This window comes from Ranitomeya imitator, chromosome 2 (assembly GCF_032444005.1).
Source record: "Ranitomeya imitator isolate aRanImi1 chromosome 2, aRanImi1.pri, whole genome shotgun sequence".
Taxonomy (NCBI): domain Eukaryota; kingdom Metazoa; phylum Chordata; class Amphibia; order Anura; family Dendrobatidae; genus Ranitomeya; species Ranitomeya imitator.
The window spans coordinates 455,790,493-455,908,429 of NC_091283.1; the positions used below are offsets into that span (position 1 = coordinate 455,790,493).

Consider the following 117,937-nt stretch of genomic DNA (forward strand, 5'->3'; position numbering starts at 1 on the left):
TGTACAGGATGCGGTGATTCCGCATGCGCATGTGCTCAATGAACACAGGCGGAATCACCACGCGTACAAAGGGGGGCAGCACTTTGGGCGGAGCGGGGTATCCGCTGCATCCAAAGAGCTACGTTTCCTGACCATGGAAACATACCCTTATACTATGTGTACAGATATCAGATGTTATATAGTAGATAATATTGTATGTGATGGTCAAACACCTGATGTCTGTACTCGTAGTATTATATACAGTATACCAGTCACATACTATCCTGTATATGACATCTGATGTTTGTAGACATATCACCCACCAGTCACATATCCTGTATACTATATGTAATATACTACGTGCACAGACATCTGATGGTATATACTGGATATGTGACTGGTGTAATATCTGATGTCTGTAGTCATTGCGTAATATACACCACTTACATATTATCCTATATACATAGTGGGTATGGAAAGTATTCAGACCCCTTTAAATTTTTCACTTTTTGTTTTATTGCAGCAATTTGGTAAATTCAAAAATCTTCATTTTTTTCTCATTAATGTGCACTCTGCACCCCATCTTGACTGAAAAAAAACAGGAAGGTAGAAATTTTTGCTAATTTAATAAAACAGAAATACTGAAATATCACATGGTCATAAGTCTTCAGACCCTTTGCTCAGACACTCATATTTAAGTCACATGCTGTCCATTTCCTAGTGATCCTCCTTGAGATGGTTCTACTCCTTCATTGGAGTCCAGCTGTGTTTAATTAAACTGATAGGACTTGATTTGGAAAGGCGCACACCTGTCTGTATAAGACCTCACAGCTCACAGTGCATGTCAGACCAAATGAGAATCATGAGGCCAAAGGAACTGGCTAAGGAGCTCAGAGACAGAATTGTGGTAAGGCACAGATCTGGCCAAGGTTACAGCAGAATTTCTGCAGTTCTCAAGGTTCCTTATAGAACAGACGCTTATAAATGGAAGAAGTTTGGGACCTCCGGAAGTCTTCCTAGACCTGGCCGTCCAGCCAAACTGAGCAATCGTGGGAGAAGAGCCTTGGTGAGAGAGGTAAAGAAGAACCCCAAGATCACTGTGGCTGAGCTCCAGAGATGCAGTAGGGAGATGGAGTCAACTATCACTGCAGCCCTCCACCAGTCGGGCCTTTATGGCAGAGTGGCCCGACAGAAGCCTCTCCTCAGTGCAAGACATAGGAAAGCCCCAATAGTTTACTAAAAAAACACATGAAGGACTCCCAGATTATGAGAAGTAAGATTCTCTGGTCTGATGAGATGAAGGTAGACCTTTTTGGTGATAATTCTAAGCGGTATGTGTGGAGAAAACCAGGCACTGCTCATCACCTGCCCAATACAATGCCAACAGCGAAATATGGTGGTGGCAGCATCATGCTATGGGGTGTTCTTCAGGTGCAAGGACAGGATGACTGGTTGACATTGAAGGAAACATGAATGCGGCCAAGTGCAGAGATATCTTGGATAAAAACCTCTTCCAGAGTGCTGTGGGCCTCAGACTTGGCCGAAGGTTCACCTTCCAAAAAAACAATGACCCTAAGCACAAAGCAAAAATAACAAAGGAGCGACTTAAGAAAAACTGTGACCATTCTTGACTGGCCCAGCCAGAGCCCTGACCTAAACCCAATGGTCATCTTTGGAGAGACCTGAAAATGGCGTCCACCAACGTTCACCATCCAACCTGACGGAACTGGAGAGGATCTGCAAGGAAGAATGGCAGAGGATCCCCAAATTCAGGTGTGAAAAACTTGTTGCATCATTCCCAAGAAGGCTCAATACTGAGCAAAGGGTCTGAATACTTATGACCATGTGATATTTCAGTTTTTCCTTTTCAGTCAAGATGGGGTGCAGAGTGTACATTAATGTGAAAAAAATAAACTTTTTTGAATTTACCAAATGGCTGTAATGAAACAAAGAGTGAAAAATGTAAAGGGGTCTGAATACTTTCCGTACCCACTGTATACAGAGCTGGTTGGGAACCCAGAGGACATTATTTGTTATAAATAGGGAAATTAATAGTTTTCATAGGGGCACCTGAATCAGAAAAAAACGTCATCTGTAAGTTACTATATATGACTGTACTGTAATCACATGTATGTGCAGGGCTGGGATCTACCAATATACGGTTACTATAAGGTGGTATTATTGCTCTTTAGTAGCATTTTTGTTTTCTTTTTTTTATTTAGTAACAGCTTAATGTGTTTCAGTCATTATGTAGTAGAAGGTGTATAGTGGTGTCATTGGTATTTATATAAAGTGTTTTGTTATGTAGAGGTAATGGTAATATGATAATATTATGTATTCGCTGTGTAGTGGTTATGGTAGTTGACATTGTGTAGCCGTATTATTTGTCATTTTATAGCCGTAATTTTATAATATTGGTCATTGCATTGTGTGTTTTTGGTTAGCAACAGTATATACTGTAATTATACACGTATAGATGCTATTTTAAATAGCTAGAGGGGGGTCGTATGGGGAGACATGCACTTTGGGGCTTGGGCCCCTGATCTTTTATGACCCTAGCAACACCCCTGCCATACTGTGTGTTTTACATGTCCGTGTTTCTGGAGTTGTATGTATGTTTGTAAATCAGCTCAGTTATAGTACCATATGTAAGCAGTAAGCTTGGTTCTGGCACTGTATCAATGTAGTAATCTAGATTCTGGTACCATATGTATGCGGTAAGCTTGGTTCTGTTCCCATATCTACGTAGGAGTCTTGGTTTTATTGCTCTATCTATGTAGTAGACTTAGTTAGCGAAAGCTTGGCTCTGCTCCCTTATCTCTGTAGTAAGCTCCGTTCTTTTCCCATAGCTTTGTAGCAAGCTTGATTCTGCTCACATATCTTTTTTGTAAGCTCATTTCAGTTCAGGTATGTATGTAGTAATCTTGGTTCCATTCTCGTGTCTATGCAGTCAGCTTTCTTCTGTTGCAGTATCTATGTAGGTAGTAAGCTTGCTTGTGTTCCCATATCTATTCAGCAAGCTCCGTTCTGTTCCCATATCTATATACCTTCCCATTTTTTAAAGCATGTTATTTCTGCTGCTTTAATGCAGGGACCAGAGATAAGGAGGGCAGGGGTGGTCCACCGCAACTGGTGGGCCACTGCCTTGTGATTGCCCCCCAGGCTGAAAAGTGCCAGCCAGCCCCTGGACCAGGTGGTGTTGAGGCGTTTGTGGGTAGAGGTGGCAAAGTCGCTGTGGGAGGGCTTTGACATAGCTCCTGCAAAGGACAAAGCCAACTTTGGTGAGTATTGCTGATACGCCGTGCAGATACGTTGCTATGACCCACCATCTTTCCAGGATAAACACAACCGTGTGTGATGCAATAAACACCTAAAGTTTTGCATCGCACACGGTTGTTTTATCCATTTCAAATGCTACATATGTAACCTTTTTTTTCCTTTGCATTCACAGTTAAAAGGTTGAGGATCAGATGGCGATCCATCAAGGACCGTTTCAATAAGGGGCTACGGGCAGAGGAGGAGCGCTCGAAGAGTGGTGCTGCTGCGGCCAAGTCTGTGCCCTATAAATATTCCAAATGTTTACAGTTCTTAAGACCAGTCCTTGGCCGCCGTCAGTAAGTATTTTGTCCACAAAACATATTGCACAGCCCCATTACAGTGCCCAGCCACATAGCCTACTGCACAAACACATAGTACATTGCCCAGCCACGTACATTGTGCATCCACATAGTATATTGGCAGGTAACAATATCGCAGCCACATACCACACGTTCTAGCCACGTATCCACATAGTATATTTCACAGGCACATACTGTATTGCCCATCCATGTAGTCAGCGTAACATATTGGCCATCCACGTAAATGTATCCCTATTAAAATGCTATATAGGCCATTAGTTAATTTTTTGGGTTAAGCGTGAGTCCTTGTAGTCCATGACAGGTTCTGAGTCAGGGTAGTTCTGATTGCAGGAATAATGATGAAGTCTCGATCACATGATCCTAACATCATGGTCGTTCCTGCAATCAGATCAGTGAAATCACTGGTTTTTTTTTTATTTAATTTTTTATCTTGACATTAAATTTTCAACTATTTTTGTGGCATAGGCAGCTTCCAGAAAGAGTTTTCGATTACAAAATTTTTATACCCACAGTGGTATACGGTCAAAATGCTTTGACAGCGGGAATGTTCATGATTGTTATCGTCGGCCCTAACGCTCAGCTGGCGATAACAATCAGAAATTAATTATTGGCCACACAGACTGTGAGACAGAGGATTTGTATTATTGTGTAATGTAATGCTATTTTTATTCCAGGAGTTGGCGTATGGGAGAGGTTATTCATTGAAGACTAATTTTTTCATTATCTTTTCACAGGACACACAGCAGCACCCTCGAGAGAGCTCGCCCCGCAGAAGCGGTCCTTCTTGAATCGCCATCTGATCCATCACAGCCCTCCCACAGCGACAGCAGGCTTGCACCACCATCTGGTGAACCGGCAGCCGGTACATCAGGTGTTCCCCTGGCCGAGGCCTCTGGCGCACCTTCGTTTGGGTATTCCCGACAGCGCCAGCGGGCCTCGGACAGGCCAACCATGCCCGAATTTTTGCATTTGAGCACGGTTTTCCAGAACTGTTTCAAGGCGTTGAGCGATAACATGGACACTCGTCTGTCCAATATCGACCGGCGCCTTGAAACAATTGAAACCGAGCTCTCAAATCCGGCAAAACATTTTTTTAGTACCATTGCTAAGGGCATGGTGGAACACCTTACGCCGGAACTACAGATTTCAGTGATGCAGTCCTGCAACACTTCCTACGTGAGGGCTCTCCAGCAGGCTGGGGTCATGCAGTCAGCGACAATGGCAGTAGTGCCGTCGCTGGCAAGCATGACTCCCACTCCTGCTGGAGAGCCACTCCAGCCACCCCACCGTGGTCCACGTGCCGAGCGACGCCACCACAGGCACCATAACATAGTGCCGCCGACTCCTGCTCCTGCCATGCCTTCATCCTCCCGTAGGCGTCATCATGCTGGGGAACCTGCCGCAGGACCCAAAAAAAAAAAAAAAAAGAGGAAACACAGACGGGCACACCAAGAGGCTCTGGTTGCTGTTCCAGTGACAACACCAACTGTCCGTAGGGGCTCGAGTCGCAGTAGGAGCAGCCATGGCCAAACAAGGCTTGTGTTGCCTCCTCCCTCCCCTACAGAGGTGGCGGTTTCCTCCCCAGTATACCCTGGGGAGGGTTTGAATCTCCCATCAAGTCTACTTGACTATGTATCCTCCTCTTCGCCATCATCGTCGTCTTCTCCATCATCCTCCCATTTCTCTCACCATTCCAGAGAAGACACCTACCATTCCCCTCTGGTGGCACAGGTGGAAACCCCCTAAGTTTAAGAACCCTTTTTGTTTTCTGTTTTCCCCCAATAAAAAATGTTATTTTTAAAAAACACTATTTGTTATTATTTATGCTATTATTTTCCAGAATTTTTCTCGGAAAATCACGCCATGTGCTGTCTACACATATTTTGTGCTTCAAACACCTCATATATGCAATGTCAGACACTATTTTTTCAATTTTTAGTTTGTCTTTTTTTGGGTGTCTCTCATTGCTGTATGAGGTGTTCACAAACACTAAAGTGTATGAGGTGTTCACACTTAATGCAGCAGTGAAACAGACAATGATGCAGATCACTGCAGCGTCCGCTGGTTGGTCCCTGGAGAGCTGTCACAGACATCTCTCCAGCGAACAACGATGCAGAGGCCCACGTACATCATGTTGATAAGCGCAGGGCCACGCTTCAGATATTTACCCTGGTTTCAATTGAAAAACATCGCTGTTATCGTTGCTTATCAGGTAAAACACAAAGATACAGGTCAATCAGACAAACAAGTATATGTAATATTATGGTATAAAAATTGTATTTGAATCGGTATAGAATTTAAAAACTTTTTTCTTTAATATTTTAAAAACAACAGGTTCAAGTTTTTATAGGAACATTAAATTTGTGAACTATACTTAGATGCAAAATTTGACATATACCAAACCAACCTAAACGGAACTTTGATTGCACATTTAATGGAAAATTATTTTTTTTTAATATATTTCTAACTGTCACAGTAGAGGTATTATTGGTGTAGTTACAATCAGAAGACAGTCCAAAAGTAACATTACTACACCATTTGATCTTGCCATGACACACGGCCAACATCTGACACAAAATAGGCCGCAAAACGATCACGCATCTGCGCAATTTCCACACTTGTCCTCAGAGGATGATCATGGTAATCGGGCAAGGGGTTGGCTATGGGTTCATCCAGTTCAACATTTATTCTCTCTTTGGCCATAATGAAATTGTGGAGAACCACACAAGCCTTCACCACCTCATCCACTGTTTCAATTTTAAGATTAATGGCCGATCCCAATATCCGCCATTTGGAAACGAGGATGCCAAAGGCGCACTCCACAGTCCTTCTGGCCCTGGACAGTCTGTAATTGAAAACCCTTTTTGTATGGTCCAAGCCCCGACTGGAGTAGGGTTTCAATAGGTTGGCAGACATTTGGAATGCCTCATCCCCTACCACAACAAATGGCATCGCCGGGCCTTCGGTGTGGGGAAGAGGTCGTGGCTGTGGGAAATTAAAATTGTTTCCATATAACTTTTGGCCCATATCCGACTCTTTAAATGTGCGCGAGTCATTTGCACGCCCAAATGCACCAATGTCCACTGCGAGAAAACGGCAGTCCGCACCGGCAATTGCCATGAGAACAGTTGAAAAGTATTTTTTATAATTGTAGAAAAGGGATCCACTTTTCGCAGGCTTGGTAATCCGAATGTGCTTTCCATCGACAGCGCCAATACAGTTTGGAAAATTACACACTTGGTTGAATTTCTGTGCGTTGGCCTCCCAGATTGCACTTGTAGGGACAGGTAAATATTCCTCCCGGAGATTATCCCACAAAGCGCGGCATGTCTCAGCAATAATTCCTGAAAGAGTGGAGACTCCAATCCGGAATTGAAAATGAAGTGACCTAAACGTTTCTCCGGTAGCCAGGAAACTGCAAAGAAGATAAAGAAATTTTGAATAAAGCACATTATAATTTATAAAAGTACATTGACCATTACAATTGAAAAAAATTAATAAAATAAAATAAAAAGTAAATAGATATCACATTCATTCAAACAGCAACGTACCGTAGAGTCACCAGCAGCCGTTCCTCTGCGGAAACAGCTCTCCGGAGCTGCGTGTCCTGCCTGCTAATGGATCCTTCCACCCGACGCAGAAGATAGCGGAAGCTCTCCTGTGACATCCGGGTATATTCGAAATATTTTTCCCGGTTGTCATTCAGTTCGCCAAACAAGCAATGGTATGCTCCACGACTCTCCCGGACTTCAACTATAGGGTGGATCCAAAAGCGGCGGCGACGACTCCATCTCCGTCTTTCCCTTTCCCTTTCATTAAAACAGGCAACAGCATAGGCATGAGCCAAGGCAAATTCCATCTCCATATCCATGTAGATACTGTTCATGGTTCGCTCCATCATGAATACCAGCAAAATGTGAGGAATTCATCTCTGCCAGGGTATATACACATTTGTTAACACCAACCCTCTTCTAGCCATTGGTGGTTCTTTATCTATTGTGTAGACACTTTTTATTGTGGGTGGGGGATGATGAATGACTCACTGCACAAAAAACGCATGCGTCTAAAAACGCTGCGTTTTTTGGTAAAAACGCAACTGCGTTTCAAAAACCCGCAGCGTTTTGCGACGCATGCGTTGAACGCATGCGGCGCAAAACGCTGCGTTGTACATGCGTTTTGGTGCGTTTTTGTTTGCGTTGTGCGTTGCGGCGACGACGCTGCGGCGCACAACGCAAATGTGAACTTAGACTTAGAGAACCGATCACAAACAACCCAGATAACCGACATCCTCTGGGAAACCGGAAGATCAGAAATAAAATCCATAGAAATATGCGTCCAGGGCCTCTCAGGGACCGGCAATGGCAAAAGCAACCCACTAGCACGGGAACAACAAGGCTTGGCCCGCGCACAAGTCCCACAGGACTGCACAAAAGAACGCACATCACGCGACAAAGAAGGCCACCAAAAGGACTTACCAACCAAGTCTCTGGTACCAAAAATGCCAGGATGACCAGCCAACAAGGAACAGTGAACCTCAGAAATCACTCTACTAGTCCACAGGACTGCACAAAAGAACGCACATCACGCGACAAAGAAGGCCACCAAAAGGACTTACCAACCAAGTCTCTGGTACGAAAAATGCCAGGATGACCAGCCAACAAGGAACAGTGAACCTCAGAAATCACTCTACTAGTCCATCTGTCAGGAACAAACAGTTTCCCCACAGGACAGCGGTCAGGTTTGTCAGCCTGAAATTCCTGAAGAACCCGTCGTAAATCAGGGGAAATGGCAGAAAGGACCACCCCTTCTTTCAGAATACCGACCGGTTCTAAGACCTCAAGAGAATCAGGCAAAAAACTCCTAGAGAGGGCATCAGCCTTAATGTTCTTAGAACCCGGAAGGTACAAGACCACGAAATCAAAACGGGAAAAAAACAAGGACCATCAAGCCTGTCTAGGATTCAGCCGTTTGGCAGACTCGAGGTAAATCAAATTCTTATGATCGGTCAAAACCACAATACGGTGCTCAGCTCCCTCAAGGCAATGTCGCCACTCCTCAAACGCCCACTTCATAGCCAACAACTCCTGATTGCCGACATCATAATTGCGTTCAGCAGGCGAAAACTTACAGGAAAAGAAGGCACACGGTTTCATTAAGGAACCAACAGGATCCCTCTGAGACAAAACGGCCCCTGCCCCAATCTCAGAAGCGTCAACCTCAATCTAAAACGGAAGAGAAACATCCGGTTGGCGCAACACCGGAGCAGAAGTAAATCGACGTTCAAGCTCCTGAAAGGCAGAGACAGCCGCAGAGGACCAATTCGCCACATCAGCGCCATTCTTCGTCAAATCGGTCAAGGGTTTAACAACGCTGTTAAAATTAGCAATGAAACGGCGATAAAAATTTGCAAAACCCAAAAATTTCTGAAGGCTCTTCACGGATGTGGGCTGAATCCAATCATGAATGGCCTGAATCTTAACCGGATCCATCTCTATAGACGAGGGAGAAAAAATAAAGCCCAAAAAACAAACCTTCTGCACCCCAAAGAGACACTTAGACCCTTTCACAAACAGGGCATTGTCACAAAGTATCTGAAATACCATCCTGACCTGTTCCACATGAGACTCCCAATCATCGGAAAAAATCAAAATTATGTCCAAATATACAATCAAGAACTTATCAATATAAGTCCGGAAAATATCATGCATGAAGGACTGAAAAACAGATGGAGCATTAGTGAGCCCGAATGGCATCACAAGGTATTCAAAATGGCCTTCGGGCGTGTTAAACGGAGTTTTCCATTCATCACCCTGCTTAATACGAACAAGATCATATGCCCCCCGAAGGTCAATCTTCGTAAACCAACTAGCTCCCTTAATCCTAGCAAACAAATCGGTAAGCAAAGGTAAAGGGTATTGAAACTTGACCGTGATTTTATTCAAGAGGCGATAATCAATACAGGGTCTCAAGGACCCATCTTTTTTAGCAACAAAAAAGAACCCCGCTCCCAATGGTGAAGAAGATGGCCGAATATGCCCTTTCTCCAAAGACTCCTTAATATAGCTCCGCATGGCGGTATGTTCAGGCACAGACAGGTTGAAAAGTCGACCCTTAGGAAACTTACAGCCTGGAAACAAGTCAATAGCACAATCGCAGTCCCTGTGCGGTGGAAGGAAACTGGACTTGGGCTCATCGAATACATCCTGAAAATCAGACAAAAACTCTGGAATTTCAGAAGAGGAAGAAGAGGAGATTGACATCAAAGGAACATCATTATGAACCCCATGACAACCCCAACTAGTCACAGACATGGACTTCCAATCCAACACAGGATTATGTACCTGCAACCACGGAAAACCCAGCACGATAGCATCATGCAAATTATGCAACACCAGAAATCGACAATCTTCCTGATGGCCTGGCGCCATGCGCATGGTCACCTGTGTCCAAAATTGGGGTTTATTTTTAGCCAAGGGTGTAGCATCAATGCCCCTTAAAGGAATAGGGTTCTGGAAAGGCAAACCACAATGCCTGGCAAACTCAAAGTCCATTAAGTTCAAGGCGGCGCCTGAATCCACAAACGCCATGACAGAAAATGATGACAATGAGCAGAACAAGGACACAGATAACAGAAATTTAGGTTGTACAGTACTGATGGTAAATGAACTAGCGATCCTCTTTGTCCGCTTAGGGCAGACTGAAATGACATGAGAAGCGTCGCAACAATAATAACGCAACCCATTCTGACGTCTGAATCCTTGTCGTTCCGTTCTAGACAGAATCCTATCACACTGCATTGGCTCAGGAATCTGCTCTGAGGACAACGCCACAGCGCGCACAGTTCTGCGCTCCCGCAAGCGCCGGTCAATCTGAATGGCCAGAGACATAGAATCACTCAGACCGGAAGGCGTGGGAAACCCCACCATAACATCTTTAACGGATTCAGAAAGACCCTTTCTGAAAATTGCCGCCAAAGCATCATTATTCCATTTAGTCAACACAGACCATTTTCTGAATTTCTGACAATACAATTCTGCCGCCTCTTGACCCTGAGACAGGGCCAACAAGGTCTTCTCAGCTTGATCCACAGAATTAGGTTCATCATATAATAATCCTAAAGCCTGAAAAAAGGAGTCTACATTAAGCAAAGCCGGATTCCCATATTCCAGGGAAAACGCCCAATCCAGTGGTTCGCCACGCAGCAGGGAGATGACGATTTTAACCAGCTGAATGGAATCACCGGAGGATCGAGGTCTCAAAGCAAAAAACAGTTTACAGTTGTTTTTAAAACTCAAAAATTTGGACCTGTCACCAAAAAACAAATCAGGAGAAGGAATCTTCGGTTCTAAAACAGGAGTCTGAAGAATATAATCAGAAATACCCTGTACCCTAGCAGCAAGCTGGTCTACACGAGAAACTAATTCCTGAACATCCATGCTTGCACAAGGCTCCTCAGCCACCCAGAGATAAAGAGGGAAGAGAAGATAAAGCAGACTGAAGAAAAAAAACACCTTTCTTCCCTTCTTCTGAGATGCATTTAACTAATTATTGGCCAGTTGTACTGTTATGATCCGGTGACCTTGGAGCAGCATGAAAACTTTCACTGGAGTAGGTGGTAACTATACTGACCGCAAATCCTGATCTTAACACCGCAACTAGAAGTAGCCGTGGGGTGTACCTAACAAGCCCTAGACACCTCATCACAGCCGGAGGACTAAATACCCCTAAAGATGGAAATAGGAATTCTACCTTGCATCAGAGCAGAACCCCAAAGGATAGGCAGCCCCCCACAAATATTGGCTGTGAGTAGGAGAGGAAAGACACACACAGTCAGAAAACAGGATTTAGCACAAGAGGCCACTCTAGCTAAAATAGGAAAGGATAGGACAGAGTACTGTGCGGTCAGTATTAAAACCCTTCCAAAAATATCCACAGCAGATTATACAAAAAATTCCTCCATCTAACTAAAGACGTGGAACGTATATAATAATAATATATAATAATAATTTTTATTTATATAGCGCCAACATATTCCGCAGCGCTTTACAAATTATAGAGGGGACTTGTACAGACAATAGACATTACAGCATAACAGAAATACAGTTCAAAACAGATACCAGGAGGAATAAGGGCCCTGCTCACAAGCTTACAAACTATGAGGAAAAGGGGAGACACGAGAGGTGGATGGTAACAATTGCTTTAGTTATTCGGACCGGCCATAGTGTAAGGCTCGGGTGTTCATGTAAAGCTGCATGAACCAGTTAACTGCCTAAGTATGTAGCAGTACAGACACAGAGGGCTATTAACTGCATAAAGTGAATGAGAACATGTTGCGAGGAACCTGGTTTTTATTTTTTTTTATATATAAATAGGCTACACAGGGATCGTTAGGTTAATGCATTGAGGCGGTAGGCCAGTCTGAACAAGTGAGTTTTTAGGGTACACTTAAAACTGTGGGGATTGGGGATTAATCGTATTAACCTAGGTAGTGCATTCCAAAGAATCGGCGCAGCACGTGTAAAGTCTTGGAGACGGGAGTGGGAGGTTCTGATTATTGAGGATGCTAACCTGAGGTCATTAGCGGAGCGGAGGGCACGGGTAGGGTGGTAGACTGAGACCAGAGAGGAGATGTAGGGTGGTGCAGAGCCATGGAGTGCTTTGTGGATGAGGGTAGTAGTTTTGTACTGGATTCTGGAGTGGATGGGTAGCCAGTGTAATGACTGGCACAAGGTAGAGGCATCGGTGTAACGGTTGGTGAGGAATATGATCCTGGCAGCAGCATTCAGGACAGATTGTATATCTGCAATTCCAGAGACTCCTACACACAGAGCAGGAATACAATCAAAAAACAAGCACACAGCTTGTGTGCCATAGAAAAAGAAACAGACACATATCTTTGCTGAATTGGCAGCTAAGCAGGAGAAGCCAGACAGAGGTCCAACACTTCCCAAGAAACATTGACAACTGGCAAGTACTAATGAGTCCTGCAAACCTAAATTCCCCAGTCAGAATTGCAATCAGCAGATACACCTGTCCAGGACTGCAGCCCAGGGACAACTGCATTACCACCTACAACCACCGGAGGGAGCCCAAAAGCAGAATTCACAACAGGAGCCCTCTGTGGTGCTCATTATACTGTATGGAGCATTATTCTGTATAGAGGACTATACTGTCCGGTTTCTGAGCTAATGTAGAATGCACAATAGATATCACTCATGTAATGTAAGAAGTAAGTGAAATCTTTGGCATTGTACTATACCTATATTTTTCTGCTGCATCCGTGCATTATGAATTGTGGTATGTGTTAAAGGGGCCCACCGGGACTCTTTCGCCCAGGGCCCATGAAAATCTGGAGCCGGCCCTGCCTGCAGTGCATCACTGAAGAGGTTACCTGAGTTCAGGGTCTCACTTTATGGCAAAGCTGCGTGGGAATTTTCCCACACAGCAGTGCCACAAGTGAGAGTAGGGACTATTTCTCACAGAGGCCGAGGAATACATTGCTGAAGGATACCTTCCTTCATTGTATTCCTGGAGCCTCTGGAAAGCGGTCGCATCAGCTGATGTGGCTGCTCTCCACGGGAGATCGTCGAGGGACACTTGTTTTAATTGTATTTCTGCGGATAAGGGAGTTTATTGTTTGTTTATTATTTTAATATTTTTTACAGGTGACAATGGCTTCGGGGATCAAGGTGATAGTGAGTATGTACTCTATGTTATATGTACTGTATGTCTATATGTAGTGTATGTGTGTTGTATGGTGTATGTGCTGTGTTGTATGTTGCATGTCTCATGTATGTTGTATGTCGCATGTCACATGGTGCATGTTGTATGTCGCATGGTGCATGTTATATGTAGCATGGTACATGTTGTATGTTGCATGTCGTATGTTGCATGTTGTATGTCGCATTTTGTATGTTGCATGGTACATGTTGTATGTCATATGGTGCATGTTGTATGTCTCATGTTGTATGTCACATGGTGCATGTTGTATGTCACATGGTGCATGTCGCATGGTACATGTTGTGCGTCGCATGTTGTATGTCGCATGGTACATGTTGTATGGTGCATGTTGCATGGTACATGTTGTATGTCGCATGGTACATGTTGTATGTTGCATGGTGCATGTTGTATGTCACATGTAGCATGTTGTATGTCGCATGGTGCATGTTGTATGTCGCATGGAGCATGTTATATTTCGCTTGGTGCATGTTGTATGTGCACACAGTCTAGACGAGTCCAGCTCTGCTACATCTGGATGCTTGACATCCAGATGTAGCAGAGCCTGTAGATGATCGCAGGAAATAACTCTCCAGCGATCAACTACACTGCAGCTTTCTCACAATCAGCTGTTTGTGAGAACCAGACTAGTGACCGGAGATAACCCTTGGTCACGTGCACGGTAGTTCTCGCGATAACCTATCGCGAGAACTGCAGTGGATGAGGGACTTCCGGCGGCGGGACCGGTGAGCCGACATGGACATGCGTATTAAGCTGCGTTTACGCAGTTACTACGCATGTGACTAATCATTAGATGCGGTTTTACCGCATCTAATGATAGTCAATGGTAAATTTACGGCGCGGTGATAAACAGACATGCTACATTCTGAAAAGACGCGCCGCCTGTCCGTTTACGCGGGTCTGCCGCCTGCGTGTTTTACTGGATAGTGGAGACGGGATTTCATGAAAACCCCTCCACTATGCTGTAACATCTGGACGCTGTGGCTCTACGCTGTGTCACACACAGCGTTTCCTGAACGTGGAAACATACCCTAATGTTTACACACACTGAAAGATAGATAATAGACAGGTAGATAGATCTATAGACAGATAGATAGGTATGGAATAGATAGATATAGATAGATAATACACTGCTCAAAAAAATAAAGGGAACACTAAATCCCACATCCTAGATATCACTGAATGAAATATTTCAGTTGCAAATCTTTATTCATTACATAGTGGAATGTGTGAGAACAATAAAACATAAAAATGATCAATGTAAATAAAAATGAATATCCCATGGAGGTCTGGATTTGGAATGATACTCGAAATCAAAGTAAAGGCTGATCCAACTTCAGTGGAAATGCCTCAAGACAAGGAAATGATGCTCAGTAGTGTGTGTGGCCTCCACGTGCCTGTATGACCTCACTAAAATGCCTGGGCATGCTCCTGATGAGAGAGCGGATGGTCTCCTGAGGGATCTCCTCCCAGACCTGGACTAAAGCATCCGCCAACTCCTGGACAGTCTGTGGTGCAACGTGACGTTGGTGGACGTTGTGAGACATGATGTCCTAGATGTGTTCAGTCGGATTCAGGTCTGGGGAATGGGCGGTCCAGTCCATAGCTTCAATGCCTTCATCTTGCAGGAACTGCTGACACGCTCCAGCTACATGAGGTCTGGCATTGTCCTGCATTAGGAGGAACCCAGGGCCAACCGCACCAGCATATGGTCTCACAAAGGGTCTGAGGATCTCATCTCGGTACCTAATGGCGGTCAGGCTACCTCTGGCGAGCATATGGAGGGCTGTAAATAATTATGGAGCCCTCCAAATAAATGCCACCCCACACCATTACTGCTAATGTAATAGTGGGTACACTCCCACCAGCCGTCTGTTAGGGAGTATAGATGGACGCTATAAGGTCCCAAGGTTTCTCTATGTAACGGGTTCGCTCAGTGGTGATTCAGTGGGCGGCGTGACGATTTCTCCAACGCAGCATCCACCACTTGGAGAAACCTTGAGGCCTTATAGCGTACATCTATACTCCCTAACAGACGGTTGGTGGGAGTGTACCCACTATTACACACGGAGGGAGCGCCTTCACCCATGCACCAGATCTCTACCAGTTCCTTGGGACACATTATAAAGTAATACGGTGACCTTTTGCCTTACCTGGGAGTTTTCGGCTCTATACACGATCACGGACCCACTATAGTGCTCGCTAGGGTTGAGCGAAACGGGTCGAACATTTTCAAAAGTCGCCGACTTTTGGCTAAGTCGGGGTTTCATGAAACCCGATCCGACCCCTGTGCGGGGTCGGCCATGCGGTACGCGACTTTCGCGCCAAAGTCGCGTTTCAATGACGCGAAAAGCGCCATTTCTCAGCCAATGAAGGTAAACGCAGAGTGTGGGCAGCGTGATGACATAGGTCCTGGTCCCCACCATCTTAGAGAAGGGCATTGCAGTGATTGGCTTGCTGTCTGCGACGTCACAGGGGCTATAAAGAGGCGTTCCCGCCGACCGCCATCTTACTGCTGCTGATCTGAGCTTAGGGAGAGGTTGCTGCCGCTTTGTCAGAAGCAGGGATAGCGTTAGGCAGGGTCCATTAACCACAAAACCGCTTGTGCTGCAGCGATTTGCACTGTCCAACACCACCCTCGGTGTGCAGGGACAGTGGAAGTTTTTTTTTTTTTTTTTTTCCCCTCAGCGCTGTAGCTCATTGGGCTGCCCTAGAAGGCTCCCTGATAGCTGCATTGCTGTGTGTACGCCGCTGTGCAAACCAACTGCTTTTTTCAAAGCACAAATCCTCTTGTTCCTTCCTTTCTGCACAGCTATCTTTTTTGTTTGTCCACACTTTTTATTTCATTTGTGCATCAGTCCACTCCTTATTGCTGCCTGCCATACCTGGCTGAGATTACTGCAGGCAGGGAGATAGTAGCTGCCTGCCATACCTGGCTGAGATTACTGCAGGCAGGGAGATAGTAATTGTAGGACATTCCCTTTTTTTTTTTTTTTTTTTTTTTTGGTGGGAGATTAAGATTGGCAATTTGGCATTTCTGCTAGAGTGCCATCCCTGTGTGTGCCATCTCTCTCACATAGTGGGCCATAGAAAGCCTTTTCATTTTTCTGTATTTTTTTTTGTGGGGTGTATAAATTCTCCCTGATAAAAATACAGTGGGAGATTAATATTGGCCTTTGGGCTTGTGTGCCAGTCCTGAGTGTGCCATCTCTCTCACAAATAGTGGGCCATAGAAAGCCTATTTTATTTTTTTTTGGGTTTTATAAATTCTCCCTGAAAAAAAGGGAGATTAATATTGGCCTCTGGGCTTGTGTGCCAGTCCTGAGCGTGCCATCTGTGCCAGCCCTGAGCGTGCCATCTCTCTCACAAATAGTGGGCCATAGAAAGCCTATTTAATTTTTTTTTTGGTTTTATAAATTCTCCCTGAAAAAAAGGGAGATTAATATTGGCCTCTGGGCTTGTGTGCCAGTTGTGAGCGTGCCATCTGTGCCAGTCCTGAGCGTGCCATCTCTCTCACAAATAGTGGGCCATAGAAAGCCTATTTAATTTTTTTTTTTGTTTTATAAATTTTCCCTGAAAAAAGGGAGATTAATATTGGCCTCTGGGCTTGTGTGCCAGTTGTGAGCGTGCCATCTGTGCCAGTCCTGAGCGTGCCATCTCTCTCACAAATAGTGGGCCATAGAAAGCCTATTTAATTTTTTTTTTGGTTTTATAAATTTTCCCTGAAAAAAGGGAGATTAATATTGGCCTCTGGGCTTGTGTGCCAGTTGTGAGCGTGCCATCTGTGCCAGTCCTGAGCGTGCCATCTCTCTCACAAATAGTGGGCCATAGAAAGCCTATTTAAATATTTTTTTGGTTTTATAAATTCTCCCAGAAAAAAAGGGAGATTAATATTGGCCTCTGGGCTTCTGTGCCAGTCCTGAGCGTGCCATCTGTGCCAGTCCTGAGCGTCCCATCTCTCTCACAAATAGTGGGCCATAGAAAGCCTATTTTTTTTTTTTTTTGGGTTTTAGAAATTCTCCCTGGAAAAAAAAAGGGAGATTAATATTGCCCTTTGGGCTTGTGTGCCAGTACTAAGCGTTCCATCTCTCTCTCTCTCTCAGTCAGTGGGCCATAGAACGCCTATTTTTGGTTTTATTTGTTTTCTAAATTCTCCCTGAAAAAATCATTTTATTTTATTTGGTTTCTAAATTCTTCCTGATAAAATCATATTTTTTTTATTATTTTTTTTTCTAAAGTCTCCCTGAAAAAAAAAAAAAAAAAAAAAAAAAACAGTGGGAGATTAATATTGGCCTTTCTGCTTGTGTGCCAGTCTTGACTCCTGGGTGCGTCATCTCTCAGTCAGTGGGCCATAGAACGCCTATTTTTGTTTTTATTTGTTTTATAAATTCTCCCTGAAAAAATCATTTTATTTTATTTGGTTTCTAAATTCTTCCTGATAAAATCATATTTTTTTTATTATTTTTTTTTCTAAAGTCTCCCTGGAAAAAAAAAAAAAAAAACAACCAAAAAAAACAGTGGGAGATTAATATTGGCCTTTCTGCTTGTGTGCCAGTCTTGACTCCTGGGTGTGCCATCTCTCTCTCTCTCTCTCTCTCTCTCTCCAATTGTGGTCCATAGAAAGCCTATATTTTTTTTCCTTGATTTGGGTTCCAAAATCTACCAGAGAAAATAACTCCATCAATCATTGGTAGAAAAATATTGGCCTCTGGGCTTGTGTGCCACTCCTGATTCCTGTGTGCGTCATCTCTCACTCAGTGGCCCATAGAAAGCATATAGTTTGTTACATTTGTTTTCTAAATTCTCCCTGCAAAAATCTATTTTTTTTTTTTTGGGGGGTTTCTAAAGTGTTCCTGAAAAAAATAAAAATAAAAAAAAAATAATAGTGTGACATTAATATTAACATTTGTGCTTCAGTGACAGTCCTGCGTGTGGGGCATCTCTCTAATTTGCAGCCACCAAAAAAAGAGTGTGTAACATTGGGCCTGATTTTCGCTGTGGTCTCACCAACCTGTAAAGGGGTAGCTAAATCATACTGAAGTTATAGCTCACCGTGTAAGTTGTGTGACTGCAACAAATAACGTTAGTTTGGTTACGTTTTTAAAACAATGAGGAAGTCTAGTGGAAGAGGTCGTGGCCGGGGGCGTTCATTGTCAGCTGGTAATGAGGGTAGTGGTAGTGGTGGAGCATCAGGTGGTCGTGGGGAAAAAAATATTGCACCTAAGTCTGGAGCTGTGGAGCCAGGTTCGTCGTCCGGCTACACAAGGCCTCGAACGCTCCCTTTTCTGGGATTAGGAAAACCGCTTTTAAAGCCGGAGCAGCAAGAGCAAGTTTTGGCTTATCTTGCTGACTCAGCCTCTAGCTCTTTTGCCTCCTCTCGTGAAACTGGTAAAAGTAAAAGCAGCGCATCGTTAGTGGATGTTCACGGTCAGGGACAAGTCACTTCCTTGTCCTCTTCAGCAAAAACAACAACAGAGAAGAATGCAGCAGGCGACACAACGGGTTACTCCATGGAGCTCTTTACACATACCGTCCCTGGCTTAGAAAGTGAAGCAGTTAACAGTCCATGCCCATTACAAATTGAATCTGACATGGAGTGCACTGACGCACAGCCACAGCCAGACTACTATGCTGGTCCTTTGACTCAGACCACAACATTGCCCTCGCAGGGTGCTGATCAAGAATCAGACCCTGATGAGACTATGTTGCCCCATCACGAACGCTATACCACCGAACGACACGGTGACACAGACGAAGTTGCGCAGGAGGTACAAGAAGAGTTATTAGATGACCCAGTTCTTGACCCCGATTGGCAGCCATTGGGGGAACAGGGTGCAGGCGGCAGCAGTTCTGAAGCAGAGGAGGAGGAGGGGCCGCAGCAGGCATCAACATCGCCACAGGTTCCATCTGCCGGGCCCGTATCTTGCCCAAAACGCGTGGCAAAGCCAAAACCTGGTGGAGGACAGCGTGGCCATCCGGTTAAAGCTCAGTCTGCAATGCCTGAAAAGGTATCCGATGCTAGAAAGAGTGCAGTCTGGCATTTTTTTAAACAACATCCAATTGATCAGCGCAAAGTCATCTGTCAAAAATGTTCTACTTCCTTAAGCAGAGGTCAGAATCTGAAAAGTCTCAATACTAGTTGCATGCATAGACATTTAACCACCATGCATTTGAAAGCTTGGACTAACTACCAAACGTCCCTTAAGGTTGTTGCACCCTCGGCCAATGAAGCTAGTCATCAACGCAACATCCCTTCCGGCAGTGTAGGACCACCATTTAGCGCACCACCTGCTGTATCTGTGCAGGTATCTTTGCCAGGCCAAAGCAGTCAGGGTCAGGGAATCACCAGTTTCGTAGTAGGAAACACTGCATCTAGGGCACCGGCGGCAACAATACCATCTCCCACCGTCTCTCAGTCTGCCATGTCCACCGGCACCCCCGCTAGTTCCACGATCTCCATCTCTCCAGTCCAGCTCACCCTACATGAGACTATGGTTAGAAAAAGGAAATACTTAGCCTCGCATCCGCGTACACAGGGTTTGAACGCCCACATAGCTAGACTAATCTCGTTAGAGATGATGCCCTACCGGTTAGTTGAAAGCGAAGCTTTCAAAGACCTGATGGACTACGCTGTACCACGCTACGAGCTACCCAGTCGACACTTTTTTTCCAGAAAAGCCATCCCAGCCCTCCACCAGCATGTTAAAGAGCGCATCGTCCATGCACTCAGGCAATCTGTGAGCACAAAGGTGCACCTGACAACAGATGCATGGACCAGTAGGCATGGCCAGGGACGTTACGTGTCCATCACGGCACACTGGGTAAATGTGGTGGATTCAGGGTCCACAGGGGACAGCAAGTTTGGGACAGTTCTGCCTAGCCCACGGTCTAGTAAACAGTTGTCTGTAGCCGTTCGCACCCCCTCCTCCTCGTCCTCCTGCAGAAGCAAGAGCTCGTCCACAGACCGCAGTCGCACAAACACTCCATCCGCACCTGCCACTGTTGCACACCAGGTCTCCCATTATGGGGCAGCTACTGGCATACGTCAGCAGGCTGTATTGGCTATGAAGTGTTTGGGCGACAATAGACACACCGCGGAAGTTCTGTCCGAGTTCTTGCAGCAAGAAACGCAGTCGTGGCTGGGCACTGTAGATCTTGAGGCAGGCAAGGTAGTGAGTGATAACGGAAGGAATTTCATGGCTGCCATCTCCCTTTCCCAACTGAAACACATTCCTTGCCTGGCTCACACCTTAAACCTGGTGGTGCAGTGCTTCCTGAAAAGTTATCCGGGGTTATCCGACCTGCTCCTCAAAGTGCGTGGACTTTGCGCACATATCCGCCGTTCGCCTGTACACTCCAGCCGTATGCAGACCTATCAGCGTTCTTTGAACCTTCCCCAGCATCGCCTAATCATAGACGTTGCAACAAGGTGGAACTCAACACTGCACATGCTTCAGAGACTGTGCGAACAGAGGCGGGCTGTTATGTTTTTGTGGGAGGATACACATACACGGGCAGGCAGTAGGATGGCAGACATGGAGTTGTCAGGTGTGCAGTGGTCGAAGATTCAAGACATGTGTCAAGTCCTTCAGTGTTTTGAGGAATGCACACGGCTGGTTAGTGCAGACAACGCCATAATAAGCATGAGCATCCCCCTAATGCGTCTGCTGATGCAAAGTTTGACGCACATAAAGGATCAGGCGTCTGCACCAGAGGAAGAGGAAAGCCTTGATGACAGTCAGCGATTGTCTGGTCAGGGCAGTGTACATGACGAGGTACCGGGCGAAGAGGAGGTGGAGGATGAGGAGGATGATGGGGATGAGTATATTTTTAATGAGGAAGCTTTCCCGGGGGCACGGGAAATTGGTGGCGTGGCAAGGCCGGGTTCTGGTTTTTTGAGGGACACAAGTGACGTAGATTTGCCTGCAACTGCCCCTCAACCAAGCACAACCGCAGATTTGACAACGGGAACTTTGGCCCACATGGCGGATTATGCCTTGCGTATCCTCAAAAGGGACACACGCATTACAAAAATGATGAACGATGACGATTACTGGTTGGCCTGCCTCCTTGATCCTCGCTATAAAGGCAAATTGCAAAATATTATGCCACATGAGAACTTGGAACTAATATTAGCAACAAAACAATCAACTCTTGTTGACCGTTTGCTTCTGGCATTCCCTGCACACAGCGCCCGTGATCGTTCTCACACGAGCTCCAGGGGCCAGCAGACCAGAGGTGTTAGAGGGGCAGAAATCAGAAGTGGCGTTGGCCAGAGGGGTTTTCTGACCAGGTTGTGGAGTGATTTTTCTATGACCGCAGACAGGACAGGTACTGCAGCATCAATTCAAAGTGACAGGAGACAACATTTGTCCAGTATGGTTACAAACTATTTTTCATCCCTTATCGACGTTCTCCCTCAACCGTCATTCCCATTTGATTACTGGGCATCCAAATTAGACACCTGGCCAGAATTGGCAGAATATGCATTGCAGGAGCTTGCTTGCCCGGCAGCTAGTGTCCTATCAGAAAGAGTATTCAGTGCTGCAGGTTCAATACTAACAGAAAAAAGGACTCGTCTGGCTACCCAAAATGTAGATGATCTAACCTTCATTAAAATGAACCACAACTGGATTTCAAAATCTTTTGCCCCACCCTGCCCGGCTGACACCTAGCTTTCCTATGAAAAGGTCTTGCCTGTGGACTATTCTGAATGACTTTTCCAATCTCGTAATTTTCTTCACCTGATTGTCCAGCATACGACATGTTTCCACCTCACGAAATGGCCAAACTCCCCACACGGGGCCGTGCTATCGCCACTTTGCGCTTGGACCCTTGAGAGTGCTGTTTGTCTGAAGAGGTGGGTGTGGCCGCTTTTGGTCGACGGCACTGCCACTGGGTCCCTCATAGTACAATAAAGTGTCTCTGGCGGTGGTGGTGCGCACCCAACGTCAGACACACCGTTGTAATATGAGGGGCCCTGTGCCTGTACCGCCGGCCACAAGACAGTTCCCCCCCCCAGCTCAAACAGTGCTCTACCACTAGCAAAATTATCTCTCACAGCTTCACCAATGTGTAGTCTAGGCGCTGACATCCTTCAATGCCTGGCACTGACAATACCATTGTTTTGACATTTTTGTTATGTTAGGCCTTCGAAGCCTGTCTGCGGTCCCTTCTTTCTACAACTACTACACTGACCAGGCCACTGCTGGCCGTGTTACCCTGGAACCAATTTAAAAGTGCCTACAGTCAGCCCAATTTTGTTATGTTAGGCCTTCGAAGACTGTCTGCCGTCACTCCTTCCACTAGACTTCCACTGACCATACACTGCTGCCCATGTACCCCTGGAACCAATTTAAAGTGCCTACAGCCAGCCCAATTTTGTTATGTTAGGCCTTGGAAGCCTGTCTGCGGTCACTCCTTCCACTAGACTTCCACTGACCAGACCACTGCTGCCCGTGTACCCCTGGAACCAATTTAAAAGTGCCTACAGCCAGCCCAAGTTTGTTATGTTAGGCCTTCGAAGCCTGTCTGCGGTCACTCCTTCCACTAGACTTCCACAGACCAGACCACTGCTGCCCGTGTACCCCTGGAACCAATTTAAAAGTGCCTACAGCCAGCCCAAGTTTGTTATGTTAGGCCTTGGAAGCCTGTCTGCGGTCACTCCTTCCACTAGACTTCCACTGACCAGACCACTGCTGCCCGTGTACCCCTGGAACCAATTTAAAAGTGCCTACAGCCAGCCCAAGTTTGTTATGTTAGGCCTTGGAAGCCTGTCTGCGGTCACTCCTTCCACTAGACTTCCACTGACCAGACCACTGCTGCCCGTGTACCCCTGGAACCAATTTAAAAGTGCCTACAGCCAGCCCAAGTTTGTTATGTTAGGCCTTGGAAGCCTGTCTGCGGTCACTCCTTCCACTAGACTTCCACTGACCAGACCACTGCTGCCCGTGTACCCCTGGAACCAATTTAAAAGTGCCTACAGCCAGCCCAAGTTTGTTATGTTAGGCCTTCGAAGCCTGTCTGCGGTCACTCCTTCCACTAGACTTCCACTGACCATACACTGCTGCCCATGTACCCCTGGAACAAATTTAAAAGTGCCTACAGCCAGCCCAAGTTTGTTATGTTAGGCCTTCGAAGCCTGTCTGCGTCCCGTTCTTTCAACTACAACTACACTGACCAGGCCACTGATGGCCGTGTTCCCTTGGAACCAATTTTAACTTGCCTACAGCCAGCCCTATGTTATTATGTTAGGCCTTCGAAGCCTGTCTGCGTCCCGTTCTTTCAACTACAACTACACTGACCAGGCCACTGATGGCCGTGTTCCCCTGGAACCAATTTTAACTTGCCTACAGCCAGCCCAATGTTAGGCCTTTGATGCCTGTCTGCCGTCAATCCTTCCACTAGGCCTCCACTGACCTGTCTATTGCTGCCCGTGTACCCCTTGAACCAACATCATTAAATATAAAAAAAATTAATTTGATTAAAAAAAATAAGATCGTGTTGAGATCTCAAATGCAGACATTTTAACAATCAAAACAAACACACAACAAATATCTGGAACTGTACTACAAAGGTCCAACAGCTACAATTTCTTTCTCCTGCAAGAAGTTAACTGAAAGTTTTTTGGAGTTGTTAACACAGATATGGCATCCACCGAGTGTTGTCCTGTCGCGTCTCCTTTAAATTATTTCCAATAAGATGTTAAACTATTAATTTAATAAAATCAATAATTAAAAAAATAATTGAGTAAGTCAAAAGCACATTGCAAATAAACATTAATTACAAATCAAGAAGCATGGCGCGTCCGAGGGTGAGTAGATACCGAATAAGAATATAATCACCCTCGGACGCGCAATGCTTATTTACAACAGCCTTCCTTCCTAAGAATCAGCCCTTCCGTGGTGTAGAGAGAGGTTGTGTTACACTCCAAGGTGTTCCCCAGGTTGCCTTTCCTGAGCTTCGATCTTCCGGCTCTCGTTTAGTAGCTGTTGGAAACTACGCTGCATTAGGCCGACTAATTGTGTATGGGTGAAACAGTGGCGCATCTGCGGTCCCTCCTTCCACTAGGCCTCCACTGACCTGTCTACTGCGGCCCGTGTACCCCTTGAACCAACCTAATAAAATATTTAAAAAATTAATTTGATTATAAAAAATAAGATCGTGTTGAGATCTCAAATGCAGACATTTTAACAATCAAAACAAACACACAACAAATATCTGGAACTGTACTACAAAGGTCCAACAGCTACAATTTCTTTCTCCTGCAAGAAGTTAACTGAAAGTTTTTTGGAGTTGTTAACACAGATATGGCATCCACCGAGTGTTGTCCTGTCGCGTCTCCTTTAAATTATTTCCAATAAGATGTTAAACTATTAATTTAATAAAATCAATAATTAAAAAAATAATTGAGTAAGTCAAAAGCACATTGCAAATAAACATTAATTACAAATCAAGAAGCATGGCGCGTCCGAGGGTGAGTAGATACCGAATAAGAATATAATCACCCTCGGACGCGCAATGCTTATTTACAACAGCCTTCCTTCCTAAGAATCAGCCCTTCCGTGGTGTAGAGAGAGGTTGTGTTACACTCCAAGGTGTTCCCCAGGTTGCCTTTCCTGAGCTTCGATCTTCCGGCTCTCGTTTAGTAGCTGTTGGAAACTACGCTGCATTAGGCCTACTAATTGTGTATGGGGTGTAGAGACAGGTTGTGTTACACTCCAAGGTTTTCACCAGGTTGCCTTTCCTGAGCTTCGATCTTCATGCTCTCGTTTAGTAGGTGTCGGAAAGTAGGCTGCATTAGGCCTACAAATTGGGTATGGGGTGGAGAGAGATGGTGTGTTACACTCCAAGGTGTTCCCCAGGTTTCCTTGCCATTGCTTCGGTCTTCCGACTCTCGTTTAGTAGTTGTAGAAAAGTACACAGCATTAGGCCTACAAAATGGGTATGGGGTGGAGAGAGATGGTGTGTTACACTCCAAGGTGTTCCCCAGGTTGCCTTTCCTGAGCTTCGATCTTCATGCTCTCGTTTAGTAGGTGTCGGAAAGTAGGCTGCATTAGGCCTACAAATTGGGTATGGGGTGGAGAGAGATGGTGTGTTACACTCCAAGGTGTTCCCCAGGTTTCCTTGCCATTGCTTCGGTCTTCCGACTCTCGTTTAGTAGTTGTAGAAAAGTACACAGCATTAGGCCTACAAAATGGGTATGGGGTGGAGAGAGATGGTGTGTTACACTCCAAGGTGTTCCCCAGGTTGCCTTTCCTGAGCTTCGATCTTCATGCTCTCGTTTAGTAGGTGTCGGAAAGTAGGCTGCATTAGGCCTAAAAAATGGGGAATGGGGTGGAGAGAGATGGTGTGTTACACTCCAAGGTGTTCCCCAGGTTTCCTTGCCATTGCTTCGGTCTTCCGACTCTCGTTTAGTAGTTGTAGAAAAGTACACAGCATTAGGCCTACAAAATGGGTATGGGGTGGAGAGAGATGGTGTGTTACACTCCAAGGTGTTCCCCAGGTTGCCTTTCCTGAGCTTCGATCTTCATGCTCTCGTTTAGTAGGTGTCGGAAAGTAGGCTGCATTAGGCCTAAAAAATGGGGAATGGGGTGGAGAGAGATGGTGTGTTACACTCCAAGGTGTTCCCCAGGTTTCCTTGCCATTGCTTCGGTCTTCCGACTCTCGTTTAGTAGTTGTAGAAAAGTACACTGCATTAGGCCTAAAAAATGGGTATGGGGTGGAGAGAGATGGTGTGTTACACTCCAAGGTGTTCCCCAGGTTGCCTTTCCTGAGCTTCGATCTTCATGCTCTCGTTTAGTAGGTGTCGGAAAGTAGGCTGCATTAGGCCTACAAATTGGGTATGGGGTGGAGAGAGATGGTGTGTTACACTCCAAGGTGTTCCCCAGGTTTCCTTGCCATTGCTTCGGTCTTCCGACTCTCGTTTAGTAGTTGTAGAAAAGTACACAGCATTAGGCCTACAAAATGGGTATGGGGTGGAGAGAGATGGTGTGTTACACTCCAAGGTGTTCCCCAGGTTGCCTTTCCTGAGCTTCTATCTTCAGGCTCTCATTAAATTGTGGTTAAATGGAACAACTGCATTTGGCGTACTAGTTGGTTTGGGGCCTACTATCGGTGTCTGCCACTCCTTGCTGTTCTCCTGGTTTCCTGTCCTGAAATACCATTTTCAGCCTCTCGTTAAGTAGTTGTTAATGTTAGACTGCATTTGGCCTACTAGTTGGGTTGGGGCCTACTATCGGTGTCTGCCACTCCTTGCTGTTCTCCTCCACTGAACAAAGCTGTGCCGCCTGTTTACTACGGTTGCCAATTTTGAACTGCATTTCGACTACTTACTGATTTGGCCCTACTCTCTGTGTCAGCCTCTCATTCCAGTTGTCCTCCACTGCAATGCCCCCTGGTTATTCCTGTGTTACCAATTTTGAACTGCATTTAGCCCACTTTCTTCTTTGGGCCTATATCTGTGTTTCCACTTCATCGTGCCCATTGCCCAGCCAGTGATAGATGAGTCTGCTGGTACATTGACCCATAACGCAACATTCCCCGTGCACGCTACACAACAACATTGTGACCCTGCTGAAAGTCAGGTTGCTCTTCCCGCATACCATACCACCTTACACGGGGACAAAGAGGAAGGTGCAGATGAAAGTGCAGGTTCCTTCATCAGGTGGGGGGAGGAATACTAGTTGGCGACGTCACTGGCACAGGGCCTCTCATAGTACGCAAAAGTGTTGCTGCCGGTGGGAGGCGCCCCCGCCGTGCAAACACACCGCTGTACTTTGAGGGGCCCTGTGCCAGTGCCAATGCCAACGAGTGGGCCCCCCCTGCTTGCTCAGGTTCACAGCACTTGCAAAGTTGAAATACTTACCTCTCCCTGCTCCACTGCCGTGACGTGGTCCAGATTTCCTGGGCCCACTAATTACTTGAACCAGCCCTACCCCCCACAACTTTAGCCAAATGACCCCCAATTTCAAATGCCTTCCAATTATTATAAGGTAAATTACGCTTGACAAGCTTCATTAAGAAGAATGGATGGTTTTGACATTAAAATGGGCACTCTAGGTGTTTTCCTGGCCCCCACTCACTGCCGACTATGCTGCCCCATTGACTTGCATTGGGTTTCGTGTTTCGGTCGATCCCGACTTTACGTCATAATCGGCCGATTTCACTCGACCCGACTTTGGACATAGTCGGGTTTCGCAAAACCCGGCTCGACTCTAAAAAGGTCAAGGTCGCTCAACTCTAGTGCTCGCAAGTACACAGTGGTTATTCCCAACATAGCAACGTTCCTGATGAAGGTCCGGTGAGGACCGAAACGTTGTTTATTTTTGCTGGACTGTATTAAAAATCTTCAAATTAAACAAAAGTTGAGTGCCAAGTTTTATATTTATATCCAGTGACACACTGACAGGAGACAATGGCTCTTGCAGTGTTATCACTGAGGGTTCAATGGCCTCTCACTTTAAAGGCACTGCTGCGTGAGAATTTTCCCATGCAGCGGTACCGCAAGTGACAGTATGAACTGTACTGTACTCACAGCAGCGGAGGGATACAGTGTGGAAGGATACCTTCCGTCATTGAATCCTGGAGCCCCTGGAGAGCGGTCGCATCTGTCTATGTGACAGCTCTCCACGGGAGATTGTCGTGGGACACTTGTTATTAAATGGATTACATCGGATCAGGGAGTATATGGTGGTTTATTATTTTTACATTTTTTACAGGTGATCGATGCTTCGGGGTTAGCTGCATGGTATGTACTGTATGTCTATATGTATGTACTGTATATGTGTTGTTGTTTTTTTACACTTGAACACAGTAGCCGGATGATGGGACTACTACTGTCCCATCATCCGGCTACCTGTCACTGTAGCAGGCATAGCCGGATGGGACTAATAGTTCCATCAGACGATGCCTGCCTACCCACAGACCCGCACGCACGCACACACACCCGCACATCTTCTCTGCACACACACAGTCTCTGCCCACACACTCTTCCCCCTCCTGATCTGCAGCGTTTCTTGCAGGCATATCCGCAGCAAATCCGCAGATCTTTTTTAAACCTGCAATGGAAGTCAATGGGTGCAGAAACGCTGCAGATCCGCAAAAAGAATTGACATGCTGCGGGAAAAAAAGCTGTGATTCTGCGTGTTTTTTTTTCCGCAGCATGTGCACACCAAATGTCAATTTCACATTGACTAACATTGCTTGTGCACTACACTGCGGATTTGATGCAATTCAGCGCATCCAAAAACGCTGCAGATCCGCAACAAAATCCGCAACGTGTGCACACAGCCTCCCTCTCCTGGTTTTGTCTAACAAATACTGAGGTAAACTACTGACCAAATACTGAACGTGTGACCCTGCCCTAAAGGGCTTCCAGAATAGAACAACCACATGCCAGCTACCTCCCTACAACAGCGCTGCTCACGCCTACAGGCTGGCTGTGGTATTGCAGCTCGGCACTCCAGTGAAAATTGCTCAGGCGCTATACCTGACACGACCTATGTACAGGGGTGGTGCAGTTTTTAAAATAACATTAAGGGAAAAGAACACCTCAGGAGGAAATTTCCAACTAGGGAACTTCATCGCTGTCTTTTGTCTTAAACTAAACTCTGTCTAGAATCTGGTTTCTATTGAAAACAAAACTTGAGGGAGCCCCCTGCAGACTCGGAGAAGAAACTGCAGCCCTCTTCTATCCACCACGTCAGAGAGAGAAAAGTATGAGACGGTCCTAGTCAGGGAGACAGTAAGCCGTACATACACATCAGTGGAGCCTACCAACAAGATGGCGCCCTTCTCATGGAGCGACGTGCGTAGATGGGTCACGTGGGCTGACGCCAACTACGTCAGGTGAGTCTGTGGGCGGACGTCGGCTTCGCCTTCCCCGCTCCTGCTCCAGTATTGTGTGAGCCTCACTCACGCCCCGGAGCGGTGAAGTGCGGGATACCGGCTTCATCTCTCGCTATTTGCACACCGAGCGCCAGGGTTTTACAGACGGGCGGTCAGCTGTGGGCGGTGTTTGCGCGGGTTTCCGCCTTTTATGCGATGACGTCACTGGCGGCGGTTAAGAGCAGTTGCTCCTGTTCTGCCCCCGCGGATTCCTCCTGCGCCATCTTGTGGTTAGCAGCGGCTCCGCAGCTCTTCTAATGCTCTGATGTAATGTGGTAGTGATACCCAGCCTTGTGCCTTTGAGGTTTTGTACTTGCCACAGCGTCTTCTCACGTTTTTAGATGGTTGGTTTCTACTATTATTTACTAATAGGGCATCATAGAGTTAAGTGGCATTGTTTGTTCTTCCTCCTCTGCATGTATTAGTTGCTTGTGAGCTTTTCTATGTGGTTGCTGTCTTGAAGACGATTTATACATTGTCAATTTTTTTTGTCACGGTTTCCTGTTCCTATAGCTATCTCCCTTTATGCTGTTGGAGACATTATTAATTTTAACTCTCTAGTTATTGATTTGGGTGTTTATTGATGTCAGGTCAATAATAGTTTGGTGTTTTACGGCTTTTTTTTGCCTCGCTGATGTTATTATGCTTACACAAGCATACACTGCAACCTCTACCTGCCCCGTCACACCTTCCGGCTCTTTCTCCAGTGTTGGTGAGGACGTGGTTAATGTACAAGCCCCAAATATTGCTGACAGTGATTTAGGCATAGTTGAATTGTCTGAACCTGAATATACCCAACTGCATCAGCTCCTCTGTTCACATGTAGAGTATGAGAGCAATGAGGGGGATGTAGGGACAAGGTTGAGCACCCCTTTCGTTCCATCCAGTAATATGCCCAATGCTTCTCAATATCCATTGCCTAGCGGCTCTGAGGTACAAAGTGGCCTCCCGGTGGTATATCAGCCCACTGATAATAATAAAGTGCATACTAACCAAGCCTTAGTACACGTAGACTTTCGGGAACTGAGGATGATGATGCTTAGTGATGACATGACTGAAAAACACCCCAATGACACTAGTGGTGACTCCTTGGGGGCGGTTCCAAAGCGAGTAAAGCCAATTAGTGACATTATTGAGCTTAATAAGGAAAATGAGAATTTAGGATTCTTGTCGGAAACCAGAATGAAGTCAACAGTTCGTGTTCGTTTAGAGGACATATTTAACCGTTTACCGACAGATGTACCCAGGCGCACGGAGGCGCCAGAATCCAGTGTAAACGCAAACAAGTGTGTATTTTATTATATTTTTTTTTTTTACCTTTTTGTGACTCATTGTTATTTCTTGTGGCTTAACGTTTGCTCATTTTTGGGTTGGATCTAACTGGCTTCTTTGGGAAACATTCCCTAATGTCATATTAGTCACCAGAAAGCTGAGACTTGATATGCTGTGTGGTACTTACGTGTAGAACAAGCTTAGTTAGGCTTCAGTGAAGTACTTTTCCACAAAGAGACCACTATATTGTTAGAAAATAAAATTTACAGGGGTCCAACTGAACATCTGCTTGTTTAGTGTGTAGGTACAAACACGCCAGACGGATCGGTACACGGAGACCTCATTCCATTATAGGTCTCTTGGGACTTCTGGGGATTGTGTAGCACATAGAGTAGATGCCTGGACAAACTACAGATTTTACTTCCATGACAGCTAAGACGGCAAATACACTACACTGTGCCTCTCCATTTTTACATTGCAGTTTGGTGACCTTTTTTCGCAACCCTTCACCGGTCATAGGAACCCAACAGCCGGGCAAATGGACCCCTCTATTGAAAAATAAAGCCACCTTATCGACACTTAAGTTGGTAAATCCAAATCTCAACTTACAGGACACAACTCCTTTAAGAAACGCTGATCCCCACCTTACACAGGTGATTCTCAGTCCCCTTCAGGAAGTGCCAGGGGAAGCACGAGCTTCGCACTGACTACATTTTCTTTTCCAGCCGAGTTCCTCTCTAAACTGGGGGGCATCCTGTCCCCTACTGGAAGCTGCAAAGAACCAGGAGATCTCCCTGTCCCAAGACTTTTCCTTCTGCTACCAGCAGGACATTGAATCAGCAAAGCAAAACTTGAAATCTGAAAATAATTTGTTTCCTAAGAAGGTCTTAATTAAAGTGCAAGGTGAGATTTCTGAGCAGTCTACCAATACTGGGTGCAACAAGAAAAGCCTTTGTGTACCTTCCCAAGTTGCACATGATAGCAGAGTTGAGTGGCCATGACCAGCGTAGGCTTCATCTGAGGTCTGGATATAGAACGTGAACCCCGTTCAGATCGGCCCTCATTATTGTGCTGGGTTTTGCCATCTAGGACAAATGGGGCACAGTATGTGTCTTGTATGCGCTTAGTTAAAAGCATATAACTCCATAATTGCAGCCAAAAACTAATATTTCAGTATTTGCCCAGAGTTACCTTTTCACGTGATAATTTTGGTAATAACAGACCCTTTATATGACTCTGGGATTCTCTTACAGATACGTTGTGTAAGCAATCAATAAAGAAGAGAAGCCGTAGCCGCATACAACAATTGGGCAACGATATGGAGCGGAGAGTCCTGAGTGACATTAAAAACACTTCCCAAGGGACGCCCTGGATAGCTACCCAGGAAAATACTGCAGAGAAGGTGTCTGATAGCAAGCAGATTGGCTTGTTCCAACGCAGAGAAAGACACAATCGTATGGAGAGAGACCGCAGGTGAAGCTGTGGGATTTATTGTATCACATAACTCTAATGCTGTTTTAATATATGTCTTAAAAAAAAGGCTCCTCCCCAAAAATCTTCCCACTGAAAAGGCCAGCTCTGCAAGAGTCCCTCTTTACTGGGCATGTGCAGATGTGGGGACTACAGTCTGATTATGCCTCCAGATTGGGAGGCTTTAATTTGAAGTATAAACATAAAAAAGACAACTTATTCTGGACAGTTTAGCAGTACAGAGATGGTCACCACGTCCAGAACCTGAGGAACCCAAATGCTTCTGTGCCTCAATCTTCTTTCTGTTTCCACAGGCGCAGAATAAGGGTATGCTGCGATGAGTTGAACAGTTTAGTTCCATTTTGCACAGTGGAGACGGATAAGGCGACCACACTGCAGTGGACCACGACCTTCTTAAAATATATTCAGGAGAAACACGGAGACACTTTGAAAAAGGTTAGACATCACCGACAGCTCCAGTTCTTGCCATGGGGAGGTGTGGTAACTCAGCTATGCAGGGGCAGACATAGACCGAAGAGGGCTCCTGGAACAATATATGGGCCTTCTGTAGTCCAACAATGTGACTGGCAGAAGCGGCTTGCTGCTTTGGAGGTTGAAGAGGCCTCCTTACCACTTGGGCCCTTGTGCGGCTTCACAGATTGCACCAATGACATGTCCACCTCTGCAGCTGTTGATTATGAAGATGACTACTTGTTGTGTTCGCCCTGACGTTGGCCATACACATTAGTCGGAGTAACGATTAGTCAGCAGATGACTATCTCTCCCAACGCGACCATACATGGGATCTGGGCCAAACGCCTCTCCCTGTCTTTTCTATACGTGGTTTCTTTCCCTGTCAAATTAAAGGACGAGCCATTGAAATTCCAACCGCCAGATCCTTCTCTTCCACCACAGCTAATGTTAGGGGACTTTTGGGAGACCGTTATACACATTAGATGGGTGTGATATGACAATTTTTCTCTAATGTGAATAGGAACTTTACAGCTAGTACTAAAATATGGTCATAATATTACTTTATTCCCAGCCATTGTACTTGCCCTATCGTTATCAGGCAGTTGCATGGTTTCCCCTGTGGGGTTTTCTGAAGATGTTACCACAATTTGAATAGTTTGGCAGAAAAAACAAAGTTTTGCAGAATTTCTTGCTGTTTTAATATATTACTATCTGCGTATGATGGTTATGGTTCTTTATTCTGAATTTCAGGAGTTTGAAGCTGTTTTCTGTGGGGGAACAGGCATACGATTGAAAGTCTCCAGATCAGAAGGAGCGAAAAGTGGCATAGTCCAGGAAGAGGTCGGCAGCAGCTCCTTCCAAAATATCAGTAACAGGGTGTAGGTTGTGTGACCGGAGCTCAGCACTGAAGGACATCTTTTGTATAGGACTACCTGGACTTCACAGGAGAACAAAGGGCATTTTACAAAAGACTGATGTATGTCAGTTTGTGATATATTACACAAATTATTTCCACCAAAATTTACAAGAACATAATCTGAAGCTGTAGATGTTAACCCTTTTTCACATCCTATATCACTATTTTTTTGTTTTGCAGTCCTAGCTGGATGATAAACACTATTTGGACTCATTAATATGCCCATAATGGTCATCACCTTATTTCCCCACAACCTGGGACACATTTTTGGCTATGTTAGTATAGTGTGTCTGCCATTTGCTGTAGGTTTGTATGAAACTTGGGCCCGTCCTTCCCTCCACAGACGAGGCAGTCCACAGCTCATAATTACACCAGAGTCACTGCTTCATGTTGTCCATAGTTAGGGCAGCATAACCGTGGTGTCAGATACATAGATTTTTATAACATTCAGGCTCAGAAGAATGCAGCGTGACACCCTCAACGACTAGAAATGGGTTGCTATAGTGGTTGTCACTTGATATGCATTACCTGTGTAGGTGTTCAAGATAATTAAGTAATAAGAATATTAGAATTTTACTACTTATGGTCTGACATCTCCAGGTTTGTGTGTGGTTTTAGGAAGAAATGTTGATCTAGCGTAAGTTTTAGGAGCAGTTTTTATCTTTTTCTCTCTGTATTTGCTTTAATGGGGTTGTCCACACCTGGTGAAATCTTCGCTGCACTTTGCAAAATCCTAATGGTTTGTAATCCACACATCTGTAGGATACGATTCCGCTTGCCAGTTCCTGCGGTCCACTGCTTACTCTATAGAACAATGCAAGACACAGCTGAGACTGTAATCGTCACAAAACAACCACTTGAATTTGCAAGTGGAGCCAAATCCCAATAGTGTGTGGATTGTACATTTTTTTTACTGTCACAAGACCAACAGGGGACACATGGCCCAGAGCAAAGGAGCTGCACCAGTCTGGGATGTACATTTTTTATGTTATTTAGCTCTCTGGGGCCATTTCTGATTGGTTGTCCATTGGTGGGCACCCCCTTTAAGTCTAAGATAGCATAGTTCTGTAAAATTCTTGCACTTTACTTATGGGAAATTCCCAGGCGGTCAGGCTTTACCATACTTTAAAGCAGTTGGTGTGACAGAAGGTTTACAGTCTACTGCAAAACCACTACTCCCAGCATATATTGATAGTCACATTCATGCTAGAAGTTGTAAATTAACAAGAACCTCTGGTTGCAGATCTACTTTGCAGCCTTTAGTTAAGTCATATGGGGCTGTATTTATCAGAAGATAGGCATTGTCTCACTAGTCTTAAGGCCCCTTCACATTAAGCGACGCTGCAGCGATACCGACAACGATCCGGATCGCTGCAGCGTCGCTGTTTGGTCGCTGGAGAGCTGTCACACAGACCGCTCTCCAGCGACCAACGATGCCGGTAACCAGGGTAAACATCGGGTAACTAAGCGCAGGGCCGCGCTTAGTAACCCGATGTTTACCCTGGTTACCATGCTAAAAGTAAAAAAAAACAAACACTACATACTTACCTACAGCCGTCTGTCCTCCAGCGCTGCGCTCTGCTTCTCTGCACTCCTCCTGTACTGGCTGTGAGCCGGAAAGCAGAGCGGTGACGTCACCGCTCTGCTTTCCGGCTCACAGCCAGTACAGGAGGAGTGCAGAGCACAGCGCTGGAGGACAGACGGCTGTAGGTAAGTATCTAGTGTTTGTTTTTTTTTACTTTTAGCATGGTAACCAGGGTAAACATCGGGTTACTAAGCGCGGCCCTGCGCTTAGTTACCCGATGTTTACCCTGGTTACCAGTGAAGACATCGCTGGATCGGTGTCACACACGCCGATCCAGCGATGTCAGCAGGAGTCCAGCGACGAAATAAAGTTCTGGACTTTATTCAGCGACCAACGATCTCCCAGCAGGGGCCTGATCGTTGGTCGCTGTCACACATAACGATTTCATTAACGATATCGTTGCTACGTCACAAATAGCAACGATATCGTTAACAATATCGTTATGTGTGAAGGTACCTTTAATGAATCACAATGTGAAGGGGTTTCTTGAGATTGCACAGTATGATATAGCAGGACAGTCACAGACTTTTCTTTATTTGTGTTCTGACATCCTGCTTAATTGTCCAGTTTCTTTACAGATGGGCATATAATCGTTCTATAGTAGAGTCAGTCAATATATATGTTAGCTCAAATGGGCAAACCCAATATATTTGTGGGTACCAGTCTCATCAAGATGGTGTACTGTTCCCTTCCTTTGAGTAGTTTGACATCTGTCTTTGATGAGCTGGTCTCAAAAGGCAGTATACAAGCACAACCAACCATTGTAATAGCACATTGAAGCTAGTCTCACAAGATATTGGCCAATAAACATAGTTGTTCCTCATAGCAACCGTATTCCTAAGCAAAAAATACATAGTTGTTTTATTTGACAGAAATATGATAGAGGTTTACAGGGATTTCAATCTGTGCTACTCTGGGTTCACTAGATATGGAACTGCTATGGGTACGTTACATATACCATCTTTAGAAACTGATTCATATTGAGGTAAAATCTCATTGTAATCCTTTGGTATAGTGTTCTCAAACCTTTGGTACTCCTGATCAGAAGCACCAGATTTGAAACTTCTGCTCTAGGACATTTGGATAAATCGGGTGAGTTCCAGAAACATTGCTGGGTTGGCTCACAGTATGTTGAACAGAGAGAAAATAGGAACTGCCATGGGCACCATACCCTCCCCTATAATAGAAAAATAAGTAAAGTTTTAAAAGTTATGCCAAGAGTATTGTTAAAATAGTTCACAATGTAAAGGCATTGACAAGTAGTGATATTAGTAGTAGTAATAGTGAAGAAATCTTTATATGTATAGTAAACCATCTCTGTTGCGGTGATGGACAATATCTACTTTTTAAAAGGTTGTTAATAAATTGAAAATGTTTTGACCAGTTCTTTTCCGGGTGGTGAAAGTGGCTTTATTCAGTCATTACATCAGATGAAGCAATAGGCTTTATTGTACATACAAGTCACCAAAATAAATACTAATTGTCTTTGATTTGCTGATATTCACAAAGTTTGCAGCCATTTATTTTGTCCAATATGTTAGGGCAGTGCACTAAAATAGGATATCAAATGCACATGATATAACAAATGGACTCTTTATTTTTACAACACATCATACAGTACTTGTCTAGGTCTTGGAGATGGGTTGTTAACAACATGTCTCAGTCACACTGCTGGTGGTGGAGTAGGGTTTTCAAGATGTAAAAATGGAACCATTTGGCCTCCTGTGGAATTTTCTATGTACATTTACTTCTAGCAACGCTAGACTGCAAGAGGAAGAAGTTTCCTTGGTCTCAGTTTGTTGGGTGGGCAGCTTGAAATATGACATAAAGGGTGAGCAGCGTGCCAAGGAAACATGGTCAAAAGACAAGGAAAGGGCTAGAGTGGGTCCAAAGGGGTAAGAAAGGGTAATAGTGAGCTTTAAAATAAAAAAATCATTGTCTAGAATACTTTAATTCAGATATTCTCCAGTTTTGGTGGAGCTGGTACACAACTCCATTCTTGGTTTTTATGAAGGTTTACCTTCTTGAAGGTCTTCTAGAGGAAGGGCTTCCATACAGTAGAGTGCTGTATTAAATAGACAGTTCCTTCTCTATGTTCATTGTGTTGTTTATGACTTTTTGAAGCCAGATTTTCCTGCAGAGACTGCACCTTGGCAAGCAGACGTGTCACATATTCCAGGAGTTCCTTGGGCACCTATAGCACCGTTCCTTCCAGGCTCACCAGGGTAACCAGGCTCACCGTGGGAACCATCCCGCCCATCTCTGCTTGTTCCTGGTACGCCCTGTGCACCTGAAAATATAGTAAAGATCCAATTACAAATCACATTATTATGCAAAAAAAAAAATAAAGGCGAGCCACGATTCAACAAGACCGCTGTTATTCACGCCAGTCTTGATGAGGATGCGTGCTGAAGTCAGATGCTCCTAATTAATAAATGAATAAAAACTGTCAGACAAGTGGCATGCATCTCCATGTGGGTCTCAACACAAATCTTACTCCAGTCAGAATGGAGTAATATTTGTTGTGTAATGAACGCTGCTGCTCGTCATAATTTGACGAGTGAGGGTTGCCACATCCCGTCCTTCCACCAGTTTTGTTCACTTTGTTGCAGTGGAATGAAAATGACGTGTGAAAGCCATGTGTTGCAAAATTGTTAGCGCAGCCTTGCATTGCACCAAAATTTTGCAACACATCAAAGCTTTATAAAACCAAATTTTGATGTAAAATCTTTGATGAATCAAGCCCATGAATTAACAAATTGCGCATTGTGGTAATGATTATACCTGGCTCTCCTTGATCACCGTGTGGTCCATCAATGCCTCGTCCAACTTGTCCTTTGTCTCCTTTCTCACCTGAATTGCCTAGGAAATGAGAAGATATCGGTCAGCAAGTATTACTCTTCTAGAACACCTTCACTTCTTAGGAAAAACTACCCAATGTCCGAATTTTCTAAAGACTTTGAAAACTAAATACCTTCACGGTCTTCTTGTAGACAGAATTCTGTTCTTACCTCTTGGACCTGGTGCTCCCAAATCTCCTGTTGGCCCTCGGTATCCTTGAGGTCCACGAATACCTTGATGTCCTCCAAGGCCAGGAGCACCCTGAGGTCCAGGTGCCCCAGCAGGGCCTGGGCGACCAACCAATCCTGGAGCTAAAGGTCTTCTTAGATTTGCTGCTAGCTGTGCAATTTGATCTGCAAGAACATGGAGCAAAGAAAGGTAGAACACATCAACTTAAGATGGAGACACATATGTAGCTTGTGTCCGTCACTTGTTATCTTTATTGGGTTATGAGTCCAAGGTGCTCAACAAGAAACCAATAAATTAATCTTAACTCTCAGCATCCCATTTTATCCATATATGCTTACACAACTGAGTCCTAGAATAGTTTATCCATTTAGAGGGGCTTGTGCCAAGAAAAGATTGTTCATATCAAGATACTTCCCGTGGTAGCTATTCAAATTTAAGCCATCTTTTCCCTTCAGCCAGGTTAGAAAATTAAAGCTCACACTAGTTTCATAAGGAGCTGCACAAAAGGCAAAACATAAACTCGGCATGAGGTTCTATATTCCAATTCTGCTTGGCAACCTCCAGCTTGACATTGAATGACTGCTCCTGGTGACACCAGTATACACAGCAGAGGCACTCACCGTTGATCATTCCACCGCATAGCTCTCGGATATGCTGCTCACTTGCAAGCTTGCCCTAAAACATGAAAAACATTACTATAAACCATCAATTAAACACCTACATGAGTATAAGGCGCTTTATATGGGGGCCAAAATGCACCAATAAATTCATGAATGCCTATATAGAAATGTGCAAGGCTCAAAACCAATAAAAAATATAGTCTTTACTGGATAACATAATAATTAAAAACATAAAAATAGACATAAAATTCAGACATATAAAATAATAAAGATAGGTAAATGATAATGCCAAGACTCTCTTGTGTGAATACTACAAATCAGTACGGAGTTATATAATGTGCAACCACAGTATTGAGGATGGATACTCAAAAGGTACAAGCCTAAATAGCCACTGCGTTATAAGATAAGGTCTTTTAGACACATACAGGTAAACAGGGAGAGAGTGATAGCACATGAAAGTTCATATAATGATAATAATGCACAGTGGCATGCAGCACATTTTATCAAAGAAAATGCAACTGACGCGCGTTTCGCATTAAGCTTCATCAGGGGGTGTACAGATCTGTAGTATTCACACAAGGGAGTTTTGTCATCGCTTCGTATTTTATGTATGACTTTTGTATGTTAATTTTTTATTCAATAACGAATATATTTTTTAATTGATTTTTCCATTGATTTTGAGTATAGGTATTCTTATAAATCATTAATGGTAAAACAGATGGTTAGCTCAAGAGGATGGACACAGGTCTATTTGTTTCTTTCGTATCTTTGAGTAGCCCATTGTCATGCATGGACTTAAAAGGTATGAATACTGCAACCCGTCTCAATTAAAAATGTCCTGCCTTTTTATGTATTCAGCTGTTATGCAGAGCTATGTGTCTCCATGGTTACAGACCACAAGCAGAGAGCCTTATGCAAAAATATCTGCACCTCATGTCATTAACTTTTTAAATTAAAAGAAACTTATATAATCTTTGCATAAAAATGGAAAAATAAAAGCCTATACTGTGTAAATGGTGCCTAAACTTTATATACTGTGCCTAAAAATGTAAATGTACATTAATGCTTTGGTCAAAGATCTTGTGGACATCAGTTGCAGGGATTGGGAGGCAGCGTTGGCTGACATCATCTGCTATGAGAACACATTACATAGACTGGTGAGGAATGGCAGGATGGTACAGCCTTGGTTGAGCTGCCATGTCAGGCACATTGATGGTCAACCAGAAGGATGTCTGTAGCAAGTTACTTACAGGAACGCCAGATTTTCCTGTGATGCCAGGGACTCCTTGTTCTCCTTGAAAACCCATTGGACCTGGTGGGCCAGGTACTCCTAGTACCCCAGATGTGCCGTTGGGTCCTGAAATACCTTTAGGACCAGTTTCACCTCTCACTCCTGGCTAATAGAAAGACAAAGTGCAACACAAAAGTGAGAAGCAGATAAACGGCACACAGTGGCAAATATGTCACCACCTACAACCTTACAAGAATGACTGCTTCACCAGGTTTATTAAGACATAAACCCTAAGTAGCTTCTCCAATTTACTACCCCTTAGGTTCCCTGGTCTTCAGTAACCGTAGGCCCTGAGCAATGCTGACACGACTGTATGGGCACCACTGTATGGTTCTGTGTCTACCGGTTGGTCTTCAATACTCATGGACATATACGACAAGAAGGGGGCTGGTACTATTGTATGTAGTTTGCACAATTCTCTGCGTACTACTATATATTTTCCACAACTGTAATTGATGATACTATTTTTGTCTGCTGTAACTGCATGGGACGGGCCTCTAAAAATGGCGTATCTGCCACATATGATCCTTAGCATTTGCAGCATGCTTCATTGCAGAACTCTAGGTCATTTTTCAGGTGGTGTCCTAATTTAAAGGGGTTGTCCAAGTTTGGCACAAATGTACAGTCACTCACATACCTGCAGTCATATGACCACTTGGTCTCGTCGCCGGCACCAGAAAATCCTCACAATATCTGAGGATTCTCAATGTCACATAGAGTGAATGCAGAGTCTGTGAAAAACCTGGACACCCCTTTTAAGGAAGTTTCTCTGGATTGTTAAAGTCCATGTAAATCCTTCAGTTTTAGGTACTTCCTTTTCTCAGTTGTACCCTACAAAATGGATCTTAAGGGAAATGAATTAAAACATTCATAAAATTCTCTTACCTCTCCCTTCTGTCCGACTGGGCCAAATGGTCCCTACGAGACACATAGAGAAGAAAGAAAATAATAGTGTCTGTGATTTCTGCTACCATTAATATGGACATGCCCAACATTATACGGGGCCAATTTTGGTTTCACCAGCCACAACTAATTCAGGTGCTAATAAATTCCGGGGCAAGCGTGTCTTTGTGCCTCGCGCCTCCATGATCTCTTTAGCACTCTGTGTACTCTGCTTATGGTTATGTGAGGATATGGTCTGTGGTGGGGCTTACCCTGGACCATCCATTACTTACCATCTCTCCTTTTTCTCCTGGAAGTCCGTCAGATCCAGCAATGCCCTAAACAAAAGTAATAAATTTTAGACCTGAACTGGAAATATTCCTAGGGATTTATAGATGTCATTATCATGGGGCACTCTTATGGAGGTCATTGAAATGCTGTTATTGTGGTACTGTTACAGGGGCCTGTAAGCCTGGTGCTGTTGTAGAATACTTTGATAATGTTATGGGGGATACAGACAAGCAGTGTTAGGGGGCTTGTACTTTTCATGAGCGCAGATGGGCAGAATCTAAGAGCTCTGACTGACGCTCTTATGGAATGCTCAGATGACTATCATTGTTACATAGCCACCTGATGTGGTTATGGGGGCGCTATTATATTGTCTATTTGGTTAGTACTACTTTAGGGAAATCCAATGAAGTTGTGGAAGCTCTGTAAGGCCGGTTCCTGAAGAGCGTATTACAGGTGCACTTGTCCATGCATGATGACGGGTCTAACCCAAACTCACAGCTTCATAGGTATCTAATAAGCTGAGTTTAGGCCATTACACTCCTGGTCGGGCTGGACTTGTGTCCATAATAAGGGCTTGCAAATGCGCCTGTAAAAGACTTGTCTGAACCTGGTCTTATGTGGTTAATCTGGTTGGCACTCTCACTATCATGGAGCACTCTTACTGTGTTGGCACTTCTCTGAAGTCATTGTGGTGGGCACTGTTATGTATAATTCTAACTTAAGTGTCCCATTAGAACAGATTTAACCATCCGACAGCAGCTTTCTGGTCTCATAAACACTCGACTGAGCCCTTATTTGTATTTACGAGTCAGGAGAGATACCCGTTTGCCCCAAATGTCAGAGAGCTATGGCCAGATTTACAATTACAGGGCATTCTGATGCTGCTATGGAGTGACTGTTAATCAGGCACTATGGTTAATGAGAATGTGATCCATGTTTCGGGTTAGGTTTAATTATACAGTGGTCAGTTTGTGCTGATTGTAGAATGTCCTGGAAAGCTGGCCTCTCAGTATATCAGCTTCATTGGTTATCACCAAACTCAAGGGTTGTTTGTAATAACGCAGCCTCTCGCCATGCTCACCTGGTTGCCTTTGGGGCCAGCAGCTCCGACAGGACCCTGGAGGTGAAACATTAAGGTTAAGCTGTGATTTCCGTCAAACATTCCTGCACAGTGTGCTGTCACTGCCCGCTGTATTCATCACTGATTAATTCAGGGTTTTAATGAGGGATTAAAGTTTGGGCATCTTACATGAGGAGTCTGCGGGTGTCAGGGTCATTAATTCTGGTTGGTTAGATAAGGGAACAGTCCAGAGCTCAGCTCTCGTCACATCTAACTGGTAGATTAATTTATCTCATATCTATCTATCTATCTATCTATCTATTATCTATCTATCTATCATAAAATTCCTTTTATACAAGACTCTTACTCGTTCTCCAAATCCACCACGGATCCCAGTAGGTCCAGGTAATCCAGGATCACCAATGTTGCCTTTTGGACCCTATATGAGATATGAAAAGCAAGTAAAAAAACATAAAATAATTATGATGACCATTATAAAGAATCTATACAAATTTCTTAAATTAAAGTTACTGATCTACATCTCATTCAGTGGTCCAGAAGTGGATCTTGAGCAACAATGCATTGCCATTGGGTGTTGAAAGACAGCTCCTCCCTCTTATCATATTGGCGTCTTATGAGTCTTTATAGTAAGTCAATATTGTGAGATTTTAACATCAAGCAATGAATCACTGACCTGAAAACCACGAACTCCAGGAGCTCCAATAGGTCCTGACAGACCAACACCACCCTGTGGAGAGAAATATATTCCGTTTTACGCAGTGGTGATGGTCTGGTTCAATCCCACCACAGCTGACACAGAACATAAAGGATTTTTACCAGTAGGTAATTTGCATATATGAGAAGTAGCTTTTTAGAGGCTACATTGGGCTTGGGGCCATATAGTTATAATTGATCCTAACCCCTTCCTTATGGTCAGTTTCATCCAAAGAGGAAACCTCAAAACTTAATGGTAGCAAATAAGTGCAGAAAAAATAGCCTAAGAGTCATGCCTCCCTTGTGTCCTATGTTGAATAGAAAGGGCATACCAGCTTTGAGGTTTCGTGTCTCACCATAGAAAAAAATGGTGATGGGATGACAGAAAACAAAATGGAAAGAAACATACTGCACTTTGAGTATTGTGAATGTCCCTTCCCATTTCTGAAGGCATGACGAATATCCACAGGAGCTTCAACGAAATTATGACCAAGTAACTCATCTAGTCTAGAGAGGTCATTAAGCTCAGACTAAGAAAAAAAATGAAAACTCATTTTACTACACATTTGCTAGGCTGGTTTACTAAGCCGCAGAAACCTAGAAAGACAGCACTACAAGAACCAAGTAAAAGTCACAAAAGTCTTTATTAAATAGTCAATAAAAACATATCATACGTGTATCAGCAGGACAAAGATGACAATGATTACCAAACAAAGGCAGTGTGGGAATCAGCAGGTAAATAGTACATATTACGTCACAACCTCATATTCACTGCAGAAAGTGCAGGTGCCTTATATACTACAGTACATGAAATACATTGGCCCCTTACGGTGCAGAGATATATAAATAATCAAAGAGCATTAGTGCAAAGTGCTATCTATTCATACATAAAGAGGACAATAGTCACTGAGAGGAAGAGTGACTGAGTATAAGTCAAACAATCATATTACCTGGAAAGAAACCACACCGGAAGAAGGCACCGCGCCGAAACGCGCGTTGGGGCTCGTGGCAGTGTGGTTTCTCTCCAGGTAATATGATTGTTTGACTTATACTCAGTCACTCTTCCTCTCAGTGACTATTGTCCTCTTTATGTATGAATAGATAGCACTTTGCACTTATGCTTTTTGATTATTTATATATCTCTGCAGCGTAAGGGGCCAATGTATTTCATGTACTGTAGTATATAAGGCACTTCTACTTTCTGCAGTGAATATGAGGTTGTGACGTAATATGTACTATTTACCTGCTGATTCCCACACTGCCTTTGTTTGGTGATCATTGTCATCTTTTTCCCTCTGATACACGTATGATATGTTTTTATTGACTATTTAATAAAGACTTTTGTGACTTTTACTTGGTTCTTGTAGTGCTGTCTTTCTAGGTTTCTATGTTTACTCTTTGTTGCACTGAACCTTTAACATATATCCGAGCACCCTTGGGATTTTTGATTAGTGGTGCATGCATGGTTTGGTATATATGATTTGGTTTACTAAGCCCTACTGTTCATCAGAATGACAAACGACTGCAGTTAGGTAGTTGGCCTGAAGACTCTGAAGCTGTTGCCCCTGGTGGTTCCTCTTCATATAACTGTAGAAGTCTTGTAACACTCAGGATGAAGCAGAGCAACTCACTTTCCACCCTAGTGAACACTAACCAATTGGTGTCACCATCCATCTCAGTCCAACCCTATCAATCATAATGCCTATGTCACCCAACCTTTCCTGCATGTGTGGCCATATCACATCTAGTTCTGGATGTTCTATGAGCTCCATTCTAAGGTGTACACATCTGCTCTCATACATGACAATGCAGCAAAAGGATTATGGTAAAGACCTTCAAAAATCACCATGTCCACTTACAGCTCCTCCTCTGGGGCCTTCCACTCCCCTCTCTCCTGGAGGTCCAGCTTCACCCTGGAACATAATATAAACCTCATGAGCTTGGAGCAATACACAAGATGTTATGACAACCTAACAGAATGGCACTTCAGCAGTATTACTTGGATCCTCCTGGATTCCCAAGGGCCCATTGTTTTGTTCATGGTGCTACAAAACAAAGTGCCTCTGGTGAAATTATGAAAATGATGGGGGATATCCTAGGTTATGTCTGTGTCTTATTTGTTCACTAGTAGTTTGGACAGATACATTGCCACTGGGTTGGTGGATACATACGGGAATACCTGGCTCTCCAGAGGGGCCCGCCTCTCCTAATTCTCCATGGCTGCCCTGAAAGAGAACAATTGGTCAAGAACCTAATGCAAGAAATATCCAATCTAGTCAAACACTATACATGACCATAGCTCATTTGAATAGTCACTTACCAATTGACCCTTCTCTCCCTTAGTTCCAGCTTTGCCAGGAAGCCCCTATTGATACAGAAACATAGAAATTAAGGGTTAGGTAGCAAGTCTATGAGTAATGATACTCTTCTTAATTGAGCAATCATAGTTGTGTTTAAAATTTTTCAATAAACTATGGTCCTTGTCATCACCATAATGCATCCACTTCTGCCTTTAGACATAGTGGACTATTGGGTGGTTTCCAGTATTGGGACTGTTCTCCTAAATATTGGAATTCTGTACTTAGATTTTTACTACATATATTAAACATTTTACTAATTTCTCTAAACAAGGTCCAATTAATCCTACTGGATCCTGAAGGTACACAATCATTTTCACACAATGTCAGGCCCCAATAGTAGCCATTTCTCAATACGTGGAGCATTTCAGTTATTCTAATACCCTACAAAGAACCAGAGGAACCTAAAATACTTACTGGGAGTCCATTTGGTCCCTTCTCACCAGGAACCCCTGGTCTTCCACGATCACCCTAAAGACACAAGAGGCAAGAACTAAACTGGTGATATATCAGAACTGGTGAGATCGTATAGAGTTTCTTGATAATTTGAAAGCAAGAAGTTATTGGTAATGACCGAGGTGATGACTACATGAGAACCTTCTCGGTACAACATTATGCTCACAACTACTTGCTCTTCAACAAAGCATATATAGGGGTAGCTCCCTGTACCGGCATCTTCTATCTAAAAATCAAAATCTTCCAGACTCTTCCCCAATGGATTTTATTGATTGACTAATCCTAATCCCAGGGAAATGAGATCTCCTTCCATGTGACTTAATCAATTTCTTCCCTGGCAGTACAAACCTTCTCACCGTCCAGGCCAGACGTCCCATCACGGCCATCCTTCCCTGGCATTCCCTACAAAAAGACAAATGGCCTAAATTAATAGTCCTTAAAAGGAAATTCACATTTGAAGGTCATGCTATGTGTATAGTATATCCCAACAGTGCAGTGCAATGCAAGTCACCTATATCTGTAACTGAACTACTATGATGATGGCTTTGGCGCCTTGCATATTATACCCAAAGCAGCCATAGCATAAAGGTTCCCTTCGATCACTTACCGGCTCTCCTATGGGTCCTGAACCGCCTGGCATGCCCTTGGGACCAGCTTTGCCCTAAAAAAAATGTAAAAATCAATAATGAGTTTCATGTATGGCAGAGAGATAACACATTTACCCTTGATCCACATGACCCTGCAAATATACGTAGATATGGAGTTTGGCTTTTCCTTAAATACATGGATGTATAATTTGGTGCCCCCCAGAAATATGCGGCAAAGAAAGTGAGGCGGATCATGGATACAAACCCTACTTTTGGTATAACTTTTGCTCTACTGAAAATGCCCTAAATAATCTTGGTCTAGAATAATATACAGGTTTGTGGGAAAAGATTTAATGTAACTTAGATTTTATCACTACTCTTTTTATATTTAGGAGTCCAGTGGGTGGTCCTACTCAGTTACTGACACCCACGGCACAGGATTGCCCAATGAACTCCTAAATATAGAAAGAGCATGGCTTTGAAAGGCTATTGCCACAATCTGTAATTTTTCAGAAAGGCCAGTATCCTTAAAACTATTGCTATTAAATATGTAGCCTGGCAAAAAAAGTGGATATGCAGCTTCCTTGTTAAAAAAGCACACAGCATTCAGCAGGACAAGCTACACAAGGAGCTGCATATGTGCAGGGGGGAGGATAAGGACAATACATGGCAGTAAAGGGGGTCAGATGTGCGCATGTTTGACCTCGACAACAAAAACAACTAGAAGACAGTACTAATGGCAACAAATGATAGAGTCTGGGAAAAGGATAATTGAGGGGGGGTAGTGTAGAAATATTACACCTCAAGGTAGCTGTTATGTGCTGAATGATATTTCTCTCATACACAGGAAGGCTTGGCTCAGCCTAAGGCTACTTTCACACTGGCGTTGTTTGCTGTACGTCGCAATGCGTCGTTTTGGAGAAAAAACGCATCCTGCAAAGTTGCCCGCAGGATGCATTTTTTCTCCATAGACTTTCATTAGCGATGCATTGCGACGTATTGCTACACATCGCATCCGTCATGCGACGGATGCGTCGTGTTTTGGCGCACCGTCGGCACAAAAAAAGTTACACGTAACGTTTTTTTGTGCGTCGTGTCCGCCATTTCCGACCGCGCATGCGCGGCCAGAACTCCGCCCCGTCCTCCCCAGACCTTACAATGGGGCAGCGGATGCGTTGTAAAACTGCATCCGCTGCCCCCGTTGTTTTTTTTTTTTCGCAGTTTGCGTTGGTATGTCAGGCCGACGCATGGCGACAGCCCCGTACCGACGCAAGTGTGAAAGTAGCCTTATCATTTGTTTTCAGAGAGAAGGGTGGAGAAAGCTGCTGCCCTACACCTCCTGAATAACAAAAGGGCCGATAGAATGAAAACTGCCTGACCCTTGTCTTCCTCAACATCATCTGTTGGGGAAGAGTCGGTAGACCTCTATTCAACTGCCAGCCGATCTTGCCGATACTGTGGGGTTTGGCTGTCTTTAGTTTAATGTTTTTGAGGCCTTTAGAAAACTAGCTGTATTTGTAAAAATGGATGTATCTACATTTGCAACAGTCTGAGCAGTGGCGTAACTAGAGTCTGATGGGCCCCGGTGCAAAATTTAGAACTATACCCACCCCCCCAACCACATATTGTTCAGATGCATGGACCCTTGTAGAGTTCTAAATCCTATAAAGTCACATAAGTCCCCCCCCCCATTCACTATGTAGTATGTCCCCCATCCTGGAATATATGTTCTCCTTCTTGGTATAAATGTCCCTCATCCTGGTATAAATGTCCCCCATCCTGGTATATATGTCCCCCATCCTGGTGTATATGTCCCCTTTCGGGCACCTTTCTGGTATTTTTTCCTCCCATTCTGCCTCTGCATATAAAAAAGTAAATAGAAACATTCTACTCACCTTCCTCCACTTCCATGACCTGCGGCATCCTCTTCTGTAGCAGCGGGCATTGGCTTGCCTGATTTGGTGACACATGACGTCACTGCCATGTGACGCCAATGCCTGACACACGGACATCAGCTTCTGACCTCTCTTTGGCCAGCTACGTGTATTGCAGCGTAGGGAGACAGAGGGTCCCTGCGCTGCAACACACTTTAGCTGAATCTGGGTCCTTGGACGCACATCCAGTTGAAGTAGACGCTGGGGTCAGCGGGCCTCCCTCCAGCTGAGTGATGATGGCACCCCGTACCACTGCGATCGTTATGCCCCTGAATCTGAGCCAACATTGTGATTTTAGATATACCACTTTAGATGATCTAAATAAGTGATATGCACTGAATCTTTTCCCACAAACCGATATACCAATCTGCTCTGCCTCTCCTGCTCTATAACATGCTGCCTGATGATTCAATACTAAATTTATAAACTGCATTTAAGGGGGTATATAGAAGTAAATTACTTACAGAGTCACCTTTAGGTCCGATATATCCCTGACCTCCTCTCACGCCTTGATCCCCCTGAAATGACAGAATACATAATAAATTATTCATGGTTTTTGAGAAACTTTGGGGCTTAGAAATGTAACACTGCCAATCTAGAGGGAAGGGTTAATGACTTATGTAATTTACTGACACAAGTAATCGCATATAATTCTAGGTAATTGCTCTATGTGCATTTTCCTTAAAGTAATGCTGCTTTGTATAGTGCTACAGAACAGATCATTGGAATAAGAGGCCAGAGGATGGGAACATGCCTCAGGTTCATACGTACAGCTTTCCCAGGTGGTCCTGGGGTACCAGGGGGTCCTCTAAATCCAGTGGGTCCCTTTAGACAAAAGAAAAACCAATAATGGATTAATTATAAGAAATGAATTATTATCAACTACAATTCCCAACAAGTGTTTAGACCATGGGTGGATGGTGTAATTGTATAACAGATATATAGTATATTGCAATCTTACCCTGTCTCCTGCTGCTCCTTGAGGGCCAACTAGACCCCTTGCCCCTCTTGGGCCCTGCAAAGACAAAACACCTCAGTGCTTTCCATAGGGCAGGTGCTTCGACATTGGCTGGAAGTATAGGTTGCATGCATCTCAGCTTGCCATGAAGTGGTACTTACCTGTAAGCCCACACTTCCAGGGATTCCGGCCGACCCAGGAGGACCCGCTTCGCCCTATGGAGAAGAACACAGTCACATGCTTTGAAAAAATGTCAAAAAATTCAATTAAAGCTGCAAATTAGTTGTAATCTGAACTCAAAGAAAGACTGAAGGAATAAACAAAACTTTTCCAGTAATTACGGGTCGACTTAATGATCTGCACTTAGTTTATTTTGCTGTTTTCTCCACATGTGGTTACCAAATGACAAAGCATCTAAATTGGGTGTGAAGCAGCTAAGGACAAAAGATTTTGTGGAATTATGATTCAACCTGGAGCAACAATGCCTCTGATTAACTTGTCTCACTGTATCATACATAGTGGCATAGCTAGTCCAGGAGCCTGACTGAGGGTGTGATGAGGAACCCACAGGGTCTCTAGGAGGATCATCTCATAACTTAGTGGAAAACAAATGTTGGAAGATGACACAATATCACCACATAAGTGAAGTATTACTTAGGCTGTGACACATCTATATGGGTTTTCGGGATAGTAACAAGCATCCAAGACCTTGAGGGTCCATAGTAAAACTTTTTCACTAGTCAGAAAGACATCCAAGTACAACCACTGTTGCTAGAAGTGACTAATAATCCCTCTGAATCTCTCCATGAATTGTGCGATGAGATTCCTGCTTTAGACATTAAGCAATGTGATTTTCTTAATGTGGCTGTTACCACGGGCTAACAAGAAACTATAGGGCAATACGTAAAGTTGGGTCTCACTCAACAATGTCTATGCCAACATGACCATGCGTCATTCTAGAGTCCTGGGCATCCCAGCATTACCTTCTGACCGTCCTTTCCAAGTTCACCTCGTTCTCCTTTGTGTCCTGTGTGTCCCTGTAAAGAACAATGGGATGGTTAATACATGGACGTCACATTAATCCATCTAAACTATATCTGTAACAGATCAGTATGGGTTCCAACATGGTGGAATCCAGTAGATCTAACTAATTAAAGATCTGAACCATGACGAATTCAGTGGATCCAGAAAGCCATGTAGAATCTGTTAGATGACACTGTGGATTTTCAGAACATGACTTCCTGCAGCACAAGTGTGACATAAACATACTGAAGCATTTTCAGACACACATAGAAATCAATTAGAGGCCATCCTTTATGTTTGATGGGGTTTGGCTCTGGCTTGTATTTGGAGTCCAGTGTGGTGAACCTCCTATAAGATTGTCCTACAATGGGATGTCTATAGCAGATTGACCCTTTAATGCTCAACAAAGGAAAGGTAACTAATCAGGATGAAATTCAGGAGTCCACACTACAATGCTGAAGACTTTATAGCGGGTATTTAGTTTTATAACCCAAGAAATCTGCTTTTATGTAAGTGCCCCGTTTCTGGACAAGGTTATCGGCTGGATCCCAAGATACTAAAAAAGGTATTGTCTATCAAAGAGGTGTGGCCTAGCAGGGGAAAGATGAAGAGGTGGCGCCGGCTGAGATCCAAGAAAGCAGAGAGATGTGACAGGAGATGTGGTGGTGCAGTTTGCCCACAAGCCTCCTTCCTCTAGTACTCCGCTCGAAAGCTCAGTGTCTGATAAACAAGTGACGACAGGAACCCCTGGTGAAGAGTCCCGCTTTATCGCATTATCCATGGAGGAGGAGGAGGCTGAATCCCCTGAGCTAGGGGTCACCCCTCAAAGGCATAACAGTTCTTCTGCAGCTCCTAAAGGGTAAAGCTGTGTCCTTGAAGAGATCTCCCAGGGGGACTCCCCTTCCCTGTAAGATATCCTCAATGCAGTTAATAAATGTAACTTTATTCTTAATACACTGATGGGACAAGTAGGCCATTTACAGAAATCTTTTTATATAATACGTCATGACGTACAGAAAGGGGCAAAATGCAGCACAGCAGTGGAAAGGAGAGTTAGTGAGTTAGAGGACGCGCATCTGCCAGTCCGTAGAGATATACTAAGTCGCGCAGGCAGTCGCAGCTCTGATTGCTAAGGCTGATGCCCTCCAAAACCAGCAGGGACGCAATATCCGACTGGTAGTTCAAGAAAAGGCTGACGGGAACGACCAAGATGATTTTGTTTAAATGGTTGCTGGATTCCTTTGGCAAACATACTCTCACTCCTTTGATTTCTGTGGAGAGAGCTCACAGGGTCCCCACAAGACTGGGCCCAGTGGACAGATCGCCCGAGGCCTATTTTAATCAACATCCTGCACTACAAGGACCTAGACATCACATTGAGGAAAGCAAGAGAGTTGCAGGACATCAAGTTGGGGGGACAGAAAATCTCCTTCCCAGACTTCTCAGTGGTGGTCCAGCGCAAAACGTCCCAGTCTCTGGACATAAAGAGGAGGATGAGGACACTGGTCCTGCAACACTCAAGGATCTCCCTGGTCAAGCTCAGGGTGGTCACACTAAGATGACTGGACAGTCATGACCAACAAATTTAGCAGGAGGATGGAAGGGTTGATGATGCTGAAAGTCCTTTTTCTCACTACCTGCTATTAACTCCAACAGGTTCTCTCGGTTGCAGGACTGAGGCCTCATTTCATGCTAATAAGCGACATTAGTATTATCATGGCTGGAATTTACGGTCCAAACCTCTGTGTTCTTTCCACTTTCATTTCAACATTAGTGTGGTGGGTCAGCTACCAAGACACTAACAGAATGGTATATTGTTTATCATGTTTCTTCCTTTGCCGATGCATGCACCTAAAGGTTAAATGTTTGGTTAAGTACCATCCATTACTAGTAAGGGCAGGTTTACAACATAAATGGGAGGGCTTTTACTGGTTCACAGTTGGAGGTAAGGGTGGTGGTGTTTGGAATGCTTCTGATACTTTTAAGAGCCAGAAGAAGGGCTAACTCATAAGGATCATCTTGTTACATGAGCGTTCTTAAAGATGAGTATTATGATTGATTTTATTTCTTGACATATTCGTGGGTTGAGCATCAATTCAAAAATATTCACAATCGTTAAATGCATAAAAAGATTCAACCCCGCAATAATAGGATTACAGGATACCCATCTAACAAACGACACTATTAATCAGATAAAAAAGTCCTGGATGGAGTATACCTTACAATCCCTTCATTCTAATTACTTAAGGGGGCTTAGTCTAATTGTACATAATGGTATTCCATTTACGCATATTGACTCTGAAGGTAGATTTGTTGAGGTTAGATGTAAAATCCCAAACTTTCTACTGTACAAGATCCCGACAGCTAGAATAAGAGCAAATAGTGTGTAGGAGATATTGGAGCCTGTCCTTCGCTACAACTGGCAATAGGAAAAATTCTCTACCACACAAAAAAGTCTATTGCTCAACATTGGCTGTCCAATACTCCACCCAAAATAGAGTAAGTGGTCCGCTGCCTAAGTACTACTATTGTAATGGAGAAAAAATATATATTAAGGGGGGGGCCATAGTGAAATTAAGGAAGCAGTGAGGAGACTGGATTACCGATAAATGCATCCTGGATGCTAATACAGTTAAAAGTAATGATGAAAGTAGGAGCATCAGCTGACACTCCCTCCTCCATCGTTCTCCTCAGCATCTGACGTCTCAGCGCAGCGAGCACAATGACGCCACTACATGGCACCTGCTGCCCTGCAACGTGCGGCACTTTAGAACGCTGCAGAGACCGGTGTAGTGGGTGTATGAGGAGAGGTGAGCATTGCATTTTTTTTTTTAATCAGTGAGTACATTGTGGTGGCCCTAATACTGTATGGAGGGCTATGGGTAGTGCAAGATACTACATGGAGGACTGTGGAGGTGTATTATACTATATGGAGGACTATGGGGAGTGTATTATACTGAATGGAGGACTATGATATCCATCATACTGTATGATGGACTATGGGGTGCATTATGCTGTATGGAGGACTATGGGGTGCATTATGCTATATGGAGGACTATGGGGTGCATTATACTATATCAAGGACTATGGGGAGTACATTATACTATATGGAGGATTCTGGGGTCCATTCTACTATATGGAGGACCATGGGGTGCATTATACTATAAGGAAAACTATGGGGAATGCATTATACTATATGGAGGACTATGGGGTGCCTTATACTATATGGAAAGCTATGTGGCTTTCATTATGCTATATGGAGGATTTTGGGGTGCATTGTACTATATGAGGACTATTGGGTGCATTATACTGTATGGAGGACTATGGGGTGCAGTATACTATATGGAGGATTATAGAGGCACATTATAATATATGGAGGACTATGTGGCAGCTATTATACTTAGAGGGCTATGTGGAAGCCTTTATACTTTATGGAGGGCTATGTGGGTGCCATTATACTGCATGCAAGCAGTTATACAGTGTGAATGTTTGTGTGGGGTCCATTATACTATGTGGAGGTCTGTATGGGGGCCATTATACTGTTTGAAGGGCTAGTGGGGGCCATTATACAGTATGGTGAGGAGTGGGGCCATTATACTCTATGTAGGCCCATTACACCACATGCTGGGCTTTGTGGGGGTCACAATTGGGGGATCATATTTTGTTGGGGTCACTATACTTTGCCAGGGAAGTTGAGTACAGGTGGGTTATCATACTGTGCGTGTGGAGTATACAGTGGAGGAATTCACTGTGGGGGTATCATGCAGTGTTTGTGCTGGCACTTTTGTTGGCACCATACTTTATGGGTGCAATGCAAAGGGAATCTAGGGCTTCAGTATGAAAATTATTTTGTAATGACTGCATAGTTGTGACATATGCTCTTCTGTGACCCTTCCGAATATTTTTTTGTTGGGGGGCCCAATTAGAACTTCTGCAATGGGGTCCCATGATTTCTATGTATATTCCTGTTCTCGGATAACGCTTGTACTGACGGAGAAACAACATATTTGCTTTTGAACAATGAAAAATTGGTCTTTATCTGTATGTACTTATATCAGTTTGCATTGCAAACAAGGGTGGGGGGTTGTTGGAATCAGAATAAGCAGGTTGGGCAGGTTGGGGTAGAGGGTTGTCATTTATACCCAAGATGTGAAGTGAATGTTCTTTTCATATGCTATATGCTATTATGCATTTTCCTTTGTATTGTTTGCAAATATCAATGTACTCATCTGATCTGGTACTTTATATTTGATTTTCTTGGGGGTTCCAATCAATTCTGAAAATTACCTTAAATCCTGGCATTCCTGGGGGACCAGGTGGTCCTGGAGGACAAACAGCTGGACACTGGTGAAGAAACATACCTTATTAATTGCACAGGTCACCTCCAACTTTTGACCTTGGTTTTAATCAATATGCATAATATTATTATTATTATTATTATTATTGTTATTATTATAATAAATCAGGAAAAAAGGTAATAGATGGCTAATGGTTAAAGAAAATTTCCACAACTCCAGTCAACCTCCGTGTATATAAAACGACCCGAATGAATCATTCATGATGCATTGCAGCAAGACAAGGAGAATACTCATGTTTCAATTCATCTGTCGGTACATGATGTGACAACCATCCTAGGGCTAATTTGTGTCTTCGGTCCTAAACTAGTCATTAATAGGATTTATTTATAAGGTCTAGTCATTGGATCATGCCTGAGAGGATCTAGTCATTAATATGGTCTAGTCATTGATGGTATCTAGCCAAAAGGTCTAGGCAATGATAAGATTTAGCCATAGATCTAGTCAATGGATCCAGTCTTTGACAAGATTAAATAATTGGACCTAGTCATTGATATGATAAAGTTCTTCACATGATCTCACCATGGTATCTAACCAATGATAAGATCTAGTGACTGATAGAGTCTATTCATTGGATTCAGTTATTGGCAGTATCAAGTCATGAGATCTAGTCATTAGTGAAATGGATCAAGTCATTCATAGGGTCTGGTCATTGCTTCTAGTTATTGATGAGATGCAGTCATTGACAAAATCTAGTAATTAATTTAATCCAATTATAGATAAGATCGACTAATTGGACCTAGTCAATAATAGGTTGTAATTATTTAATCTAGCCTTGAAAAGATCAGTGTAATAGATCTAGTCACTGAAGAATGTAGTTATTGATTGAATCAAGACATTTATAAAATTAAGTAATTGGATCAGGTCACTGACGGCTGAAGTTAATGGTTTGTCATTGACAAGATCAAGTTACTAGATCTAGTTACTGACAGGATCTGTCTATAGGATCTAATAATTTCCATAGTCTAGTAAAGGATCAGGTCATTGAAAGATTCAAGTTACTGATCAAATCCAGTAAATTACATGAGTAAAGGTACCGTTACACTAAACGATTTACCAACGATCACGGCCAGCGATACGACCTGGCCGTGATCGTTGGTAAGTCGTTGTGTGGTCGCTGGGGAGCAGTCACACAGACAGCTCTCTCCAGCGACCAACGATCAGGGGAACAACTTCAGCATCGTTGAAACTGTCTTCAACGATGCCGGAGTCCCCGGGTAACCAGGGTAAACATCGGGTTACTAAGTGCAGGGCCGCGCTTAGTAACCCGATATTTACCCTGGTTACCATTGTAAAAGTAAAAAAAAAACAGTACATACTCACATTCCGATGTCTGTCACGTCCCCAGCCGTCAGCTTCCCTGCACTGTAAGAGCGGTGACGTCACCGCTGTGCTCTGCTTTACGGCCGGCCGGCGCTGACACAGTGCAGGGAAGCTGACGCCGGGGGACGTGACAGACATCGGAATGTGAGTATGTACTGTTTTTTTTTTTTTACTTTTACAATGGTAACCAGGGTAAATATCGGGTTACTAAGCGCGGCCCTGCACTTAGTAACCCTATGTTTACCCTGGTTACAGGTGAACACATCGCTAGATCGGCATCACACACGCCGATCTAGCGATGACAGCGGGGTGATCAGCAACCAAAAAAAGGTCCTGATCATTCCCCAGCGACCAACGATCTCCCAGCAGGGGCCTGATCGTTGGTCGCTGTCACACATAAAGATATCGTTAGCGGGATCGTTGCTACGTCACAAAAAGTGTGACGTTGCAACGATATCCTTAACGATATCGTTATGTGTGAAGGTACCTTAAGTTACTTGATAAGTTGTTTGATCTAATATATTAACAGTATCTGGCTATGGGATCTAGTCATCATATAATGAAGAAATGGATCTACGGTAATCATTAAAGAGAATTTGTCATAAAAATGACCTACAAATTAAATCTGGTTTTTATGTTAAATATACAATTGTGTGAAAAAGTGTTTGCCCGCTTCCTGATTTCCTATTCTTTTACATGTTTGTCACATTTAAATGTTTCAGATCAAAAAAACAACTTTAAATATTAGACAAAGATAGCACAAAACTGCAAAATGCAGTTTTTAAATGAAGGACTTTATAATTAGGAAAAAAAATACAAACCTATAGGGCCCTCTGTAGAAAAGTGATTGGGCCCACCCCACCATAAAACATAACTCATCTGTGGCGTATCACATATTTGGGAAACTGAGTTCAGATTCACTAGCCACACGCAGGCCTGATTGCTGTCACGCCTGTTCTCAATCAAGAAATCACTTAAACAGGACCTGCCTTACAAAGTGAAGTAGACCAAAAGTTCCTCAAAAACTAGACATCATGCCACAATCCAAAGAAATTCTGGAACAAGTCAGAAGCAAAGTAATTGAGATAATTCTGGAAAATGTTAAAAAGCCATTTCTAAATGTTTGGGACTCCAACTAACTACAGTGAGAGCTATTATCCACAAATGACAAAAACAGGGAACAGTGGTGAACCTTCCCAGGAGTAGATGTGGTGACCCCAGGGTCCTGGTCGTCACAGTGGTATTGGTTTCCTCCAGGGGAGAGTGATGCTACGTTTGTAGGCAAGAAAGGATAACTGCATCCAGGTATCACAAACATGCAACACATTCACACTCCAGGCCGCCAGGGGGAGCTTATGCTCCTATTAATTAGGTCACTCCCCACATATATATAACTGGTGGTCTGTAGGGAAAGTTAGTTAGTTCCAGACATCAGTCTGAGGAGGACAGAGGGTCCACGGAGCTGTGCATGCCCTCAGACCTGCAGCTCCCAGAAAGAGACATTTTGAAGGCAGAACTGTATTGCAGCGAGCGTGAAGGAAAGCAAAGGAGAGGATACCAGAAGGGGACCAGCCCCGAACAGGCTGCCTCCTTCTGAGGCGCAGAACCCTGGTAGCCGGAACACCGAGGGAATAAGGACCTGTACACCTTGTTTCAGAGACCAGCAGGACAGCTAATTGCAAGTTACCCGTCCGCATCTACACCCAGGAGGCACGGTGACACCCCATAGAGCCGAGTTATCTAAGAGACCCTATAAACAGGCTCAAGTCACCAGTCATACGGGTTTTTTCCTATCCTATATGGGGGACAGAGAGAGCGAAACATCACATTTGTGAGACCCTTATGTGAAGCCATAGGCATTAAGGGACTACACCACTGCAGCGCAAGGGAAGGCTATTGATTTCCACCTGGACAAGGGAACTCTGGACTTGCCTCCAAACCGGCTGGACTCTGCCTACCCTGTGGTCTGGAGCTCTGGACTGTGGATGCTGAAGTCTTCAGTAAAAGGTAAAGAGACTGCAACCTTGTGTCCTCGTTCTTCTCTGCGCCTCTCACCATACCACCATCTACACACCGGGAAGCCATGGGGATATACTTCACCTGTGGGAAGGTATACCATCTAGCTGCCATAACATCACCCCAGCGGACCCCTTAAAGCAGCGTCGGTCACCCTGACCGAATACCACAGGTGGCGTCACGAGCATAAACTTTATCCCTTCAAAGACATTTCCCTCTTATACGGACGTCCCAGGGCCACGGACCGGGTCAGCCACCATGACATCCCCCCTGTGAACCGCAGAACCTGGTACCGAGTACTCCCTTGCTCTGACGGGGCGCTCCATAGGCAGATGACCAAAATTACCCCAAGAGTGCAGCAACAACTCATCCAAGAGGTCACAAAAGACCCCACGAAAAACAACCCGACAAAAAATAGAATCGGAGCATATACTTATTTAACAACCAAAAAAGACAAAAAAAAAATGCCCCTAAAATATAACTTTTAATTGATAATAGGTAAAATGACCTAAAGAGTCAGGAGACAGTATTACTTAACCATATAAATTAATACTAAAAAGGATAGAGGTATCTGAGGTGAGGGGGGTGTTCTCTCCCTAACTCACCCTACCTAACCGCGGAGGTTGGCACCCTAAAGTCGACATGGCGCCCCCACTCGACGACGGCTCTCCCTTATGACCCTAATGGGGACTACTTAAAGAAAACACCACCACCAACACCACAAATATAGTAAAGTGCTAATGTGCTAAAGTGCTAAAATGGCACCTGCAAGGTATATTCTAGATTCTTCATATACCAATAAATCTTATCAGGATTCTAGTAATGTGAATCCTGCTCCCTAATAACTGGGGGTGCGAGCTGTGAGTAGAGATAATAATGGATTTCCTACTCTCTATTACACAAGTGTAAGTAAATATATTGATTTTATCTTAGATATTTCAAATAATAAAAAAACTCTTTAAAAGAGAGAAAAAAATATATATATACACTTCTATAGGCTAATATTGCTGTAATCACCTATACACCGTGTGATATTGCACACCAAAAGTACATATGTCAGTCTGAACACAAAAGGGAGAATGTCCCAATCTAAAAATGTTTATAGGGTATGTTCTAACTCCCCAATAATAGAAAAGGTATATTCAGACTCCCCAATAGTAGAAAACAATAGCCATAATAGTAAAAAGCTCACACATATTAAATAAATGGTAACAGTACCAGCCCAGTTACATAGCACATTGCAGGATTTTAAATAATCATCAAGTTTTAGAACATGGTCAGAGAAAAAAAACAGTACAAATGGTACTCATCGTTTAGCTGCCCGTTAGGGAGCAGGATTCACATTACTAGAATCCTGATAAGATTTATTGGTATATGAAGAATCTAGAATATACCTTGCAGGTGCCATTTTAGCACTTTAGCACTTTAGTGTTGGTGGTGGTGTTTTCTTTAAGTAGTCCCCATTAGGGTCATAAGGGAGAGCCGTCGTCGAGTGGGGGCGCCATGTCGACTTTAGGGTGCCAACCTCCGCGGTTAGGTAGGGTGAGTTAGGGAGAGAACACCCCCCTCACCTCAGATACCTCTATCCTTTTTAGTATTAATTTATATGGTTAAGTAATACTGTCTCCTGACTCTTTAGGTCATTTTACCTATTATCAATTAAAAGTTATATTTTAGGGGCATTTTTTTGGTCACAAAAGACCCCACAAAAACATCCAAAGAACTGGAGACCTCACTTGCCTCAGTTAAGGTCAGTGTTCATGACTCCACCAAAAGAAAGAGACCAAGCAAAAATGGCCTGCATGGCAGAGTTCCAAGTTGAAAACCACTGCTGAACAATTAGAACATAAAGACTCCTCTCAGTTTTGCCAGAAAACATCTTGATGATCCGCAAGACTTTTGGGAGAATACTCGGTGGACTGACGAGCCCAAAGTTAAACATTTTGGAAGGCGTATGCTCCATTACATCTGGTATAGAAGTAACACAGCGTTTCAGAAAAGGAACATCCTACCAACAGTAAAATATGGCGGTGGTAGTTTGATGGTCTGGGGTTGTTTTGCTGCTTCAGGATGTGGAAGACTTGATGTGGTAAATGGAACCATGAATTCTGCAGTCTACCAAAAAATCTTGAAGGAGAATGTCTGGCCATCTGTTCATTACCTCAAGTTGAAGCGCATTTGGGTTATACAGCAGGAAAATTATTCTAAACACACCAGCAAGTCTACCTCTGAATGGCTTAAGAAAAAACAAAAATAAGACTTTGGAGTCGCCTAGTCAAACTCCTGACCTTAAATCGATTGAGATGCTGTGGCCTGACCTTAAAAAGGTGGTTCATGCTCGGAAACCTTCCAATGTGTCTGAATTACAACAATTCTGCAAAGATGAGTGGACCAAAATTCCTCCAGAGCGTTGTAAAATACTCTTTGCCACTTATCACAAACATTTGATTGCAGTAGTTGCTGCTAAGGGTGGCCCAACGAGTTATTAGATTTAGGGGGCAATCACTTTTTCATACAGGACCCTGTAGGTTTGAATTTCTTTTCCCCTTAATAATAAAGACCTTCATTTAAAAACTGCCTTTTTGTTTACTTGTTTTATATGTGTCTAATATTTAAATTTGTTTGGTGATCTGAAACATTTAAGTGTGACAAACATGCAAACGAATAGGAAGGGGCCAACACTTTTTTCACACAACTGTATTTAAAAAATATATTACAATACTTTTTTCCATATCCATACCTTAAAAATCTTGCAATTTTCACATTGGTCAGTGGGGATAATTAGACTCAACTCATCCCTGTTGTATCAGGAAACTCACATGTATATTCACCACAATGAACAGACTCACACTCTATCTTATCTATTATAGCATCTAATGAGCATGTGCAAAAGTCATTGTGAAAGGAGGGGGAGATAGGGGAGCTGTGATATCACCTGATGTGATTGGCAGATCCTGTATTATCAGCTGTGTATGGAGGTGTCACCTGTCATTGTAATCCTGCCTCTGATGATAATGAGACTGCTGAAAAACTTCCTGAAAGAACAGGAAATTTGAGAGTAAAATAGTCCCACTAGCCAATGTGAAAAGTGCAAAATTTCTACATTTGTATTATAATAAAGATTGTGATATAAAAAAATGCATGTAACACAAAAACCTGATTAAATTAACAAGTCATTTTCTGATAACACATTGATTTTCATAGAAGATGATGTCTATAAATTGCTATTGCCAATACACCGTTAAATAAAACTAATAAGAATTTTGTTCCTTTGTCGTAACTGTAAAATTTTAGATTTGCCAAATAATTTTTGACCATTGCATGGAAAATATGTTTGTTGTATGTGAATTGCCACACATTTTTTGATTATTATTTCTGGCTTCTTAAAAGAAAAAAGCTAAATGGAAAAAAAATAAATAACCCAAGTTTCAGGCACTACTTACCTGTAAGTCTCCATTGCGATCAGGAACAACTCCAGGAAGACCCTACAGTAAGAGAGAGCAATGTATGATGAATGGATGAAGTGTCATCACCCACAAGTAATGGGAGTTATGTAATGTTACATGTTAAGGTGCACAAACACCTAAAGGTACCGTCACACTCAGCAACTTTCCAACGATCACGACCAGCGATACGACCTGGCCGTGATCGTTGGAAAGTCCTTGTGTGGTCGCTGGAGAGCTGTCACACAGACAGCTCTCCAGCGACCAACGATGCCGAAGTCCCCGGGTAACCAGGGTAAACATCGGGTTACTAAGCACAGGGCCGCGCTTAGTAACCCGATGTTTACCCTGGTTACCATTGTAAATGTAAAAAAAACAAAACACATACTCACATTCCGCTGCCTGTCATGTCCCCGGCGTCCGCTTCCCTGCACTCCTCCTGCATCCTGTGTAAGCGCCGGCCATAAAGCAGAGTGGTGACATCACCGCTGTGCTCTGCTGTACGGCCGGCGCTGACACAGGATGCAGGAGGAGTGCATGGAAGCTGACGCCGGGGACATGACAGGCACCGGAATGTGAGTATGTGTTTTGTTTTTTTTACATTTACAATGGTAACCAGGGTAAATATCGGGCTACTTAGCGCGGCCCTGCGCTTAGTAACCCGATGTTTACCCTGGTTACAAGTGAAGACATCGCTGGATCGGCGTCACACACGCCGATTCAGCGATGTCAGCGGGTTATCCAGCGACGAAATAAAGTTCTGGCCTTCTAGCTCCGACCAGCTATGTCACAGCAGGATCCAGATCGCTGCTGCGTGTCAAACACAACGAGATCGCTATCCAGGACGCTGCAACGTCACGGATCGCTATCGTTATCGTTGTAATGTTGTTCAGAGTGAAGGTACCTTTAGACAGAGGTAAGATTTTGGGATCTGCTCACACCAATGTGTACGAGTATTTCAGCTCTTTTCTGATTGACACTGTCAGGAGACAGAAGAATTGGGCCTGCTGAGTTTCAACGTGCCCAATCCTTTGTTTCTGCAGGAGATAAGCTGCCAGATAAGTCTGAGAGCTTATCCCTCTCACATGACTGAAAACATGAATAGTTATACATATGGTATATGAAAACAATAATACTAGAACAGATACATTAGTTATATAGACCATCAAAAATAGAGGCCTTCTGCCTTAAATAGGCCAAATGTATTATGGACCCTCCATAAATACTAAATACTATTTAAATACTATTTAAACACCAGAAACACAGAGCAACAGTCCTTTCAAAGAATTCTAACAAAATTTATTCAGGAAAATATGTATAAAGACAGGTATATAAACATGTACATTACATAGAGAGACAAGGTAATATAAAGGGCTCAGTGGGAACAGGAAGATTTGCTCATCCAAGAACAAAGTATAGTAGATATGGGAAATGGACCATGAAGAGTTATTCAATTAGTGCAAAAATGACAATCATAAAGTGCCAGGGCTTCAGCATTTCAAATCATCCGGATACAAGACATGGTATTACTGGTGAAAGGGTAATTAATCATAGTCAGTCAAGAAATTAAGCTACGAAGAAAAATCCCAAACAGAATACCAATGCATGTATGGAGAGTAAAATCTATTACTTACTCCACATTCTTACCCATAATGTCCTACTAGGATGATGAGTCAGTCAGCAGCCCCAACGCGTGTTTCGCATGGGCTTCCTCAGGGGGCTATGTATATGGTAGTCTGGAGGAAGTCCTGTTGCTAATTTTGCCATCAGCTATTGTATGTATTATGGAAGACATGGAACCTATGTCTGGAAAGTTCTATCAATTCATCATAAGTAAAATATTAGCATGACTTACTGGAGGGCCTGGTGGTCCAGGTGGCCCTGGAAGTCCGGGTGCGCCAGCGGGACCCTGTAAAATACGGGCAAAAATCAACGAAGACAAAAAAAAGACTCTTAACATCCAAGAATATCGAAAAGTATTTCTATCCTACTACAAGCATGGTAACAGGGATATACCAAAATTGTCATTTCTCTCTGTTTAGCAAGGTCCCTGTGAAATTCATTGTGTTTTCTGGATCCAATTTGAGAAGAGGGAAATTCCAATTCTGGTTATGTTTTAGTGTCGTTTTGTTACACATACTGGTTCTTATCAACAACACAGAAAGATGGGCTGAGCGGAAAAAGGTCTGAGATCTTAAAGGGCTTGTCTAAAGTTTGGAAGTTAATTCCCATCCATGGGGTAGGGAATAACTTCCTGATTTCTGGGGATTCGACCACTGGGACCCCCACTAATCTCAAGAATCAGAGCTCTGGAGAGCCAGGTGTAAATGGAGCAGTGCTTGGATATGCAAACTGCTGCTCCAGAATCCGGCTGAGCACAGCGCTCGGCCATCATCAGAGGTCTGATTAAGGATTCACGGAGATGCAATGCATATGATTGGCTACAACTCCAGTCACACAGGGCTCTTTAAAGTCCCAGTTCTCAGTATTGATGGACGGCCCAGTAGTGGGACCCCCAACGATCGGGAAGTTGGGGCAGGGCCGGCGTCAGCACCCGGCACACCGGGCAAATGCAGGGGCCCTGGGGAGAGGGGGGGGCCCACTCATGCTGTCATAGATACAGCTGGGAGAGCAGAGCAGGAGATAACATGCTCTCTCCCCCCACAAAGTCACTGCTGGCTGCGTTCTCTTAACCCCTATGTGCCAGCTCTGACACAAGCATCTTCTCACTCAGTCAGTGCAGCCAGGCAGGCACACATAGGGGTTAACAGAAGGCAGCCAGTGTGACTGTTTGTGGGCGGAGAGAGCACTTCTCTGCTCTCCCCCCTGGGTGGCTGCAGACAGTGCTGAAGTTTATCAGGCAGATTCCAAGGAGCTCTGTCCTACCCGTGCCCCAGTGAGTGCAAAGGTATCCAACAGTGGTTGCAGTTGTGGCTCAGTCTGCTGCTGTCTGTCTCTGCTGCCTAAAAATGTGGGTGATGTCTGGAGGAGCAGCTGGTGGGGTGCAGCCTGTAGCCGCCCAGCTCACCCAGAATACATGCATGCTGCACCAAACCTGCACCAGTGGGGTAGGAAGAAGCTTAACCCCTTCCCATCTGTATGAAGGTTATTGCTAAACCTTAAAGATAACAATCCGACCCGCATAAATGGGGTTAACTAGATGCCAGGAGGAAGGGGAGCTGCGGCCATGGATAACACTGAGCTGTGGGCTGTACGTTGGGGCCCCGTGGCCCCAGGCTGGTGACTGGAGGGACTCTGCCCAGTGCTGGCATGTGGGTGATTTCTGCTCCGGAGTCTCAGCTTCTCTCCTCCAGGTCACACTGTGCAGTCACAGCAACATTGGTTGTCTCTGTCCAGGTCCCAGCAGCTGCCACTGCTCCCACCACGGACATGGCATCACTTAACCCTTCCCCTGCAGCCACTGGCAACAAATCCACATTATTCCCTGATTAAATCAGGTTCCAACTCAATAGAGGAGCAGACATTTCCTGCTGCCATTAGGGTCCGGGAGGGGGTGACCTGTGACATTGGCTGCCCTGCTACTCTGTAGTGGGGGGTGACAAGTGTAACATGGGGTAACGATGAAGGAGAAATGCACAGTATAATAGTGAGCGTGACAGAGGGCAGTGTATGGTATGGAGCAGTCAGGGGGTGGGCTGCAGGATCCCCCCATACTGTACATGACTGCTCGGGACAGGGAGGCGTTTAATAAGCTTCTAATGACAGGGCACTAATTGGGTCATTAGGGTTTGTGGAAAGGATTCAGCATCAGGTCCCTCATTAATGCTCGAGCCGCCTGTTACTTTGTAGCACAGATCTGTTGGGGCCGCAAAACCAAACAACGTTGTAGAAAAGTCTTTGTTTTCATAGAAAAACTCAAAACAGAAAAGCACCTCTCCTGTATATATACACTGCACAGAGCCTTTCCTCCTATATATATACACTGCAGAATCTACAATAGCTGTCACTCATGTAAGAAGTGAAATCTGGCATTGTACTATACATTTCTCTGCCGTATCTGTGCATCATAAATCGGGGTATGTGTTAAAGGGGGGGGGGCCCACTGAGACTCTTTCGCCCGGGGCCCTCGAAAACCTGGAGCCGGCCCTGAGTTGGGGTAACTTACAAACTCAAGAATACCTTTTTACCTATAGCCAATGGCTATACAATTACTATATTAATGATAGAGAACCATCACCAAGGTACTATTGTTAGGGTGGGAGAACATTTAGGAGAGGACTTGAAGAGTTTACGCCCTCAGAATACTATTTTTGTATGTTTTTGGAGACAGTGTTACAATGATATGATGGGTGCTTTCTGCATTATGTGTTGGTTATTTTATTAAAATGACATATTGTGAATATGTCACCTTGCATTTACAATGTTTGGGTCAACATTGGAAGCTAAAGTATTATAAGTAGTATAAAGACAATGAAAAGCAGTACTTTTTCGCCAACTGTCCTATTTTGAGCACTGAATGGCACTATTCTTTAAGCAATGTATGGCATTTGTTTAGTGAGAAACGTTGAAAAGTGTTGATCATTATGAAGTTGAGTAGAATATTGAGACTATTCCTCTGGAAAAATAGAAGTATCGGACCTTTCATGGACCTTTGTTTCAAATATGTTTCTTACAAGCTGGGTTGAATTGGGGTATGTTGGTCCCACTAAAGAAAATTATTCAGAAGGCCCTGTATGGTGTTCTACTAAAGTCTCAGAGGTCCATTGAGGCTGGGCCTTGTTATAACATCAGAACATGGACCATCCAACTCTACCCATAATACTGAGCTCCTTTTTTTTTAATGGCCTTTAGCTTGATCTCGAGCCACAGCGACTTGATGGATAAATGATTTGTAGGAAGTTCAATCTTATGCAAGCCTAGATAGGTCCACCAGGGTCTTCTCCGCCGTAATCTTAATAGAAGCCTGTCCTTCTCCAGTGATTGCTCTCTTTATATGATATGTCCAAAGTAGGCAAGTCATAGCTTGTTGGTCCTTGCTTAGAGCGACATGTCTGGTTTAATTTGTTCCAAAATTGATTTACGGTATCTGTTATTCTTGCCATCTATGATATTGATAGCATCCTTCTCCAGCACCACATTTCAAAGGTGCTGATTCTTTGGCTGAGCCACTAACCATCAGATATTTTGCAATACACAACCTACTAGATCATCCTGACAGCTGGGCAATATTCTTCTTTGAATAGTAAAGTTTTAAAGTTCCCATAAATATGGCTGAAGTACTTACCGCAGGACCTTGGGGTCCCTTGCCGCCTGGTAAACCACTTGGTCCAGCAAGACCCTGGTAGAGCAGCAAAAACACCAATCAGAAAAAGAAAGGCAAGTCAAGAAAAGAACAGAAAATCTCAGGGAGATGACCCAAAAAATATCCTAGACAGCCAGACCAAGAGGATTATGTATCACACTTACGGGAGGTCCAGGTGGTCCTCGTCCCTACAAAGAAAAAACAAGATCATTGAAAAAAACTAACCATGAGAAGTACTTCGAGGGCGTAGGTAAATAGAGACAGATATTAGGCTATGTTCACACCTAGGAAGGGGGCTGCAGGTTCTCCCGCGGGTTTTCCCGCAGCGGATTTGATAAATCTGCAGGGCAAACCCGCTGCGGTTATCCCTGCAGCTTTATCGCGGTTTGTGTTGCGGGTTCCGCTGCGGGATTTACTCCTACTATTGATGTCGCATATGCAGCAATATGCAGCATCAATAGTACTGTTAAAAATAATAAAAATCATGATATACTCACCCTCTGACGTCCCGATCTCCTCGGCGCTGCAGGCGGCGGTCCGGTTCCAAAGATGCTGTGCGAGAAGGACCTTCGTGACGTCACGGTCATGTGACCGCGACATCACCGCATGTCCTGGTCGCATACAAACCTGAGACCGGACAGCCGCGTGCAGCGCTGAGACTTCAGAGGTGAGTATATCATTATTTTTTATTTTAATTCTTTTGTTTTTTTACACAAATATGGTTCCCAGGGCCTGGAGGAGAGTCTCCTCTCCTCCACCCCGGGTACCACCCGCACATTATCCGCTTACTTCCCGCATGGTGGGCACAGCCCCATGCGGGAAGTAAGCGGATCAATGCATTCCTATGGGTGCAGAATCGCTGCGATTCTGCACAAAGAAGTGATATGCTGCGGGTTGTAAACCGCTGCGTTCCTGCGCGTTTTTTCCCGCAGCATGTGCACAGCGGTAAGCGGTTTCCATAGGGTTTACATGTTACTGTAAACGCAATGGAAACTGCAGCGGACACGCAGTGGCAAAATCGCCACGGTAAAAACCGCAAAGTGTGAACATGGCCTTAGGGTCATGAGAATGGGGTCCAGCTAAGGCTTACATGTAGATAAGTGAGTCAGAGGGTCATGATGGAGGGTAAGGATGGTAAGGTGCTATGGCATAAAAAAGCACCAGCAGACGGCCTCATTTCAATTTTGGGCTTTGTTATAGAACCTCTCTGCTTTATATAAGCCACTGGCCAGCAATCATTCTTGATTTCGCCATGGGAAAAATGACTTTTGGACACTTATTTGTTCCTATGAAACCATCAGAGGATTGGAGTTAAAAATCCAACATTACTAAGAATGTACTAGTTTGGTGGCTCACACATGTCAGCGTAAAGCTTTAGGCTTCATTGACTCTGGTTGGTCATCGAGCAGATATTCATTATTTACAAAAGATGGGACCAGATCCCAGTGTAGAACTGATTTACAGTATATATCTCAAACTTTTCCGTTGGGAATATTTCCCTTTCTGCTGGAATCCACTCCATGTTGGGTAACGATGAATGCGAGAATAGTCCCCCCAATGCCAATATAAAGCCTAAGAAATCTCAAGATTAATTAAAAATTAAGAAGGGGCTGAGTCAATGAGATCAAAAGTGTCCTACATCACTAGCTATGAAAAGTCAAATCCTATTCATACATATGCACAATGTCAGCTAGATCGGTAGTGTAGTTAATCGGTAGTTAACATTTAGGGTCTCGGATGTGTGTTGATACTTACTGCAGAACCATCAGGTCCCGGTGGTCCAACGTCTCCCTAAAACAAGACACAATGGAAAAAGCCAATAGATCTTGAATCTTGTCCATAGGGGACTCCATACTTATCTTGTCTATTGATGATCATCCATGTAAACTGACAATAACAAATCAAATGGCCAACCCAACAGGAGCCAACATGGCATAAACAGGCCTTCCTTGTATGCCTGCGCATTGTTTCATACTATGTCTACTACACCAGGGTGTCCGTCTCCAGTAGGCGTACACACCCAAAAATGATGCATGGCAGAGTTTACGTTCTCTCTGACGTTACCATCATTGTCTATGGCTCCATTGGTGCATACGTCCGAATACCATTTTGTGGGGTGTTTCGGACAGAAACCTGATGGGACCTACAAATGGGTGTCAAAACGCAGCATAAAAGCATCCTAAGAGATGAAAATAGGTTGTTAATGATGAAGATAATCTTGATGCAGATTATGATAAATGATGATAGAGGAATTTGTATGATAAAAGATGGAAAGGGTTAAAGGGTTTGATGATGATTATGATGGATAAGAATGGAATGTAGATGATTAATATAATGGGATGAGGATTCTGATAGATGAAAATGAGATGCTGATGATAGTCATGATGTTGATTATGATGGATGATGATAGTGGGATGTGGATGATGATAGATCCAAGAGGGTTAATGATTATGATTGTGGAATGAGGATTATTATAGATATATTGGAATAAGGATGATAGTCCTGATGTTGATTATGATCGATGATAGTTTAGTTTGTTGTGAATGATGATCAATGGAAGTGAGATGATAATGATTATGACACTCCTAATGTTGATTATGATAGATGATAATAGAGGGCTGTGGATGATAATACATGGAAATTGGCTGATAATGATCTTATGGATTATAATGTATGCTTGTGGGATTTGGATGATAGATGGAAATAGGATAATATTGATGATGATGATACTCCTGATTTAGATTATGATAACAGATGATTATGGATGATAATAATAAATGTAAATAGATTGGTGATTATGTGGATGATGCTGAAGATGATCCTTATGTTCATTGTGATGGATGTTATTGGGATGTGAATGATGATTCATGAAAATGGATTAATGATGGTGCTTATGACACTCCTTATGTTGATTATGATGGATGAGGATAGCTGGAAGTTGGATGATGATGATAATGATATAGATGATTGTGAAGATAGTTATTATAACAGATGATAGTGGGATGTGGTTGTCAAAAAATGGAAATAGGATGATGATGATGATACTGCTGTTGCTTATTATGATGGTTGATGGAAGTAGGAATGTGGATGATGATATATCCAAGAGGGTTACTGATTATGATTGTGGGATGAGGATAATTCTAGATATAATGGGATAATTGTGATAGGCCTGATGTGGATTATGATGGATGATAGTTTGTTGTGGATGATGATAATGATGATGACACTTCTGATTTTAATTATGATAGATGGTGATACAGGGATGTGCATGATGAAATATGGAATCAGTTAATGAAGCTGACATCCCTGATGTTGATTATGATGGATGTTAGTAGTGGGATATGTATGATGATGCATCAAAGTGGGCTTATGAGGATGCTAATGGGATGGATATTATGATATCTGGAAATAGGATGATGATGATGCTAATCCTGATTATAATGGATAATAGCAGGATTTGGATGATGATAGATGGAAATGGGCAGCTGCTGATGCTTGTGACAATGATTAAGATAGATGATGAAAGTGGGATGTATGTGAATATATATACAAATAGGAAACAATGCGGATAGCTGTCTGAGAATGATGATGGGTGGGAATGAGATGATAATGATAATAGTGCTGTGTTGATATGATGGATAACAGTGAGATATGGATGATGGTATATTAAAATAAGTGACTGTTCTTGATGATGATTCCTGTAATGTCGATCATTGGTGATGGTAGTTGGATGTAGATTGAAATAGATGGAAGAGGGAATGAGGTAGGGAGATGGGGACAGAGAGGAAGAAGATTTATGGAAATAAAGTATGATAGAGGGTAAGGAAAGTGGATAATATTCAGGTAATACCATATATACTCGAGTATAAGCTGAAATTTTCAGTCCATTTTTGGGGGCTCAAAGTGCCCCTCTCGGCTTATACTCGAGTCATAGACGGGGGGGGGGTGGCGGTTGAGGGGGAGCGACGACGGTCACATACTCACCTGATCCTGGCATGGTCCCTGCATGTCTCATGGTCTTCGGCGCAGGCACCTTCTTCCTCTGTTCAGCGGTCATGTGGTACCACTCATTAAAGTAATGAATATGGACTCCACTCCCATAGGGGTGGAGCCGCATATTCATTACTGTAATGAGCGGTACCAGTGACCGCTCAATAAAGGAAGAAGCTGCCAGCGCTGGAGACCATCTGTCCGGGAGAAGCTGCCAGGGACCGCGCAGGGAGCAGGTGAGTATTTCATATTCACCTTTCCTCGTTCCACCGCCGCTCCGTCTTCCGCGTCCTCTGCAGTGACTGTTTAGGTCAGGGGCCGCGATGACGTATTAGTGTGTGCGCCGCCCTCTGCCTGAACAGTCAGTGCGGAGAGACGGGACGCTGAGGAGCAGCGGGCAGCGAGGAGAGGGAAGTATGTCATTTTTTTTTATTGCAGCAGCATTATATGTGGCACATTGTTATATGGAGCATCTTACGGGGCCATAATGAACTGTATGTAGCATTATATTGGTATCTATTTTTATTTTTGAAATTTATCAGTAGCTGCTGTATTTCCCACCCTAGGCTTATACTCGAGTCAATACGTTTTCCCAATTTTTTTGTGGCAAAATTAGGGGTCTCAGCTTATACTCGGGTTGGCTTACTCTCGAGTATATACGGTAAATGATAAGATGACAAATGCGTATTTTGAGTTAAACCAAAAGTGGAGGTCATGGATGGATAGAGGGTGATGGAAAAATGGAGCGTATGATGGAAATAGAAGACAATGGTATAGATAGGGAGAAGAGCAAGATGATTGAAGTACATGGAGGTTGATGACTGTGATGTTAATGACAGAAGAAGATAATGTATGATGACAGAGTAATGCAGATCCCAGGGGAGGAGTATGATAGTAAAAGATGATAAAACGGATGACGATGACAAAAGCTTCGGTACTGAGAGAAGAGAACTGATGATCAGAGAAGGAAAGATAAGGACATGGGTGATGGTAGAGGAATGTGGAAGATGAAGGTGGTGACTTTACAGGGAAAAACAGGAACTAGAATGAGGATATTGGTGGATGATAAAAGGAAAAGTTAGAATGACCAAAGGGTGTCATGATAAAATAAAAAAATGAATGATTAAAGGAAGTTAAAGGATTACCTAGGATTGTTAAACATGTCTGCTTTCCTGCAGACACAGTGCCACACCTGTCCACAGATTGTGTCTGATATGGCAGCTCAATTCCGTTGAAGTAAGTGAGCTGCAATACCACACATAACCTGTGGACAGATGTGGCACTGTTTTCCTTTTTCTGTAATTTAGCTGCGTTCTTCTACTTTATCAGATTTCCACTCTTGAACAACTCTTAACATTTTTAGGCAAATGATCCAAATCTCATTTTGTAAAGAACCCTTTACAAAGGTCACCTACCCGTTCTCCTGGTGGTCCATCAGGGCCAGCTTTCCCATCAGGTCCAGTAAGTCCCTGAAAATAAAAATAAAATGGTGACATAGAGATCATTGAGTAGCTATAGGGGAACAAGGGGAGCAGCTGTACCCGGTTCCTGGTATCTGAGAGGGACCCAAGACCCCTCTGAATTTGCACTGGGGGTCTGTAGACCTCATGCACTATATTGGCCATATGATCCAATTAATTTCCGGACCATGACGTAAACGCGGCTTCTACACATGGGACTGTCGGTTCATACTTGTGTTAAGCCATATTGGCACAGGAGGAGCCCAGTGTGTATATATTAATGAGCAGTGTTGCATAAGGGCAATACACACTGGGTAATCCCATGCTGCAATGTGTGATCCCACATTATTACCCCTAGGTAGCGGGCATAGGTACTGTATGTAGGGGGCATACGTACCGTATGTAGGAGGCATACGTACTGTATGTATGGGGATGCCAATCTGCACACCCTGGCATAAAGAAATATGCATGCTTCAATATTCTATAGATATACAGGAGGGAATTACTTACATCAATACCAGGCAGTCCAGACAGGCCGGGTTTTCCAGGTCCTCCTGGTTTTCCAGCGGCTCCTTTTGGACCCTTTTGAAGTAAGAAGACAAAGATATATTAGTCCAAATTTCATCTAAAGCCTCTAAACTGTCACGGGTGCAACCATGTCCATTGTTCTATTTGGCTTTGTGTCTCATTGACCTGAATAGGTCAATGGCTTATAAGCTATGCTGGGAGTTGTAGTCATATGACATATTAGTGTCGGCTGCTTTTCAACTCTGTTTTATTAATATACGACTGTAATCAGTGACTCCATTAGTTGCATAGTTTATTGGAGTCTGAAATTCACTTCCTGTCTCTTCAGAGATACTTCTATACCTTCTACATGCTTTACACTGCAGCTCTGCTTCTTCTGGGTAAGGCTACTTTCACACTAGCGTTTTTTTAAATCCGTCACAATGCGTCGTTTTGCAGAAAAAACGCATCCTGCAAAAGTGCTTGCAGGATGCGTTTTTTCCCCATAGACTTCTATTGACGACGCATTTGCGACGGATTGGCACACTTCGCATCCGTCTTGCGACGAATGCGTCGTGCTTTGGCGGACCGTCAGGAGAAAAAAAACCTACATGTAACTTTTTTTCTCCCGACGGACCGCTTTTTCTGACCGCGCATGCGCGGCCGGAATTCCGCCCCCACCTCCCCGCACCTTACAATGGGGCAGCGGATGCGCCGGAAAAATGCATCCGCTGCACCCATTGTGCAATGCAGCAAACGCTAGCGTCGGAATCTCTCCCCGACGCATTGCGACGGGGAGATTCCGACGCTAGTTTGAAAGAAGCCTTAGAGGGACAAACCCATCAGAAACTAGGAAGTCATACAACAATTATTACCCTTTTACAATTTTATTGGTTTAATATTTGCACTTACTGGGGTTCCAGGTAAACCAGGGGGTCCAATTTCACCCTGTGAGGTAAGAATGAAAAGTGATTCATAAAAAAAAAAAAATGTCTAAATAACTAATCACCAATGATTGTAAGTCATATAAGGCCATAAAGGGAGTATCCCACTCAAGACACACCTCGACTAGGGGGCCACACTGGAGGACTTATTGCGACCTGCTACTTATTACACTCACTCATTCATTTCAGTGGGTGCTATGTAACACCATATATCCTCTTCTCTAGCTCTTTATTCACATACGGGGTTGTCCAAAGGAAACAGCGGCTTTAAATAAAATGATTTATACATTTTGCAATGTCACTGCTAACATAGAAAAGCAATATACAGCAAAAAAGCAAAATACAGGAGATAATACAAAATTAAAGGGATCCGTTTGTATGTAAATAAATGGAATCTGTCAGTAGGCTCACCCCTCCTAAGCTGTCTATAGGACATGAAGGTCATAAGAAGCTGAATAATGATATCTGAAATCCGATATTTATTCCAGAGAAATCCATGTTTTCTTTATATGTAAATGAGCTGTTCAGATCTATGGGCCGGACATAGATCTCCCTGAGAATCTGCCTCCAGAGCTTATTTTTAATAAAAGGCAGCATTACCAGTGTGAGATATGTAACTAACACAGGACAGTAGAAATTAACTTTTGCTGCAGCTCTAACAGCACTGCTCTACTTCAATCATGGCTGCCTGTGAGATGGAAGCTGAGAGGAACCTGCAGATGTGTCAGTTATAATCACATACAGCTGCAGTGAGATCTGGAGAGCGGCCATTACACAGCACAATGGCAACATCCCCTCTGGAGGCAGATTTTCATACAGATCAGTGTCCGACTCAAAGATCTTAACAGCTCATTTAAATATAAGAAAAACAAGGATTTCTGTAGAATAAGACATCAGATTAAAGATATTAAGATTCCCTTTAATTGGGGTATCCAAGATTTTTTTGTAAATTGTCTAGAAAGCAGAGAATGGATTAAAATACCCAAAGAACGTATCCTCACCTGCTAACTTGCCCGCTGCTCCAATTTCACGAAAGCATCCTGCAGTGATAACCCTCACGTGACTGCTACAGCCAATCAGAGGCTTCAGAGGTCACAAGACAGCTAAACTACCTGACCACTGATAGGCTACAGCATTAATGTAAGGGTCGTCAGAACATCATTACTACGGGAGTACAAGTTATTTTACCATATCCCCAGCCTGGCCATTTTGTAAAAAATATCTTGGGTAACACCTTCAATCATTATTTAAAGGGGACATCCAGTGAAAACAAGTTATCAGCTATCCACAAGTTAGGTGACAGCTTGGTGATGGTGCCTGGACCTGCACCTATTGGCAGGTTGGGGAATTTTCATCCATCACAGGGAACTTGTATGCTCATCATAAAATGGAATAGCAGGTGACTGATTGCCGCTATTCATTTTTTATGGGGCTGCCAGAGCGCAGCACTTGGCAGCTCCATAGGGAAAGAATGGAGCACAAGTCGACCATACGCACCCCACCTATCAATAAGTTATAACATATCCTTTGGACAGGAGTTTTCACTGGACAACCCCTGTAATAAAAGGTTGTGCAACTTTCTAATATGCGTCATGCTTCAGGTTCCTATTATATTCAAGACCTTTGTTTGTGGTCAATGAATTGGAACATTAACATTTTCATTCAAAACTGAAAAACCAGTGTGATTATGTCCAGGAAACACATGTGCAATGTGGTAAGACCTGCCGAAATCTCAATTATGATGACGAGCTTTACATTATGACCCCCAAAAAGACGCACTGTGGAAGCTGTCAGGATTCACAAGTTTGCAGTCACATAGAGTGAACAACCCAAGCCTGGACAACCCCCTTAATGTAGGTGAAAGGATTAAGTGACTTTCTGGAACTTGCTGGTCACAATGCGACCCCGATCACCTGCATTATGCTGCGATGTAACAGCAGCACAGAGTGATCTTTGGCCGTGCGACCTGTGTCGTGGCCATAGTCGCCATCCAGCCCCAACCTGGACATCTATGGTTTGAGTTCTTTGACTGTGTGGATTGGATAGGTTGTTACCGACATCTGGGGAGAATTTCAAGTCAATTGCACCTTTATAAATATATTTACATAGAAAATGGTGGTCAATACTTATTTCACCTGCTGTATCTGAAAGATTAGGTTCCCATCCACAGAATACACCTTGCCGTGGCTGATGGGCACAAATAAGTTGGCCAATTTGCACACTAAGTACATCAATTTCATAGGAAATATAGTAGTACTGTAGGTTATGATTCATATATTCAATGTTTGCATATATCTTGGCATGTGTAGCTATAAGGAGATGCTGGTCAGCCATGGCTCCCAACCATCCCAGATGTAGTGGGACAGCCTCCAATTCGGGAAGCTGTCCGAGGAAATCGGCATAGCCTTCTTCCAACTGTATCTGCATACTGTATTTAGGAGATACAGTATGATATAATGTTAGTGTGGAAGTATTAGCTGCCAGCAGCATCGTTCACTAGAGCCACCTGAGGCTCAGCACAGGAGGCGCAGTACATTGCGCCTGCTACATCGGGACACAAACATAGCACATAGGGGGCATCATTCTGTGTGAGTGTGGAGGGCTGTAGGGGTCCCTATTCTGTGTGAGTGGGGATCATACAGTGATGGGATTTAGGAACATTATTTGTTTGGGGAGAGGGGTCACTACGTGTCATCATACTTTGCTGGGGGACTGTGTGGAGAAACTGTGTGCGTGGATCATTATTAGGGGACACTAAGGGCATCATACTGTGAGTGGCGCATCATTCTCAGTAGTGGAGGACTGTGGGGGAAAACATGTGTAAGGAGGCACTATGCTGTGTAGGCGGACACTGCCGCCATTACACACACAACACGATGCCTCTGCAATGTATGTGGAGGATCTTTTAGACATCATACTGTGTAGCGGGATTTTGTGTGGGTATTAAAACACTAAGGCTATGTGCACACGTAGGAAATGTGGTGCAGAATTTTCTGCACTAAATCTGCATCTGCAGATTTGATGCAGTTTCTGTGCAGTTTCTATGCAGTTTCTGCGCAGTTTCTATGCAGTTTCTATGCAGTTTCTGTGCAGTTTCTGTGCAGTTTCTATGCAGTTTCTGTGCAGTTTCTATGCAGTTTCTGTGCAGATTCTATGCAGTTTCTGTGCAGTACAATGTAAATCAATGTGAAAAGAAAAAAGCTGTGCACATGGTGCAGAAAAATCTGCTGCAGAAACGCTGCAGAACTGCACAAAAGAAGCGACGTGCACTTCTTTGAAATCTGCAGCGTTTCTGCGCAGATTTTTCTTTTCACATTGATTTACATTGTACTGTAAATCACAGTGCAGTTCTGCAGCGTTTCTGCAGCAGAAAAATCTGCTGCAGTTCTGCACCAATTCTGCACTAAATCTGCATCGTGTGCACATACCCTTAGGCTATGTGCACACTTTGCAGATTCCACTGCGGATTTTTCCGCAGCGGAATTGCAAAATCCGCAGTGAAAACCCATCGCGGTTTTTACTGCGGATTTATCGCGGTTTTTACTGCGTTTTCTTCTGCGGATTTTCAACTGCAGTTTTCTATTTGAGCAGCTGAAAATCCGCAGAAAAGAAGTGACATGCTGCGGAATGTAATCCGCAGCGTTTCCGCGCGGATTTTTCTGCAGCATGTGCACAGCGTTTTTTGTTTCCCATAGGTTTACATTGAAATGTAAACTCATGGGAAACTGCTGCGGATCCGCAGCGGTCAAATCCGCTGCGGATCCGCAGCAAAATCCGCAAAGTGTGAATATAGCCTTAAAGGATTCACTGGGGGCACTGTTTCTATAGGACTGGGTGGCATTAGGGATGTGGCTTTTCTATCCTGGAAGGAAGGAATGAAGTGACGGAAGGAAGGTGGAGATGGAGGGAAGGAGGGGAGGGGAGGAAGGAAGGGGGGAAAGAAGGAAGATTATGGGTAGAACGGAGGATCAATGGTTAGCACCATTGCTTTTTGCTTTGCAGCACTGTGGTCCATCAAGGACTATTTTCTTTGCAGATCAAGGGAGAGAGCAGAGTCGTCGCTACGCATTTATATCCGGGACTCTGACCCCTCATGATTGCACTGCCCTGAATCTCTAGTTATCTTTTAAAAAAAGAAAAAAAAAATGAATAAACGTTATTATCTGTGCACAGCGAGACAGGAGATGAGGTGTTTGCGGACACTGAGCGCAATTCATGCCTGAGAGATTCTGCTGCTTCCTGGTCACATAGGATAAGCTACTGCCCAAGAGAAGAGGCCAAAATAGCAGAGGTGAGAGTAAAGAGGCTGAATGAGGTGAAAATTACACAGAAAGGATATGTTCACACAGGGCGTTTTTGCGGCCTTTTTTCTGCAGCAAAATCTGATTTCTGGGCAGGAGAGAAGCTGAGGCAAAAATGCAGGTTTTAGTGCGTTTTTGTTGCGGTTTTGGTGCGTTTTTTTCATGCATTTTTGGAGCTAACTTGGGTCTCTTTGTGCATTCTAATAAAGTTGAGTGCCCCCAGAGGAAAACAAAAACTACTTCCTGTAGAACCGTACCTCCTTTGAAAAGCCGGCAATTCAAGTGCCGCTACAGTAAAATCACAATGACAGGTTAGAATAGAATGGATAGCATAGATATATACACACTAGATGGTGGCCCGATTCTAACGCATCGGGTATTCTAGAATATGTATGTAGTTTATAATAATGCAATTTACACACAGGATTCGGACGGACGGCCGTGACCAATTAGCGAAACGTGGTTCAAATTCCGCGCCAATTCGCGGGCGGACTGCGACTGTCGCTGATTGTTCACGGCCGGGCGTGACCAATCAGTGAAGCCACGATTCATAATGCACAGATACAGCAGAGAAATATAGCACAGCCACGTAGCATATATCACAGCCCACATAGTATATAACCCAGCCCACGTAGTATATAGCACAGCCACGTAGTATATTGCCCAGCCACGTAATATATAGCACAGCCCATGTAGTAAATAGCACAGACAAGTAGTATATTGCCCTGCCACATAGTATATTGCCCAGCGACGTAGTATATTGCCCAGCCACGTAGTATATTGCCCAGCCACGTAGTATATCGCTCAGCCCCGTAGCATATTGCCCAGCCACGTAATATATTGCCCAGCCACATAGTATATTGCCCAGCCACGTAGTATATTGCCCAGCCACGTAGTATAGTGCCCAGCCACGTAGTATACAGCCCAGCCACGTAGCATATAGCACAGACACATAGTATATTGCCCAGCCACATAATATATTGCACAGCCACGTAATATATTGCACAGCAACGTAATATATTGCACAGCCAGGTAATATATTGCACAGCCACGTAGTATATAGCACAGAAACGTGGAATATAACTGCCCATGCAGTATATAAAACAGGCCACGTAGCATAGAGCACAGCGATGTAGTATATTGCCCAGCCACATAATATATTGCACAGCCACGTAGTATATTGCACAGCCACGTAGTATATTGCACAGCCACGTAGTATATAGCACAGAGACATAGTATATAACACAGCCCATGCAGTATATAACACAGGCCACGTAGTATATAGCACAGCGATGTAGTATATTGCCCAGCCATGTAATATGTACCACAGCCACGTAGTATATAGCACAACCCATAGTATATAGCACACAGATGTAGTATATAACACAGCCCATGCAGTATCTAACACAGCCCACGTAGTATATAGCAATGTGGGCACCATATCCCTGTTTAAAAAAGAATTAAAATAAAAAATAGCTATATACTCACCCTCTGTCGGCCCACCGGATCCAGCCGAGGTATTTACCGATGCTCCTCGCGGTGCTCCGGTCTCAAGAGCGCATTGCGGTCTCGCGAGATGATGACGTAGCAGTCTCGCGAGACCGCAATGCATGGACCGGTCACCAGAGCGTCGCGAAGATCGGGAAAGGCCTCGGCTGGATCCGGGGGGCCAACGGAGGGTGAGTCTATAATGATTTTTTTTATTATTTTTAACATTAGATCTTTTTAATATTGATGCTGCATAGGTAGCATCAATAGTAAAAAGTTGGTCACACAGGTTTAATAGCAGCGTTAACGGAGTGTGTTACACCGCGTCATAACGCGGTCCGTTAACGCTGCCATTAACTCTGGGTGAGCGCTGACTGGAGGGGTTTATGGAGCGGGGACTGACTGCGGGGAGTAAGGAGCGGCCATTTTGCCGTCGGACTGTGCCCGTCGCTGATTGGTCGTGGCCGTTTTGCCGTGACCAATCAGCGACTTGGGATTTCCGAGACAGGTTAGAATAGAATGGATAGAATAGATATATAGATGTCAGTGACACACACACACACATATATATATATATATATATATATATATGTATTTATATTGCAAAGAGAGATAGAAGAAAAGCTGGTAATTCAGCACCCGCGGTAGTGTAAAATCACAGCAGGAGCTGACAAGAAGAGATGGATTACATACAGTAAATACATAAAGAATAGGTAGATATATAGATGTCAGTGACAAATACAATTAGTACAGTGTGTGTGCAGCTTATTTTTCGGGAAAAAATGGAGTGGTCTCTCACGCAATTTTCAAAACCAGCAGAGGGAAAGCCAGCGACTGTGGGCAGATGTTTATATCCTGGGAAGGGGGTAATACCCATGGAGCTTCACAAGCTTTTAATATCAGCTCACAGCTGTATACTTAGCCTTTTGTTGTGAATTCTGTTGTCGAGCTCCCTCCTGTGGTCGTGAATGGTACTTCGGCGAGTTCTGTCCATGGACTCCCTCTGGTGGCTGTGAGTGAAGCTGCTGCTTCTGAGGTTCCTTAAACAGGTGACGTGGTTTATCCTTTGGTTGGCTGCTCTATTTAACTCCACTCAGATCGTTACTCCATGCCAGCTGTCAATGTTCCTGCATTGGTTCAGTTCGCTCTTGGATCTTTCTGGTGACCTGTCTTCTCCAGCAGAAGCTAAGTTCCTGATAGTTATTATTTGTTCATTGTTTCCTTGTCCAGCTGGTTATCATGATTTTGTCTTGCTAGCTGGAAGCTCTGGGATGTAGAGTGGCATCTCCGCATCGTTAGTCGGTGCGGCGGTCTTTTTGAACACTCTGCGTGGTCTTTTGTAGTTTTTTGTGCTGACCGCAAAGATACCTTTCCTATCCTCTGTCTGTTTAGTAAGTCTGGCCTCCCTTTGCTGAAACCTGTTTCATTTCTGCGTTTGTGACTTTCATCGTTACAGTCAATATATGTGGGGGGCTGCCTTTTCCTTTGGGGAATTTCTCTGAGGCAAGGTAGGCTTTATTTTCTATCTCTAGAGCTAGCTAGCTCTTAGGCTGTGAAGAGGCGTCTAGGGAGAGTCAGGAACGCTCCACGGCTATTTCTAGTGTGTGTGATAGGATTAGGGGTTGCGGTCAACAGAGTTCCCACATCCCAGAGCTTGTCCTGTGTGAGTTTAACTATCAGGTCGTGCCGGGTGGTCCTAACCACCAGGGCATAACAGCCTTTACTGGCTATTAAAATGGGGCAACCCCCCAAAAAATGATGTGGGGTCCCCCCTATAATCAATAACCAGCAAAGGCTATGCAGACAACTGCGGGCTGATAATAATAGCCTAGGAAAGGGCCATGGATACTGCCGCCCTCGCTAAAAACATCAGCTTTCAGCTGCCCCAGAAAAGGCGCATTTTGAAGATGCCCCAATTCTGGCACTTAGCCTCACTCTTCCTACTTGCCCTGTAGCGGTGGCAAGTGGGGTAATAGGGGGTTTCACGTCAAGCCCTGAGGTTAGTAATAGAGAGGCGTTAATAAGACACCTATCCATTACTAATACTATGTTTGCATGGTAAATAAAGACACAGCCAGAATAAAGTCCTTTAATTGAAAGAAACACACAGACTCCTTTATTATTCCTAATGAAACCATATTTACAACCACACCTAATTCCTGAGAAGCCCTCGATCTCCTGCAATAAAAGTAAAATGAAAAGCAACAATATACCATACCTGTCCGTTGTTGTGTCCCACGCAGTAATCCATATCTGGGGAATATACAGTTTTCAACCTGGAGGGTGCTAAGATGCGACCGTCCCGGCTGAAAACCACTGATGAATGAGATGCTGCGAGAGCAGCTTCAGTGACTAGCGGTGACATCACTGAGCCTGCGCTCCCTCACAGCCGTGGGCTTGATGTTATCTGACGAAGGTCAGTAGCCAAACAGTCTTACACCCATTCGCCCCCTTCCAACATTTTCTTAAGGAATTACTACTGAAATTTTCCGTTTCCATCTTTCTTTTTTTAATATTTAACCTGTCGTGATCTGATCCCCTCATCATTACAGGTCATGAGCCCTGGTCATGGTGAGGGGCACTCATCACTTACCTGTATTTTATGCATTGTGGACTCAATTCATCATTGTTGTTTTTTCACTTTTCTGGAGTAATTTCTGCTGTTGTTAATAGCCTTTGAATTTTTTTACCTTAAGGGTATGTGCACACGTTGCGGATTCTATTGCTGATTTTTCCGTGTGGATTCTCCGTTTTACCTGCGGATTCCCCTCGGATTTACTGCGAATTTTGTGCATTTTTTGTTCGGATTTCACCTTCGTTTTTACACCTGCGGATTTCTATTATGGAATAGGTGTAAATCGCTGCGGAATCCACACAAAGAATTGACATGCTGCAGAAAATAAACCACTGCGTTTCTGCGTGGAATTTTCCGCAGCATGTGCACAGCGGATGTGGTTTTCCATAGGTTTACATGGTACTGTACAACGTATGGAAAACTGCTGCGGATCTGCAGGGCCAAAATCCGCAACGTGTGCACATACCCTTATTCTCTCATTCTGTGCCATTTTCTTAAGTTTTCTTTCTACGTTAAGTCTTTTTTTAATCTTCCTTGTTACCTTTGCTTATCCAGATGTTTTAGACATATTCATGAAATGCAACTTTTACCATATGTCACACTTTTTATGTAAATCTAACTTCAATCCCTGCCTAGAGTGAGATTTTTCAGGCCGTTTTGACTTTGGACTACTTTTAGAAAAACATGCACATTTTTTAAGCATTTGTGACTTTAGGCTCTAAAAAGTTGAGAAAAGTGGTTAAAGACAAAAATAAAGAGCATTGCTGATTTTGCCCTAAATTCATAAACCAAAAGCACGATTTTGAAGTATTTGGTGCAAAAATGTCAGAACGTACATGAGAAAAAAAAGTGACTTCAATAAATAACAAATGATGACCAGTACCTTAGATAATTAAATGTGGTTCATCTTTACATAGCAGCAGTAATCTGAGAAAACAGTAAGTTTAAGGACTGTCAACAGATCGTAGCACTGCCTGGCAGAATAATGAGTGCAGCTCTGAAGGATAATACAGGAGATAACTCAGGATCAGTACAGGATAAGTAATGTAATGTATGTACACAGTGACTCCACCAGCAGAATAGTGAGTGCAGCTCTGGAGTATAATACAGGATGTAACTTAGGATCTGTACAGGATAAGTAATGTAATGTATGTACACAGTGACTCCACCAGCAGAATAGTGAGTGCAGCTCTGGAGTATAATACAGGATGTAACTCAGGATCAGTACAGGATAAGTAATGTAATGTATGTACACAGTGACTCCACCAGCAGAATAGTGAGTGCAGCTCTGGAGTATAATACAGGATGTAACTCAGGATCAGTGCAGGATAAGAAATGTATGTACACAGTGACTCCATCAGCAGAATAGTGAGTGCAGCTCTGGAGTATAATACAGGATGTAACTCAGGATCAGTACAGGATAAGTAATGTAATGTATGTACACAGTGACCCCACCAGCAGAATAGTGAGTGCAGCTGTGGAGGATAATACAGGAGATAAATCAGGATCAGTACAGGATAAGTAATGTAATGTGTGTACATAGTGACTCCACAAGCAGAATAGTGAGTGCAGCTCTGGGATCTAATACAGGTTGTAACTCAGGATCAGTCCAGGATAAGTAATGTAATGTATGTACACAGTGACTCCACCAGCAGAATAGTGAGTGCAGCTGTGGAGGATAATACAGGTTGTAACTCAGGATCAGTACAGGATAAGTAATGTAATGTATGTACATAGTGACTCCACCAGCAGAATAGTGAGTGCAGCTCTGGAGTATAAGGGTATGTTCACACGTTCAGGATTTCCATCCTTTTTTTTTCCTGACTGTTTTTTAAAAAACTGCAGCTCTTGGCAGAAAACGCAGGTCCTTTTTTTGGTCCTTTTTTGGTCCGTTTTTGATGCGTTTTTTGATGCGTTTTTTTGATGCAGTTTTCTAGCCAGAGTCTGTGTGTTTTCTAGGAATTTTTTTAGGGTTAAAATGGCTGAAAATACCCTAACCCTACCCCTACCCCTAACCCTACCCCTAACCCTACCCCTAACCCTACCCCTAACCCTACCCCTAACCCTACCCCTAACCCTAACCCTACCCCTAACCCTAACCCTACCCCTAACCCTACCCCTACCCCTATTCTAACCTTAGTGAAAAAAAAAAAAAAAAAATTCTTTATTTTTTTTATTGTCCCTACCTATGGGGGTGACAAAGGGGGGGGGGGGGTGTCATTTACTATTTTTTTATTTTGATCACTGAGATAGGTTATATCTCAGTGATCAAAATGCACTTTGGAACGAATCTGCCGGCCGGCAGATTCGGCGGGCGCACTGCGCATGCGCCCGCCATTTTGCAAGATGGCGGCGCCCAGGGAGAAGACGGCCGGACGGACACCGGGACGCCGGGTGAGTATAAGGGGGGGAGATTAGGGCACGGGGGGGGCATCGGAGCACTGGGGGGGGGCATCGGAGCACTGGGGGGGGCATCGGAGCACGGGGGGGCGGGATCGGAACACGGGGGGGGCAGCCACACTCCGCCCACGCACTTCCGCCCGCTCCCCGCACTTCCTGCTGCAGCGGTTCTGCACATCAAATCGCAGTAAAACCCGCAGATATATTTTTGATCTGCGGGTTTTACTGCGGTTTGGACCTCACAATGGAGGTCTATGGGTGCAGAACCGCTGCGGCTCCGGAAAAAGAATTGACATGCTCCTTCTTTTTTCCGGGAGCTATTCAGCGCGTCTTTTTTTTAACAATTTCCGGACCATGTGCACAGTGTGTCCTATTTTCCATAGGGTACAGTGTACTGTACCCTGCATGGAAAACAGCTGCGGAACCGCAGCGGCAAAACCGCCGCGGTTCCGCGGTAAAAAACGCACTGTGTGAACATGGCCTAATACAGGCTGTAACTCAGGATCAGTGCAGGATAAGTAATGTATGTACACAGTGACTCCATCAGCAGAATAGTGAGTGCAGCTCTGGAGTATAATACAGGATGTAACTCAGGATCTGTACAGGATAAGTAATGTAATGTATGTACACAGTTACTCCACCAGAAGAATAGTGAGTACAGCTGTGGAGTATAATACAGGATGTAACTCAGAATCAGTACAGGATAAGTAATGTAATATATGTACTGTTATGATCCGGTGACCTTGGAGCTGCATGAGAACTTTCACTGGAGAAAGTGGCCACTATACTGACCGCAAACCTGAACTTAAAACCGCAACTAGAAGTAGCCGTGGAGTGTTCCTAACACACCTAGACACCTCGTCGCAGCCGGAGAACTAAATACCCCTAAAGATGGAAATCGGAATACTGTCTTGCCTCAGAGAAAATCCCCAAAGGATAGACAACCCCCCACAAATATTGGCGGTGAGTCGGAGAGGAAAAAACATACACAGGCAGAAAAATCAGGATTTAGCACAGGAGGCCACTCTAGCTGGATAGGACAGGATAGGACAGAGTTCTGTGCGGTCAGTATAAAACCCTTCAAAAAATCCACAGCAGAATATACAAAAAACTTCCTACATCTAACTAAAGATGTAGGAGGGTATATCTGCAACTCAAGTGAAACCAACCAGACTGAGAAAACACAGACACAGTCTAATCTGGACAAAAGAAAAACAAACGAACAGTACTGAAAATAAGCACACTGCATGTGTGCCACAGGAAAAGAAACGGACACTTATCTTTGCTGAACTGGCAGATAAGCAGGAGAGGCCAGGCAGAGAACCAACACTTCCAGAGAAACATTGACAACTGGAAAGGGCTAAAGGATCCTGCACACCTAAATATCCCAGTTAGAATTGTAATTATCCGATACACCTGGCAAGGACTGCGAGTCAGAGACAACTGCATTCCCACCAACAACCACTGGAGGGAACCCAAAAGCAGAATTCACAATAGTACCCCCCCCCTTGAGGAGGGGTCACCGAACCCTCACCAGGGCCCCCAGGACGATCAGGACGAGCCAGATGAAAGGCACGGACCAAATCAGCAGCATGGACATCAGAGGCAAAAACCCAAGAATTATCCTCCTGGCCATAACCCTTCCATTTGACCAGGTACTGAAGCTTCCGCCTTGAAAAACGGGAATCCAAAATCTTCTCAACAACATATTCCAACTCCCCATCAACCAACACAGGGGCCGGAGGATCAGCAGAGGGAACAACGGGCTCCACATACTTCCGCAACAAAGATCTATGGAAGACATTATGGATAGCAAAAGAGGCCGGAAGCGCCAGTTGAAAAGACAACGGATTAATAATCTCAGAAGGATGACGTTTATTCTCAGCGAGGTAAGGCAAGTTTAGGACCTGGTATAAGAGAGATGCCGTAAAGGGGCTACCAGGTACACATAAAATTGGCCATTTTTATGCGCTAAACGCTCTCATTTTTCATATTTCTAGTGCAGTAATGCAGTTCAAATTTCGTGTTTTAAAGTTTACATGTTTTAGCGCTGCAGTGTGCTGCCTTATTTACTTAACTATATACGAGTTGGCGACTCTAGGTTCAGCACCTGTTCACACTTAGTCTATGTTTGGATGTGCCGGTCAGGTTTTTGAAATGTATTCTTTAGCCTTCTGATCGTGCACTCCGCCTCCTAGCTTCAGGTGTTTTAATTACAGCAGGTCCAATACCCCTCCATAGAGAGAGAGAATTTTAGTCTAGGAAGAGGTTTCACATGTACCCATTCAGATGGAGACGTTTATTCTCAGCGAGGTAAGGCAAGTTTAGGACCTGGTATAAGAGAGATGCCGTAAAGGGGCTACCAGGTACACATAAAATTGGCCATTTTTATGCGCTAAACGCTCTCATTTTTCATATTTCTAGTGCAGTAATGCAGTTCAAATTTCGTGTTTTCAAGTTTACATGTTTTAGCGCTGCAGTGTGCTGCCTTATTTACTTAAAAATAAATAATAATCTCAGAAATCCTATAAGGACCAATAAACCGAGGTTTAAACTTAGGAGAAGAAACCTTCATAGGAACATGACGGTAAGACAACCAGACCAGATCCCCAACCCGAAGCCGGGAACCAACACACCGACGACGATTAGCAAAACGTTGAGCCTCCTCTTGAGACAACACCAACTTGTCCACCACATGAGCCCAAATCTGCTGCAACCTGTCCACCACAGAATCCACACCAGGACTGTCAGAAGGCTCAACCTGCCCAGAAGAAAAACGAGGATGAAAACCAAAATTAGAAAAGAAAGGCAAAACCAAGGTAGCAGAACTAGCCCGATTATTAAGGGCAAACTCGGCCAATGGCAAGAAGGCCACCCAATCATCCTGATCAGCAGACACAAAGCATCTCAAATAAGTCTCCAAGGTCTGATTAGTACGCTCGGTCTTGCCATTTGTCTGAGGATGAAATGCAGAAGAAAAAGACAAATCAATGCCCAGCCTAGCACAAAAGGCCCGCCAAAACCTAGAAACAAACTGGGAACCTCTGTCGGAAACAATATTCTCCGGAATACCATGCAAACGAACCACATGCTGAAAGAACAACGGAACCAAATAAGAAGAGGAAGGCAATTTAGGTAAGGGCACCAAATGAACCATCTTAGAGAACCGGTCACAAACAACCCAGATAACAGACATCTTCTGGGAGACCGGAAGATCAGAAATAAAATCCATCGAAATATGCGTGTAGGGCCTCTCAGGGACTGGCAATGGCAAAAGCAACCCACTAGCACGGGAAAAACAAGGCTTGGCCCGCGCACAAGTCCCACAGGACTGCACGAAAGAACGCACATCACGTGACAATGAAGGCCACCAAAAGGACCTACCAACCAAATCTCTGGTACCAAAAATGCCAGAATGACCGGCCAACACGGAACAGTGAACCTCAGAAATCACTCTACTAGTCCATCTGTCAGGAACAAACAATTTCCCCACAGGACAGCGGTCAGGTTCGTCAACCTGAAATTCCTGAAGAACCCATCGTAAATCAGGGGAAAAGGCAGAAAGGACCACCCCCTCTTTCAGAATACCGACTGGCTCTAAGACCTCAGGAGAATCAGGCAAAAAACTCCTAGAGAGGGCATCAGCTTTAATATTCTTAGAACCCGGAAGGTACGAGACCACGAAATCAAAACGGGAAAAAAACAAGGACCATCAAGCCTGTATAGGATTCAGCCGTTTAGCAGACTCGAGGTAAATCAAATTCTTATGATCGGTCAAGACCACAATACGGTGCTTAGCTCCCTCAAGCCAATGTCGCCACGCAGCAGGGAGATTACGATTTTTACCTGCTGAATGGAATCACCAGAGGATCGAGGTCTCAGGTCAAAAAAACAGTTTACAGTTGTTTTTAAAACTCAAAAATTTAGACCTGTCACCAGAAAACAAATCAGGAGTAGGAATCTTCGGTACTAAAGCAGGAGTCTGAACAATATAATCAGAAATACCTTGCACCCTAGCAGCAAGCTGGTCTACACGAGAAGCTAATTCCTGAACATTCATGCTTGCACCAGGCTCCTCAGCCACCCAGATATTAAGAGGGAAGAGAACACAAAACAGACTGGAGGAAAAAAAATGGCTCAAGAGCTTCCTTCCCTTCTTCTGAGATGCATTTAACTCATTGTTGGCCAGTTGTACTGTTATGATCCGGTGACCTTGGAGCTGCATGAGAACTTTCACTGGAGAAAGTGGCCACTATACTGACCGCAAACCTGAACTTAAAACCGCAACTAGAAGTAGCCGTGGAGTGTACCTAACACACCTAGACACCTCGTTACAGCCGGAGGACTAAATACCCCTAAAGATGGAAATCGGAATACTGTCTTGCCTCAGAGAAAATCCCCAAAGGATAGACAGCCCCCCACAAATATTGGCAGTGAGTCGGAGAGGAAAAAACATACACAGGCAGAAAAATCAGGATTTAGCACAGGAGGCCACTCTAGCTAGATAGGACAGGGTAGGACAGAGTTATGTGCGGTCAGTATAAAACCCTTCAAAAAATCCTCAGAATATACAAAAAACTTCCTACATCTAACTAAAGATGTAGGAGCGTATATCTGCAACTCCAGTGAAACCAACCAGACTGAGAAAACACAGACACAGTCTAATCTGGACAAAAGAAAAACAAACGAACAGTACTGAAAATAAGCACACTGCATGTGTGCCACAGGAAAAGAAACGGACACTTATCTTTGCTGAACTGGCAGATAAGCAGGAGAGGCCAGGCAGAGAACCAACACTTCCAGAGAAACATTGACAACTGGCAAGGGCTAAAGGATCCTGCACACCTAAATATCCCAGTCAGAATTGTAATTATCCGATACACCTGGCCAGGACTGCGAGTCAGAGACAACTGCATTCCCACCAACAACCACCGGAAGGAACCCAAGAGCAGAATTCACAACAATGTACACAGTGACTGCACCAGCAGAATAGTGAGTGCAGCTCTGGAGTATAATACAGGATGTAACTCAGGATCAGTACAGGATAAGTAATGTAATGAATGTACACAGTGACTCCACAAGCAAAATAGTGAGTGCAGCTCTGGGGTATAATACAGGTTGTAACTCAGGATCAGTACAGGGTAAGTAATGTAATGTATGTACACAGTGACTCCACCAGAAGAATAGTGAGTGCAGCTGTGGAGGATAATACAGGAGATAACTCAGGATCAGTGCAGGATAAGTAATGTATGTACACAGTGACTCCATCAGCAGAATAGTGAGTGCAGCTCTGGATTATAATACAGGATGTAACTCGGGATCAGTGCAGGATAAGAAATGTATGTACACAGTGACTCCATCAGCAGAATAGTGAGTGCAGCTCTGGAGTATAATACAGAATGTAACTCAGGATCAGTACAGGATAAGTAATGTAATGTATGTACACAGTGACCCCACCAGCAGAATAGTGAGTGCAGCTGTAGAGGATAATACAGGATGTAACTCCGGATCAGTACAGGATAAGCAATGTAATGTATGTACACTGTGACTCCACCAGCAGAATAGTGAGTGCAGCTCTGGAGTATAATACAGGATGTAACTCAGGATCAGTACAGGATAAGTAATGTAATGTATGTACACAGTGACTCCACCAGCAGAATAGTGAGTGCAGCTCTGGGGTATAATACAGGATGTAACTCAGGATCAGTACAGGATGAGTAATGTAATGTATGTACACAGTGACTCCACCAGCAGAATAGTGAGTGCAGCTCTGGAGTATAATACAGGATGTAACTCAGGATCAGTTCAGGATAAGTAATGTAATGTACAGTGCCTTGCGAAAGTATTCAGCCCCCTGGAACTTTTCAACCTGAATCCCATAGAACACCTGTGGAGAGATCTAAAAATGGCAGTTTGGAGAAGGCGCCCTTCAAATATCAGGGACCTGGAGCAGTTTGCCAAAGAAGAATGATCTAAAATTCCAGCAGAGCATTGTAAGAAACTCATTGATGGTTACCGGAAGCGGTTGGTCGCAGTTATTTTGGCTAAAGGTTGTGCAACCAAGTATTAGGCTGAGGGTGCCAATACTTTTGTCTGGCCCATTTTTGGAGTTTTGTGTGAAATGATCAATGTTTTGCTTTTTGCTTCATTCTCTTTTGTGCTTTTTCATTTAAGACAAATTAAATGAAGATAATAATACCAAATAATTTGAGTTTGCAATCATTTTCAGGAAGAAACTGAGTATTATCTGACAGAATTGCAGGGGTGGCAATACTTTTGGCCATGACTGTATGTTTGGCGTAAAGGCAACACAGCTCATCACCCTGAACACTCCATCCCCACTGTCAAACATGGTGGTGGCAGCATCATGGTTTGGGCCAGTTTTTATTCAGCAGGGACAGGGAAGATGGTTAAAATTGATGGGAAGATGGATGGAGCCAAATACAGGACCATTCTTGAAGAAAACCTGTTGGAGTCTGCAAAAGCCCTGAGACTGGGACGGAGATTTGTCTTCCAACAAGACAATGATCCCAAACATAAAGCAAAATCTACAATGGAATGGTTCACAAATAAACGTATCCAGGTGTTAGAATGGCCAAGTCAAAGTCCAGACCTCAATCCAATCGAGAATCTGTGGAAAGAGCTGAAAACTGCTGTTCACAAACGATCTCCATCAAACCTCACTGAGCTCGAGCTGTTTGCCAAGGAAGAATGGACAAGAATTTCAGTCTCTCGATGTAGAAAACTGATGGAGACATTCCCCAAGCGACTTGCCGCTGTAATCGCAGCAAAGGTGGCGCAACAAAGTATTAAGTTAAAGGGGCCGAATGATATTGCACCCCTCACTTTTCAGTTTCTGAATTTCCACAAAAATTTAAAATAACCAATAAATTTTGTTCAACTTCACAATTGTGTTCCACTTGTTGATTCTTCACCAAAAATTTACATTTGGTATCTTTATGTTTGAAGCATGATATGTGGGAAAAGGTTGAAAAGTTCCAGGGGGCCAAATACTTTTGCAAGGCACTGTATGTACACAGTGACTGCACCAAGAGAATAGTGAGTGCAGCATACAGTCCTTACCACTGATCCACCATACAGTGCTAACCAATGAGCCACCGTGCAGGTTATGTTATTGTAACAATAATAATGATTTTAGAACTCAACACTTTTGGATTTTTGGCGACTAAGAAATTGCACACATGTGACAGCCATGTACATACATAATGTTGTGCACCCCCATAAATGTAAGTTATGCATACTAGTGTGAACTTGGTTGTGCAATAATTGTTCTCAATATGTCACCGTGGAGCCCGGCCTTAGAAGAGACATAAATAATGTATCCAACAAGTGGCAGCATAGCACAGTGGTGATGTGTACTATCAAGGATAAATCAGCTTTTTGTGTTCAGTGTATTTTCTAAAAAAAATTTGGGGCTATTTTTTTCCCTCTTTTGTCACAATTGCTATGAAAAATAAAAATGTAGACATCTTGCAGTTTTCACACTAGGGACATTTTAGACTAACTTTGTGTTGTTTCAGGAGCTAACACATGTACATTAGCCGCAAAGAACAGACTCTGACCCTATATTTTATATTGAAGCATCTAATGAGCGGGTGCAAAGTTCATTGTGAAGGGAGGAGTAGCAAGATCAGCTGTGACATCACCTATTGTGATTGGAGGATCCTGTGTTATCAACGCGTCACCTGTTGTTGTAACCCTATCTGTGCTGATAAAGAGCCTGATAAAAACTCTCCTGAAAGGACAAGATGTATGAGCCAAAAATGGCCACAGTGGCCAGCGTGAAAATTAAAATTGGAAGATTACTAATTTTGTATTTTTATTACAAATTGTAATGTGAAAAAAAAAACGACCAAACATGAAAAAATACATATTAAGCAAAAGCTTGATTTAAATATTAAGCCATTTTCTGACAGCGCATTCCCTTTGAGGAGAATGTGAGAGTGCGGCTTCTTGAGGTACAAGGGAACACACTGTTTTGTGTAATTATTTTAGGTCACATGATGCTACGCCAATTCCTCAAGGGTATGTAGCAGGGATTGTTTTTTGTAGGTAGGTAAGTGGTTACCCTGGTTCTTGGGCATCTTGAGGGTGAGCCGCCTCTGAGGGGCATGTGGCTGCCACATTTAATAGCGTGGACTGTTTCTAAGTGACATTTAGCTGCAAAATTAAATGAAATATAGATTCCTCACATGATTGTCAAGATCTAATTATGTCACATCTAATGAACTTCGAGAGGGAGTGGGATAACTGAATGGCGGAATCATACAGTGTGTGGTGGGCATTATGGGACATCATGCTGTGTCTGGTGGGCATTATGGGACATCATGCTGTGTGTGGTGGGCATTATGCTGCATCATGCTGTGTGTGGTGGGCATTATGGGGCATCATGCTGTGTGTGGTGGGCATTATGGGACATCATGCTGTGTGTGGTGGGCATTATGGGACATCATGCTGTGTGTGGTGGGCATTATGCTGCATCATGCTGTGTGTGGTGGGCATTATGGGGCATCATGCTGTGTGTGGTGGGCATTATGGGGCATCATGCTGTGTGTGGTGGGCATTATGGGGCATCATGCTGTGTGTGGTGAGCATTATGGGGCATCATGCTGTGTGTGGTGGGCATTATGGGACATCATGCTGTGTGTGGTGGGCATTATGCTGCATCATGCTGTGTGTGGTGGGCATTATGGGGCATCATGCTGTGTGTGGTGGGCATTATGGGACATCATGCTGTGTGTGGTGGGCATTATGCTGCATCATGCTGTGTGTGGTGGGCATTATGGGGCATCATGCTGTGTGTGGTGGGCATTATGGGGCATCATGCTGTGTGTGGTGGGCATTATGGGGCATCATGCTGTGTGTGGTGGGCATTATGGGGCATCATGCTGTGTGTGGTGGGCATTATGCTGCATCATGCTGTGTGTGGTGGGCATTATGGGGCATCATGCTGTGTGTGGTGGGCATTATGGGGTATCATGCTGTGTGTGGTGGGCATTATGGGGCATCATGCTGTGTGTGGTGGGCATTATGGGGCATTATGCTGTATGCTGTGTGTGGTGGGTATTATGAGGCATCATGCTGTGTCTGGTGGGCATTATGCTGCATCATGCTGTGTGTGGTGGGCATTATGCTGCATCATGCTGTGTGTGGTGGGCATTATGGGGCATCATGCTGTGTCTGGTGGGCATTATGGGGTATCATGCTGTGTGTGGTGGGCATTATGGGGCATCATGCTGTGTGTGGTGGGCATTATGGGGCATCATGCTGTGTGTGGTGGGCATTATGGGGCATCATGCTGTGTGTGGTGCGCATTATGGGGCATCATGCTGTGTGTGGTGGGAATTATGGGGCATCATGCTGTGTGTGGTGGGCATTATGGGGCATCATGCTGTGTCTGGTGGGCATTATGGGGTATCATGCTGTGTGTGCTGGGCATTATGGGGCATCATGCTGTGTGTGGTGGGCATTATGGGGCATCATGCTGTGTGTGGTGGGCATTATGGGGCATCATGCTGTGTGTGGTGGGCATTATGGGGCATCATGCTGTGTGTGGTAGGCATTATGGGGCATCATGCTGTGTGTGGTAGGCATTATGGAGCATCATGCTGTGTGTGGTGGGCATTATGGGGCATCATGCTGTGTGTGGTGGGCATTATTGGGGTATCATGCTCTATGTGGTGGGCATTATGAGGCATCATGCTGTGTGTGGTGGGAATTATGGGGGCAGCATGGTGGGCATTATGGGGGGGATCATGCTGTGTGTGGTGGGCACTGTAAGGGCCATGAAAGGGGAATTGTCCTGTATAAAAACACTAATGGGCTTCACTAATACTTCTGTGTGGGCAGGTACAGACTGGGACTGAAATTCAGCTCTGGCATGAAATCACACAGGCCCATGTTGTCCCCGCCCCCGAGCACTAGATGGGGATATATTACTAATATTACCCTGGATGGTGGGAACCAAGACTTTCTACAAGACCAATATTTCTAATGATACCCATGGCTTGCTGGGGTAAGTGACGGAGTCAGCGACTTTGTGCTCCGTCACAACTCTTAACAGTGCGGGTATCTTGAGAACACAGATTCTGCTAACAACGTAGCAGACAAGGCAGCCCATGACCAGACAGGCCCTTCTGGCATTTGCCAGAATTGCCAGATGGCCAGTCCGGCTCTGTGTGTGGGGTGGGCACATGTAAAGGACTGCATGAGGTTAGAGAAATAGCTTAAAGTAAAAATTGCTGCAGAGCCATTCGCCGTGTCCCCCTCACTTTCAAAGTTGGGAGGCATGTTGGAACCTGTACAGGGAGAGATCTGTATAACATTATGTAATTGCCAGTTAAGCAATTGCACGGTATATTCTTTCCTCCAGATTTCCGTCTCCTCATCTGTAAGGAATACCGTACTGTCTCAGGTGTTGGTGGAGAAGGATCTCCAGCAGTATCGCAGAGGGCAGTGAGTAGAGAGGTGGTATTAGGACACTAGAGGCTCTGTGTAACCTGGACCCTCCTAGCAGGAGGCAGGGAAGAGAGGGGGCACACAGAGCATCCTTTATACTCCCTGTATAAACACTCCTTCTCTCCAGCACACAGGAATTCCATTAACCACTCATCTGCCACAGCATCCGACCTCACAATGAAAAGCCATTTATATACCGACTCTCCGGCGGCCAAGACAGGGTTAATCCCCCGTTGCTTCTGTGCTTTCCAATCAGTCCCGGTACTCACATCTATTCCATCCTTGCCCGGTGTTCCAGGGGGTCCCTGTGGACCAGGAGGTCCTGGTAGTCCAGCTCTCTGTGAAAAGGATAGACAAATAGTCAGTGGAGTATATCGAAGGGGTAGGGTGGACAGGTCTGCCGGGGTCAAATATATGGGGTGGGTAAAGGGATATCAATGTGCATATAAGGATAGAGTGTAAGCTCTGGGGTGACAAAAATGCAAGTGGTAAATAGGAATAATCACAATGCGCTGTGGATACAATATGGCCGCACGTGTCACATTATGATAACCACAGAGATGTAAGAGCGACTGATATCCTGGATAGGTGGTGCGACATTCCTCATATATATGAGCATCACCCAGTCATTAACCCTCTCCTAGAGGTCAGTGTCACACAGAACCAAGTATACAGTCAGCACTAGGTACAGCCGGCACTGAGTACACAGTAAGCACTGTGCGTACAGCATATATACCATATGCTACATATATGTATTTATACACATTTACAGAGTAGTCCCTTATTTTCATGACTTCTGCCCTTTGCCTTGGCAGCTGGATATTGGCTTCTGGGCCAAATCCTGACTGATGACCGCCCGTTCTTGTCTAATCAGTGCTTGGAGTTTACCACCATTTCTGTGGTCTTGTTTGTCCTCTCAGTTTTTGAGGACCGATCACAGGTTCTCAATGGGATTGAGATCTGGGAATTTTCCTGGTTAGGGACCAAAAAGATCAATGTTTTCTTCACCAAGTCATTGAATTATCACTTTTGCTTGCGACGTGGAAAAAGCATTGTTCAACACCAAATTGCTCCTGGATGGTTGGGAGAAGTTGCTCTTGGAGGATGTGTAGACGCCATATTTTTTTTTATCATAGCGTCTTGTTTTCTCTGATGAAGCCCCTTAAAACAGTTTGGGACATCTGGAAGAATGATTGTCCAGAGAAAGAAGTTTTAGCCCTACCATGAGTCCAACAGTATAGCATCCTGAGACCTTTCATGTGTGTGTGTGTGTGGGGGGGGGGACTTCTCATCTATGGAGGGGGCTCACTCACAATTTGTCCCAAGAACATGGCCAAGAAAAAAGAATGAAATCTAACACCCTCCAAGATCAACTTCTCCCAATATCCAGGAGCAATTTGGGGATGAACAATGCTTTTTCCAGCAGGATGGAGACTATGCCACAAGACAAACGTGATAATTAAGTGGCTCAGTGAACAAAACAACATTTTGGATCCATGGCCCGGAACCTCCCCAGATCTTAATCCCATTCGGAAGCTTTGATCAATCCTGAAAAACCAAGAGGACAAACAAAATCCAGAGTTTGTGATCAGCTTCAAGCATTGATGACTAGAATGGACGGTCATCAGTCAGGATTTGGCCCAGAAGCAGATATCCAGCTGCCAGGGTGAAGGGCAGAAGACAACACTGTTAATATTGAGTCTGTCCATAAACTTGATGGACTTCAGTGACCAGAGGAACAAAGATCTAAAGACACTGAAGCAACAAACTTTGTGAAAACCAAGATGTCTCAAAACGTTTGACCACGACTGTCTGCCATCCATTGGAAGCCACTATACATTTTTGGGCCCTATGTGACCAGTGGGCCCCAGACTGCCATACTGCATTGTATGTTAGTTATATCTGTAGGTCATTGTCCACTCCATGAACTTTCCGACTGGTGGTTATTGGGCCAGAAGTAGGGCCCCATAAATTACCAGCCCTATGAATAGGACAAAAGGGCACTTGAAGATCCTGGAAAAGTCTAGTTCCAACCACTATAAGGATATATTGGATAATCAATTTTATGTTTGTGATATCATTGAAGCCAAAATAACTAACTGACCTACAACTAATAACTAATATGTAACTAATAGACCTAATTGACTAACATATGGGGCTAATAAAACTGACTATTATATTGAAATAACATAACAAACTAATGAAAAAAACTAATAAAAGACACTAATATAATCTGCTAGTACAACTGACTATTGTAATCGAAAAATGTAAAAAGACTACTATAATCTACCCATATAATGAATATTATAAACGACTAACATAAGGCTAATTTAGCTGACTGATAATCGACTAATAGACTAATAAAGGTAAACGAATAAAACAGACTAAAATAGCTGAAAAACATAAAAACAACTATTATAATCTATTAATATAACCAACTATTATAATGGAATAACATGTCAAATGAAAACAAGCAGATAAAAGACACCAATATAATCTACTAATATAATAGACCGAGATAATAGAGATCCTTGTCCTTGGAGCTTGCAGTCTACTGCAGGTCTGGATGTAGCATACTAATACCCTAGCCTAGTGTGTCTTGTGGATTCCAGGCGATGTCGCAGGGGATTTAGAAATTCCAGAATATACTAATAAGAGTGTGCGGAGCACAAATGGTGCAGTGTCTGCGCAGACAGGAAAGCACAGGGCACCATGTGTACGACCTGTTTACACAGTAGACGGGCGACGACTATTGAGGAGCAGCCTGTAGGCAGGGACATAACAGGAGCTTTGTTATCAGTACAGGGGTTATTCTTCCAGTTGTGACATTCTTGGAACTGACATGAGCTGTAGATCAAAGATAGCGATGTAGCAGAGCTGAGTTTGTCATTTAACATCATCTGTAATTATGCACAGAACTGAAAGCATGCAATAAACTCTTGACGGTCAAACATTGCAGCTCCCAAAAATATAAACGACAAACTCAGCTCTGCTACATCCGTATCAATTGCTCCAGTGTCCTTTGTGTTTCATCAAAAAGTTCCATGTTGTACATACATTAGACATACCACAATATAGCAGAGCTGAATTTGCCAATTCGGGGTCGGCATTATATGCTCATGCGAGTACAGAAGTAGCAGAGCTGGGTTTGCCAAATTTGGTACAATATGTCATGATATTGCAATGTGTTTGGCATCAGTAAATGATCAATTGCCCTTTACTACATCTGGAATGGAAAGGAAAATGCAGCAGATTTATCCGTGTACATTGTGCCCAGACAACATTTGCTGAACAAGGGCAGTTTTTGCAAACTCAGCTCCGCTACAGATATATATATATATATATATATATATATATATATATATATATATATATATACGTGTGTGTGTAGTATCCAAGTTTTCTCATGCAGCTTTCCAATTAGATCATTGGTCTGAAACCTTGTAGTGAAACTACAACACCCAGCATGTCCTGGCGCCCACAGGTCATGGTTTCCTAACTGCCCAAGGTTGCAGACCATTGATGTAGATGACAATGGACAGGCACTGGTGCTGAATTCACATGTTCCTGGCAGATTTATCAGGAGGCTGTGGCATCCTTGAATGCTGACAGTGCCAAGGAAGGCGATGGCACCATACAATCCAATGGTTCTCCAAGATCCTAGAATACAACAACCGCAGATGGAGCATCTTACCTGCCCTTGTGATGCCACTAGGTGGAATATTAAAAGGAACCCAATAGCAGGGAACCTGGCCATGGTCACCAGAGAACCTTCGCCCCACCGCTGGTACTACACAGTCCTACTGTTGCCCCCTCTTCGCTGGTTTGGAGCCCCTGCGTGAGGGGTGTCTGGCTCCAGATAAAGTTCTGTCTGCAGGTCCCAGAGATGTGCAGAGGCAGGGGGCTTCAGAGTGCTGGAGGTGGAGAGACTGTGGGCAAAGGGAGGAGGCAAACCTGAAACCCACCTATGAATGGGTCATTGATGATTGGCAGCTCCATTCCCTGGAATGCCTGGAATAACCGGAGAAATGGTGAGAGGTGGGAACCTGGGAGGATGCAGCGCCCACCTCCCCACATGGGACCCTCAGCTGAGCACCTCCGGCCCCTCTTACCTACTGACTTTTATGACCACATCGTCCATAAGCTCCACCCAAAACCTAAAACAGAAACATTGCTATAAAGAGGAATAAGCAAGTCACATTTAAAGCAGAATTGGATTGAAACTAAATCACCCCCAAATGGGGGAAGCAGCTGTCATTATTGCACCTTGACGCAACCGCGTCATCATGCATCAAATCCTCCACATCCGCTGCACAAACCGCGCTCCTGCCATGATAGATCGTTACAGTGTGTCAGTGCAGTTATCAGTCTAGCATTACAGGATTATACAGACAGGATACAATTGGAACAAACCTGGGCATCTCCTGTATATAATGATAATAATAATCTTTATTTTTATATAGCGCTAACATATTCCGCAGCGCTTTACAGGTTACACACATTATCATCACTGTCCCTGATGGGGCTCACAATCTAAATTCCCTATCAGTATGTCTTTGGAGTGTGGGAGGAAACCGGAGAACCCGGAGGAAACCCACGCAAACACGGGGAGAACATACAAACTCTTTGCAGATGTTGTCCAAGGTGGGATTAGAACCCAGGACCACAGCGCTGCAAGGCTGCAGTGCTAACCACTGAGCCACCGTGCTGCCCTACAACTGGTATAACCTGGGCACCTCCTGTATACAATGATACATGTACAACTGGTATAACCTGGGCATCCTCTGTATATAATGATATCTGTAGAATGTAAGCCCGCAAGGGCAGGGTCCTCGCCTCTCTGTATCAGTCTGTCATTGTTAGTTTGTTTACTGTAAGTGATATCTGTTACTTGTATGTAACCCCTTCTCATGTACAGCACCATGGAATCAATGATGCTATATAAATAAATAATAATAATCATAATATGTACAACAGGTATAACCTAGGCATCCTCTGTATATAATGATATATGTCCAACTGGTATAACCTGGGCATCCTCTGTATATGATATATGTACAACTGGTATAAGCTGGGTATATTCTGTATATAGTTATATATGTACAGCTGGTATAAGTTATACATCTGTATATAGTGATACGGAGCATGCTGGTATAACCTGGGTATATCCTGTATATAATTATATATGTACAGCTGGTATAAGTTATACATCTTCTGTATATACAGGTCCTTCTCAAAAAATTAGCATATAGTGTTAAATTTCATTATTTACCATAATGTAATGATTACAATTAAACTTTCATATATTATAGATTCATTATCCACCAACTGAAATTTGTCAGGTCTTTTATTGTTTTAATACTGATGATTTTGGCATACAACTCCTGATAACCCAAAAAACCTGTCTCAATAAATTAGCATATCAAGAAAAGGTTCTCTAAACGACCTATTACCCTAATCTTCTGAATCAACTAATTAACTCTAAACACATGCAAAAGATACCTGAGGCTTTTATAAACTCCCTGCCTGGTTCATTACTCAAAACCCCCATCATGGGTAAGACTAGCGACCTGACAGATGTCAAGAAGGCCATCATTGACACCCTCAAGCAAGAGGGTAAGACCCAGAAAGAAATTTCTCAACAAATAGGCTGTTCCCAGAGTGCTGTATCAAGGCACCTCAATGGTAAGTCTGTTGGAAGGAAACAATGTGGCAGAAAACGCTGTACAACGAGAAGAGGAGACCGGACCCTGAGGAAGATTGTGGAGAAGGACCGATTCCAGACCTTGGGGAACCTGAGGAAGCAGTGGACTGAGTCTGGTGTGGAAACATCCAGAGCCACCGTGCACAGGCGTGTGCAGGAAATGGGCTACAGGTGCCGCATTCCCCAGGTAAAGCCACTTTTGAACCATAAACAGCGGCAGAGGCGCCTGACCTGGGCTACAGAGAAGCAGCACTGGACTGTTGCTAAGTGGTCCCAAGTACTTTTTTCTGATGAAAGCAAATTTTGCATGTCATTCGGAAATCAAGGTGCCAGAGTCTGGAGGAAGACTGGGGAGAAGGAAATGCCAAAATGCCTGAAGTCCAGTGTCAAGTACCCACAGTCAGTGATGGTGTGGGGTGCCATGTCAGCTGCTGGTGTTGGTCCACTGTGTTTCATCAAGGGCAGGGTCAATGCTTTATGGAGATGAAGATTTCATTTTTCAGCACGACCTGGCACCTGCTCACAGTGCCAAAACCACTGGTAAATGGTTTACTGACCATGGTATTACTGTGCTCAATTGGCCTGCCAACTCTCCTGACCTGAACCCCATAGAGAATCTGTGGGATATTGTGAAGAGAAAGTTGAGAGACGCAAGACCCAACACTCTGGATGAGCTTAAGGCCGCTATTGAAGCATCCTGGGCCTCCATAACATCTCAGCAGTGTCACAGGCTGATTGCCTCCATGCCACGCCGCATTGAAGCAGTCATTTCTGCCAAAGGATTCCCGACCAAGTATTGAGTGCATAACTGAACATTATTATTTGTTGGTTTTTTTGTTTGTTATTAAAAAACACTTTTATTTGATTGGATGGGTGAAATATGCTAATTTATTGAGACAGGTTTTTTGGGTTATCAGGAGTTGTATGCCAAAATCATCAGTATTAAAACAATAAAAGACCTGACAAATTTCAGTTGGTGGATAATGAATCTATAATATATGAAAGTTTAATTGTAATCATTACATTATGGTAAATAATGAAATTTAACACTATATGCTAATTTTTTGAGAAGGACCTGTAGTGATATGGAGCATGCCGGTATAACCTGGGTATATTCTGTATATAATTATATGTGTACCTCTGGTATAAGTTATACATCTTCTGTATATAGTGATATGGAGCATGCTGGTATAACCTGGGTATATCCTGTATATAATTATATATGTACAGCTGGTATAAGTTATACATCTTCTGTATATAGTGATATGGAGCATGCCGGTATAACCTGGGTATATTCTGTATATAATTATATGTGTACCTCTGGTATAAGTTATACATCCTCTGTATATAGTGATATGGAGCATGCCGGCATAACCTGGGTATATGCTGTATATAATTATATATGTACAGCTGGTATAAGTTATACATCTTCTGTATATAGTGATATGGAGCATGCTGGCATAACCTGGGTATATGCTGTATATAATTATATATGTACAGCTGGTATAAGTTATACATCTTCTGTATATAGTGATATGGAGCATGCTGGCATAACCTGGGTATATGCTGTATATAATTATATATGTACAGCTGGTATAAGTTATACATCTGTATATAATGATATGGAGCATGCTGGTATAACCTGGGTATATTCTGTTTATAATTATATATGTACAGCTGGTATAAGTTATACATCTTCTGTATATAGTGATATGGAGCATGCTGGTATAACCTGGGAATCTCCTGTATATACCGTAATTATATATGTACAGCTGGTATAAGTTACACATCTTCTGTATATAGTGATATGAAGCATGCTGGTATAACCTGGGTATCTCCTGTATATAATTATATATGTACAGCTGGTATAGGTTATATATCTTCTGTATATAGTGATATGGAGCATGCTGGTATAACCAGGGTATCTCCTGTATCTAATTATATATGTACAGCTTGTATAGGTTATATATCTTCTGTATATAGTGATATGAAGCATGCTGGTATAACCTGTGTATATTCTGAATATAATTATATATGTACAGCTGGTATAAGTTATACATCTTCTGAATATAGTGATATGGGGCATGCTGGTATAACCTGGGTATCTCCTGTATATAATTATATATGTACAGCTGGTATAGGTTATATATCTTCTGTATATAGCTAGTGATATGGAGCATGCTGGTATAACCTGGGTATATTCTGCATATAATTATATATGTACAGCTGGTATAGGTTATACATCTTCTGTATATAGTGATATGAAGCATGCTGGTATAACCTGGGCATCTCCTGTATATAATTATATATGTACAGCTGGTATAGGTTACGGTATATATTTTCTGTATATAGTGGTATGGAGCATGCTGGTATAGCCTGGGCATCTCCTGTATATAATTATATATGTACAGCTTGTATAAATTATACATCTTCTGTATATAGTGATATGGAGCATGCTGGTATAACCTGGGTATCTCCTGTATCTAATTATATATGTACAGCTTGTATAGGTTATATATCTTCTGTATATAGTGATATGAAGCATGCTGGTATAACCTGTGTATATTCTGAATATAATTATATATGTACAGCTGGTATAGGTTATATATCTTCTGTATATAGTGATATGGAGCATGCTGGTATAACCTGGGTATATTCTGTATATAATTATATATGTACAGCTGGTATAGGTTATATATCTTCTGTATATAGTGATATGGAGCATGCTGGTATAACCTGTGTATATTCTGAATATAATTATATATGTACAGCTGGTATAAGTTATACATCTTCTGAATATAGTGATATGGGGCATGCTGGTATAACCTGGGTATCTCCTGTATATAATTATATATGTACAGCTGGTATAGGTTATATATCTTCTGTATCTAGTGATATGGAGCATGCTGGTATAACCTGGGTATGTTCTGTAAATAATTATATGTGTACAGCTGGTATAGGTTATATATCTTCTGTATATAGTGATATGGAGCATGCTGGTAAAAACCTGGGTATCTCCTGTTTATAATTATATATGTACAGCTGGTATAAGTTACACATCTTCTGTGTATAGTGATATGAAGCATGCTGGTATAACCTGGGAATCTCCTGTATATAACTATATATGTACAGCTGTTATAGGTTATATATCTTCTGTATATAGTGATATGGGGCATGCTGGTATAACCTGGGAATCTCCTGTATATAATTATATATGTACAGTTGGTATGTTACACATCTTCTGTATATAGTGATATGAAGCATGCTGGTATAACCTGGGTATATTCTGTATATAATTATATATGTACAGCTGGTATAAGTTATACATCTTCTGTATATAGTGATATGGGGCATGCTGGTATAACCTGGGAATCTCCTGTATATAACTATATATGTACAGCTGGTATAGGTTATATATCTTCTGTATATAGTGATATGGAGCATGCTGGTATAACCAGGGTATCTCCTGTATATAATTATATATGTACAGCTGGTATACGTTATATATCTTCTGTATATAGTGATATGGAGCATGCTGGTATAACCTGGGTATATCCTGTATATAATTATATATGTACAGCTGGTATAGGTTATATATCTTCTGTATATAGTGATATGGAGCATGCTGGTATAACCTGGGTATATTCTGCATATAATTATATATGTACAGCTGGTATAGGTTATACATCTTCTGTATATAGTGATATGAAGCATGCTGGTATAACCTGGGCATTTCCTGTATATAATTATATATGTACAGCTGGTATAGGTTACGGTATATATCTTCTGTATATAGTGGTATGGAGCATGCTGGTATAGCCTGGGCATCTCCTGTATATAATTATATATGTACAGCTTGTATAAATTATACATCTTCTGTATATAGTGATATGGAGCATGCTGGTATAACCTGGGTATCTGTTGTATATAATTATAATGTACAGCTGGTATAGGTTATATATCTTCTGTATACACACGTGATCATAATTGTTGGTACCCCTCGTTTAATGACAGTAAAACCCACACTGGTCACAGAAATAACTTGAATCTGACAAAAGTAATAATAAATAAAAATCTATGAAAATGAACAAATGAAAGTCAAACAATGCTTATCTTTTTCTTTCAATTTTCTTTTTATTGAAGAAAAAGGAATCACAATTGAACAGGAATTGAAAAATAGCCAGAGGAAGTTTCAAACAACATTAGGTATCCAATGGGACAATAACAAAAGTCCAACAAGATGTAGGGATACGATAAATTTGAAGAACTGGAAAAGGATTCTGGATCAAACTTTGACATAGATTCAGAAGAAAGGGAAACTAGCAAAGGTGATTAGAGAAACAGTGGAAACATGAGTAAAGTTTTAAGATAGGAATAGAAAGATTGAGAGGGTTATAGGAAAGAGGGGGGGGTGAGGTAAGAAAAGGGGAGGGAGAGGGAGCTGAAGGGGGGCTTGGAGGAGGGAGGGGCGAGGGGGAAAAAAGGACCGATGGTGGAGATGAAATTAAAAGATGAAGTCGAGAATGATAATGAGGGGGGGCTTGGGATATAGGATCTGATGGGTTGAGGTGGATTCAGGTATCCTCCGGTAATGTTGATAGGAAGTCAGGACTGGAGCGGAAGGTAATCCACGGTTTCCAGGTAAGTCTAAACGAGGTGAGGGATTCTTGTGTATTGGCAACTAACTCAGCAGTGTGGTATAGAAGGTCAGTTTTATCTAGTACTTGTTTTTTGGTGGGTGTGAGAGTAGATTTCCAGAAAGTGGGGTTTTGATATTTCCCGGCTGCTATTATGTTGCTTGCTAGTTTCGAGGCCGGGGAATTCTCGGGCCATAGGGGTTGGTTAAGGAGAGTAGATTGAGGAAGTAAGAGAGTGTTTTGATCTAGCACCTTAGAGATTACGTTCGTGACCATTTGCCAAAAGGGGACAATTTTTGGGCAAGACCACCAGATGTGCAGATAGGAGCCTAAGTCTGAACGACATCTCCAGCACAGATCGGGAGTGGAGGGGTGCCAATGATGGAGTTGTTTTGGAGTGCGGTACCACCTAGATATTACCTTATATGAGTTTTCTTGTATTTTTACGCATTGTGAGGGTCCGTGAGATTTGTTGTAGATAGAGGCAATCTGGTCGTCCGTGAAAGAGATGGTGAGATCTCTCTCCCAGAGACCTATGAAGGCTCTTTTGACATCGGCGCCGTCCATCAACAGAAGGTTGTAAATTTTTGATAGGACTTTTTTGGGTGGGTTTTTGTGGGCGCACAATTGTTCGAAGGGAGTCAGAGGGCGGAGCAAATCTAACTGTCTTTTGTGCTTATGGCAGTAATCTTTTAATCTTTTGTAGTGAAGAAAAGAAATATTTAATTGTGGGTTCGAGGCCTGGAATTCAGCGAGGCTCATTAGGGACCCGTCGACAAACAATGCTTATCAACCATGCTTCCACAGAACTAAAAAAAAATAAAACTCATGAAATAGGCCTGAACAGAAATGATGGAACCCTTAACTTAATGTTTTGTTGCACAACCTTTTGAGGCAATCACTGCAATCAAATGATTCCTGTAAGTGTCAGTGAGACTTCTGCTCCTCTCGACAGGTATTTTGGCCACTCCTCCAGAGCAAACTGCTCCAGTTGTCTCGTGTTTGAAGGTTGCCTTTTCCAGATGGCATGTTTCAGCTCTTTCCAAAGATGCTCAATAGGATTTAGATCAGGGCTCATAGACAACCACTTCAGAATAGTCCAATGTTTTCCTTTTAGCCATTCTTGGGTGTTTTTAGCTGTGTGTTTTGGGTCATTATCCTGTTGCAAGACCCATGACCTGCGACTGAGACCAAGTTTTCTGACACTGGGCAGCACATTTCTTTCTAGAATCCCTTGAAGGTCTTGAGATTTCATTGTACCCTCCACATATCCTAGACACCCTGTGCCAGATGCAGCAAAGCAGCACAAGAACATAACAGAGCCTCCTCCATGTTTCACAGTAGGGACAGTGTTCTTTTCTTGATGTGCTTCATTTTTCCATCTGTGAACATAGAGCTGATGTGCCTTGCCAAAAAGTTCCATTTTTGTCCCATCTGTTCATAGGACATTCTGCCAGAAGCTTTGTGGCTTGTCAACATGTAGTTTGGCAAATTCCAGTCTGGCGGTTTTATGATTTTTTTTTTCAATAATGGTGTCCTCCTTGGTTGTCTCCCATGAAGTCCACTTTGGCTCATACGACAGATGGTGTGATATGACACTGATGTTCCTTGAGCTTGAAGTTCACCTTTAATCTGTTTAGAAGTTTTTCTGGGCTCTTGTGTTTCCATACGTATTACCCGTCTCTTTGATTTGTCATCAATTTTTCTCCTGCGGCCACGTCCAGGGAGGTTGGCTACAGTGTCATGGATATTAAATTTCTGAATAATATGTACACCTATAGTCACAGGAACATCAAGCTGCTTGAAGATGGTCTTATAACTTTTACCTTTAACATGTTTGTCTATAATTTTCTTTCTAATCTCCTGAGACAACTCTTTCCTTCGCTTCCTCTGGTCCATGTTGAGTGTGATACACACCATGTCACCAAACAGCACAGTATCTGTAGCCCTATATACAGGCCCACTCACTGATTCCAAGATTGTAGACACCTGTGATGCTAGTTAGTGGACACGCCATGATTTAACATGTCCCTTTTGTCACATTATTTTCAGGGGTACCATCATTTCTGTCCAGGCCTACTTCACGAGTTAAATTTTTACAAAAATTGCGTGGAAGCATGCTTGAAAAGCAATGTCTGACTTTCATTTGCTCATTTTCATAGATCTTTTATTTATTATTACTTTTGTCAGATTCAGGCTATTTCTCTGACCACTGTGGGTTTTTCTGTCATTAAACAATTTTGACCACGTGTGTATAGTGATATGGATAGATAGAATAAATTCACCTGCATGTGGCACAGTAGCAGATAAGTCACATATACAGTTGTGATCAAAATTTTACATGCCCCGGCAGAATTTTTGCTTTCTTGGCCTTTTTTCAGAGAATATGAATGATAACACAAAAACTTTTTTTCCACTCATGGTTAGTGGTTGGGTGAAGCCATTTATTGTCAAACTACTGTGCTTACGCTTTTGAAATCAGAATGACAATCCAAAACATCCAAATGACCCCGATCAAAAGTTTACATAACCTGGTGATTTTGGCATAACATGCACAGATGATGATAAATGGGTTTGAATGGCTACTAAAGGTAACATCCTCATGTGTGACCAGTTTGCTTGTAATCAGTGTGTGTGCATAAAAGCTGAGTGAGTTCCTGGAATCCAGACAGACTCTTGCATCTTTCTTCCAGCCACAGACGTTTCTGGATTGTGAGTCATGGGGAAAGCAAAAGAATTGTCAGCGGATCTACGGGAAAAGGTAGTTGAACTGCATAAAACAGGAAAGGGACACAAAAAGATATCCAAGGAATTGATAATGCAAATCAACAGCGTTCAAACTGTGTTTAACAAATGGAAAAGCTGGGGATCTGTAAAAAACAAAGCCACGGTCAGGTAGACCAAAAAAAGTCATCCACAACTGACAGGAAAATTGTTCGGGATGCAAAGAAAAACCCACAAATAACATCAGCTGATATAAAGGACTCTCTGAAAACTAACGGTGTGGCTGTTTCAAAACGCTCAATCAGGAGGCCCTTGAAGAAAAATGGGCTGCATGGTCGAGTCGTCAGAAGAAAGCCATTACTGTGCAAATGCCACAAAGTGTCTCGCCTACAATACACAAAATAGCTCAGAGACAAGCCTCAAAACTTCTGAAACAAGGTATTTTGGAGTGACGAGACCAAACCTGAACTTTTTGGGCACAAACCATAAACATTACATTTGGAGAGAGGTCCACAAGGCCTATGATGAAAGGAACACCATTCATACTGTAAAGCACAGAGGTGGAATACTTATGTTTTGGGGATGTGTGAGCGACAAAAGCACAGGAAACTTGGTCAAAGTTGAAGGAAAGGTGAAGGCAGCACGTTATCAGCAAATACTGGGGGCAAAATTTGCACTCATCAGCCCGGAAGCTGCGCATGGGACGTATTTGGACGTTCCAACATGAACTTTTGATCGGGGTCATTTAGATGTTTTGGGTTGTCATTATGATTTAACCCCTTAACTCCCAGAGCTTTTTTCTGTTTTGCATTTTCGTTTTTCACTCCCCTCCTTCCCAAAGCCATAACTTTTTTACTTTTCCGTCAATTTGGCCATGTGACGGCTTATTTGTTGCGAGACGAGTTGTACTTTTAAATGACACCATTGGTTTTACCATGTCGTGTACTACAAAACGGAAAAAAAAAATTCCAAGTGGGGTCAAATTGCAAAAAAATTGCAATCCCACACTTGTTTTTTGTTTGGCTTTTTTGCTAGGCTCACTAAATGCTAAAACTGACCTGCCAATATGATTCTCCAGGTCATTACGAGTTCATAGACACCAAACATGTCTAGGTTCTTTTTTATTTAAGTGGTGAAAAAAAATTACAGGCTTTTCGGGAAAAAAAAATTGCGCAATTTTCCGATACCCGTAGCATCTCCATTTTTCGTGATCTGAGGTTGAGTCAGGGCTTATTTTTTGCCTACCGAGCTGACGTTTTTAATGATATTTTAGTGCAGATACTTTCATTTGGTCGCCCGTCATTTTAATGCAATGTCACAGCGACCAAAAATAGAGGTGAGACCTCTGGTTGTCATGACAACGCTCCGATGACCCCCGACCATGTGACGGCGTCAACGGTGCGCGCATTTCCGGCTGGATGCACTTGTTAAATGCCGCTGTCAAGAGTTTGACAGTGGCATTTAACTAGTTAATAGGCGCAGGTGGATCGCGATTCCACCAGCGCCTATTGCAGGCACATGTAAAAGAGAAAACAGCCGCACTCAAGTATTTGAGCTTTATGCAAAAAGGATTGTTTCTTTATTCATGTGTACAAACATCACCAAATAATTTTCAAAGATATAGTGGCTGCGGGCAAAACCTCACTTATGTAAGGAGAATAAGGCTATGTTCACACGTTCCTGATTTCCCTCCTTTTTTTTCAGGACTAAAAACCGCAGCTCTTGGCAGAAAACGCAGGTCCTTTTTTTGGTGCTTTTTTGGTGCGTTTTTTTATGCAGTTTTCTATGCAGAGTCTGTGTGTTTTCTAGGAAGTTTTTTAGGGTTAAAATGGCTGAAAATACCCTAACCCCACCCCTACCCCTAACCCTATTCTAACCTTAGTGGAAAAAAAAAAAAAAATTCTTAATTTTTTTATTGTCCCTACCTATGGGGGTGACAAAGGGGGGGATATAACAATCTCAGTGATCAAAATGCACTTTGGAACGAATCTGCCGGCTGGCAGATTCGGCGGGCGCACTGCGCATGCGCCCGCCATTTTGCAAGATGGCGGCGCCCAAGGAGAAGACGGCCGGACGGACACCGGGAGGCCGGGTAAGTATAAGGGGGGGAGATGAGGGCACGGGGGGGGGGGGGGGCGTCGGTGCACGGGGGGGGGGGGGGTGGCATCGGAGCATGGGGGGGGGTGGGATTGGGGCACGGGGGGGCAGCCACACTGCAGCGGTTCTGCACCACAAACCGCAGAAAACCCGCAGATATTTTTTTCATCTGCGGGTTTTACTGCGGGTTTGACCTCACAATGGAGGTCTATGGGTGTAGAACCGCTGCAGTTCCGCAAAAAGAAGTGACATGGTACTTCTTTTTTACCGCGGCTATTCAGCGCGGCTTTTTTCGCGATTTTCCGCAATGTGGGCACAGCAGTTCCTGTTTTCCATAGGGTACATTGTAATGTACCCTGCATGGAAAACAGCTGCGGACCCGCAGCGGGAAAATCGCGGCGATTCCGCATTAAAAAAAGGATGGTATGAACATGGCCTAAATGGGAAATAAAGATATGCAGGAAGTGCGTCCCAGTAGGGCAGCTCCGGTCAGGATTTGGGAATAATGTGTCCGTCTAATTCTGGCTTACTGCCAGAGCCCACATCAAAGCAGGGGATACTGCCATCAACGTAATAGTACCTCCAATGGCAGTAAGGGGTTAAAAAGAGAAAACACAGGAGTTTGACAATAAATGGCTTCACCCAACCATTAACCATGAGTGGAGAAAACGTTTTGGTGTTATCATTCATATTCTCTGAAAAAAAGGTCAAGAAAGCAAAAATTCTGCCGGGGTATATAAACTTTTGAGCACAACTGTAAACTTGCAATCCTTATCATTTAGTAATATTTCTCCGTGCCAGCCCCTAAGCCAATAGAACTTGAATCTATGTTTTTTGTGTCATACATTAATGAAGGGTAACAACCATGGTTACTAGTCGTCACTGAGCTTATGGGGATCATCTTCCACGGTTTTCCTAAATAGTTTCTGATTTTTATGTAACATTTTGTTTGTATTAATTTCATAAATCAGGAGCTCAGGATGAATAGAGGTTAGGGTGCTGCACTGTGGAGTATTGTGGGGGTCCAGCTAATGAAGTGAAGTTAAAAAATAACACAAATAACCCCTGCGGTTTTCAGTATTTTAAGCTTTGTGCTGGAGTGACACGGTGTGTGGAATGTGACAGCTCCCCGCTAATGAAGAGACCGCTCCAGAGAGCCAGTGAAGGGGTTAATTACTAATGACATTTCAAGATATCAAACATAATTTAGAAAATATGGTCATGCATGAGAGACCCCAGTCCGTGCCACCTGAAATGCAACAGCTCTGCTTGCCGTCAGGGACAGAATATTCTTGTTCATCCTTCTGAGGGATGGTTACAAGTGCATCCATTGATCCAATCCTCTGTGAGATGATTGCAGCAGAAGACGAGATCTGTCTCTATCTTGAGGGTTTATTAGAAGGTCATCAGGCTGGAGGACAACCTTAACAAGACCTCAGTGGTGAGACCACCGGCACCATTGACTGACCTGAAGAAGAGCTGCAGGGGTTCAGCGCTCTTCATTTCTATGGAAGTGAGATGAGATTCAAGGGACATTATAACCATGGACCCCCACCACCGATGCCACCATCAGCCATTCTTGGGTGTTTTTAGCTGTGTGTTTTGGGTCATTATCCTGTTGCAAGACCCATGACCTGCGACTGAGACCAAGTTTTCTGACACTGGGCAGCACATTTCTTTCTAGAATCCCTTGAAGGTCTTGAGATTTCATTGTACCCTCCACATATCCTAGACACCCTGTGCCAGATGCAGCAAAGCAGCACAAGAACATAACAGAGCCTCCTCCATGTTTCACAGTAGGGACAGTGTTCTTTTCTTGATGTGCTTCATTTTTCCATCTGTGAACATAGAGCTGATGTGCCTTGCCAAAAAGTTCCATTTTTGTCCCATCTGTTCATAGGACATTCTGCCAGAAGCTTTGTGGCTTGTCAACATGTAGTTTGGCAAATTCCAGTCTGGCGGTTTTATGATTTTTTTTTTCAATAATGGTGTCCTCCTTGGTTGTCTCCCATGAAGTCCACTTTGGCTCATACGACAGATGGTGTGATATGACACTGATGTTCCTTGAGCTTGAAGTTCACCTTTAATCTGTTTAGAAGTTTTTCTGGGCTCTTGTGTTTCCATACGTATTACCCGTCTCTTTGATTTGTCATCAATTTTTCTCCTGCGGCCACGTCCAGGGAGGTTGGCTACAGTGTCATGGATATTAAATTTCTGAATAATATGTACACCTATAGTCACAGGAACATCAAGCTGCTTGAAGATGGTCTTATAACTTTTACCTTTAACATGTTTGTCTATAATTTTCTTTCTAATCTCCTGAGACAACTCTTTCCTTCGCTTCCTCTGGTCCATGTTGAGTGTGATACACACCATGTCACCAAACAGCACAGTATCTGTAGCCCTATATACAGGCCCACTCACTGATTCCAAGATTGTAGACACCTGTGATGCTAGTTAGTGGACACGCCATGATTTAACATGTCCCTTTTGTCACATTATTTTCAGGGGTACCATCATTTCTGTCCAGGCCTACTTCACGAGTTAAATTTTTACAAAAATTGCGTGGAAGCATGCTTGAAAAGCAATGTCTGACTTTCATTTGCTCATTTTCATAGATCTTTTATTTATTATTACTTTTGTCAGATTCAGGCTATTTCTCTGACCACTGTGGGTTTTTCTGTCATTAAACAATTTTGACCACGTGTGTATAGTGATATGGATAGATAGAATAAATTCACCTGCATGTGGCACAGTAGCAGATAAGTCACATATACAGTTGTGATCAAAATTTTACATGCCCCGGCAGAATTTTTGCTTTCTTGGCCTTTTTTCAGAGAATATGAATGATAACACAAAAACTTTTTTTCCACTCGTGGTTAGTGGTTGGGTGAAGCCATTTATTGTCAAACTACTGTGCTTACGCTTTTGAAATCAGAATGACAATCCAAAACATCCAAATGACCCCGATCAAAAGTTTACATAACCTGGTGATTTTGGCATAACATGCACAGATGATGATAAATGGGTTTGAATGGCTACTAAAGGTAACATCCTCATGTGTGACCAGTTTGCTTGTAATCAGTGTGTGTGCATAAAAGCTGAGTGAGTTCCTGGAATCCAGACAGACTCTTGCATCTTTCTTCCAGCCACAGACGTTTCTGGATTGTGAGTCATGGGGAAAGCAAAAGAATTGTCAGCGGATCTACGGGAAAAGGTAGTTGAACTGCATAAAACAGGAAAGGGACACAAAAAGATATCCAAGGAATTGATAATGCAAATCAACAGCGTTCAAACTGTGTTTAACAAATGGAAAAGCTGGGGATCTGTAAAAAACAAAGCCACGGTCAGGTAGACCAAAAAAAGTCATCCACAACTGACAGGAAAATTGTTCGGGATGCAAAGAAAAACCCACAAATAACATCAGCTGATATAAAGGACTCTCTGAAAACTAACGGTGTGGCTGTTTCAAAACGCTCAATCAGGAGGCCCTTGAAGAAAAATGGGCTGCATGGTCGAGTCGTCAGAAGAAAGCCATTACTGTGCAAATGCCACAAAGTGTCTCGCCTACAATACACAAAATAGCTCAGAGACAAGCCTCAAAACTTCTGAAACAAGGTATTTTGGAGTGACGAGACCAAACCTGAACTTTTTGGGCACAAACCATAAACATTACATTTGGAGAGAGGTCCACAAGGCCTATGATGAAAGGAACACCATTCATACTGTAAAGCACAGAGGTGGAATACTTATGTTTTGGGGATGTGTGAGCGACAAAAGCACAGGAAACTTGGTCAAAGTTGAAGGAAAGGTGAAGGCAGCACGTTATCAGCAAATACTGGGGGCAAAATTTGCACTCATCAGCCCGGAAGCTGCGCATGGGACGTATTTGGACGTTCCAACATGAACTTTTGATCGGGGTCATTTAGATGTTTTGGGTTGTCATTATGATTTAACCCCTTAACTCCCAGAGCTTTTTTCTGTTTTGCATTTTCGTTTTTCACTCCCCTCCTTCCCAAAGCCATAACTTTTTTACTTTTCCGTCAATTTGGCCATGTGACGGCTTATTTGTTGCGAGACGAGTTGTACTTTTAAATGACACCATTGGTTTTACCATGTCGTGTACTACAAAACGGAAAAAAAAAATTCCAAGTGGGGTCAAATTGCAAAAAAATTGCAATCCCACACTTGTTTTTTGTTTGGCTTTTTTGCTAGGCTCACTAAATGCTAAAACTGACCTGCCAATATGATTCTCCAGGTCATTACGAGTTCATAGACACCAAACATGTCTAGGTTCTTTTTTATTTAAGTGGTGAAAAAAAATTACAGGCTTTTCGGGAAAAAAAAATTGCGCAATTTTCCGATACCCGTAGCATCTCCATTTTTCGTGATCTGAGGTTGAGTCAGGGCTTATTTTTTGCCTACCGAGCTGACGTTTTTAATGATATTTTAGTGCAGATACTTTCATTTGGTCGCCCGTCATTTTAATGCAATGTCACAGCGACCAAAAATAGAGGTGAGACCTCTGGTTGTCATGACAACGCTCCGATGACCCCCGACCGGCGTCAACGGTGCGCGCATTTCCGGCTGGATGCACTTGTTAAATGCCGCTGTCAAGAGTTTGACAGTGGCATTTAACTAGTTAATAGGCGCAGGTGGATCGCGATTCCACCAGCGCCTATTGCAGGCACATGTAAAAGAGAAAACAGCCGCACTCAAGTATTTGAGCTTTATGCAAAAAGGATTGTTTCTTTATTCATGTGTACAAACATCACCAAATAATTTTCAAAGATATAGTGGCTGCGGGCAAAACCTCACTTATGTAAGGAGAATAAGGCTATGTTCACACGTTCCTGATTTCCCTCCTTTTTTTTCAGGACTAAAAACCGCAGCTCTTGGCAGAAAACGCAGGTCCTTTTTTTGGTGCTTTTTTGGTGCGTTTTTTTATGCAGTTTTCTATGCAGAGTCTGTGTGTTTTCTAGGAAGTTTTTTAGGGTTAAAATGGCTGAAAATACCCTAACCCCACCCCTACCCCTAACCCTATTCTAACCTTAGTGGAAAAAAAAAAAAATTCTTAATTTTTTTATTGTCCCTACCTATGGGGGTGACAAAGGGGGGGATATAACAATCTCAGTGATCAAAATGCACTCTGCCGGCTGGCAGATTCGGCGGGCGCACTGCGCATGCGCCCGCCATTTTGCAAGATGGCGGCGCCCAAGGAGAAGACGGCCGGACGGACACCGGGAGGCCGGGTAAGTATAAGGGGGGGAGATGAGGGCACGGGGGGGGGGGGGGCGTCGGTGCACGGGGGGGGGGGGGTGGCATCGGAGCATGGGGGGGGGTGGGATTGGGGCACGGGGGGGCAGCCACACTGCAGCGGTTCTGCACCACAAACCGCAGAAAACCCGCAGATATTTTTTTCATCTGCGGGTTTTACTGCGGGTTTGACCTCACAATGGAGGTCTATGGGTGTAGAACCGCTGCAGTTCCGCAAAAAGAAGTGACATGGTACTTCTTTTTTACCGCGGCTATTCAGCGCGGCTTTTTTCGCGATTTTCCGCAATGTGGGCACAGCAGTTCCTGTTTTCCATAGGGTACATTGTAATGTACCCTGCATGGAAAACAGCTGCGGACCCGCAGCGGGAAAATCGCGGCGATTCCGCATTAAAAAAAGGATGGTATGAACATGGCCTAAATGGGAAATAAAGATATGCAGGAAGTGCGTCCCAGTAGGGCAGCTCCGGTCAGGATTTGGGAATAATGTGTCCGTCTAATTCTGGCTTACTGCCAGAGCCCACATCAAAGCAGGGGATACTGCCATCAACGTAATAGTACCTCCAATGGCAGTAAGGGGTTAAAAAGAGAAAACACAGGAGTTTGACAATAAATGGCTTCACCCAACCATTAACCATGAGTGGAGAAAACGTTTTGGTGTTATCATTCATATTCTCTGAAAAAAAGGTCAAGAAAGCAAAAATTCTGCCGGGGTATATAAACTTTTGAGCACAACTGTAAACTTGCAATCCTTATCATTTAGTAATATTTCTCCGTGCCAGCCCCTAAGCCAATAGAACTTGAATCTATGTTTTTTGTGTCATACATTAATGAAGGGTAACAACCATGGTTACTAGTCGTCACTGAGCTTATGGGGATCATCTTCCACGGTTTTCCTAAATAGTTTCTGATTTTTATGTAACATTTTGTTTGTATTAATTTCATAAATCAGGAGCTCAGGATGAATAGAGGTTAGGGTGCTGCACTGTGGAGTATTGTGGGGGTCCAGCTAATGAAGTGAAGTTAAAAAATAACACAAATAACCCCTGCGGTTTTCAGTATTTTAAGCTTTGTGCTGGAGTGACACGGTGTGTGGAATGTGACAGCTCCCCGCTAATGAAGAGACCGCTCCAGAGAGCCAGTGAAGGGGTTAATTACTAATGACATTTCAAGATATCAAACATAATTTAGAAAATATGGTCATGCATGAGAGACCCCAGTCCGTGCCACCTGAAATGCAACAGCTCTGCTTGCCGTCAGGGACAGAATATTCTTGTTCATCCTTCTGAGGGATGGTTACAAGTGCATCCATTGATCCAATCCTCTGTGAGATGATTGCAGCAGAAGACGAGATCTGTCTCTATCTTGAGGGTTTATTAGAAGGTCATCAGGCTGGAGGACAACCTTAACAAGACCTCAGTGGTGAGACCACCAGCACCATTGACTGACCTGAAGAAGAGCTGCAGGGGTTCAGCGCTCTTCATTTCTATGGAAGTGAGATGAGATTCAAGGGACATTATAACCATGGACCCCCACCACCGATGCCACCATCAGCCATGACTGTAGGGTACAATTACCTATTACATACCCAACTCCAGTATTCACATATATGGCAGCCATGTGCCATCCTGTGCCCCTGTGACACCATGCTGCTGCCATCATTTCCTCCTTTCACACTCTCCCGAAACATTCCCAGAGGGAAAGAAGACATGTAAACCCCAAATCTGTATTTTAATTTCTTTTTTTTAATCTCAATTTGCAAACAATAGCCAATAATCCATGGATATCATACAAGTTTATGGAAAGTTCTGGCGAATGTCAAGTTTGTTAAAAAAAATAAAAAGATCACTTACCTCCTCCCTAACCTACGTAACTTACGTTTGTATCAGCCATACCAAGTACGACTATCAACGAGATTACCAAGCTGGTGTATTAGATTGTAGCATCGGCTGTTCTCCTGCACATGGGCATCAAATGAAGTATAAAATACTTAATGAGAGTGCCCTCCTCCCCCTTGAACTTTTTTTTTATCCAAATATGTCCAAAATTCCGAGCAGATACATTTCACAATACAGCTTTACAGCAGTCCTATTCTTATTCAATAAGTTATATCATATAATTCGGTCTACCTGCAGCCACCACTAGGGGGAGCACAATGTATACATTAAAGTCCGCAATAACCCAGTATAGGCTGAGCTCCCTCTAGTGGCGGTCCAAGCAGTTAGAATGTTATGCTTTACCTCTAGGTTAATACAATGCAGGTGGAGCTCTGACCACTATGAACATTTAATCCAACCACAAGACAATTTTGGACATAGAAACTAAACTCTGATAAAAAGTTGAGAGTCGCTTCAAATTAAACAATGAGGAGATGTCTGTCCACAGAGATCGCTCACATTTCCCTTCTCATTTACTTTACTGGGCAGCGTTTAAGCTAAAAGACCAGTGCACAGGGCAACAGTCAGTTCACATGTGTATAGAGAGAATTTCACCAATTTTTTTACATTTTATTAATAGAAGTGAGATAATGAAGTAATGATGATGATGTATATTGTTACAGGTTTTTTCCCATAACTTTAATATCGGTGACCTATTTTTAGGATAGATCAATTACATTAGAATAATGGGGTCCGAGTCCCAGCACCATTAGGCTGCTTTCACACATCAGTTTTTTGCCATCAGTCACAATCCGTCAAATGTTGAAAAAAACGGATCAGTCACAGATTGTGAAAAACTGATGCGACAGATGTTTTTTCGACGGTTCCGACTAGCTGATCAAGCTAATTGTATCCTA

At 43.5% G+C, this 117,937-nt stretch overlaps 2 protein-coding genes and 1 long non-coding RNA gene across 4 annotated transcripts in view; 2 read left to right on the forward strand and 1 right to left on the reverse strand.

Moving 5' to 3' along the window:
* The window catches only part of LOC138664447 (uncharacterized), a 10,176-nt gene extending 7,004 nt beyond the window's left edge, over window positions 1-3,172 (forward strand). For both annotated transcript variants that reach the window (XR_011318347.1, XR_011318346.1), the window contains exon 3: window positions 3,071-3,172. This is a non-coding gene — a long non-coding RNA (uncharacterized lncRNA). The remainder of the gene's footprint in view (window positions 1-3,070) is intronic.
* A 26,083-nt stretch (window positions 3,173-29,255) lies between these two features.
* Window positions 29,256-34,688, forward strand: TCFL5 (transcription factor like 5). The gene is made up of 6 exons (XM_069751152.1): window positions 29,256-30,529; window positions 30,997-31,168; window positions 31,241-31,418; window positions 31,769-31,988; window positions 32,300-32,441; window positions 33,210-34,688. Exons 1-6 carry the CDS (start codon window positions 29,886-29,888, stop codon window positions 33,339-33,341), a joined length of 1,488 nt encoding a protein of 495 aa, XP_069607253.1. The 5' UTR covers window positions 29,256-29,885; the 3' UTR covers window positions 33,342-34,688.
* A 1,851-nt stretch (window positions 34,689-36,539) lies between these two features.
* COL9A3 (collagen type IX alpha 3 chain) lies at window positions 36,540-98,600 on the reverse strand. The gene is made up of 32 exons (XM_069751153.1): window positions 98,402-98,600; window positions 94,977-95,045; window positions 73,433-73,468; window positions 72,524-72,595; window positions 71,969-72,022; window positions 68,319-68,354; window positions 66,728-66,751; window positions 66,546-66,599; window positions 63,156-63,209; window positions 61,301-61,342; window positions 54,451-54,507; window positions 50,124-50,177; window positions 49,302-49,355; window positions 49,144-49,197; window positions 48,954-49,007; window positions 48,647-48,700; window positions 46,269-46,322; window positions 46,010-46,063; window positions 45,623-45,676; window positions 45,169-45,213; window positions 45,020-45,073; window positions 44,708-44,761; window positions 42,829-42,882; window positions 42,502-42,573; window positions 42,156-42,191; window positions 41,077-41,121; window positions 40,787-40,819; window positions 39,861-40,007; window positions 38,611-38,665; window positions 37,972-38,154; window positions 37,745-37,822; window positions 36,540-37,250 (listed from the first exon to the last, which is right to left on the reverse strand). The coding sequence occupies exons 1-32, from the start codon at window positions 98,462-98,464 to the stop codon at window positions 37,069-37,071; spliced, it is 2,031 nt and encodes a 676-aa protein (XP_069607254.1). The 5' UTR covers window positions 98,465-98,600; the 3' UTR covers window positions 36,540-37,068.
* Window positions 98,601-117,937: the final 19,337 nt, after the last annotated feature.

What these genes read in the sequence shown, in the direction of transcription:
- COL9A3 (XM_069751153.1), bottom strand. Translation starts at nt 98,464, where the DNA reads ATGGCCAGGTTCCCTGCTATTGGGTTCCTTTTAATATTCCACCTAGTG. An exon ending in CTGGTTTACCTGGAACCCCA is followed by an intron (nt 72,596 to 73,432) that starts GTAAGTGCAAAT and finishes TTACTTCAAAAG; the next exon opens with GGTCCAAAAGGAGCCGCTGG. An exon ending in CGGGACCTGATGGTTCTGCA is followed by an intron (nt 66,752 to 68,318) that starts GTAAGTATCAAC and finishes TTTTCTTTGTAG; the next exon opens with GGACGAGGACCACCTGGACC.
- TCFL5 (XM_069751152.1), top strand. Translation starts at nt 29,886, where the DNA reads ATGCTTACACAAGCATACACTGCAACCTCTACCTGCCCCGTCACACCT. An exon ending in TCCAGTGTAAACGCAAACAA is followed by an intron (nt 30,530 to 30,996) that starts GTGTGTATTTTA and finishes TTTACATTGCAG; the next exon opens with TTTGGTGACCTTTTTTCGCA. An exon ending in ACGGAGACACTTTGAAAAAG is followed by an intron (nt 32,442 to 33,209) that starts GTTAGACATCAC and finishes TCTGAATTTCAG; the next exon opens with GAGTTTGAAGCTGTTTTCTG.